Source organism: Paroedura picta, chromosome 2 (assembly GCF_049243985.1).
Source record: "Paroedura picta isolate Pp20150507F chromosome 2, Ppicta_v3.0, whole genome shotgun sequence".
NCBI classification, from domain to species: domain Eukaryota; kingdom Metazoa; phylum Chordata; class Lepidosauria; order Squamata; family Gekkonidae; genus Paroedura; species Paroedura picta.
Genome location: NC_135370.1, coordinates 28751208 through 28859652, shown reverse-complemented (window position 1 = coordinate 28859652; position 108445 = coordinate 28751208). Strand labels below are relative to the sequence as shown.

At 42.9% G+C, this 108445-nt stretch overlaps 1 protein-coding gene across 5 annotated transcripts; it reads right to left on the bottom strand.

Annotated features, from left to right (window-relative positions):
* Positions 1-31754: 31754 nt before the first annotated feature.
* On the bottom strand, positions 31755-103588 carry NCKAP1 (NCK associated protein 1). Of its 5 annotated transcripts, none has more exons than XM_077319526.1 (32): positions 103292-103588; positions 91222-91239; positions 88720-88830; positions 78974-79066; positions 72439-72495; positions 70459-70601; positions 70278-70368; positions 67840-67977; positions 66082-66130; positions 64551-64707; positions 62344-62400; positions 60860-60956; positions 60292-60398; positions 56869-57001; positions 54386-54467; positions 52332-52390; positions 49264-49409; positions 48829-48961; positions 47368-47487; positions 45989-46128; positions 44903-45034; positions 42055-42273; positions 41105-41235; positions 40000-40097; positions 38740-38833; positions 37683-37765; positions 36908-36988; positions 36598-36691; positions 36121-36237; positions 34727-34836; positions 34249-34338; positions 31755-32723 (listed from the first exon to the last, which is right to left on the bottom strand). In XM_077319526.1, the coding sequence occupies exons 1-32, from the start codon at positions 103397-103399 to the stop codon at positions 32607-32609; spliced, it is 3405 nt and encodes a 1134-aa protein (XP_077175641.1). In that variant the 5' UTR covers positions 103400-103588; the 3' UTR covers positions 31755-32606. The 5 variants fall into 5 exon arrangements, with proteins under 5 accessions (XP_077175641.1, XP_077175642.1, XP_077175644.1 ...); XM_077319527.1 differs by having other exon boundaries at positions 78974-79060; XM_077319529.1 differs by lacking the exon at positions 91222-91239 and having other exon boundaries at positions 103292-103587.
* Positions 103589-108445: the final 4857 nt, after the last annotated feature.

The following is a 108445-nucleotide window of genomic DNA, read 5'->3' as shown; positions in this document are numbered from 1 at the left end:
CTCCAATCCTCCCCCCCCCCTTCAAGAAAAGAAAGAGGCTCCTGCTGCATTTGGCTCCCCCCCTTCTGTGCTTCCCTAATCACGTGCAGAATACTTTTCTGTTTCAATGGGGGGGGGGTAGAGGAAGACCCAAATTCAAATTGATCCGAATTCAGCAGGATCCACAACGGAATAAACAAAGTAAGTGCAGAATCAGCCTACTCCCATCCATCAGTACATCTCTACCTTTCCCTTTGGAGGATGTTTGTCCTTATTGCCTACACCAGCTGAATAGTCCTTCAGACTATTTTTTAAGTGAGGAGGCATGCCTCTAAATTGTTATTCAATGGCTCTTTTCACCATGTAGATTGGCTGTGAGTATAACTCATCTGTTTACACTAGACCCAAAATAAGCATTTTCTGCTAGTGCTGCAGAGTCAACACAGCTAAGGGACAGTGTTAATTTGTATTTTGGCTAACAGCATGTTCTCAAAAAACTTTGGTGTACCTTGGTTATCTGGAGGTGGTCAAATAATGAATTTTGCTCTGTTTTATTTAACCACCTAAATGAAACCTAAGTAACTTAGTTTTTCTGTTTCTTTTTTATTATCTTTTTTGTTTTAAATTGGGAATAAGGATGATCAGCACAAATAATGGCAAATCCACAGGACCAAACGGTTTGCCTATTGAACAGTATAAAACCTTTTCAAATTTCTCAATTCCAAAACTTTACCAGTTGTATAATGGGATTTTTTAGTCTGGCTCATTGCTGCTATCTGATCATGAAGCCTGTAGCACTGGCAAAGACCATATTCAGTGTGCATGTTTTTTTACCTATTGTTTTGATGAATGTAGATGTTATTAATGGCTATTCTTGCTGACAGATTGCAAAAGATTGTTGCATCATCTTTGGTACATAAAGACCAGGGCTGATTCTGCACTTACTTTGTTACTTTGAGAGCCAGCTTGGTGTAGTGGTTAGGAGTGCGGACTTCTAATTTGGCCAGCCAGGTTTGATTCCCCATTCCTCCCCCACATGCATCCAGCTGGGTAACCTTGGACTAGTCACAGCCCTGATACAGCTGTTCTGACCAGGCAGTAATATCAGGGCTCTCTCAGCCTCACCTCCCTCACAGGATGTGGGGAGAGGAAAAGGAAGGAGATTGAAAACTGCTTTGAGACTCCTTCGGGTAGAGAAAAGCGACATATAAGAACTAACCCTTTTTATTCTTTTCCATTTTGGATCCTGATGAATTCAGATTGATTTGACCTCGGGTCTTCCTCTTCCCCCCAGCCAATTGAAACAGAAAGTGTTCTGCACTTGACTGGGGAAGCTCAGAGTGGGGAGGTGAGCCAAGCACAGCAGGAGTCTCTTTTCTTGAGCTGGGGAGGGGGGAAGGATTGGAGACAGCAGCCCTGCTTGCATCCCAATTAGGTTACCTGCTCTGGGTTGGGAAGTACCTGGAGATTTTGGGGGAAGGGTCTGAGGAGGACGGGGCTTGGGGGGGGGGGAAGGACTTCGGTTGGTTATAATGCCAGAGTGTTCACCTCCAAAAGCAGCTATTTTCCCCAGCGAGGGCCTAGTCTGCACACAATAGATAATGCACTTTCAATGTGCTCTGGCAGCTAGGTTTTCCTGTTGCAGAACAGGAAATCTACTTCTAAAGTGCATTGAAAGTGCATTTTCTATTGTGTGCAGAATAGGCCAGCTGCAATTCCAGATCTCCAGCCACCTCCTGGAAACGGCACGACTTTTTCTTGAAAAAATTAAAAGAAGCAAAAGGAGGAGTTTTAGAAGATATATTTTGCCTCAGACAGTTTTTCTCTCACTTCCACCTGGCAACTAACAAACCTCTTCCCAATGCAAGTAGCCTTTTACTGCTGCTATCATAAGCTAGCCCATGAATGGCTTATACACCTTCCGGCTTTAGGGTTGACAGTACCATGCATTTACTTTCTTTGCCACATGAGTGATGGTAAACAAAAATGTAATGCTTTATTCCATTATTTTAAAAGAAGTTACAAAGCAAGTCTAAAAATACGATTGGTGCCATTTGCCAGCCTTTAACAAACCCTTCCCTTTGCCATATTTTGACACCTCCAGTGTTTAGCTAGTGGGATTTTGTCAGCTTGCTTTTATTAAGGAGCAACACACATCTGGGACCCATTTCACAATTCAAGGCTCATAACTGGGCTTTAACAGCATGTCAGAATTTGTCCTTTAAAAAACGATTGTGTGGGCTTTCCTGAAACCCCAAATTCATATGTTCCAGGGACCAACAAGGTAGCGTCTTACGGCAGCTGTCTTTAAAGGCTATGTAAATACATTTTGGCAGTTCTTCCTTCAAAACAGGAGCCTCAATGGCCCGGGCTAGGCCAAGCTTGTCACAGCTTATGCTAAGCAGGGTCAGCCCTGGTTAGTGTTTGGATGGGAGACCACCAAGGAAGCAAACCACCTCTGAATGTCTCTTGCCCCGAAAGCCCCGTGAAGGGTGAGGGGGGTCACAGTCAGTCATGACTTGATGGCACTTCATTATTATTAACCTTTAGAAAGATTTGATTTCACTCAGTGACTTGAATACCATGATTCAGGAGTTGCCAAGGACAGCTAAGCATCTATTGAAGAAGAAAACTGAAAGGGGAGGGGAGGGGAGAGGGCTTGCTTGCTTGCTTGAATGCTAAGGATTGATAGAATTAAAGAAATGGCAGAGGTTAGCGGCCAATCCAGGATTCTACACCCTTCTTGAACAAGTAACTAGGATTATCCCAGCCTTTCTCAACTTTTATTATTATTATTATTATTATTATTATTATTATTATTATTATTATTATTATTATTATTATTAGATTTATAGCCCGCCACTCCCTTGCGGCTCGTGGCGGGTAACAATATCGCAATTCCCCATTAAAACCCCATAAAACAATAATAACATTGCCAATATTGCCGGCATGGCAAGAATGGCAGATCAACTCCCCCCCCCTCCCACTACTAGCGGGTGGAGAGGAGGTCCTGATGATGTTTTGCTTCGGGTCCAGAACCCGAGTCCCCGGGGGAGGCATAGATCTATTATCAGCCCCGGCCTCAACCATAAACCTGGCGGAAGAGCTCCGTCTTGCAGGCCCTGCGGAACGTTGAAAGATCCCGCAGGGCCCGCAGCTCTCCCGGGAGCTCATTCCACCAGGTCGGGGCCAGGACTGAAAAGGCCATGGCCCTGGTCGAGGCCAGACGTGCTTCCCTAGGGCCGGGAACGACCAACAGGTTTTCACCCGCAGAGCGCAAGGCCCTGCGAGGGGCATAGGGCAATAGGCGGTCCCTCAGGTATGTGGGTCCCAACTCGTGTAAAGCCTTGAAGGTTAGAACCAGAACCTTGAACCGGATCCGGGCAGCAATTGGCAACCAGTGCAGCTGCCTCAGCACTGGCTGGATGTGGGCCCTCCAAGATGTGCCAGTGAGGACCCTAGCAGCTGCGTTTTGCACTAGCTGAAGTTTCCGGATCAAGGACAAGGGAAGGCCCTCGTAGAGCAAGTTACAGAAATCTATTCTGGAGGTGACCGTTGCATGGATCACTGTGGCTAAGTGTTCGGGGGACAGGTAGGGCGCTAATAGTCGGGCCTGGCGAAAGTGGAAAAACGCCTGGCCCGCTACTTTTTGACCTGCGCCTCCAAAGTCAGGGAGGCATCAATGGCCACACCCAAGTTCCTGGCCTGGGACGTGATGGTGAGTTGCGTCCCTGCCAGGGTGGGTAAGCGCGCTTCCTGGTCCTGCCCCCTACGTCCCAGCCACAGGACCTCCGTCTTGGAGGGGTTGAGTTTCAGGCGACTCTGCTCGAACCATTCTGTCACTGCTTCCAAACATCTGGCGAATGGTTCCGGGGGGGGAGTCCGGGCGGCCGTCCATGAGGAGATAAAGCTGGGTGTCATCAGCGTACTGGTGGCAACCCAGTCCAAAACTCCGTACCAGCTGGGCCAGAGGGCGCATAAAGATGTTGAATAATGTGGGGGAGAGGACCGCACCCTGAGGGACCCCACAAGGGAGTCTATAGGAACGTGAGAACTCATCTCCCACTGCAACCCTCTGGGTCCGGTCCTGGAGAAAGGAGCGTATCCAGCGTAATGCTGTGCCCCGTATCCCCGTGCCGGCAAGGCGGTGGACCAACAGCTCGTGGTCCACGATGTCAAAAGCAGCCGACAGGTCCAGAAGAACCAGCACTGCCGACCCGCCCTTATCCAGCTGGCGACGGAGGTCATCCAACAGGGCGACCAGCACCGTCTCCACCCCGTGGCCAGGTCGAAAGCCAGACTGATATGGATCGAATGCCGAAGTTTCTTCCAAGAATGCCAGGAGCTGGCCTGCCGCAGCCGTTTCAACCATCTTGCCCAGGAACGCCAAGTGTGACACTGGGCGATAGGTGGCGGGGTCCCGCGGATCCAGCGTAGATTTCTTCAGGAGAGGGTGAACCACTGCCCCCTTCAGCTGCTCAGGGAACTCCCCGGACTCCAGGGAGAGGTTGATAATGTCCCTGAGCTGGCCTCCTATCTTCTGGCCGCCTCCTTTGAGGAGCCATGATGGACAGGGGTCAAGGGGGCAAGTGGTCGCCCTAACTGAGCCTAGCAACTTGTCCACTTCGGATAAAGAGAGCCGTCTGAAGCCATCAAACGTCACCTCCAAAGGCGGCCAACAGGCCTCCAGTTCATTTACTGTATTAACTGTGGCGGGAAGATCGTGGCGGAGAGACGATATTTTGTCCGCAAAATAGCTCACAAATGCCTCACGGCCGAGTTCCAATTTGCTATTATTTTGGCGCCCCTCAAGGGCGGTAAGGGATCTAACTACCCTAAATAATTGGGCCGGGCGAGAGCTTGCGGACGCGATTTCCGTGGCAAAAAATTCACGTTTTGCCACTTTCATCGCCATCTCATACGCCCTCATAAGCGTGCGATAAGATGTTCTCGTAGCTTCGTCGCGAGTCTTCCGCCACACTCGCTCCAGTCATCTCACTTCCCTTTTCTTCTCCCGTAGCTCCCCGGTGTACCAGGGAGCCCGTTTGAGTCGAGGGCAGAGAGGACGTTTAGGGGCGATCTCATCTATAGCAGCTGTCAGGCGGGACTGCCAGTCCGCCACCAAAGCCGCTAGTGAGTCGCCAGGAGGTATCGGGTCCCGCAGAGCATTCCGGAATCCGATTGGATCCATAAGTCTCCGCGGGCGGGCTAGAATGCGCCCGCCGCCCAACTGGGGGGGGTGGTATCCTGAGCCGGGCCCGCAGGGCATAGTGGTCTGACCACGGCACAGCTAAAGCTGTATCCAGATCCACCTCTATCCCAGCGCCGAAAATCAAGTCGAGTGTGTGGCCGGCGTGATGGGTGGGCCCGGCAACAAATTGCGAAAGCCCTAGTGTCGCCATGGATGACACCAGGTCTCCGCCATGGACTGAAGGGAGCGCGTCCACATGGACGTTGAAGTCGCCCAGGATCAGAAGCCTGGGGTACTGCAACGCCCAGGCGGCCGCCGCCTCCAGCAGGCGGGGCAGGACATCTGGCGGCCAACCTACTGCCTGGCCGCCTGGCGACCCAACCTCTTGCCTGCAGGTCCACCGCTAGAGGCCATTGCATTCCTGGATGCAATGGGCTTTTCTATTAGTGTATATATAAAATACGGCATGGTGAGTATAGCTAGTTCACTCTTAGGTTAAGCCTTTTTTTAGCCTAGCTCATTGCAAAAGTAGTAAGTGTATGACAGGGGGCCCTGGAACCTGAGAAAAACTTCTAAAAGGGCCATGACCAAAAAAAGGTTGAGAATAATACTTTGGGGTTTGGAGAATAATACTACAGGCTGCTGTAGAGAATAATACTTTGGGGGATGTGTTATAACCCACCCCCCTTCACAGTTTGTAGATTCAGAAACAAAGCAGAAAAAAATTGGAAAAAGGTGACAGTATTACATATATGAAAAGCAAGAACAACAGCAACACAATGCAAACCCTGAGTGTGTGTGTGCATGTACACACATCATTTTAAAGATTCCTTTAAAGTTTTTCCTTTTCTTTTAAGGATTCCTTTTAAAGTTTTTCCAGTAGATTTGAAAATATACTTTTTTACATTTGGATTTAGTAGTTTGTTAATTAATTGCTTTATATGGGATTCATGCCCTACTATTTTATCCATTCATTTGAGACTGTGCTGGATACACTTTTTATCCTGTATTTACTTGTTTTCTTGTATTTTGAACTGAAGAATAAAAATAATTGTGTTAATGAGTAACAAAAAAAAGTTGGAAATCTTCCACGATGCATATATGCAGATCAGCTGGGAAAATATACTATTTGATGTCTTCAATCCAGAAAAAAAGATTGCATTCTCCTTTAAGCATGCATTCTCAAGTAGCACATTTGTTTTTAACTCCCATCAATTTTTAAATGTTTTGCTAGAGCTTCTATTATAAGCATCTTCAATTTATTCTTAAATATTTTCACTAATTTTCATGGCAGTGGTATACTAGGAATATAATTTTAAAAAATAAACAAAACAAAACCACAGACTTGTTTACTGAACTTGGAGGAAAATATTTTTTTAATTAAAAGCACAGCTGCAAGAAGTCCCAATAAACTGCCAGTTGAATGGATGGAGATGGGCTTATTTTGATAATTGTGCCTACTAAATGTTTCTCTACCCAATTAATATCCACATACAAGAGGAAGGGAGAAGAAAAATAGGGAATGTCTCCGCTGCCTGAACTGCCAGTGAACCAATGATCCATGTATGACCAATCTCTACTTATTCAATAAAGCATGACCAAGAAAAAATTAGGTTTTTCTTATGGGAAGGAAATGCCACTATATGCATGCATATAACTAAATTCTGTGCAACGGCCATTAGGTTAAGACAGATATTTTTCGAAGCAAATAAATGAAATCTCCAACCACAGTGACCTACCCTATGTTCCACTTAATACAGAATCAAAATTCAAGTTTTGTTTTAAAATTCTATATTTTATATACAATAACTTCATAATTATACAATAATATATTGGATCAATAATGTATAGCTCTTGCATTAATATGTTTTTAGCCAATATCTGTTGGTATTATTTTACAGTGCCTGGCAATATGCTATATTTAAATCAATCAATCAATACAATAAAGCATAAGTAATAAAAAGGTCTTGTTTATTTCCTGTGTAAATCTTGATATTGAATAAGAAAAATCCAGAGGAAATTATTCAGAGAAAAATGTTTCTAACAAGCAATGGTGCACAAATTTATCACGGCTTGGGCGATTTATTTGTGCACCATTACTTGTTGGAGATGTTTTTCTCTGAATAATTTCCTTTGGATTATTCTAATTCAATATAAAGATTTAAACAGGAAATAAACAAGACCTTTTTATTATGCTTTATTGTATAAACAGGGGGTATTATGCATGGCAAGAAACATCACAAAAATCGTTTAAAAAGACATTTTATTCTGCATGTGACACTGTTTTCACCAAAAAACCTCACCGTAATATTTTTATTATGCCTTGTCTTCCCCCCTCATAGCAGTGATGCACCTTTTTTGTTTGTTTCTGCACAGTATTTGAAACTAGCTTTACTATTACTTTTCTTTTACAACAGTGCCGAAGATGCATAAACATTAGCATGTTTTTGGTCTCTTCCCTTGTGCTACTGAACACCTGTGGATGAACAGACAGCCCCCAGTCTCTTGTCCACCAATGGGAGCTTGAGGTGCCCCTTGTTTGGCGCAAACCTTCCCACCTCTGCTATTACATTGCACAAGCAGAAATTAACTTATTAATTCCCTCAGAGGCATTTCAATCCATTCTCCACGAGGAACAGCATACCTCTGAGGGGGAAAGGTTGTAGTGTCGGCATTCAAAAGGCTGTGTGCTCCCACGGAAACTTTTTGTTGAGGTCTTCTTGTCAATGGACTACAATTCCAATCAGGCTCTGCCAGCAACATGTGTCAGAGTGGTGGTCAGGCGACATTGCAGCTGACCATGGCCTGTCCATGAGCATCTAGCATAATGGAGGAAGTGCCATCCCCCACTTAAGAATTTGCTGTCATAAGCCTTTCAAATGCGTAATTGTATGCGGGAGGGGAGGAAATGCAATATCAGAGCACAGGCATAAACACAACCTTTTAAAAAATGATGATTTTAAAGGATCGGTGCGCTGACTTTGGTTAAAACCTATACGAGCATAATAGCCACAGATCAGGTTTCCTCAACCAGAGTTCTGTGAAACCCTGGGGTTTCTTGAAGACCTTGGGTTTCTTGCAGTCCCTGGAAGGGTTTCCTGAATTGGTGGTAGTTAATTGATTTTAAACATATTTTAAACATTTAGCAGGTGCTATGACCACATATGGTCATGTTGACCCAACTCCCTCCCAAAATGGCCAATGATGGGCCTGGGCGGTGGGACAGGGGGAGACTCTGGATGGCCACGTACACAGCTATGCTTCCCAAACATATTCTGCGTGATTGAGCAGCGCTGAGGATGCTCTTGACTTTTGTGAAGCCTGGAGAATGTTTCAGGGGTTTCTCTGCAGTAAAACAGTTGAGAAAGGCTGGTATAAATAGATATTGGCCATGCACGGATCATCGGTCCTACATTGTTTTCATGCGCTCCTATATTGTTCCTATTGAACTGGCAATGAAGCATACACTAGAATTTTTAGACACCCAAACTGGACAATATATTTTTGCTCAGCTAAGAATCCTGACACCTCATCATCCTTATTGGTCTCATTCCCTGACAGTCTTCTGTGGGTTTTGCATAGTTCTATTCTTGGCTTGCACTTGGACAGTGGAATTTAAAAAGGGATTTCCCCCCCCCCCCCACTCTCGGAACAGCAATCTTTTGCTTCTCCAGTCCTCCTGCCACATCACGACTTCTTGCCGAAATACCCTTCAAGAAGATTGCTGAGAAGACAGGCCAAAACACTGGACAGAATTAAAGGAGATCATCTCCACTGGACCCATGGCTCTGAAGTCCTCCACCAGGGCAGCTGAAAGAATAGTAATGCATATCAGTGAAATTCAGCACCAGTAGTGTTCAATGGAGTGGTGTGAGGGGTTACAGTGGAGAACGATTCATGGCACAAAGTAAGAGTTGCCAACTGCTGGTTGGGAAAATTCCTGGAGATTTGGGGGTGGGGCCTGGGGAGGGAGAGGTTTGGAGAAAGGAGGGAAGTCAGGAGGGCGTAATGCCATTGTCTACCCTCCCAAGCAGTCATTATATTCAGGGGGCTGGATATCTTGAATTTGGAGATCAGTTGTATTTCTGAAAGATCTCCAGGCCCCACCCAGAAGTTGATGTGGATGATTACAAGTTCAATAATTTCTTTGTTAAGTAACAATGAGAGCCCGACTGAGTCCCAGACTGTCACCCAACACTATATTGAACATATATGAAAAATGTACAAAAAATGAAAGCTCTATTCCATCATACTCGACAAAATTGCAAATTCATATGTATAAATGATCTGCTTTTTACCTTATTCTAATCAATGAATTTGCACCTTATAAACTGTCTTTTCAGCACTGAAAATAGAGAAAATATAAGGTTCAAACCAGGATTCAACAATATATCCCCTGTAGAAAAATTACCTTTTGTATATCAATATGACCGTCAATTCCAATGGGGGATCCTCTGTAGCCACCGTGTGTTTGAGGGTCCTCAGATAACTAAACACAGTCAATTTAAATACGCCTTGTCCAAAATTTTCACCATCCTAAAGGTGTAGCTTATTAAACATAGTTGAAATTCGATTAAAAGACATAGTTTTGTCTTAGTTTTTAATTGCATGTATTTGAATTTTGGTCTGAAGGACTGTAAATAAATATTGATTGATTAAAAAACATAGCTTATAGGAAACATGAGAGATCCCAAGAGGTGCTAAGACTCTAGGACTCAAGGTTTTGAGAAAGAAGATGTAGTGTGCTTCCTTTTGTAATAAAATACAGGATATATTGATTCTCTGGTGGTGTAGGTATTACAATTTCTTCTCCAGTACTTCTAGTGTCTGACAGGTCTTCTGGGTTTGCTTTCTCTCATGGAACTTGGCAGTCCTACACAAAAGCACACTTCCTTATTTCCGTTTTACTGTAGTCTCACTTTCTCTGTGTTGATGAAATCACAGTCTCATTTCAAGACTTTTTAATGGGATGTGTACGGTTCCCATTCTTCCTAGATCAGCCACAAGTCTGCTAGAATGGGCATCAATCAGCTGGTGACCCTGGAGAATAACTGGAAGATGTTTATACGATCTTTTAAGAAAAACCCACCCCAGGCCTTTCTGTGGCTTTCAGTGCCTGACCAGCTCTCACCCCATGCTGCCTGCATCCAGCCCTCCTTTTATCCTTGTTCCTGAGCATTTAAAGGCAACACAGGAAGGGAAGGGGTATTTGATGCTCCAGCCCCTGAGCAAAAGTTGGAGGTGTCAGGAAGGAGTACAAGGATGGCACGGCAGAGAAATTTCTCAGCATAGCCAGCAACCTGACTTGGGTATTTTAAAGATTTAAATCAGCCTTTTAAAGCTTGTTTAACATTGAGAAACCCCTGAAACATTCTTCAGGCTTTGAGAAACCCCAGATATGGCATAATTGTGCAGAATATTGTGCTAAACATCGACTTTTCCCATGTCACAGTGCTGAGGATGCTCTTTTTGTAATGCAGAAATGTCAGTGTGCTTTTGATCTCCTCCCCTTTTTGCTTACAGTCCTCATCTGCCAGTGTAAGCTCTGCCTTTGTCAGAGATCACATGAACATGCCATTTTCCCTGGCAACTGAGCGAGCAATATTGCTATGTAAGTTACTAGAAATTACCATGTGGTATTTATGGCAGTAGAACACTCCTGACTACAAAGCTGATCAGTGACCATTGCGGGGGGGGGGGGGGGGCACAAGGCCCAAAAACAAGTTCAAAGGGAGAGGCAAGCTAGGATTGAGGAGGAAGAGAAGGCTTAGAGCACAGCCACAATTTAAAAAAAGGGGGGGGCACCAGGCACAGCTGAAGAGCAGAAAAACTCAAAATTTAAAGGGACAAAACCTGCTCCCTCTTTTGTGCTGGATCAAGAATGCACACTGAAAACCATGGGAGATGCAATGGAGCTGCAACAGCATTCAGCATCTCTCATTGTTCTAGCCTAGAAAGGTAAGGGAGGGAGGAATGTGTTCTTGATTTGCTATATCCCTCCTCAGTGCTTTGTCCCTAAGGCACCCTCAAATTTCCTGAGACCTCCTGCCTGCTGTGTGTGTGGGGAATGCTTTTGCTTTCACTGATCTAGAAAGCTGCCCTACTCACGAGGTCCCCATGTCTTGAATCCTGAGGAGATATGCTTTCTATCGTGAGGATCCACGACTGCCAGCTGAATGTGCTGGTCAATGCTCAGTCAACAGAAAGCCCTGTGATTGCAAACAGTCAACAGAAGTAAGGGAGGGGTGGAAGCCACAGATGACAACTTTGGGGATGTATAAGAATGTCCATTGGGAACCATGGAGGCATTGGAAGACCCACTGGAAATAATGGGTGGCAAGAATGCCAATTGTCTTGCATGGGCTCCATTGAAATTTAGTATAGTAGGGAAACAGCTGCAAAGAAAACATGGAATGGATTATCTATTACAATCCGACAAAGTACTCTGGGCCTGGAATGGCAGGGCACAGAGTGGAATGACAGCAACTGGGAAAGCCGGGGGGGGGGGGACGGTCGCCAGAAGCGAGGGATGGGTGGGAGCTGAAGATGGCAACTTTGGGGTATGTACAAAACCAAATGACAATGGGAAACCATTAGAGATACTGGAAGACCCATTGGGAGGGGCTAGGCAGATACGATGACTTAGATTTTCTGTGATGTAGAGCTGCTTGGGACATTGTATTCGAAAATGTCTTGCAGAATGCATAACCAGAAACATTTTTTAAAAGATGGTGTAAATGGGGTTGCAATCGAAAACGGTTTTTATTGGGAGATGCAGAATACCCCCAGGTCCACCAGTGGTGCAGACTGGTGGCTTTCTTTAGCCAGACATTATTGCCTAGACGTTGTGAATCCTGCATGAGCAGAGGCGAGAAATAATACGATAGGATAGAAAATGTATCTGTTAGGCTGTAGATGCATTTCCATGATTCTAAATAGTTACTAGATCTCTGCTTTTGTGGCACGTTTTCAGAAAGTGATGTGGCAGAAGACTGTGAGCTTTCAAAACAGTTTGCCGTCTCTTAAACCCCCCAGGCAGTCCCTGCAAACATAGTGTCTAGAAACCGCTTGGATCAAGGCTTCCAGGATCCTTTCCAAAGTTACATGGCTACAGATTGCTACTATGGAGAACCACACGAGGTCTCAGAGGCAGATACCGGCCAGCCCTGTGTGGCTTAACAGAAATGCAAAATGTGAGCCAAAAATTCATGAATACCATGCTATTCTGCATCCATTTGGTTCTTGATTCATCCATACAAAATGTGCTGTCCAGAAAAATGGGTTATTTTCCAGTTTATGGTGCTGTCAGAGAAATGGAATAATAGAAGGCAAGTATGGTTTTTGCTTGTCTTCAAATGTACTGGAGTGGGCTACTCAGCAAATGAGGGGCCCGAAATGGAGAGTATCCCCAGAAACAGAGGTCCAAGAATCCGACTCTTCTCTGCACAGTTCTCCTGAAGTGTGACTAGATAATTCCCCTCACGTGGGAATATCGTATATACTTGCATATAAGCCGACCCGCACATAAACCGAGGCACCTAATCTTACCTCAAAAAATGGGCAAACATATTGACTTGCATATAAGCCGAGGGTGGGAAATGCCCCATCATCACAGGTTCTCCCATCCAGCTCCTCCCCCAACAAATACAGAAAAATCAGGAGGATGAATAGCTGCTGGTTTTTGTACCCCATTTTTCACCCACAGAAACCAAAAGAATAGTTTGGAAGAAGTGATTAAGAAGAGGAAGAAGTGGGTAAAACCACCTTGATATACAAAAGGTTGGGAAGGGGAGGGCCCGCAGGGAGGCATGTACACAGTTATGCTTCCCAACCATATTCTGCATGATCCTGCCACTTCTGGGGTTTCTCGAAGCCTCAATAATGTTTAAGGGGTTTCTCAATGGTAAAAAAAAGTTGAGAAAGATAGATTATCAGATGTGTGCTGGCGGTTCCAGGTTCAGATCAATTACAAATCAGCCAGAGTTAAGCAGCAACTGATACTTAAAGCCTGCCCATAGTGCTAGTCAAATCCTTTGTAATCACTGCTATGTAAAAGAAAGCCATGATAATGTAATTTGACTTCAAGACCAATAATTAAAACTGTACAATGTTGATCACGGCATAGCCGACAGTCTTAGTGGAAATACGAGACTGATTTTTGGAGCAGATTGTTCCAAAATCAAAACTTATACAAACAGCCAAGAATTATTTGAGACGGTCTTCAGTGCTTCCCTTGTGAATGGTAAATAAAGCTGTAGCAATCTGGCTGATTGCTTTGGCCAGGCAATGGATATTGTTGCAGCGGCCTAAACAAAAACACATTTGTGTTATTACTTTACTTTTACTTACACTTTGAGAGATTTGGCTGAATGGAAGGTATCTTTTAACAGCCAGAGGGTAACATTTAGAAATGGATTTCAAATCTGCTACAGGAGTTCTTCAGTATCTGAAATTTCATAAATTTTAATATTGCAAAACAGTGTTAACGTTGCGTTCAGTTAAAATTATTTTTTTTAAGATATAAAATCCAAGTTTCTTTTCTTCTCATAATATATCAAGTTCAAAGTTTTAGTTTTAAGGGCTTGATTGCTGCTAGGCTCAAGAATATACTGCTGGTACACAAAACCTAAGAAACAGGATTGCTATATATCTAGGGCAGAAACATGGGGGAATGATAACTGCTTGAAGAAGAAGAAGGAGGAGGAGGAGGAGGAGGAGAGGAGGAGGAGGAGGAGGAGGAGGAGGAGAGGAGGAGGAGGAGGAGTTGGTTCTTATATGGAAGTAGTTCCATCAGGACCTGGGTTTTTCCTGGTCGAAAAAGCCCTGACTCTGGCCATACTTCTTTCAGACCAGCCATCCTGCTTTTTGGACAGGGACCATCAACATGTTGGTATTAGAGGATCGTAGCATTCTTCTGGAGACATACTGTGAGGTTTCTACTGGTTGCCACTATAACAGACTTTGACTTGGTGCAAAGATCTAATTATTGGACGAATGTGAACAGACCTGATCAATATGTTGCCAAAACTAAGAAACAATAGCAATGTAGTGCTTATATCAGTTTCCCCCACGCCTGTCCCACTTAGTTCCAGTTTTCAGCGGGAAACAGGCTCTGAAGGATGAAAGACATAACAACTCCCTGTGAAACAAAAATAAAGGCCAAGAGAGAGTGAATCAAGGACACATAGCCCAGCCCGTGTCACCCCCAGCTGTCCACCAGTAACATTTAGCAAAACAATGGGGAACCAGGACTGGGTCAGATCAAAGGGTGCCAACTGGCTAGGTACAAGCAAAAGTCTAGGTACATATCAAAGGAAAGGAAACCATAAACTATATCAAAGGAAAGGAAACCACATGCATAAAGGAATATGTGACAACTAAAAGAATACATAGCAGAATCGACCACTTCTGACACATATTGGGAGTGCAGAATGCAGAAGCATTGTACCTACAATATTTACAATAATACCCAGTGTTTAAGAAAAAGAACTACAGCTGGGATAAGATTGACCTCACAGGGAAATCTCACAGCTGACCAGAGCTCATATACGTTCATTGCAACCTGAGAAACAGAATTCTATACAATTTGTCAGGGAACACAACAGCAGAATCTTTTCAATATTTACAGATTGGAAAATGTGAAAATATGGACATTCAAGAGCACCTCCTGGTGGCATCTAGTATGTAGAGAAAGGACCCATCAGCAGCACTCTCCAAAGCAATTTTTTACTTTCTTATTAGTCACTTGGAATGGGCTCCTAAAAGTCTTCAATGAAACTTAACAAGGAAATGAATGTAGTAGGATAAAACAAAACAAAAAAAAAGCAACAGCAACAGAATAATTTACTTTCGCTATCAGAAGTCCTTGTACCATCGTTTCTTTGATGGATTTGCCCCCAAACCAACCATGTATTCCAGTCTAGATTGGTCATCTTTGAAAGGCCTGAAAACATAAAAGCTATTTTAAAGGGGTTGATCACAACTGGGTGATAAACACAAGCAGTTGTAATTCCCCAAAGTTCATCCTTTTATACCACAGTAGGTTTGATTTTGCCAGAAAGTATGTTCTCCAGTATCTTTATTTTTGCCTAAACAGTCCTTAGGATAGCATTTAGGATTTAATAAGGATGGTCCTTAGATTTTTAGAGTAATGATGAGCTTCTGAGACTAACAAAAACACAGTAGCTGTTACGTTAGGTTGGGACTTACATCTCTAACTCTGTTTACGCACTGGGAACTTCACTGCTCCAGCTCCCGTGCAGGAGCACAAATTGGGGCAGATGAGGCACACTGGGCCAAATGCTCCCCCGTGTGGGTGCAGGAAGAGGTGGGGCAACCTGCCAGAACTAAAACTCCAGCCTGCAGCCCAGCATGAAACCTCCAGTGCATAAACGGTCTAAGTGCTTCTTGTGCCACTGACTGGAAAGATTGCATGATGTCAACAATGTCCATCTGCCTCAAAATACTGTCAACAACTGGAGGTGAGATAATATTAAAGCATCAGAGATCCCAGTTGTCAAGATCCTGATCACATGTTCACTGGTTACCTGTTCACCAGTTCTCACGCTCTTGCCGTGAGATGCTGCCTTGACCTGTTTGTACCCTGCTTTAACCAAGTAGTATTTTCCCACAGTTTAGAAGCCTGAGGTTTCTCTCTCATGTTTTCCTGGGATCATTTTATTGTTTTGACCTTGTTAGCCATGATGTATCTCTTAGGAATGTGTTTGTAGTGTCTAAGCTGTTGTGTGCGCTTTTGCATGGAAAACATTGTCTGCACCTGGTATCTCATCTAGCATGCCAAATTTCAAATTGGGTGGAGGGGATTTAGAGAAAGTTTATAGTCTCCTTGCTAGCTTGATACTTCAGTTTTAGCAAGGAACCACTTTGCTGTCTGTTCGTTCATTTCTTCAATAAAGGGATTTCTTTCAACAAGTGAATCTGCTTACTGGGAATTCAACAGAGATTCAACATCCATACTTCAAAAATCCACTTTTGGTATGAACTTTTCAAACCCACTTTAATTTCTGAATGGATGCGAAAACATAGTTGGAAAATGCCTATAAAAAGCATTGTACCTCCAACAAAGTGCAAAATAAAGAACTGCAAACACAGTGCCATGAGATCAGTTTCATTGCTAGCTATACTGAATTGGATCCCATGGATCTGGTCTGTTATCGGTATGCTTTCCTCCCATATGAGTTGTGTAAAATGAGCTCTTCTGCTGGTTGATCTAGCCCAGCCTTTCTCACCCTTTTTACCATTGATAAACCCTTGAAGCATTCTTCAGGCTTCGAGAAACCCCACAAGTGGGGTGATCATGCAGAAATGGTTGGGAAACATAGCTGTGGACACACTGACTGGGGGCCCTCCCCTTCCCACTCACCCCAGGCCCATCATTGACCATTTGGGCTGGTTGACCTGACTATATATCACCCAATAAATATTTAATTAAAAATATTAAAAATTAATTAACTCCCACCCATTCTGCAAACCCTTCTATGGCCATCAAGAAACCCTGGTTGAAAAGCCTGATCTAGTCTAATACTCTTCTTCTAGTTAAAAAAATCAATTGAATTGCTTCAAGCCACAGTAAAACAGAATCCACCAAACTCTTAAAAAGAGCATGCCGACAAGTATGGAAAACAAAGCAATGGACCACAGACTGGAAATATACAATCTACCTTCTAATTCTGAAGAAAGGATGTGTCAAAGCCTGCAGCAGCAGCTATCAGCCCATCACATTAATTTCTCATGCAAGTAAAGTGCTGCTCAAAATCTTACAACAAGGATTTCTGCCATATATTGAATGAGCAATTCAAGCTGGGTTCAGAAAAGGAAGAGGCACTGAAGATTACATTGTAAATTTACACTGGTCACTGAAGTGTACAAGAGAATTCCAGGAGAAAATTTGGATGTCTTTCATGGAGTACAACAAAGCATTTGACTGTGTTGATCATGAAAAGCTATGGCTGTTTGCTTTTTTAAAAAATGGGTGTGCTATGACTTTTGATTGTTTTGATGTGCAACCTATACTCTGGACAAAAGGCTACCGCTGGGATAGCATATAGAGAAACAGAATGGTTTCCAGCTGGCAAAGGGGTCAGACAAGGATGTTTTTTATCTCCCTGTTTGTTCAGTCTGTATGCAGAACAGATCATAAGGAAAGCTGGATTAGTTTTAGATGAAGGTGGAGTGAAAAATGGCGGAAGGAGCATTAACCATTTGAGACATGCAGATGATGCCAACTTACTGTCAGAAAACAAAAGAATTGAAATGACTATTGACAAAGCAGAAAGTGCCAAAGCAGGGCTACAGTAAACCATCAAGAAGACAAAGGTAATGACTGTTGAGGAATTATGGAAATCTAAGGTTGACAATGAAAACAAAGAAATGCTTAGAGCAGTGGTTCTCAATCTGGGGGTTGGGACCCCTTTGCAGGGTTGAACAACCCTTTCACAGGGGTCGTGGCATGGCAATCTGCCTGCAAGGGGGGTGCCATCCACACAACAGCCTTGTGGGATAGATGAGGAACTGTATTAAAGGGTCGTGGCATTAGGAAGGTTGAGAACCACTGGCTTAGAGACTTTCTAGTCCTTGACTCAAATCATCAACCAAAAAGAAACTCAAGAAACACTTGTGGTGCCTAAATGCTACTTATATTGAACAAGTTCAGTTATATAAATATCTAAGTGTCATAGTTCAAGCTTCTGGATCTATGAACTCTCATGTAGCCCATATTGCTCTGAATGTGCAAAAAAGTGCAGGTGCTATACTAAAATTCTATTGGAGCAAAGGTGATAGGAATGTCCCAGCAGCTCTTAAAATATACAAAACTAAGCCCCTGGTCTAAATGTTATATGGAGCTCCGCTGACAATCTCTGCCAATACAATTCGCCTGGAGAGAGTGAAAACCAAATTTTTGAGAAATCTTCTGCAGCTCCCCACAATTGTCTCTAATGCTGCACTGTGTGTGGAGTCAGGTTTGACTCTGGTCAAGGCAAGTTTATGGTCAGCTGCAATATTGTATTGGCTAAGGCTGATCTTCTTTCCCAGGGGTCTATCCTGTTTAATATTATTTGACTCTTTTACTGCTCCATGGGTACAGGCCATTAACAGGATTTTATGGTCTATCCCAACAATTTCTGCTCTCTTTGGGTTTTGACCGTGCCAAAGAATTGGTAAAGCAAAGAATACAGGATGTGGAAAGACAGCATGATTTGAATAGAATCAATAATCCACTGTATGACACCTCTCTTATAAATAGATTATCTTTTATGGCCTATCTTTCTAATATTGACTGTGAATTTAGAAGGGCATTTACATTATTGAGCTACAATGCTGTCCCTTCAGAATGGGTAGAGGGGAAATATAATAAGCTTCCACCCCAGGAAAGAACTTGCTTATGCCAGGACGGTAGCATTGAGAACACTGAGTATGTGATTTTTAATTGCTGTATTTACAACCAATTGTGTCAGGAATTGCTGTATTCCATCTTAATTCCATGCGTCAGGAATTGCTGTATTCCAGACTTAAGGGCTACTTCAAGACAAGCCAAATTAAAGGAACTCCTTTCGGATAAAAATAAGAATTTATCCTATATTATTGCCAAATATGCAAGATTAGCAATTAAATGTAGAAGTGCCTGGCTAAATATGTACAAGGGTTAGGCAGATCTATTGAACACATTAAGTATTTTGGAACTTTTAATCAATCTTATATCATGTTTTACGAGCCTCTTGTGGTGCAGAGTGGTAAGGCAGCCGTCTGAAAGCTCTGCCCATGAGGCTGGGAGTTCAATCCCAGCAGCCGGCTCAAGGTTGACTCCGCCTTCCATCCTTCCGAGGTCGGTAAAACGAGTACCCAGCTTGCTGGGGGGTAAACGGTAATGACTGGGGAAGGCACTGGCAAACCACCCCGTATTGAGTCTGCCATGAAAACGCTGGAGGGCGTCACCCCAAGGGTCAGACATGACTCAGTGCTTGCACAGGGGATACCTTTACCTTTACCTTTATATCATGTTTTACTGTTTTGTATTTTGTACTGGTCGTTGACCTAAATAAATGTATCTATCTGTTTGACTGCAACCAAGAAAAAAGAAAGAGATTTGTACCGGGAAGGGCAGCAATGAAGATACTGTAACAGAAACAATCTGAAAGTGTAAAGATGTGACACTGGTGACCAAGGTCATGAGAATTCATGGTATATTATTCCCCGTGACTATGCATGGGCGTGAAAGTTGGACTAAGAAGAAAACAAAAATATGATCCTCAAGTGTATAAATGTGTCACTGGCAACCAAAAGTAAGAGAGTTTATGCTGTATTCCCCATCACTATGTATGGGTGGGAAAATTGGACAACGAAGAAAGCTAAAAACTATCCTAAAGTATAAGGATGTGTCACTGGCAACCAAGAGCAAGAGGATTCATGCTGTATTATTTGCTATCATTATGTATGGGTGGGAAACTTGGACATCAAAGAAAACTGACAGGAAGAAAGTTAATTCAGTTGAAATGTGATGTTGGCAGAGACACTGTGAACAGCCAAGAAAGAAAGAAAGAAAGAAAGAAAGAAAGAAAGAAAGAAAGAAAGAAAGAAAGAAAGAAAGAAAGAAAGAAAGAAAGAAAGAGAAGGGGGGAGAGAAATAAATGGATTCCAGAGAGAATCAAAACTTAATTCTCACTAAAACCTAAATTTTCTCTAGCAATTAGCCTCAGTTTAGTTTAAATTAATCAGGATTCAGACACATGAGAAGATGGCTCACTGAAAAAGACAATAATGCTAGGAAAGCTGAAGGCTGACCTAAAAGAGGAAGATCCCACATGAGATGGATTGACTCAATAAAGGAAGCAACAAGCTTCAGTCTGCAAGACCTGAGCAAGACTGTTAATGACAGGACATTGTGGAGGGTCATTAATTCATAGAGCCCCCATAATTCAATGCAATTTGATGGCACTTCGCACATACATATGCACATACACACACGCGTGGACACACAGTTTCAAAAGCAGAATTAAAATACCAAATGTGTTCCACACTCATAGGGAGTTTGGAAAAGAAAATGGCAGTTTGGGGAGCCAAGGATAAAGAAGAAGATATGAAGACCATGTAGGGGGCAACAAGAAGACTATTAGATAGGATGGTGAGGTCAAGACCTTCTCTCCTTTTGAGTGTCATTCCTTTCCAACAACTATCTCTGTCTGTCCTCTGCACAATCAAGTATATTAATTCCCGAATAAACTTTTCTTTACTCTTTAATCAGGCCGTGCAACTTTGCTGTGTCATTTACTCTGCTAACAGCAATCGCTATAAAAGTTGGCGTGAATACTGTAAAAGTCTGACTTTCTTCGGAAGCACCTCTGTAGGCTACATAGAAGATTTATATACCACATGGAGTTTGTGTAGTAGTAGAGTGTCAGACTGGGATCCGGGAGATCCAGGTTCAAATCCCTGCTCAGCCATTGAAGCCTGCTGGGTGACCTTGGGCCAGTCACGCAGTCTCAGCCTAACCCACCTCCGAGGATTTTTGCGAGGGTAAAATGGAGGATGCAAACCATTCTGAGCCTACTCTGGGGAAAACGATGGAGTGTAAATGAAGTGAATAAATTAAATCTGTGACTGTGTGAACGACAAGTCTATATTAATAAACTGATAGTTTAACATGGAAGATAACAACTCATTTGGGCCGTTGAAATGGCTCCTTTAAAAATCCAGTGTTTAAAATCATCTGCAGAGTTCCATTCAAGAATACAAATAAAAATCAGCAATAGGTCACTAGGTATTTACAGGATAATCTTTTGAAGAGAGTCGCCATCTGACTTGGTTTATCAAAAGTGGTTCACATTTCTGTGAGCACTTCAACATTCTCCACCACAAGGTTCTAAGGCAGTGGTTCTCAACCTTCCTAATGGTGCGACCCTTTAATACAGTTCCTCATGTTGTGGTAACCCTCAACCATAAAATTATGCACGTGTTCCTTCACAGAAATTAAACCAAAACTGGCCAATGGTGCGAATATCTATTGTTCATGATTGTAAATAAATTGGTTTTTTCCCAGGGTTTCTCAGTTCAGTTCATTTCAGTCATGCCGATCTTGCTCTTTTCCTCTGCTCCAGACAGACAAATGCTCTATCTCGATCTACCCCACAAGGCTGTTGTGTGGATGTCACCCCCCTGGCAAGCTGCTTGCCCTGCCACGACCCCTGTGAAAGGGTCGTTTGACCCCCAAAGGGGTCCTGACCCCGAGGTTGAGAACCACTGTTCTAAGACAAGGTAAGATCTCAGGTCAGGCAAAGATTCGTGTGGAGTAATAAGTGCATGCTTTAGGACATTTCAGTGTGCAGCCAGGAAGCAAAGCTCATGAAATCCAGATGTTCTCACTATCTGACCCAAAGAACTATGCGGTTATACCTGGGTAAGGCTTAAATGCACACCAAACAGAAGGTCTCGCAGTGCAATAATAAAGGCCCTCTGTGCCTTTACCACTTACTGCTCAAAAAGCCCTATTAAAGCTGAACAGGGTTGCTTTAGAAGAAATAGACTGAATATGGCAGCTTGAACATATTTTGTATAATCGGCAATGAGAATTGAAGGGGACGGAAAGCACAGTTTACATTATGTATAGTGATATTTTGCTCTTTGTTCACTTCACCAATACCTTTGCTGATTTTTTGTCCCATTAATCCATGTATATCACTCAAACACACATGGAACAGACTTGATGACTGGTCTAGATAGAAAGCCATGTATTTGTCTCTAAGGATGAGTACAAACCAGTTCCCAAGCCAAAATTTGCCATGAACCTGGACCACATTGGAGACCCTGAACAGATGATTGGAGACATTATCTTCCCTAAACATTTACCAAACTTTTGCCTCATTTGATTAAGTTGTTTGGGCCATATCAACCTAACAGCTGAGCAGAGCAGCTCAGGCACACAGCGAACCTGTTAAGTTTAAATGGCAGTCAGCCATTTCAGCCTAATAGCTGATGGTTGAAATGTCTGTAAGCCATTTCACTGGTCTATTTTGCTTCCCCCTGCTTCCAAGCAGCCATTTCAGCCTATCATGCCCCTACCACCATTGGCTCTGGTGCCAGAGGGTGTTCTGCTTACTGAGGCTTTGACAGGGACTTGACAGGTATTCCTCAGACCAGGCATGCTGCCTCAGTGCAGCAATGGACTCTGGACAGGAACCACCTGAAAGGTGTCATTATCCTCAAATCACAGATCTTGTGCCTAGGGTGCAAGGGAATGGCACTCACTTCCTTTGGTGAGACTTGGCCAAGAAAAGCCTGCAGTATATATATTTGATGGCTCAAGGCTCAGAGCCTGGCTGTCTTCTCCTGTGAAAATGGAGATGCATGAACAGAGGAGACCACATGCTTCTGCATCCCATCAGTTGCCAACATCATGACTGGGAGGGTGGACAGGGCTTACTCCTAGACATTGCATATCCCTCCTTTTGTTTAAATACTTTCACGCTGGCACCCCACAGGGATCAAAGCACTGGCAAGACATAGAAATCCTGTGTCATTTTGCTACTCCTGCAGCTGTTCGTTGAAAACTGGGCTGTCCAAAAATTCTAGTTCGGTTTGTAGCCAATGAATTCCTGGGTGCCACTGCAGAAACAGAGCTTTACACTTTCCTTTTCCTGTTTTTGAAGAAGAAAAGACCCTAAACCCGACATTCCGTGAAAGGAAAAGAGTGTTTTTCCAACCCTGTCTGCCCTTACAAGTCCTTTGAACAATTGAGGAAAGCCAGGCCTTTTACACTATCTCAAAAACAAACTTCCAAGAAAAACGACTGGCTTTGTCTCACAAAGTGACCTTGCTACAAGAGGGTTCCCTCTGTGCATGTAAAGTAATGCTGAAGTGTAGGGCATAACCTTCTCAATTACGCATTGGCTACACAGCTCTGTTATTACAGACTTCTTATTTTGCCCTTATCACTCCATTTGGACTTCTTAAGATGGTTTGATGTTATCCCGTTGCAGCTGTTCTAAACAAGGGCCCTGATGTATGCATGTCTGGTGCAGTTCCCCCTATGAAACGTTTGTGGTTCAGATTGTATTTGTTTAATACTCTGGGACCTCAAGTTCTACTTGGGAGCAAAGCAGATCTTATTCTTCACCCATCCCTTTACTTCACATTTTGCTCACCAGCCTGTAATTTCAGTGAGGGGTGGTATATAAATGAATAAATAAATTGTACAGTATCAGTCATCTGCTATAGTGCTTACTTACAATTTTCTGTCACGCCAACCTGTACTGGGTTCCACCCACACATACACACACCTACACCCACCCCCACACTCCCCATAACTGTTCATGTGCCTGAGCCTTGTATCTTGTTCTCATTGCCCACTTTCCCAGCATGTTCAGATCCTGTTGAACTCTTGTGGGTTTTTTTGCTACTCTTCCCAATTTGGTGTCATCTGCAAATTGAATAAGGAGTCTTTCCACTGCATCATCAAAATCATTGATAAAAATGTGGAAAAGTACCAGACTCAGTACCGAGCCCTGTGGCTCCGCTCCCTCCAATCTGATGAAATACCATTGTCAACAACTCTTTGGGTGTGGTTCTCTAATCAGTTCTCTATCCATGTAACCATCTGAAAATCCAGTTTGAAGTTTCCAGTCTACCCATCAGAACATCACAGGGAACCTTGTCGAAATCCTTACTGAAATCCTGGTAAACAACATCAGCTGAGTACCCATGATCTAGTAAGCCCATTACTCAGTCAAAGAAAGAAACCAACTTGGTCTGGCAGGACCTGTTGGAGACAAATCTGTGCTGACTTCCCCGAATCAACAAATTGTCCTTCAGGTGTTAGCAGATCGACCCCTTTAATATCAGCTCCATTATCTTCCCTGCAGCTGAGGTCAGACTCACTCAACTTTAGTTTCCCAGATCAATCTCTCCTCATTTTTGTTGTTGTTCAGGATAACATTCTCTCTCCTCGTCTTCTGGCATATCTCCAGTCCTCTAAGAGGACCTAAAGTTCTCATCTTCAGGGCACACTGAAAGATTCTATAAATTAAAATTCGAAACACAGATGCTCCATCAGTAGTTTAATTGTCTACTAAAGCATCACTAAGCACAGACAGCTGAAGTGCAGAATGTATCAAGGTCTATGTGCCTGACAGGAGACTTCTAGCAAGATTCCCAGGTAGACCAACACACTCCTCAAGCTGACTAACAGCAGGCAGACGGAATGGTGAAAGGTGTTCGACGTATACACATGCAAGAAGGTCATGAGAGTATCAGTGGGATATACAAGTTAAGTACAAGAGTAATTTCAGTGATGGGTGCAACAAGAAAAACAGCTGCTCTCAGGTTGTTAGTTTCTAAAAAGAGTGTTCACAACATTTTACAAGATTCTTCTTGGAGAATTAAAATACCAACATTTCTTTTCTCATAAGTCAAGAAAATGGGAGTATTACTAATGCTTCATGGACACCATGCTGATTTTGCTTAATCTGCCAAAATTATGCTATTAATATGTTTTAAATTCAACAAAAAAAAAATCCAGCACATTTTTAGGATTAGCTAAAATACAGACCTGCAGCTGGTTTTCATTGTCCGAGATACTGAACTGCACTCTATGCACTGGATCCAAACTACTTTAAAAAGAAGCAATTCATAGATGTGGATCATCTCCACATTTTGCTAGCAAGCCATCTGTCCTGTAAAGGTGGATCTTTCTTGAATAGTATGATGTGTGGCTCACACAGCTGTAGCCAAAGGGGAAATTGTTCCCCTTGCCTGAATACTGTAAAAAAAAAAGAGTTGCCTAATTTTCTCTTCCTTCTTGCACTCCCCCATTCCACACGGTTATTTTCAAAAACTGAAAGAACTCAGGGGGCATCTGAAAGGAAGGAGGTATATTATCCACGTTGCTTTTGGGAACAATCTCCCATGTCAGGAGCCTCTGCCTGTCCATAGGAGGAACAGTCTGGTTTGGCAGTGGAGGCGCAAGAGGCTTCAAAATGGCCGCTGGGTCTTTTCAGCTCCGCAGAGGTTGCCTCACCTGCCCTTTCTTTTCCATGCCTTTTAAAATGGCGCCTGGAAACGTTGGCCACCTCCTCACTCATGTTGGATGGCGCAGACCAAGACAGTTTGCTGCCTGATGACGCTGCTGCCTCCTGTGGTGCAGTAGAAGAAAAGGGAACCTGAGAGGCAGGCTCTGACATGAAGTCATCCTCAAAAGCCTCATCTGCCATTTTAGGAATGAGCATGAGCTCATCTCTCTCTAAAAAGCTTTTGGAAGAAAAGGTGAGAAAAGCGGGGGGGGGGGGGGGAGGGAGAGAGAAGGTAGGGAAGGGAAACCCCAATAGAAGTTGGTGAGTAAGAAGGAAGATGGAGATAAGACAGATTGCGAAAAAAGTACAGATAGACCCTATCTACCCTTCAGAGGCAGGAATGCGAAGGACATGTCAGGAGACAGGATGCGGGATAAAAGTTGATCCTGCCTCCCTGGTGATGAGTGGGAAATAACCCACTAAAGAGTCCTCTGTACCTCAGGGGAGAAGGATCCTTCATGGTGAGTACCCAATGGTTGTTCTTTATTCAGGCTCCCATCACACTCTAGCAGTTTTTTTTCTGGGGAGGGGAGCGGAGAGACAGCTTCTGTTTGCAGGAGCCTGTATCTAACGCAATAAAGCACACACTCAAGATATTATTTGTGAAGTCAAGCAAAATGAAGGACTTGAAGGATCCTCCAAGTCAGATACAAACAATTCCCTATTCTAAGGGGGGCAAATTTTTTGTTATTGCTTTGGGTTTTACTTGGAGACTTCAAGGAGTAACTGCCAAAGCACTAGGAAAAGGAAGAAATTTAGAAGTATAGAGAGGACACAAACGATACGACCCCAGCTACCTCTTTGACTATCATCGCCTTTGGGAAAGAAGCCGTTGTGTTCTACAGCAGAGTGACAACATCGTAGGAAAGAAGAAACAATGAGCCTGCAGACTGAATGGCGAGAGGTATACATGTACAAGAAAATTGCAAATTGTGGTTGCTGTGGTAGCCTGTTTCAGGGGTAGCAAGTTTATCACATGGCTATCAGCAGCCTACAGAGAGCAGGTGTGGCTGTTAAGACCCATGGTATAACAGATGGGACACTCTTCTGCATTACTAGTTGTTTGTATGGATTTTGTAAGACACATCAAAGGTCAAATCTATGGGAGGAAAGGCAGAATAACCATCTTTTGACAATAGACAATGTGCTTAGCATTTAAAGCAGGGATTTCATGTAACAAAGATGATTTTTTTAAATTACTTTTTATCTAGGAGAAAAAAGAAATGCTACATATTATATACATTACAGAACTGCTATTAAAGGAAAAAAAGACAGCCTTAAAGCTGGCAGTTGAAAACACATCTTATTCTTTTGTAGCACCTTGATATTAAACACCGCATGTTGCATTTTTTTCAGTCTGTATTTTCCCCAAAGTTAGCACATATACTCTAAGGATCAATTATTTCTTTTCATCTCAATTTCTACTGTTCAATATAACCTAATATTGGGCTCCAATTTCTTCTGATTTCTGATGTGGATTTATTATGCATCAAATATGTAAGTTCTGTCATTGAACCTTATTCCATCAGTTTATTTATTTAACCGATTTATTATATTATTTATATTATCTTGCCACCATGGAGTAAATTTAACTGTTTAACAGTTTATTTAACCGATAATTTACCTGTAATATCCGGTAAGAATTCTTTTATCCATACAAATATTATTTTGGAAGGATTTTTATCCCTCCATAATGATACAGTTAAAATCTTAAACATTTAAGTAAACCTTCCATGAATTATGAGATCTGAGCCCCATCTACTGGCTATCAAAAAGAAACCCACTTGTTGCAATTACTAACAGCAATTTAGGGGTGGTGTCGACTGCAGATAAAGCACAGTAGCAATGGGGCTGCCCCACAATTTTCCTGTTCCAATGCCTCAAAAGTGGCCACTGTTCCTCCTCTGGGTTAGCAGGGCTTTTGTGTTATTTTAAAAACAACACTAGAATATTGTTATATTGAAATACCATACTACTAATAGGTATAGCAGTTTCTCTGAATTCCCAGCTTTCATTTTTGTTGAAAAAGAAAAAGAGTTAGTTTTATATGTTGCTTTTCTCTACCCAAAGGAGTCTCAAAGTGGCTTACAGTCACTTTCCCTTTCTTCTCCCTACAACAGTCGCCCTGTGAGGTGGGTGAGGCTAAGAGAGCCCTGATATTACTGCTTGGTCAGAACAGCACTATCAGGGCTGTGATGAGCCCAAGGTAGTCTATGCTCTTTAACTAGTTTTTAACTGGTTTTAACTAGTTTCACCTAGTTTGAAACTGTCTAATCGGGCTTAGAGAGGTTTTAACTCATCTACATTGTTTTAGGTCAGGGGTCCCCAACCTGAGGCCCAACCTCTTTCTGTGTGACCCTCTAATCTGCTTGTCTGCTGTTATCACCCTCAGACCAATACTGTTCTTTCCTGCCTCAAGAGGCACCATCTACTGCTGTTCCTCCTGTCCCTTTCTTGCCAAAAAGACATTGTACTGATTATGCAAGCAGCCCTTGAAGAAACAGCTGAGCTGGTTCCTTCTCCCTCTGAATTTTCCCTCCAAAATTTCTTGGAACATGTACGGTGAATTTGGGTAAGCCTGTGTGCTGATTGGTCCACTTTCTTTGTGCCATCGGCTCTCCTCAGGGCCCACCTGAGACCAGCTTTTAAATGGAGATGTTCCTCAATGAGGTACAAATGCCCCCCTTTTACTCAATTGTCAATGAGAAGTTAAAGATATCTGTAACTGTACTTTCCAGATGCTTGCAGGTTTCAATTGGGGGTGTGTGCTTTAATGTTTAAGGTGAAACTCTTGAAGATCGACTTCCTGAAGAGAAAGGTGAAGTCTCTCTCTCTTCCTCCCTTCAGAGTTTTCCCTCCAAATTAGTTAGAGCATGAAGGATGGGACTTAGAGGCTTCTGCTTCCTGATTGGTTCACTCACTTCGATTCCCAGATGCCTATCATCTTTGCCTTTGCTGTGGTGGTATTATGTCTGTTTAGCTGCAGACTTTGCTGAGGCTGCTGTGGGTTGACATGGTGCTTTTAACACACAATGTTTTACCGTCTGTGGGACTATGAATGTAGGCAAGGCAACCGCAGTAAAGATACACAATATGATCCCTGTAACAGATTAATTAATTAACTGGCTGTTAAACTGTTCTAAACATTCTGACTGGATTTGAACTGGTTCAAAATAACCTAAACTGGTATTAGTTGGTTTCAAGTTGTCTAAACCAGGGGTAGTCAACCTGTGGTCCTCCAGATGTTCATGGACTACAATTCCCAAGAGCCCCTGCCAGCATTTGCTGGCAGGGGCTCATGGGAATTGTAGTCCATGGATATCTGGAGGACCACAGGTTGACTACCCCTGGTCTAAACTACTTTAAACTTGTTTGAACTATTTTGAATTAAAGTTGTTTTGAAATGGTTTCAACTGATATAAACAAATTCAAACTGGGCTACATGTTTTAACGGGTTGGTTTAAACTAAACTCATTGAAACTGGCTTAAACTTGGCTTGACCTGGACTAAACTGGTTGTAATTCATTTTTACAAGTCATAGTTGATATGTGGTTTCAAAGTGTCTCAACTAGTTTTCACTTGTTTAACTGGTCTAAACTGGTTTTCATTGCTTAACTTAATTGGTCTAAAATCATTTTAATTACTTTGAACTAGTGTAAACTGGCTTAGTCTTGTCTGAACTGTTTTCACACAATTTAAGCTGGTCTAAACTGATTTGAACTTTTCTGACCTGGTCTGAGCTTGACCATACTGCTTTTAAATGCTTATAGCATTTTCTAAACTGTTTTTAACTGATTTGAACTAGTGTTAATTTGTTTTAACAAGTTTAAACTGGTTCTCACTAGTTTTTACTGGTTTTATGTGGTCCAAAATTTTTTTTAGATATAAATTGGGAACCATTAGTGATTATATATTACAATAAAAGATGGATTTTTGGAGGGCCAACAACAGGCCAGAGAGGCCGAGGCCTTCCTAAGCACCTCAGAAGAGCCCTGCTGGGTCAGACCAGGGGTCCATATCTAAATTATCTCCTACTTCCCTTCATAACATAAATCACCCCATATCCTTTTCATTTGAATCTTATTTAATATTTAATAAAATGTATTACTGATTACCTCTATACAAATATTTTCATTTTTACATCTTATCCAATTCTAGGGGGCCAAGCCTGTTGCATTCATCAATACAATGGGTGCTAGATTAGGGGGGTGGGGTAGAAGAACTCTGTGGATGGCTTCCCCCTCCCCCTAGGACCAGGAAAGGCTGCAGGCAGCTGTCATGGAACTCACCGGAAGGGGCAGCTCTCACACAGCAGGGATCTGCAGGCTTTACGTCTCGGAGGGAAGTAGAAGGAAGAGGAGGTGGTCAGGGGTGGGGGACAGAAGGCGATTGGCTGGCCGCTGGACAGACAGGCAAGCCGGTTGGGGGAGGAGGCACTCAGGGGCGGGATAGCCGCCCCGAGTGGGTGTTCAGTGCTGATTGGCACTTAAGCCATGAGACACGCTTCTCCTCCAAGGTCTTACCAGAAATATTAAGTTTAACAGATGTATCTTTTAGTCTACAAATCTACATTACCATTTGTACAAAAATATTATTATACTATAATTCAGAATAACAATTCATCGTAAATCAGGTTTCAAGATGTAACCAATAAAGAAAATCTAAGTTGTTGTAATATACATTTTTTTTACATATAATTGTTTTTTTAAGTTTCTACTGATTTAACTACTGTTCTCATACCTTTCCTCAGTCTTTGAAATGGATCTGTTTTTTCAAATGATGTTAATCTACTCATTACTGCATATTCAGTAATTTTTACATTTCAGTCTTCTAAACTTGGAAAAAAACAGCACTTTTCCATTTCAGTGCATAAATAATTCAAGTGGCAGTCACCATATATTCAAATATCCCTTTTATAGTTTGTTGGGTAATATTTCGATAGCATATTCTTAGGGTCCACAAGAAAATTGATTTTTATTACATTTTGCAGTTTCCCATGTATTTTCTTCCAGAATATTTGTGGGTTTTTTTGCAGATCCACATGTGATAAGATATATGTCTTGACATTTCCAACATTTTTCATTATAGTTTTTATACATTTTTCTCAATCAGAAAACATTTTATATCAGTTTTCTCTTAACATCTGACTGGTTTTAAACTAGATTTGTTTCTCCCACACCTGTTCCCATTGCGACATAGATAATGCTCTCTAAAACTTTGCATCCATTTAATCATGTACAAAAGTATAATAAATAAATAAATGTATTTTTTCACTTGTTCTTCTGTTTCAAACTGAAGAAGTAACTTGAATATTCATTGTAGTAAATGATCTTTTAGCTTTTATTTCAAATGTGGCCAGTATATATAGAAGGATTTGGTCCAACTGGCAAACAAACAGATTTAAGCAGCCATTTAAACAACCCATTTCATTTCCCTGACTTCAATGAGGGGAGGAGTGAAATTGAGCTAGAAAGGAAAGATCTCTCTGCAGGCAAAGCTGCTTGGTAGGTTCTGTTGTACAGTTCAAACTGGGCCGGCCAATATACCCCAAGCTGAGCCTGCAGGGAGAGATATTTCTGCAGGCTCAGCTGCTTGGTAGGCTCTGCTGCACAGCCCAAACTGGCGACTCAGAAGATCCCAAGCCAAGCTTGCAGGGACATCTCTCCTGCAGGATAAACTCTCCTGACTCAGTTGGGGCTGGTCTGAGAAAGAGTGCTTGTACTCGAATGCTCACGCCTTGAATCATTGTTGGTCTTAAAGGTGCCACAGGACTCTGATTTTGTTTTCTTGTGATGGATATAGAGTTTAACATGCTAGCAAACAGGATAAAATGGCAGACAAGTGCTTTATGTAGGAAATAACAGACAGAAGTTACTATCCTTGAAGGATACAAGACAGATCTTTAATTACCAAAACGGTTACTGGTGCGTATGTAAATCAGGACTGAGAACAGGGACTCTATACAATGATCAGAGTTGCAGTCTTCCTGATGCTGATTATAAAACCCCCATCTGGTCAGATTAATTAATCATCCCACGTGGCAAACTGCAGGACGGACCAAAATGGACCTATGATATAGTGACCTTGCCACTATTTTACTCTACATTCCTCTGAATTTTCCTTTAAAACAGAGCGTTGTAGTATCCACAACTGCAAATAAATGCTGAACTGTGGGGAGAAGATTCAAACTGGGGTGGGGTGGGAGGAGGGCATCCCCACCTCGGGGTGGGAGGAGGACATCCCTACCTCTGTCAGTAGAAACAGTAAAAATATCCGACATACAAAATAATTAAATAATTAAATGACTACCAGTGAAACGACACTGATGCACATGTCTCCAGATGCTAGACCAGGAGTAGTCAAACTATAGTCCTCCAGATGTCCATGGGGCTCCTGGGAATTGTAGTCCATGGACATCTGGAAGGCCGCAGTTTGACTACCCCTGCACTAGACCATTAAATGCTTTGTGAACAGGAAACAGAAAGCGTTAAAAGTCACAGCAGCAAGCCAATACAGTGTAGTGTTTATTGTACGTAATGGAAGGTACACTTGAATTTCAAAAATTTAAAACATATAAAAAGTGATTAAAGGGCTAACATTTTATCAACAGTTGATACCAATGCATCAGAATGTTTATTATACAGCAGGGGTAACAATGTAGTGTTAATGCCGATGGGGCACCATGGAGGTTAGTCTTTAAAAAATCCCACTATGTAGCGTTTATACAAACAAAACCACTTGTTGCCATTTCAGATTGTACGGAGAAGATTGTTGGAAGAGAAGCAGTCCTATAACATTTCTTAAGGATTAGATATTAGCATTAAAAGTAATTAATTGGAATGAAAATGTCAAAAAGAAAGTAGAAATGTTCTCATTCACAGAAATGCACATCCAGGTATTTTTTTTTTGTTTCCCATAAGAACAATAGGCATAGATTGTAAATCTCCCTATATGAAATAATTTACACACAGATGAAATCTAGGAACACTAAAATAATCACTAAATAGAGTTCTTCTTGTAAATAAACAAGCCATGATGATTTCTGCATAATCAAATATGAAAAAAAAATCCATAGCTGAAATAGTGTTTCTTTTTTCTTTCTCTTTGAAACAAGGTTCTAAAATAAAAAGGGAATCAATCTCAGCAAAATGTGCAACCTAAAAATAAAAATCAGCCAAGCTTATATTTGTAGTACAACCATATTAAGAAACCACTGCTCGGAAATACAACCGCACTGGGAAAAAGTTTATAATCCACAAAACTCTTTGCCAGGCCATAAAGGAAAACAGCTCCACAGTTTACAAGTAAAACTGAGGCAACATAGATGCGTGCTTAATTGTCTCCAGTTAAGTAGATATTCAGGCAGAAGATGTGACACTTTGTTTGTACACAGCATGGTACGCATTGCGCAGCAAGACATAAGGAAAGCAAGACTCCAGAAGGTCCATCGTCAGGAACGGAGACTCCTGCACAATCTAACACAACAGAAGAAACCAGTCAGAAGCCTGCAAAGAACTCGGCAGTTGTGCATCAAGCTCATCTCCTGGTACTACATTACATCCATTTCCCAAGAGGGAGGAGCTCAAGAAGATTAACTCTCGACATCGCATTTTTCCCCAACAGCATGCAATGTAAACAGGATGCCCAAGAAGTTCACAAGAAGTTCACAGTGGCATATTTATATTTATATTTTTATATTTATGAGAGCCTCTTGTGGCACGGAGTGGTAAGGCAGAAGACATGCAGTCTGAAGCTCTGCCCATGAGGCTGGGAGTTCAATTCCAGCAGCCGGCTCAAGGTTGACTCAGCCTTCCATCCTTCCGAGGTCGGTAAAATGAGTACCCAGCTTGCTGCTGGGGGAGTAAAACGGTAATGACTGGGGAAGGCAATAGCTGAGAGTGGTGTTCCTAGATATTACATATTTTAGAAGGTGGGGCTCCACTATACCAGTATTGGTTGGGGCTACACCTAACAGATTTCCCTGACCACACAGTTATAGTGTGGATTGGATTTAATGGTTTTAACTATGGGTTTTATTGCAATTTTTATCTTGTAAACTGCCGTGAGCCTAAGGGAACGGCGGTATAAAAGTTTAATAAATAAATAAATAAAATAAATACTTCATATTGGTTTTAGATATGAGTGCATTATTTAATATTATCGACCACTGAGGAAGACCCAGTCTGGTCGAAACGCGTTTGATCTGTTCATGTGCAGTTAGATCTGCATAGCTTTTTAAATATAGTTCTTACTTTGTTTTTAACCTAATATTGGTGCACTTTAATAAATAATTGTTAAAATTGTATATTGTTTTATAGCTCAGCTTTTGAGTTCCTTCCTTACTAGGTGGATGGCATGTTCTCTTCTACTTCCCACTTCATCTGCCAATATGTCGACTCTTTATCTTCCTTTGCTGCTTTGGGTTATTTGTTTCATCCTTCTCCCACAACGTCACCTCAAATGCAGCATGTACCCATAGTATTGCAATAGTACCACCTAGATCCCTAATTAACTCAATTTCATATTATGGCAGTGGTCCCTGACCACCGGGCCGCGGCTCCCTCTCCCCGCCCCCCCCCCCCCGCAGTGAGAAACTTCCCGGGCCGCAAGCTTTTTTTTGTGTATGGCGGGGAGGGAAGCGTGGCAGCCGGCGCAAACACGCATGCGCAGCAGGCCCGTGCATGACCATTTGCGCCATGCATGACAATTTCATGCATGTGCAGCAGGTCTGCGCAGGCGCGTTTGCCGACCGTTTGCGGTCTTATAATCTAACCCCTCTTTCCATCCCTCCAGAGATGGAGGTCAGGTGGGGAATAGGGGAATTTTTTGGACTTTTTACTGCCATATTGTTTGGGTTTTATTGTATTCGTTGTCTGTTTTAATGGGGTTTTATTGGACATTTGTAACCTGCCACAAGCCGGTCTCAGGAGTGTCAGGAAATAAACAAATAAATAAATAACATTGGACATGCAAGGAACAATAATTTGGACATGAACTTACCATGTCTAGGAGTAAGTAAACGGATTCTCTGTTCCGTGTAGTGGTTTTGTCTGTTTCCTGACCAATTTTCAGTAGACTAGAGGAGGCCAGCTGAAATAATCAGACGCATACAAAAGGCAAGTTAAGTTGTCTGCTTTTAAAAACTGCTTTCATTCCACGACATGAGCAATGTCCAATATAAAGTACAATTTGTACAGGACAAGCTACAATTTTCACATTAGGATTGCTATGAGATTTTGAATGCAGAGCATTCTGCTCAGGAATAAAGGGAATAGGCACCCCTCAATTGCACAAAGTGCTGGAAGTTCCTGGATCAGACCAATTTTATTACAAGTCATCAGTCAAGCGGGAACTGACTAGTCTATAGTGCTAGTCAAATCAGCTATGTAATCACTACTGTGCAGAAGAATGTCATCTCTTCAAAACAAAAAGTGAGACTGCAAAACATTAACTGGCCCAAAATCAAAACTGGACTTACAGCCAAGAATTCTTTGAGACGGTCTTCAATGCTTCCCTTGTGAATGGTAAATAAAGCTGCGGCAATCTGGTTGATAGCTTTGGCCAGGCAATGGATATTGTTGCAGTGGCCTAAACAAAACCACACTTGTGTCATTACTTTACCTTCACTTATCCTTTGAGAGTTTTGGCTACAGGGAAGGTATCTTTCAACAGCAGTCAGAAACATTTACAAATGGAATTTCATAGAGAGGATTGAAAAGACTTTTAATATCTTTTAATATCTTAATGCTGTAAAAGACAATATTAAAAGATAATTCATTCTAAAATCTTTTTTTTTTTTAAAGGAAAACAACCTCCACGTTTCCTGTTTTCTCGCAATATACCAGTTTCAAAGTTTTAACTTCAAGTATATGATTGCAACTAGGCAAAAGAGCATACTGCTGGTACGCAAAACCTAAGAAACAGGATTTTTGTACATTAAACCAGGATAGGGTTGGGCGCTTCAGCGCGCCTTTGACACTTCGGTGATCGTGGAAGCCCGAAGCGGCCTGCGCTGCGGCATGGAGGGGAGGGGCAGCGCCAATGCGCCAGCCAGCACCTGCATTCGGGCACAGAGTTCTGTGCCTGCGTGAGGGCGCCGGCTGACGTTCTGGCGCCAGCACCGCCCCTCCCCTCTGCTGGCTGCCTTGGGCTTCTGCGATCACCGAAACGGCCGAGGCGCACCGAAGCACCCAACCCTAACCGATACAAATATGGGGAAATTACAGCTGCTTTTAATGCAAGTGGCTGCTAGAATGTTCTTTGATACACGCTTGCTAGTATTTTTGTAATATATGGTAAATACAAATGCCTCCAGTCAAATTTAGTCTCTCTTTCATGGGCAAGCAGAGAACACATTCTTGGTAAGGAGGTCTAGAATTAAAGTATAACCAAATGAGAGAGATTCTAACCTTCCACTTCCAAAGCAAACGCTAGGAGATTAAAAAACTGACTTATTACATATCACACAAAAAAGGCCAAAATATTACTATACGAAAAAGGAAGAAAGGTTCAAAACATATACAGAGAAAAAAAGAACCTTTCCAAGGCAATTGGCACAATAAATTTTATGTATCAATAATTTTTTAAGGACCAACCTAAATGGTTCCTAGATATACTCCGTTTTCACAATTTTTCTTCAGTGGTTGATTCCTTATACTCTTATCAAACAATTTTTATATATAAACAGGCCACCGGCTCTGTAAAGTATTGTGGGGAATGTCAGTCAAAAAAATATTCCCCTTAAATATTACTATGGCAAAGCAAAAGCCAACAGATACTCAGATCAACATTAAACATCCTCCCCCGCCCCATACACACACTGTCAAAAAACAAAGGCTATCACAAGAGAAGTGTGATTTGTCCAAGTGTTACCTTCAATGGCAGGGCTGTACTGAGACATCACATTACTGGCCAAAGTTGGTAAGGAGACGGCCACAAAGACCATTAGAAGGCAGGCGATTTTATATTCTTCCTCTGGACTAATGTTTTCTGGGAAGACACAGGCATATCAGCAAAGCCAGGACAGGTTCCAGAACAGGTTCACCCCCTCCCCGTTGATCCGAAATATCAACTCTTATTTGTCAAGCTTCATGCCACGAACAGAACATAGATGACATACTAAAATACCAAGGCGGTACAGAACCCAAGAAATGCCCATGTAGCCCTGAAAAGAACCACCTTCGTGATGACCACACACAAAAAGCTGGAAGGCTCCATGTTAACTGGGATAAGCTTTGGCCAAAGTGAAGGTTCTTATAGAAATAGTTCTCCATTCTTAAGAACAACCATGAGCCTGGTGGTGCGAGTGACCAAGTGCAGAAACATCCTGGCCTACATCCATAACCGTACCTGATTTTTGAGAAGAAAGAGCTACAACCAGGGCAGGATCAATCTCACAGGGCAATCCTGCAGCTGACGAGAGCTCATATACATTCATTGCAACCTATAAAAAACCAGAAAAGGTTACTGGAAAACGATTACCAACAGAATTCTATGCAATTTGAAAGAGAATGCAAACTGCAGAATCTTTTCAATATCTACAGCTATCAAAGTCTGAAAATATGGAAGTTCAAGAGCATCAAAATTCCTGGTGGCATCTCAGGCTACAGAGAAGGGCTCTGTCAGTGATATTCTGATACCCTCAGGAAGAGATTTTTACCTTCATGTCAGTCTCTCTTGGAATGTGATCCTTGAAATCTTCAATGGAACTTACAAGGAAAGGAATGTGGTAGGATAAGACCTAAGACAAAAGGAATAAGCAACAAAACAATTCACTTCTGCCATTACAAAAGGCCTTGTACATTGTTAGGTTGATGGATTTACTTCCAATCCAGCCATCTAATCCCATCTACACCTGCCAAATGTGAAAGTAGATAAGCTGTGTAAAAATACAGGCTGATCACAACTCGGTGGAAGACACACACCATTGTGAATAATTGGAAGAAGAAGAGTTGGTTCTTATATGCCGCTTTTCTCTACCAGAAGGAGGCTCAAAGCGGCTTACAGTCGCCTTCCCTTCCTCTCCCCAGAACAGACATCCTGTGAGGGAGGTGAGGCTGAGAGAGTCCTGATATTACTGCTTGGTCAGAACAGCTTTATCAGTACTGTGGCAACCCAAGGTCACCCAGATGGCTGCATGTGGAGGAGTGGAGAATCAAACCCGGTTCGCCAGATTAAAAGTTTGCACTCCTAACCACTACACCAAGATGGCTCTCTAACTAAAGTTTCTTACTAACTAAAGTTTCCAAAGTTAATTCTTTGATAGCACAATGGGTTTGATTATGCCAGTAAAGACATGTTTCAATCTCATGTTTTCATTGACAGTGCTTAGGCTTTAGGGTTTAACAAGGGTGGCCCTCAAATTTCATTTTTAGAGTCATAAACCTGAGAGTAACGAAAATGTTTACATATTCAAGACTTAACACAGTACATACATCTCGAAGTGCTTCTTGTGCCAGTGACCGGAAAGACAAAATGACACCAATAATGGTCATCCTCTTCAAAACACTGTCAACAGCTGGAGGGTGCAAAAATGCAAGCGTCAGGGAATAAGAACTGATCCCAGTACTCCAACAATGCATACTTTTAGTATGAACCTTAAGGGCTGCAAAATCTAATTGGAAAACACCGGTGCCTCTACCAATGTGTGAAGCTTCTAAGAGCAACATGAAGTCACAACTCCAAACTCAACAACAGGAAATGAGCTTCATCTCCAGCTACACTTGTTGGACCTTATCAACCTGATCTCTCATCAGTGGTGCTTTCCTCCTGTATGACTTCTGTTGAAACCAAATATTCTTCTGGACAATCCAGCATAGTACTCCTTTGCTAGTTAAAAAAAACCACATACACTTAAAACACCTAATGTATTCCATATTCTTATGGGGACTTTGGGATATATAGTGGCAGTTTGGAGAGCAAAGGCTAATTTCATTCCTTTGCAAACTCAATGTGGCTTGAGATTGGAAAGGAGAGGGTGCTCAGGTGGGCATGTAAGCTATGATTCCCAACCATATTCTACGCAATGATACCACTTCTGGGGTTTCTTGAAGCCTGAAGAATGTTTCAGGGTAATGGTAAAAAATGGTTAAAAAGTTGAGAAAGGCTGGGTTAGAGTGTCAGCCTAACATCGGGGAGATCTGGGTTCCAATCCCCATTCTGCTATGGATGCTGAGTGCGTGGCCTTAGGCCTGTCACACAGTTGCAGCCTAACCTGTTTCCATAGGATTGCTGTGAGGACAAAATGGAGAAGGATGTAAGCCATTCTGGGTCCCCAAGGGAAGAAAGGCAGGGTTTAATCAAACAAGTAGGTAATATTTGTCTTTAGTGTGTGGCCCACGTGTATATTAATACATTAATACGAAAGATAAGAAAATCGTTTGGGCTGCTTCAGGGGTTCAAGAAAGCAAGGTCCAGTGTTTTAAATCATCTGCCCAGTTCCATTCACAATACAATTTTTTTCAAAAAGGCAGTAGATTGGAGGTTACTTACAAGACAATCTTTTGAAGAGCGCCGCCATCTGATCCGGTTTATCAAAACTGGTCCTCATTTGCGTGAGCACTTCAACATTCTCCACCACAAGTTTCTAAGACAAGGTAAGATCTCGGGTCAGGCAAAGACCTGAGCCTCTCAATAAGTGCGTGCTTTAGGACATTTCGGTAGGGCAAGCAGGATGCAAAGCTCATGAAATCCAGATGTTCCCACTACCTGACCTATGGGGTTACACTTGGGTAAGGCCTAACTGCACACCAAAAAGAAAGCCTTGCAGTGCAGTAATAACATGTTTTACGTCTGCCACATGCCACTTAGTGCTTAAACAGCCCCATAAAGACTGAACTGGGCTGCTTTAGATGTAGTAGACTGAATATGGCAGCTTGCTTTGTACATGCATCAATAAAAACTGCATGGGGGGGGCAGAGTTCATACTAGATGCAGTCATCTGTTGCTCACTGGGCCAGTTCATCCTTCCCCAGTACTGGAGCCCCCACTCCAGTAAGCATGGTGTCATACCCAGGCATTTATTTTCCAGACTTAGATAAACAACGGAGAGCTCAGGCACTCAATGCAGTGCTTCCGAGCATTTGATCTTACCTACAGCCAAGTTTCACAGATATTATCTTCCCCTTATTATGAAACCTAAACCCCCAGCTTCCTGTAACTCCTCCTTTCCCATTGTGAAAGCAATATTCAAGGTGTAATATATTATCAAAAAGGGATGGCCATACTAGTATATAGTTGATCACGCTTGCACCCTTCTGGCTATAAGAAGTGAATTCCATATGTTTATCTCCCTCAGAATTACCATTTACAATTACAAAGCTAAGCTTCTCAATCCATTGGTTGAATAGAATCCCATGTTTGTGAACCAAGGGGTTTTCTGTATTCCTGACATTGTAAAGATCTTCACCATAGGTATTTCCCCCTAAAGCCGACATTCCCAATGTGAGCATTAAAGTTACCTAACAATATTATTTGTGCCCTGGGATATTTAATTTCATAGTTGTAATTTTTCATATCAGGACAACAGTTCTCGGAATAAAAGGACAAGGAACTGGGAAGAATATGTACATTCGCAGCCAGAATAACCTGATCTTTAAAAGTCAAAAGACAAGCCGCTGCTAAAGACCTTAAGGGAGGAAGGGACGCTACACCACACTTCATGGATGTAGAAATCAAACATGCCAGCGTTCATGTTTTAATAACAACCCTGTTTATCGAAAGCAACGCCCACAGAGGCACAATGAAAGTTACCTTGAGTTCAGCAACCTGTGATGAAATGTGCCACATAAGGCTTTCGCTCAAGAACTTCATCCCATATGGACCAAGGAGTTCTGACAGGGCCCTCATTTCTGAGGAAAAAACACATTGGTATTGATTCTGATACACTGCCTTAAGCTTAAGATGCATAGATTCAAATGGGCAGCCGTGTTGGTCTGAATTACCACAATAAAATCAGAGTCCAGTAGCATCTTTAAGAATAATTCTTTGTTGGTCTTAAAGGTGCCACTGGACTCTGATCTTTAGATGCATAGTCCATATGGCTATTTCATCCTACTACAGCCATTTTAGTCACATGTACAAGTTTCCATTTTGTATCATCTCAAGATGGATAACAACAATACCTACACTATAAACTGCTCAGGGCAGTTTTCAGGGCGATTCATTGCCCTGAATAAGTTTAGTTACAAATCCCAGAGGCCCACAAACCCGCTTACCATCAATAACTGCCTCTACGCCCAACAGAAATACTATCTTTCCATAATTTCATGCCAGGAAAGAACACACATACATTCCTCTCCTCTCCACCACCATCTTTAAATCCCTTAAAACCGTGTTACCCAACCCCCGGGCTGTGGCTCGATACGGGCCGTGGAGCCCTCGGTACAAGGCCACAGCAGGGGGGAGGGAGGTGCTGGTGCACCTCCTTCCCTCCCCCGCAGCGTGGCGCTCAAGCCTAGCCAAGCTGCAGAGGGGGCGAGGTGCGGGCGCATACACACAGGCGCAGCACCCACGCCTCCCTCTCCCCCCGTCCCCGGGCCTCCCCCCCCCATTCCCCAGCCTGAAAAAGGTTGGGGACCACTGCCTTAAAAGGGAAAGGAACTGGCATAATTCTTCATCAGATGCACATTCAGAATACACAAGGGAAAGGCTGAAGGATTTAGAATTTATGCCTAGCTGACATACTACTTTGGCAACTACCAAAAGCGAAACCCAACCAAACCAATGATGTTCAGAACATGGGGACAAAGTGGAGCAGTTCTATAAAAGTGACAGACTTTCCCTCATGAAACTACTTCACAGGAAAAAGAATATCTGCCCCCTATTTTACGTTAAGGTTCAATCTAAGGAAATTTACCTGATATGTCTGAATATTCTTCTGCATTGAACGTTAATTCATTTTCTGTCGGCAAGTTCACAAATGCCTTCATGGCTGGAAAATAGGCTATATGACCATTACTGACTTGCCTTAGCAAGGTTTCCAGATACCTGAACAAAACCAAAATTCTTTTTTTTAATTAATAGGGTTTTTAAAAGAAAAATAGACAAAGAGAAAGCAAAGATAAAAAAGATTAAGAACTAGTATATGTTATATATCAGGGGTAGTCAACCTGTGGTCCTCCAGATTTGCTGGCAAGGGCTCATGGGAATTGTAGTCCATGACATCTGGAAGACCACATGTTGACTACCCCTGTTATATATCATCTCATGAAACATAATAAAAAGAGATTGATAACCATCCAAGTTTTCCCCCTTTCCCTCCTAATCAAATTCTTAACATTGTTCTCCCTCTCTCCTTCTCATCCAAATCTTAACAATATTTGATATTAACAAAGATTTACTGCTAAGTTAATAATGTATCAACAAAAGCAAAATAATATTTGTTATGGACTACAGCATATTAGTTTAGATGAAGACTGCACTGTCACTCAGTTTTGCTCTTCAGGCAACTTCACATAACTATAACCCACTTGAGCATTACACAAATTCTGCAGCACTTCCTTGAAAAGCTTCCAATTTCCATTTAAACAAATCTGTGGGGATTTTTTTTTCTTTGCTACACAAAATACCGTACTTGATGATATCCAATGCCGACGTGGTACGCGGTTCGGTTTTTCTAATCAAAACGACTAATTTCAATTTTCATAGGAGGAGGGAGCACGGTTCCTTCCCCAGACTGCGACTGATCACGCTTTGTTCTACTTGGGGCACGTCTCTTTCAGACGACAGCATGCGGAAGCTTGCGCCTCACCAAAAATGGGATATAAACGAGAGAGGCAGACCGCAAACGCAAACTGGAATCCTTACCAATTTGTGTACAGGCTGGTGATCGTCGGCTCCCCGTGACTATCTAAATGCTGAGTTTGCTGGAGAAGAACGTTATTAAACACTCTCGTGATGTCAATCTGTACATAATTTTCTATCGACTGGAGCACTGTCATGTAAGCTCTGACGCTCGTTAACAGCTCGGAGGGCTTTGCGATTTCTTGCGTTGCTTGATTATACATAGTCATCCCGACAATCGACCTTTGAAAGGCAAGGGAGTAAGTTATTGGCACTCGGCAACGTGGAAAAAAATCATTATTTACTGGCTGATGCCCAGGGCGAATTAAGAGGAAGAGGAAAGCGTGGGCACCAACCGAAGCCTGGGTTTAAGCACATGGCTCACGTACTACATTCCTACTCTGGAGGCTGTCAAAACATCAGACCATCTGGTGTAACTAATCATTTGGGCCGAGTATGCACGAGGTTGTGTCTCAACGCACACTCTTCTTGAATTTTTCTGGCATTATCCACATCGGGAATTGGTGCTGGGGAACTGCAGCTGAGTCTTAAACCTGGAAACCGGATGAGAAGATGAGCAACTTTGTCTACTGTCCTCAGTGCAGAAAGTGTCCAGAGAGAAATCCAACACATTTATTTAAACCTTTTCTATCCCCGCCCTTCTCCCCAATGGGGACCTTAGGTGCCATACATCATTCTCGCTCCTCTCCTCCATTTTATCTTCACAACAAGCCTGCGAGGTAGGTTAGGTTGAGAGAGGGTGTCTGGCCCAGGGTCACCCAGCAAGCTTCCATGGCACGAGTGGGGAATCAAACCCATCTCTCCCAAATACTAGCTTGGCACTCTTAACCACCACACCATGATAGCTCTCAAAAATAACACCAGACCTACCGTTGCTTGCCATTTCCTCCTAGTGCAAAAGAAAGGCTCACCGTTAAAAAATACATCAGAGTTAAAATCTGAGCCAATTCAGCTCCGAGTATCTTCTGCAGGGCATTTTAAAAACAACAGTGATCTGAATTCTGGCTGTACGGCTTTTCCTTCACTCCTGAACGTAGCCAAAAGCATGGTGTGAGAAATGCATGCAGAAGAACTGCAGTTTCTGAGAGCGCTTTAAGACATTAAGCAGGACAGGAAAGGGACTAGGGAAGAGACAATGGTCCTATGGTAACCTTCACCATCTACACACAAGCAATGTGTAATGTCTGGACACAAGGAAGAAACCCACTAAGTCTTCTCGACATGACACAATGCGAGGTCTGATGTTCTCTGAGTGGAAAATAACTTTGATGTAGTGGCCCCAATGTAAATACACTGTCACAACCGAGTCTTTGTTGTGGGCATGGCAAAAGCAGCATCAATAGAAGAAGAAAGAAGAACCAGCCCGGACAGGGAGACTGGAGGATTAGTGTTTTTGCAAGTGAATTGTCTGTGAAGAATGCCACTTATATCTAAACGATCCGGGCGGAGGTTTACAACACTGGAAGTGAAAATTAGAATTTGTACTCTGCAAAGGCTCAGAGGGCAAACCACAACTATACAGAAAGTCAAATGATTTCAGGAGAAACTTTTGTTCCTCAGTTCCAGTCTGCGAGTGTAGCAGGATGCCATGTGTTAATGGTGTTGACCAGAAGGAAAAAAAACAACAACAACAATAGAGAGGTGGGTTTCCTGAGGAAAATCAAAAGTGGAAAGTTGTCCAAGATAATACAATCTGATTTGCCATGTTTGTTTTGACTTATGTTTAGAAAACATATCTCATATCAACGAATACTTGAAAATGAAAATGTTTGATCAGGAAAAAAAAAATCGTGAGGTTTAAGTGTTATATTCAAACAAATTCAAAGTTTTATGTGGGAATGATTTTTATTGGAACAATACTTGTAAAAAATTAAAGGAAATATACAGGATTGTATACATATATAAGAAATGAAGCCGCTGAAAAATGTTCACAGGAATTTTGGCACACTCACAGTGCTATCCTAAGCAGCAACTTTGCATTCTAAAGAAGAGTCTCTAAAACAGGCTTTCTCAACTTTTTTTATGGTTCAGAAACTCTTGAAACATTCTTCAGGTTTTGAGAAACCCCAGAAGTGGAACAATCGTGCAGAAGGTAGTGGGGAAGCATACCTATGTACGCGCCCACCCGGGGCCCCTCCCCTCCCCCTCCAGGCTCATCATTGGCCATTTTGGTATGGAGGGCAAGGCAGCATGACCATGTATGGTCATATTACCCAATCGGTAATTGGCACATTTTTAAACTATCTTAAAAATTAATTAACTCTCACGCATTCAGGAAACTCTTCAAGAAACCCCGGCTGAGAAAGCCTGTTCTAAAGAGACAGAAATACAGCGTTGGCATTGCAGGATACTAGACCCCTACCTCTTAACTTGTGGCTGATAGCAGAAAATAATCCAGAACACGTTAAGGATGGATTAAAGCAGGAGAGGAAAAGCACTGAGATCCCACAGCTTGAGACCTGGACCAGCTATGTAAAATCCTATAAACACTGCGGCTGAATGGGGTGCCTGCCCCACCACCCTTTTAGAGCACTACATACATTTTATACACACTCTACATTTGAGACATTGCCAAAACCCTGGTGATACGAAATAATCATTCTCAGCTTGCTCAAAGGAGTTGATATGTGTTAGCCGACTCGCAAGGCTTATTTTATAATCCAAAGTTTCTATTTGTTTACAGAACACCTAAATGAGCATTTCATTAAAGCAGAGAGGGAGAGGGAGAGGGAGAGGGAGAGGGAGAGGGAGAGGGAGAGGGAGAGGGAGACGGAGAGGGAGAGGGAGAGGGAGAGGGAGAGCACGTGCGTCTTTTGGTTAAGTAAAGATTTACGTTCACAATCGATCTTACTTGGTAAAGCGGATTTCCAGGTGAGACGTTAAGTATTCTCGTGGGGTGAAAGTGTGCTCCCATACAATCATGTTCGGAACGTAATTGATTGAGAAGCAAAGCTCGGAAAGTGCAGTGTGCAATTTGTCCAGACTTGCAAAGAAACAAAAACAAGGTAATGTCAGAACAGTTGCAGACCTATTCTCCCTTTATTCCCCCTCCCCCATTCCTACCAACAGGCTAGCAAGTTGCATCCAACACACAGTGCCTGCAGCGAGGGGCTTTTCAAGGCAAGTGAGAAGCAGAGGTGGCCTGCCGTTGCCTTCCTTTGCAGAGCCGTCTTTGGGAGCCTCCCATCCAAGTACTGAGCCTGCCTCCCTTACGAGACCTGACAGGATTGGGCTATACTGTGCTGCTGCCTTCCTGCCCTTCTCCAATCTTAAGTATTTTTTAAATAATCTGTTAAATTATGGTTATAAGTTTTGCTATTTTTCCTTCAACAGCTTTTTAACATGTGGAATGGGAGCTGAGAAATGTCACAAGAAGATTGGCTGGTTACACAGAACAGAAGATTAGTGCATACATTCCCATAGAAGCACTTACACACAAATGATTCTAAGGGCTACATTTTACACCATCAACTTAAGAAGTCAGAATACCTGTTTTGTAGTCCTAGATTTATTTATTTAGATCTATATACTGCCCTCTCTTGTGGCTCAGGGCAGTTTACAGAGAATGTACTGTCTCTCCAAGCACTGACTGAATGCACAGAGGAGACTAGACACGAGCATGCTAGGTGTGGCAGTGTCTATGCACATACTCCCTTCCCACAGTCAGGGAGAATGTTTTCTGAGTGCTGCTGATCATGGGGAGGGAATTTAAGTGCAGACACTTCGTCTGCACTGAGGCACGATGCTCCTGAATCAGTGATCACATGGAGGCAGGGGGCAGGGCCAGCACATCTGTGCACATTCTGCCTCCCGGTGAATTCAGTCCACGCACAAAGAGGGCTATGTTAACAGTGTAAGTGAAATTCAAAAACTGTACGTAAAAGTGAGAGATTAGGACATGCAGAGTAAAGGACTGCTGATAAGAAACACAGCTTACTTGGTCACCACCAGCCTGTTTTTTCTCATGCTTTCCACGCCTGGTTTTTCCCTTTCTGGTTCTCCTTTCTTACCCGTCTGCTTTTTGGACTTTTTGTTGACCGCTTGACTGATAGTTTTGGCACAATGCTTTGGCAGTAACTTAAGAGAAGGGGGAAAAAATAAACAGTCAATAGCAAAACAAATTCAGGTGGGCAGCCGTGTTGGTCTGGCGCAGGAGAATGAAGTTTGAATTCAGTGGCACCTTTAAGACCAACAAAAGTTTTATCTGTTCCACTATATATTTCTGGCAAGGCCTTGGAGGAGGAGCATGTCTTATGGCTTAAGTGCCACACAGGGCAGCTTTCCCGCCCCTGAGTGCCTCCTCCTCCAACTGGCTTGCCTGTCTGTCCAGTGGCCAGCCAATCGCCTTCTGTCCCCCACCCCTGACCACCCCCCTCCTCCTTCCACTTCCCTCTGAGGCTCGGAGGCTGCTGATCCCTGCTGCATGAGAGCTGCCCCTGCCAGTCAGTTCCCTAACAGCTGCCTGCAGCCTTTCCAGGTCCTGGGGAGAGGGGGAGGCCATCTGCAGAATTCTTCCACTCCACCCCCCTAATCTAGCACCCGTTGTATTCTTGAATGCAATGGGCTTGGCCCCTAATTCTAAGTATATGCTTTCGTCATAAACTTCTTCAGATACTTCCATTTCAATGGATCAGTCTTAAAAGGATCACTATTCTTAACTGCTTTAATCGTATCTAAGTTTCTTATGCATGCAACTAGCCCTTCCTGGAAATTAACACCCACCCTCTCTCTACCTATATGTAATGGTTGAGGAAAATTTGTCTGATTGTATCTGAGAAAGGGTGCATGCACACAAAAGCTGTGCATGCGCACCTTGGTCTTAGAGGTGCCACTGGACTCAATCTTTGTCCTCCTGCTTCAGACCAACATGGCGACCCACCTGAATCTCTGTTCGGTAGCAAAGCAATTACAGTTCATTTAAACTAACCACCACTGCAGAAATCACATTTCGTGCAGGAACCCTCACTTTCAATTTAGAATCCTCCCTTTCCAATATTTTATGCGCTTGCAAAACAGTTTCATTAACAAAGTGGACCTGCTGTTAATGGAGATCTAAAAGAGCTCCAGGAGCGCTTACTGGTAAAATCAAAGTGAAGAACAGAAAATATCTGATGAAAGAAATGGCTAACAAAACTTTATTAGACAATCAGGGGAAAGGGTTTTTAAGACTGTTAACTAATATTTGATTGTATTTTATATTATTGTGAGCCATTGTGAGCCAGCTGGTGCTGGAAGTGGCAACATATAAGTAGAGCAAATTAAATCAATCAACCAACAAGAACTCCATTCGTCAAGAGACGGAAACTGAATTCTCACCTGGTCACTTAGAGTACACTGCTCTGTGCAAATGTCCGTGATGAGATTCCGAGCTTGCTTAGCCATTTCATCCAAGAACATGTTGCAGAGAGAAAGACTGCGGTCGCCAATATGGTGTCTCTGCCAAGATAAATACATGAGCTGTTTTTATTGGTTATCACAGTGATTAAAATGCTAATGTTAATGACTTTACAACTAAAAGTGCAACAGCTAACTGAAGCTGAGGTCAGCCAGCTTTTCCACTAGTAGAAAAGGGAGGAAGAGTCCCCTTTAACGGTCCAAAAAGGCTATGTTGGAGAACATGGGACCTGCTTGAAGAAAAGCCATGTAAGACAATGGCTGCAATATTATCCTTATCTATTGTTCCTCTTAATATTTGTGAAACAGCCCTAGGGATGTAGAGTGTCCTGGCTGTCCAAGTTGGATTAGGGCCAATCAGGGTGCGGCCAGCTTGGCCCTGCACCTACATCTCTCTCCCTCCCTCCCTGGATGTTAGCCACTTTGTTCTCAGACGCTGCAAGAGCCAGTGTGTGAGAGAGACACAGAGAGCCCTGCCAAAACACCAACCAGATCTGATTACCCTGCTATGGCTCCTGCTGGGGGGGGGGGGGGGAGAGAGAGAGAGAGATCTGCGCCTGCCAGTGTCCCCTGGGTCCTAGCACCCATTGCATTTCTGGTTGCAATGGGCTTTCTTGCTAGTTGTTATAATAATATTATTTATTTAATTTGTGTAACTGCCCCCCCCATGTGGGGAGCATTAAAACATGGGCATTAAAACCTTAAAAACAATAAATATATCAGAATATTAATATCTCAACAGTTTTCCAATACACCTGCCAGAGGACATTCTCCATGGGGGGTTGTCTGGAGGAGGCCCATTTGATTTTACTAAGGAGACAGAGCAGAAAAGCTGGTGAAATCCAACTCTAACCATGCAAATCACACTGCCAAACGCACAAGCACTGAACACATTCGCTGTGAAGACATAGAGAAGCCCGATTCATCATATTTCACAACTTAATAAGATGGGGGAAGAAATTTGATTATTTAAAACTCGAAAAAGAACTTCCTCAGCAGACGGACACTTTACCTTACTATTATTTACTAAAGAGAGACTGAATCAGTAATACTCTAAATTTAACACTGAAGAGCCTAGCAATTTATAAGCTAAATATACCTCCCATGGGAGACTGACAAGTGTTTCCAGAGGTCTGCTGATCCCTGAGGAAGAGGAAAAGCTGCCACTTCATCTGGCCCATTTCTGCTGGTGCTAGAATGAATCTACCCCTTAGCAATTTGAGGACTTCCTCTTCATTACTGTCTCCTTAAATAAATAAAGGTACTTCTCAGGTAGCTTAACCGAGACAGGGAATTTCATGCTCTTCCACTGGCCCCATATTAGAAAACAATCATGCAGCTTCCCCATTCCTGTGCAAGCGTTACAGTAAGACGCAAAATTACCTCCTCCGGGCACAGCTCGTGGGTGCAGCTCATAAAGTGGGTACACAGCAGCGGGAATGCAATCGAGTATCTGGACTGAGAGGGTAGTTCCAAGCACTGCTGAAACATCTTCTCAAAAGCACGGCTATAAAAACTGGCCAGAGATACAAATCACAGCTTTTAATCCGAAGCAACGAATAATCACAGATCAATATATGCACGACAATTCTAATATCTATGGTAGGGGTGGCCAAACAGTAGCTCTCCAAATGTCCATGGACGTATTCCCAAAATCATCTCAAAGACAAGCAACACTTCTTTCTACAGATAATGCAGATCTGACTTGTCCAACCCAAATACATCCCAGAATGGATTATGGTGACTCTTCCTTGTTAGTAACAACAACAAAACCCAGCAAAAAATGAAAAGGTTAAAGGATCAAATTAAATTATATACCAAAATATTGAAAGGTCAGATGTTTCCACCAACATCTCTACCAAGGAATCTACCATTTTTGTGTGGAAAATGATTGTGTTCATCATCTTTCCAAGTTCTCTGTGGTCGGCAAGGCCCAGCGAAGCCTTGGACACGCTCGTGTAGGCCTGTGGGAATACAAGGAAGTACTAATTAATTATTGTGAGCACATCTTAATTCTTGCATGAAAACTGCACCATTAAAGTAATAGTCATATTCTAGCATTAGTATTCAAATAGTCTGAGTAGGAAAGAGCAAAATAAATACTGAAATTCTGCAACCCATGTAAAAGAGGAAATTGTTGTGTATATGTACATAAAATAGTTCATGGAAAGTGCTTTTTGTAAAGGTAACATATTGGGGACTCTACCATTGTGCATAGTATGTATTGTCTGTAGTGGTTAGGAGTGCGAACTTCTAATCTGTTGAGCCGGGTTTGATTCTGCGCTCCCCCACATGCAGCCAGCTGGGTGACCTTGAGCTCGCCAGGGCACTGATAAAGCTGTTCTGACCGAGCAGGAATATCAGGGCTCTCTCAGCCTCACCCACCTCACAGGGTGTCTGTTGTGGGGAGAGGAAAGGGAAGGCGATTGGAAGCCGCTTTGAGCCTCCTTTGGATAGAGGAAAGTGGCATATAAGACCACCACCACCACCACTACCAACAACAACTCTTCCTCCTCCTCTTCCTCTTCTGTAAGCATTGTTGTGTGCTCACTGCATTGTTTTCTATTTTCTGCACTGTGATTTGTATAACATATTATCATCCCTAATAATTTAGATGTTTTATTCTATTCACTGCATTAACTAGCCCTGCATAATCCTCCTTCAGGTCTGGTGAGAAAGGTGGACTGAATAATACTGTCCATCAAAACTGCGTGGCATCCATCACTTCTATAAAACTACTGATTGTAAATTTCCACATTCTGCCATAAAGAATTCTGGGACATGACTAGTGTCTGCTTATGCTTGAAAGGTAATCTTCTAAAGACACTCACATCAAATATAGAAGATATCTGAATATTGTGAAACTCTCCTGGCCAAGGCCATGTTGCCCTTGTTCTCTAGCGACCTCCCTTGCAGTGGAGGACTACTTGCAAGGCTGCAGGGTAGAGAGACTGCACCACCTTGTTCCCACGGCTTTCCATATCCTCTGCTCTTCCACACTACCTGAGCAAGGATACTCCATCCTTCTTGACCAGCTGCAGATTCCCCCTTAAATAGGCCATCCTTCTAAACCTCTCTCTTGGCTTTCTCCTCCTCTCTGTCTCTTCACCCAACTAACTGCCTCCGCAGGGCTTGGGGATGTTACAGGCTCCACCTAGCTGCCAAACTCTATTACTGAACCTAGAATTAGCACCCCTGCACTGCCTGTTCTGGGCATGTCTTGGCCGCTTCAGCTGCCTGCTATGTATGTCTTGTCTTGGCTAAGTCCGGGGCGGGTCCTGATGCTGGACAACAGTTGCAATGGTCCCCTGCAGTTAGGAGTGCAATAACAAATGGTTTATATTTCTTGCTGAAGGCTTCTTGCTGCTGTTTAAATATTTTCTCAGTGGCACCCAACAGGGATCAAAGCACGAGCGGGACCTAGAAACCCATGTTATTTTGCTACTACTAAGGCTCTGACCTGAAAATTGGGCTGTTGAAAAATTCAGGTTAAGTTTGCAGTCAAAGATTTCCTGGGTCCCACTGGAGGGGGGGCGGGAGGAACAACCCTAAACCCAGCATGACATAAAAGAGAAAGAGTGTTTTTTCAACCCTGTCTGCCCTTAGAAGTTCTTTGAACCAATGAGGAAAACCAGGCCTTTTACGCTATCTCAAAAAGTAGCTTCCAAGAAAAATGACCAGCTTTGTGTCTAACAATGTAACCTTTTTTGTAAAAGGTTTCTCTCAGTTGTATAATGCAGAGCTGCAGAACAGGACATGACCTTCTGAACTCTGCCCTGGCGACACAGCTCTGTTATTACAGACTCCTTAGTCTACCCTTATCACTCCAAACTGCATTTCCAAGACAGCAGGATATTATTCTGTTGATCCTGATCTAAACAACAGAAACTCAATGACACTGTCTTAAATTTACCTAATACTTTGGGACTTCCAGAAGACATACCATGTGCCATTGCTACTCTAGCAGAGGAATTATTGTTATTTTAAGTTCTGCTTGAGAACAAAAAAAAAAATTCATTTCTTCCTCTTTTTGTTTCTTCACACAAAGTGGGGCAAAAACAGCTCACAGCATTTATTTCTGCCATTTCTCCCATGTCAGCCGATATAAAAATTCTCCCTCACAACCAAAATTCTGCTTTCTAGGATCTAGAAACTGTAAAGCCCTATTTAAACCAAATGGATAATGTCTTGCCATCCTGTTGCATCTTATCACCACTGTCCTTTTTATCTGCGGTTATGTTAAATAATCAAACATATTTTGCTTTCTGGTTTTTGACCGTATTAATAAATCTGATCTGATTCTCCCTCACAATATGCTTGATTTTTAACCAGAAAGGCTTCGTTCAGGTGCCATTTCAAAGTCATGCAATCATAGAAGCATACAGCTGGAAGGGGCCATGCAGGCCATCTAGTCCAACCTCCTGTTCAATCCAGGATGAGCTTAAAGCATCCATGGTAAGTATCTGTCCAGCTGCTGCTTGAAGACTGACAGTGAAGGGGAGCTCACCACCTCCCTAGGCAGCCTAGACCCAAACATATAACTGGATCTAAGTTTGAGCAAAGAGGTTCAGATCTAAAAAACAATACTCAGTGCATGAAGCTTTGAATGAATGAATTTAGCTCAAAATCACTTTCAAGCCACAAAAGTTCCCAAAACATAGCTGTCAGCCATCCCTTGGAACAGCCCTGATAGAGCTGTTCTGACTGAGCAGGAATATCAGGGCTCTCTCCACCTCACCTACCACACAGGGTGTCTGTTGTGGGGAGAGGAAAGGGAAGGCGAATGTAAGCCGCTTCGAGACTCCTTCAGGTAGAAAAAGCGGCATATAAGAATCAACTCTTCATCTTCTCCCTTATGGTCAGGTGTGCCGAAAGAAAATTCTTACCTGCAATCGAAACCAATCGAGCCTCATTCCTCGGAAGTCGAATACCTCCCCATCTTCAACTGCACAGTGGAGGAAAACAAAATACAGAACTATCATAACCTGTCTTTATGTGGTCATCATAACAAACACTTCATTCCGCCTTTATTTATTGCCAAGAACTTTCCTTTTAACCTTCTCGATAACTCTGAACATGTTTTGCAGGCTCTATGGAACTCACTAAGCTCCGACAGGGCCCTGATATTTTCTGGGAGCTCCTTCCTCCTGGAAGGAGCCCGCTGAAAATGCCCTGGCTCTGGTTGAGGCCAGCCACATTTCTCTGGAGCTGGGGACCACTAGACTGTTTGTATTGGCTGTGCACAAGGCTCTTTGGGAGACATATTCAGAGGTACACAGAGCCCATAGGTGTGCAGAGCCCATGTTGCGTATGGCCTTAAAGGTTTAAACCCTGCAATTTCACACAAAACATTGACAGCTCGGTTCCTACCAAGAGTCAATCACTTTACTGGACAAGAACAAATGCAGAAAAATGGGATTGTGACATAAGAAGAGCCCTGTTGCACCAGACCAGTGCACCATCTAGTCCAGCATCCTGCTTCATACAGTGGACAACTAGGTGCCCTGGAAGGCCCTGGTGTTGCCTCCTAACACTGATATTCTGAGGCTTATTGCCTCTGAATAGGGAGGCTCCCTTCAGTCACCATGACAGCAAGGAGAGCCCTGCCATAGTTTGAGGTGTTATCTGTCTTTGTGTTAACAACAGAGATAATTAAACACGAGTGGCCTTTTTTTACACCTTCATGAGCCTGAGTGTCAGGCATCAAGTGAGCTAGGTTGGGGAGGAGGGGTAGGGTGCAGGGAGAAAGAATCTTATCCATATTAGATCTGGATCTGGATTTTATCCAGCCTATCTAGACTATTTGACAGTTTCAAAATATAGAAGAGCCTTTATGTTGGAGCATAAAGTTTATACATTATTCCCATAGCAGAACTGCATGGACGCTATGAAAAGGTCCCATTGGCTGAAACTTGTTGTAGTTGTGATACAGAATGCATAGACTCCTTACACCATTGTTTATTGGATTGTTCAAAATTCTATGAATGCAGAGTAATCCTTCTGGGGGGAAGGGGCTGTAAAATTACCACGGCTGTTGCAAAATATTTCTATCATGTAATGAAATTTAACGGATAGCCATAACTGGTTGCGATGAGGTCAGGCTGCATCTGTTTTTATATATAGAACCTGGGGATTGTGCTAGTGTTGTACTGGTTTTGGTAGCTCTATTTAGTATTGCTGTTGTGTCTGCTGAAGTCCAAGATCAGTTATTGTATTATGGTTATACCTGTGTACTCTTGATTGTCAATGCTCGAGACTTTAGTCAGAAGAGCATCTGTTCCACATAATATATTTTTGGTAAGGCTTTGGAGGAGGAGTTGGTCTCATGGCTTAAGTGCAACACCCACCCCCAACCAACCACCCCTCCTCCCTCCAGCTCCCTCCAAGGCTCTGAGGCTGCGGATCCCTGCCGCATGAGAGCTGCCCCTGCTGGTGAGTTCCATAAAAGCTGCCTGCAGCCTTTCCAGGCTCTGGGGGAAAAGGGAGGCCATCTGCAGAGTTCTTCCACCCCCCCCCCCCAAATCTAGCACCCATTGTATTCCTGAATGCAACAGGCTTGGCCCCTAGTCTGTAAACTGCATTCCGCGGTATAAATAAAAGGCTAAGGGGGGTGGGGGTGGGATCAGTCCGGGGGCAAGGAGCCAATCGGAAGGCATGGCCTGCTCCGAGGGCCATGCCGAAGCCGGGGACTCGCGGAGGAGGGGGGCAGGAGGGGGAGGCTTCGGCGGGAGGGGCCTGTCCTTATGGAAGGGCTTTGAAGCCTAGTAAATAAATAAATGGAATAGTATTGAAAAACTGGTTCCTGGTGTCGGACTGGATATTAAGTCCCTCCAATTATGACTTGTTAGTAGTTTGAAAGCCAGTAAGGTAGAAAACGTTACATTTGGTGCAGTTCCCAATGCGTGATAAAAACAAACTCACACACACAAACCCAAGTTACCTTGCTTGACACTTAAGGAAGTCATCGTGTTTACAAAAGAGGACATGATGATAGACTCATCTTCAGGGCACACTGAAAGATTCTGAAAATTAAAACCAGAAATATAGAGATGTAAATAAAAACAAATTATGCGATAGCAGTAATTTCATTACCTACCAAAGCATTACTAAAGCCCATTATGCACGGAGTGGAAGGTCCGCGTTTGGGATGGAATGGCGGCAGCTAAAATCACCAATTACGCACGCTGCAGGCAGCTACCGGGCGCAGAGTCAATGTATGCCACCAAAAAAGCTGGAGCTTCCCGGGCTACCAGGGCACAACCAGAAGTGGCTCCGGATTGGCAGTGTGCATAATTGGCTGCTCTGGGTTTTGCCGCCGTTGCGTTCCGTCCCGTGCGCAAGCGGTTTGCTTCGCTTCTTCCTCCTCCGCATTCTCCATGCCGCCGTTTCAGCAGCCGTGCATAATAGGCCTAAGAACCAACAGCTGAAGTGCAGAATGCACCAGCACCTAATATACCTGACAGGGGAATACTAGCAAGAATCCCTGCTAGACCACTTGCCTCCAGTTAGACAACCGTGAGTGTACCAACAGGACGATGAGCTTTTAAGGTATAATGTACAAGAAATATACAGGTTATATGCAAGAGGGGACTGGGTGATGCATGCAAGGAGGAAAGCAGCCGTACAAAAAGTGCTCACTTCTTTTAAAGGTGTCCACAGAATTTTATGAACTTCCACTTGGACAATTAAAATGCAGAAATCTCTCTTCTGAGAAGATGGCTTATCTGAGCTGCTAATTAAGGGTGGGCAAAAGAAAACCCACACAACACCCTGGTATTTTTTGAGTTTGGCTATACTGAATCCCAATATTCGTGAATCCCAATACTAGTATGGTATTCGGATTCAAGAAATATTCGGGGATGTTGGATTTTTTCGGCTCCATTTTAGCTTATGGGGACTATTATAGTAAATGGTCCCCATGGCCTATAATAGAGAATTGTTCTGGGGTTATCTAGGAGCTCTTTTTCGAGGTAGATATTCTGGGGGGGGGGGAGAGGGTTATTTTTAGGAGAGACACCAGCAGCTATGATGCAGATTTGTTGCCTCTCCTAAAAAACTCTGCTGTTTGAAAAAGATTGGACCAAGGGGTCCAATTCTATGAGCTCCCAAAGAAGATCTCCCCATCCTCCATTGTTTCCAGGGGAGGAAAAGGCATTCAAATTTGAAAGGGAATGCAGTCCCTTTACAATTTAAATACATTTTGCAAGTTGCAGTGGCAGCTTGCAGTCCTTTTAAATGCCTTCTCCAAGTGAAGAGTTCGCTTTGAGGACTTACAAAGCCCTGAGAACCCATCAAATGCACTTCAACTGCGGCTCTCTGGCAGTCCTGGAAAAATATTTGGGGGATTTTTTGGGCTTGGTCATTTCAGCAACTTAAAAAAAAAATCTGGCTGAATTAATGCCCTCCAAATATTGATAAATTATTTTCCAAGTATTTTTTTCAGCTTGGATTAGCCAAATACAAACCTTTAGTGCTAATTCATTTGTATTTAAGTGCTACAAAAAACATAGCACATGTTTAGGATCAGCTACAATATGGACCCACAGCGATTTTTCATGCTCTGGGGACTGAACTGTATACCATGTCCTGGATCCAAATGGCTGTTAACAGAAGCAGTTCAAAGATGTGGATCCTCTCTAGCTCTCCCTTAGAAGGCCATCTCACCTGCTGACTCTTGGGGGTTCTCCTTGAATAATATGGCAGGACATTAAGACCTAAGGAATGACGGATGGGACATTTTTCTCCACTACTATTTGTTTTAATGAATTTTGTTAAGACACAACGAAGGCCAAAGGTATGGGAGGAAGGCAGAAGCCTCTTTGAAATAATAATAGATACATAGTTCTCTTGTTATAATTTTCTCAAAATTTAAGACTGGTGTTAAATGTCACAAAGATGAAGCTCAGAAGCATTTTTATTCCTGTGGAATTATATATTTGCTATCGTTTAAATCTTAAGCATCTAGGCCAGGGGTAATCAAACTGCGGCCCTCCAGATGTCCATGGACTGCAATTCCCAGGAGCCCCTGCCAGCGAATGCTGGCATGGGCTTCTGGGAATTGTAGTCCATGGACATCTGGAGGGCCGCAGTTTGACTACCCCTGATCTAGGCAGACCTTCCATGAAGAAAAATGAAACCGGAGCCCCATCTACTGGCTGCTGAGAAGATATCCACTTGCTGGAACTCCTAACCATGACTATACCGGTCTTTGACTGCTCAAAGCAATTAGTATGTGGTCCCCAAATTTCTTTGGCACTAATATATTCCTATTTAGTTTTGGGGCAATCCAGTATTATAAGTCCCCAGTTCTAATGAACAGTTGAAGATTACGGGATTTTTACAGTTTTAAATATTTCTCCATTAATCTGAAAAATCAACGTAAAACACACATAATATTTTAATGACAAAACGCACACCACTCACCTGCACAAGTTCATTTAAGACAACGGCATCAAAGCCTGAAAGATACTGCACGTAATATCTTTGCATAACTGGGCCATATTTCCGTACATGTGCTCTGAGCTCTTCCATGTAGAAAATCAGCTCTGCTATGTGCCTTTAGAATAACAACAATAAAAACCAAATGAGCCTCCATAATTAAAGAAGACAATAAAAGATACCATCCAAAATTGAAAGGGACTCTGAGTCACAAATAGGAGTAACTCAGTGGGCTTCACCATTCCTCCAATGGAAAACAAATCAAAAGAAATGAAACCACTAGGCCAGGGGTAGTAAACCTGTGGACCTCCAGATGTTCATGGACTACAATTCCCATGAGCCCCTGCCAGCAAACACTGGCAGGGACTCATGGGAATTGTAGTCCATGGACATCTGGAGGACCACAGGTTGACTACCCCTGCACTAGGCTGCATGCTTTGAGATCCAACAGCACATACTGACTGACTTTCACAGCAGAAAGGCAGGGAGGTTCAGTGGACAAATCTTAATCCAGACAAGAGAGAAGCAGTCTGAGTGGATATAGTTTGCTGACATAACCTGGGAATTGTTATTTGGATTGTGTTTAGAATCATAGAGTTGGAAGGGGCCACACAGAACATCTAGTCCAACCCCCTGCTCAACGCAGGATCAGCCCAAAGCATCCTAAAGCATCCAAGAAAAGTGTGTATCCAACCTTTGCTTGAAGACTGCCAGTGAGGGGGAGCTCACCACCTCCTTAGGCAGCCTATTCCACTGCTGAACTACTCTGACTGTGAACATTTTTTTCCTGATATCTAGCCTATATCGTTGTACTTGAAGTTTAAACCCATTACTGCGTGTTCTCTCCTCTGCATCCAACGGAAACAGCATCCTGCCCTCCTCCAAGTGACAACCTTTCAAATACTGTGTTAGTGATGATGATGTCATCCGTTCAGTCGTGTCCGACTCTCGGCAATTCTATAGGAAAGTCTTCACCATGCGCCATGCGACTGTGTTAGTACAGTGTTCAAAACAAATTGAATTGGCTACCTCAGCAGCTCTAATTCTGGGATCCATTCCAAACCTGCTTTTGACATATAAGGCCCTGGCAGCTGGAGGGTTCATTGAGAAATGCCTTTCTCCCTTACTTCTTTATCTGATTTGTATAACCGCCCCTCTCAGCACAGACGTTTCGGGGCGGTTTACAACAAAATATAATATACAATAGTCTGTAAAACCAATTAACATTAAAACCACGGTAGCTGCCAGGTTGTTGGATTAAACAGCTCCCTTCTGGGTCCAGGAGGGGAGAGTTATGGAGGAGAGCCCTAGAGGCACCGAAATTATGGGCATCCTTTGCTCTGGTTAAAGCAATGGATTTCTAGCAGGCATGTGGTGCTAATTCACTTGAGCTTTTACTGAGAACCTCTCTTTTACTAGGCCTTGCAAATCACTTATTGTTAATATCAATATTAGAATTGAAGAGTTGGAAGGAACCTCCAGGGTCATCTAGTCCAATCCCCTGCACAACGCAGGAACTCACAACTGCCTGCCTAACTAAAATGACCCCAATTTCATGCCCAAGTGATCCCCCCCCCCCACACACACACATACCAAAAATCTCCAGAAACTAGCCTGACCTGGAGGAAACTCATCTACCATCCTACAGTGGCGATCAGCAATTCCCTGGGTATGCAAGGAAGGGCCACAGGAGACAAACACTGGCACATCCCTTCTTGCCCACCCACTCACAATCTGACTAAATTCATAAAATCAGCATTTCTGTCAGATGACTATCTAGCCTCTGCTTAAAAACTTCCAAAGGAGAATCCACCACCTCCCGAGGAAGCCTGTTCTATTGAGGAACCTCTGTCAGGAACTTCTCCTGGATGTTTCGCCAAAAATTCTTTTGAATTAATTTCATCTCATTGGTTCTGGTCTGCCCTTCTGGGGCAACAGAAAACAACTCTGCTCCATCTTCTATATGACAACCCTTCAAAGTATTATTGGGCATTTCTCTATTAAGATGTTTGAAGAGTTACCATTTTCTCCACTGCGGCCCCAAGAGGAAGATATACATTTTTAAAAAGAGGAATCTACTAAAGAAATCAACCACACATAATACTGAGTAAAGCATTCATGGTACGACCTTGCCACTGTCCAGAAAAGCAGCGCATCACTCTCAGACAAAGCACATAAGCCTTCATAATATAATACTCAAATTAAAATTACTGTCAAACTATCCCAGACTGTGTGGCCTTGCATTTGCAAAACGTGCAAATGTTTTTAAGCAAATAGAGATAACACAAAATTTAGCTTGCAGCTGGATGAGAAGGAAACTTTCCTTTTTCCTAATCTTTTTTTGAAATGAGAACCAGCATGGTATAGTGGTTAAGAGCAGCAGCCTCTAATATGAAGAACTGGGTTTGATTCCCCACTCCTCCACAGGCAGACAGCTGGGTGACCTTGGGCTTCTCACAGTTCTCTCAGAGCTCTGTCAGCTTCACCTACTTCACAGGGTTGTGGGGAGAGGAAGGGAAGGCGATTGAAAGCTGGTCTGAGACTCCTTCAGGTAATGAAAAGCTGGGTATAAAAACCATCTTCTAATCTAATCCCAATCATGACATGCCATAAGCAGAGATCAGAAGCAGCATACTGCAGCAAGGAGTTTGGCCTACAGCGCGATGCAAGCAATCAGAACAAGGCAATGCTAGTGCCTTTTTTCTCTCTTGTTTCTTTTCCTTAGTAGGCATATAGGTAATATAATTGTTAGTATTGGAAATATAAAATGGGGCTTTCCCCCCTTATTTTTTTTATTGGTGTATTGTTATAGGGCCAAAGCTCATATTGACCTGTCAGGATGGCTCTTAGAATGGGTCAAGTATAAATGGTTTGTAGATGTATCTGTATTAAGGATAAGGAGAAATTATGAAATCCTTTTGTAATTTTTTTTCTTTGTACATCTTTAAGGCAAAGCCCTACTTTCCTCTCCCTTCATCAGGGTATTGATACAGGGCCAAAACACATACTGTTCTATAAGAAATGTTTAATGTTAAGCATCTAACTTAAACCTAGAAATATCTGCCAGGATAGCTCTTAGATTGTATCAAGCAGTTAACGTGAGGTCTACGATCTCTCAAGTAAGTTGATTAATAATAACTTTTCTTTTGTATATCTAAACAGGCCTTTTTTTAATGTAGTGGAAATGTGGATGGCTCTTAGACTCATGGCTCTTAGAGTTTTGGGCAAAAGTTTATATCACTGTGGAGTCAATGTGGGGTCGTATATTTTCAAATGATGATTATATTTTATTTACTGCTTTTTGTATCAATAACTCGTGTTGCATCCTATATTTCTATCTTTATGAAAATAAAAAAAAATCATTACAATAAAAAAAAAAGAACAAGGCAATGCTAGATATTAACGTACTTATCTATGAAATCATCTGCACTCTTCTTAGGCATATTGTCCGCATGTCGAAGAAGCCAAATAATTTCATCACGAGCAAAGGATAACGCCATAAATACAAAAAGTGCCTGGAGGGGGAAAAAACACACACACAAATGCAAGTTTTTTTCTGCTTCATATGTATTTTGATGTATATAGCAAAGGCAATTGAACTCCCCTCTATAAACAGACTGTGCACACAAACAAAAAGGAGAATGTATGAAATGAACTATTCTTCAGTTTATGCCATATATAAACTGAGGGCCCTGCAGGAGCTGGCTAGGTTTTGCAGGGCCTGTAAATTGGAGCTCTTCTGGCAGGCCTTTGGCTGAGGCTGGATGGGAAAAGGTGAAGGGAGATCTAGCCCCTCCCCTGGAATGCCATATGTCTGTGTGTGGGGGGGTAGGGGATGCGAAGAGAGGGTGGGAGGGGGATTTTAATTTCTTTTTCCCCCCTTTTTTTGTTTTATGTTATGTTTGGTTTGGTTTTATATTATGTTATTCTGCTGAGAACAGCGGAATATAAATGAGATAGACAAACAGATATTCACCTTGGGTCCTAACAACCCTGGCTGATCCGACAGGACAGTGGCAAGTTCTTTCAGCGCAGACCGTAAAAATTTGCGTCTTTCTCTGTGCATCGAACCACTGTTTCGAGAACAAGCATATTTTGATTAATCAACAATGTACCAAAAGCACAATTCAAATTGTGTGGATGGTGGGTCGTAATCCAAACTGGATGAGAAAAAAATACAAGCTTGGATCCCGATGATGATTTCCCCCAATGGAAGGCGTTTCCATTAACCGACTGGATTACTGCCCATTAGTGTCTCCTGCAGCAGACCTTCCATCCACCCCCTCCTACTATTTCTGAGTATCCCGTCCTGCAGGAGCATTTCAGGGAGATCAGTGGGCTACAGTGAGGGAAAGAAGGGAAATTTCATCCTGTTAATGGACGTGCCTTCCATTAGCAGAGATTACAGTAGAAATCCAAGCCAGTGTTTATACATCCAGATGGTCATTAACTGACATCAGCCCCAAAGACCCAGGATTAAGGCACTTCTAAATCCGTATTGTTTTTACACTGCTAGTGGAATGCTCAACGGATACCCCGAATCCTTGCAAAGTCAAATTCAAGTCTTAAACAAGCCAACTGTGTCTCTAAACTTTATTGGCGATTTCTTTCTAACCTTGGGTGAACAAGGTCGAAGCAGCCCGTGGCAAGACATGGAATTTCTTCTACAAGAAATCAAAAAATCACTTTCCATCTTTTTTTTAAAAACAAAAAAAATATTAATACTATCCAAGACCAGCACTGATCACATAGGATAGGACAAACTGGCATTCATTCATTCATTCATTCATTCATTCATTCATTCATTCATTCATTCATTCATTCATTCATTCATTCATTCATTCATTCATTCATTCATTCATTCATTCGATCAATTTCTATTCTGCCCTGTTTCGGATGACTCTGGGTGGATTACAACATGTTTAAAATTACATAAAAGACTAAAATACAATCTAAAACAAATATACATTAAAATTTCAAATAAATTACAAATCCTAGTCAGGGAGTGGGGAGGGCATGAGGCAATTCCCCCAGAGAACTGATTGGCGGATGCAAGTGCAGGCGGAGAGGTCTAAGAGATCGGACGTTAGCTCTTGTTGAGAACCTCAACCGTTCATGAGACCAAGCACAGAACTGGAGTTGGATTCATGGTACAAACCATAAATCTGTATATTCATGTGGGTCAGTGGAAGGCATGCGTGGATGGATATGGAGTTGCCAATTCCTCACATTCAATCTGCAGCCCGTCCCTCCAGAGTAGCATAATCAGAGGGTGGAGAAGCAGCAGGGCAAAGAAAAACTGGCAAACTCCCCTCACATCCATAAACAGAAGTGACTTTGGCATACAAAATGGGGTCAACTGGCTCCAAGTAGGAGCTTTCCCCATTATCGAGGCATTTATGTGTTTCTCCTGAATATTAAGATGTGCAATGGGCAGTGTCCTTCCATGAGCATACTTACGCATGTGACACAGCAGCCTCCTTGCACTCCCTTATGTCATTAATACGCTTGTTATAGCTGCAAGCGAAAAGAAAACATATGAATATGCTGGTGAAACAATCATCTTCCCTCTCCTACATATTCATGAGAACACAGAGAGAGATCAAGGCCCCTGCTGTATTTAAGTTCTCTATTTAAGTCAGGAAAAAATAATTTGGCATCCATTTCATCGCACGAGAACAACCCAAATATACTGTTGCCAAGAGATTAATTTTGAGGTAGCTTTACCATACAGGGATCCACCTCCGGATATCAGGTATACTTTGCGCCAAGGGTGGCCAAACTGTGGCTCTCCGGATGACAATGGACTACAATTCCCATGAGCCCCTGCCAGTATGTTGGAATCCAAGAATGAACTGGCAGGAGCTCATGGGAACTGTAGTCCATGGACACCTGGAAAGTCAGAGTTTGGACACCCCTGCTCTACACAGAAGTGAAAAATCAATTCCTTTCCCCATTTGTCCAAGGTTACTGTACATCATGGCCGAGATCCAAAACACTCTTTTATGCATGCACAAGAAGCTGGGGGGACACAGCCAGAGTTTTGATTAACTTTTTCCCTTGAACATCTCTCCCATTTCACAAAGGGTTGGTTTTGATTCCAAAGAGCAGCTGCCAAGCATGAGAGCTTTCAAGCTAACCAGTAAGACCCATGTTTATTTGGCAGGAAGATGAGCCTGAATATGAGACGACTCCCCTCAAAAAAAGAAAAGGCTATACATAGAAAAGAGGTAAAGCAGCCAGCCAGAGGTGTCCTTCTGAAGCTAATCTCTATCTTTTGCTTATATATTCCTACTGTTATGATGGTCCTTAGTCTTCCTTAGTCTGAGGAAGAGGGCCTGCCCTCGAAAGCTCACGCCTTGGATAAATCTTTGTTGGTCTTAAAGGTGCCACTGGACTCTGATTTTATTGTGCTACTTCAGACCAACATGGCTATTCATTGGACACTGTCTTTCCAAACATTCTCAAGCTTGCAATGTCTCCATTCTCACCGCAACTGTGACAGCCTCTGACACTGCCTCTGCACCCTTTCTACCAGAAACAGGAAGGAAGAGAGGGCAACCCAGCTCAGCTACATGGGCAGTAGGCATGAGCACACACACAAAAATTGTACTGTTTCAAATTTGGACCAAAATTATTCAAGCTGAATCAAAGTTGCACAAAAATCCTTTCACTTTTTTGGATAAGGCCGATTCCAAAAAGGTTTGGGGGTTTTTTGTATGCATGCTCCTCCCCCCTTCCCAGGCAGCAGAGAGCGTACCCGCTGAGAAAGGGGGGGGAGCAAGTGTCTGCCAAAACAACCGCCTCCCTCCCATAACATACCCACCAAGGTTTTGTTTTGAGTAAATGTGGCAATTCCTTTGATAGAATGGAGTAAGGTATTGTTCTATGTGATACAAGAATGTTGCACCTTTCTTTCAATACAACTGAATTAAGTTACATCTCAACTGAAAACTATTCTAAACACACAAAGATCAAACGAGACCCCTCTAAAGCATGTTGTAAACTGGAGTCAAGGTACCAGCCTCAAAAACAGAGTACTTCTTCATTTACTATTCCCCTCTCATGTATGGCTGTCCCCCTGGCCCCCATGGACTCATTTTCATCACTGCCAAACTATAGAAGAAGAAGAAGAAGAAGAAGAAGAAGAAGAAGAAGAAGAAGAAGAAGAAGAAGAAGAAGAAGAAGAAGAGTTGGTTCTTATATGCCGCTTTTCCCTACCCGAAGGAGGCTCAAAGCAGCTTACAGTCACCTTCCCATTCCTCTCCCCACAACAGACACCCTGTGGGGTGGCTGAGGCTGAGAGAGCCCTGATATCACTGCTGGGTCAGAACAGTTTTATCAGTGCCGTGGCGAGCTCAAGGTCACGCAGCTGGTTACATGTGGGGGAGTGCAGAATCGAACCAGGCATGCCAGATTAGAAGTCCGCACTCCTAACCACTACACCAAACTGGCTCTCTATAGGTAACTCTTGGAAAAACAGAAGACAGTTGCTATGTCATAAAATGCAGGGTGCACGTAATCTTACTGGTTCCACCCCAGAAATTAATTCTGGAAGGAATATCAAGACATGGTGGCTTTTATTCCATTAACCCACTCATCGCATCATATACAGATTAAAGACTGATGAACTAAAATGATTTATTTCATTATAGGAAACATCGTACCCTCGTATGTTTACAAACAGGTCTTCTGCAGCTTTGTGAATATGGAAAACTTCATCTCGGAACAGAGCAAGGCAAGAGCTGCTTTGAAGGGCAAGCTTCCAGAGAGTCAAGGCCGTCGCATCGCTGTTCAGGATCCCATGGCACAAAATAAACCCAACTTTGAAAAGAGGAGAGGGGGATGGAATGACACAAAATTACGTCAAGCGATGATTAATATTCTTAGAATGAACATTAAAAAGTGAAGTAATACTTTGTTTTCTACAAAGTTGCCAGTTTGGGTCCAAGACAAACATAACAATAAAATACATAACATAAAACAGAGATGTACTACAACCAACATATGAAACCCCAGCCTGGCTGCTAGGAGTAAAACGACTGTCTTGACCAGTGTTTGTTTGGGTTTTCTTTAAAAATGCCAATACAAATGCACTGATTTCCACTAATCCTACCCTCAGGACTGGGAGAGCCTCCCTCCTCCAAAAGGTGCCGGTTCTTTTCTGCAAGTACCATCGCAGAAAAAGCCCTGGTTGTCTTAACTCATCTGGACAGCTTAAAATAATCTTTTAAATTATCCTTATCCATTGTTGTTCCTCTAGATATTTGTGAAATAGCCTAGCGGGTGGGATGTGTATGGCTGTCCAAGTTGGAATAGAGCCAATCAGGGTGCAGCCAGCTTTGCCCTGCCCCTGCAACTCCTGTCCTCCGTCCCTGGACTCTAGCCTCTTTGCTCTCAGATGCCTCAGTGCCTGGAGCCAGCAGCAGGTAAGGGGAGAGAGCCCTGGGCAAAGGGTCATGGTTGAAGGCTTGCTAACAAGGGCCTCTTGACCTGCTAAGCTGGGCCTGCTGACGAGGGCTTCCCGGCCTGCTGACTGCCTGCTAAGGAGCTCTGTCCCGGCCCTGCTAGCGAGCTGCCCAGCCCCCGCCCACCCCACTTGATCTGGTTGCAAGCTGCAGCCCAAAGCCACCTTAAGCTGCCTGGCCAGGGGCCAGGGGAGGGGACCCATTCAAGGCCTGTTCTTAGAAACAGGCTTTGAAGCTAGTTCATTAATAAATAAATGTAAATGCATAGCACCCCGCGTCATGGTGATTGTAGTCCATGGGCATTTGGAGAGTCACAGTTTGCTCCACCCTCTCGACATAGTGAAATGGTAATGCAAACCCCTATAAAAATTGATCTCCAGTACAACAGGAATGCATTTTTTTCTGTCTCTCTTATTTTAAATGAGGGGTTCAAGAAATCTCAAATTCTTGTAATAACCAATACACTTATAACTGGAGACAGTTTTGGCATGGAAGTGGGCTAAAAAAATTAAAACTTAACCACAACAAGACCAAAATGCTTGGTGGGTGGAAGGTCTGACCCAGAATTTAACGCAGGAGTGACAAACTATGGCTGTCCAGATGCCCACGGACTACAATTCCTATGAGCTCTAGTCAGCATGGGGATGGGAATTTTGACATCTGTACTGACCCTAAAAGGGCACATCATGTATGGAAAGGAACTGCAAACACTTAAGTAGATTTAACTTACAGATGATCCATTTCTCCATTGTATCCAGAGAGAGGTATTCACATGGCATCTGTTTGGAAAAACAAGTGGTTATAATAAAATGACCCATCGCAATATATGAGCTCCAGATACAATTCCTTACACAAAACCGATCTCTGTATAATGGCTTGTTAGTATCAGGATATTAAGAGAAGCACATAATTTTAAGAGCAAAGGAAATGCAGATGCTTAAGGGCTACAGAAGAGCTTGAAGAATATCTTTCAGACTGACAGGGTGAACAGAAAGTATTCCCAGCTCAGGACATGCAAGATCTGAGGACTCTGGCTTTGTAATTACCTTTCCCAAATTGCCCTCTTATGGAATGTAAAGCAAACTGGCCTCTACAATTAATCACTGCAGTTCCCTTTGCAGAAGGATGGTTCTTCTAGAACAGACTTTTTCAACCTTCTGATCGTGGAGGATCCCTTGGCTTCGAGGAGCCCTGGAAGCAATATCACCTAATCACACCTCCCTGCCATGCCCCTCATGCCCCTGGAACTGACATCACTGCCCGCTTTAACAGACAGGCTCAAGGAAGACAAGGCGAGGAGATAGGAGACAGTTTAAGGTGAAAGAAGGTGTGCAGGCTCCGCCCCCTCCCAGGCACAGAAACCGCAAGATAACTTATGCGCAAGAGAGGGGGAGGAGGTGTAATGGAAGCAGCTGGTTCTCTAGCTTGTGGGTGGGTCTATAAAGGCAGAAGGGCAAAGGCCACAGAACCCCAGGGGTCCACGGACTCGTGGTTGGGAATCCTGTTCTAGAATCTTTGGCTTCTCTAGCTTCTAAATCCTCTGGCTTCTCTGGCTTCTAAATCCTCAAATGCTCACATGGATGATGCTATAATCAACTGGCCTCCAGCTAACAGTACATTTTTAATAGAAGATTATTTTTTCTTGAGGGGGGAACCCTTCCCTCTGTCAAAAATATTTAAATACAAAGACATTTAACATTGGAATGTAAAATGGAATGCATTTTCAATATCTGAACAAGGAAGATATCTGGATTTAGACATTTGAGTTTTGAAACAATAGAGAACCATTTCCCATAATTACTACTCCGAGTCTAATAATTTTTTAAATTTGGAAACTATGATACAAAGGTAACTTTTCTGCTTTCACCGTCACACGGATGCCTCTAATGACCTCACCCACCCCCACCCAAAGCAGCTCCTGAAGGTATGATACAAAGATAACTTTTCTGCTTTCACCGTCACACTGATGCCTCTAATGTCCACCCCCCCCCCCCAAGCAGCTCCTGAACGTCAGGGCAGACTAAGGAACTGCATGAGATGTGGCCAGGAAGGTCAAAGGGGGCAGAGTTTCAAAAATCAGAGATACCATACTCCACATGCACACTCAAACTGCAGCAGGAAGAAGATCGACCATGCAAACAAAATCCACTTGCACATCACTGGATCCAAGCCCTCAATTCCAAAATTCTTTAGTTGGCAGTTTAAGATCGACTAAGCTAATGTGATAAAATCCTATTTTAACAGGTCAACTTGTGTGAGGGAATAAGTCAAGGGAAAACAGAGGCATGCATGATGTGTTAAATTACACGCTGTTGCAAATTCCATCCTGCAGGGATGTAATCACAAAAATACAGCAACACAACTTTTAAAAACACACACACACACACACACACGGTTTCATGTTACATGCCCACACCCTCAGCATGACAAACAAGCCTGAGAAATAAACACTTGACGCTTTCCCCTTAATACTGTGATGGAAACATACTGTGTCCGACTGTGCGGGATTAAGCATTGTGCTGGGGGCGCTGATGAGGCTCAAAAGCTGTGCATTTCTCCACTGGTCAGCGGAGAGGTTTCGTCGGGGATAGACCATCTGGAGCGAGATTAGGGCATCGGAAAGGGCCTAGGAGACAAGCAACCCGGTGATAAATACACAAGTAGCATTCTCAAACCATTCAACACAGCAAATGCTATTTTGGGATTCACTAATCACAATAGTCAGGAGAATTTCATAGCGAGTCTGACTACAATCAAGCACCTACCTTTTCCCAGGTTGCCGAAACAAACCAGAGCGTGAGCATATATTGTTGTTGTTGTTGTTGTTATTTATTATTATTATTATTAAACTTTTATACCGCCATTCCCTTAGACTCACGGCGGTTTACAAGATACAATTACAATAAAACCCATAGTTAAAACCATTAAAACCAATCTGTACTATCAATGTTGGGCAACAGGCGAGCACTAACTAACCCCACTAACCCCCCCCCCCAAACCGCCCCACGTTAGCCAAGGGACATGAGGTTGCTAATATGGGAGAGAGGCAATTGGATCACTCAGATGAACCCAGGGAGCCCAGATCCTTGTTGGGACCGCCCGCCCTGGCCTCAACCAAATGCCTGGCGGAAGAGCTCCGTCTTGCAGGCCCTGCGGAAAGCTGTTAACTCCGTCAGGGCCCTTAGCTCTTCCGGGAGCTCATTCCACCAGGTTGGGGCCAGGGCCAAAAAAATCCCTGGCCCGGGTCAAGGCCAGGCGAACATCCCGACTCAGCACTGCATGTGGCAACAATGCCGCATGCACGTGGGTACCCACGCATCAAAAGAAACAAACACCCATCTTCACTCCACATGCAGAGCGCCATCATCTTCTTGCAGACACCTACATCTCCGGAAACTGGCAACAGCCAGAGCCACGGCTGCCCCACTAGGCAGATTTTCCATTCACTATGAGACTGTGGCTTCCCCAACAACAGCTTCTCATGAATTATTTATTTATTTATAGTGCCCTTTCTCGCAGGGACTCAAGGTGTCAATATGCCTTGAGTCAGAAAAACAGTGCATTAAGATTTGTACCCAAACAGAAAGAACTGAAGTATAACTTTAAGAATTAGCATAACACATTTAGTGATGTAAAAGATTACATAATATGATCCTACTTACAGTAAGTTATATATAACAGTATAGACCACAGTCCAAGCAAGTTTGTGGAGCATTTTCTATAATGCAACCTTATCACCTGTGCAGAAAAGGATTATTTGGGGGAAGGGAAAGATCCATCTTCACCACGGCCCTTGTATTTGCGGGCTTGTAAGATCCAACCCAGGGGCATTTAGAAAAAGGCAAAGAAGTGCCAGCAAAATGTAAAGAGGGTACAGAGTTGAAACAGAGAGACCTCGGTTCAAAACCACTCTACGTATGTCTGTACGAGAAATTCTTCCAAGGTTCAGGTATAGATGTGTATGAACAGGATTAGGGATGGGTACAAACAACCAAGTATGGGCAGACCCACCAAGCCTTTAAACCATTTCAGCAGTCCACTTTGCTCCCCCCTGCCCTTTCAAAGCTGAAGGATGTGTGTGCATAATGGACAATTTAAAGGAGGGAATGAAATAGACAGTTTAAAGGGCTGCCATGGACAGTTTAACGAGGGGAGCAAAATGGACAGTTTAAATGGCACACAGCCATTTAAACCTGACAGCTGACAGGCAGACTACCTTGCTCAACTGATTAAATGACCAAACCCCTTGAACTGAAACAAACAAAAAGGCCAGGAAATGTTTGGGGAAGTACCTCCCTCGAGCTGGCCAAATTCATCATGAATTTTGACCCGTGAACCAGTTTGCGCCCATCGCTAAATAGGACATTAACGACACATCTCAAGTGTTAATATGATAAGAGAATTACTGCAAAGCCCTATGCATAAAATGGCTAATATGAAGAGGCATCTGCAATTTTTTAAAAAAAACATCTAGACGACCTGCTCTATCCACTGGAATACAACAGGGTTAGCTTGCACATATAACAACACTTGGCAATCTTTTTTTGGGGGGTGGGGTGGACCTGGCTTAGTACAAAAAGAAGTCGCAATAATTCCAAATTTCCCAAGTACTGCCATAAATATGGCTTGGGAACCTTTGATCAGTGAAGGTTAAAATGCTGCTCTGGAGAGATGTTGACCACTGCCTTTATTTTGGGGGAAGAATACAGCATTACTTTATGAGAAACATCGAGAGTACTATTAGACTGAAAACTCAAAACCTCTGCCAAGAAGGGAAAGGAGGGGAAACACTGCCTTTTCACACAAATGTGCTCACTGAACAATTAAAATTCTGTTAAATCCTCACAAGAATGGCAGTGGGAGGAAATGGAATATGAGCTGCTCAGCCTGTACTCAACAAAATGAAAAAAAAAGCTTCACACTTACTTTACTGTGAGGTACAAATTCTTCCATCATCTTCTTCAAAGGATTCTCATAATCCACAATCATCTGGCCAAGGCGTGGATATTCCCTGTCACTAAAGACAGCAAGAAATTTGATGAAAGGAAGGGATTATGAAACATGCTTCCAATCCCAAAATGGCTACCTCCACATAGTGCATTTTTACCTTGCTCCGTGCGTCATTTCATGCGCGTAGTTGTACAATCCTATGATTGCCTTCCGTTCTTCAATCCGAGACAGTAATATCATTAGTGTTGTGTAGGTTATAATTAAATCTAGGTAGTTCTTTGTTAAATCAAAGTTTACAGTCTAGAAATACAAAACAAAACAGGTTTTGTACTTTAGTGTTACCCACAGCATGATTCCCGAGATTTCAACCGAAGGATGAAATGAATACTATGCAACTGTTCTGAGAGCTCATTTGGATGACTTTGGGCCGGCTATACGCACTCAGCCTAACCTACTTCACAGGATTGTTGTGAAGATAAAAATGGCGGAGAATTACATAAGCCATTTTGGGTCTCCCTTAGAAGGTAGAGTATCAATGAAATCAGTACACAAATAAATCATCAATTTCAAATTCTCATTTTTTATACATCTGTCCTGAATAAGTGAACAGAGAGCACTGACACATTTGAAATACCTGGAAGCATGTTTAATAGTCTTCATATATTAATCATACTTGCTGTACTGCATTCTGAGGGACTAACAAATAATCTTTTGGGGACACTTCCAAGTATTACCAATTTAGATTTGGGACTAGTGAAGAGACCTGATCCAGGAGTCTTAGTTGACCATTCACTGTACGTTGAACATGAGTTGGCGGTGTAACCCAGTATGTAAAAAGGCAAATGCAGTTTGGGGCTGCATCAAAAGAAAGCATTGTGTCCAGATCACACAAAGTGATAGGATCAATTTACTCTGCTCTGGTTAGATTTTATTAGGACTGCTGTGCTCAGTCTTAGGCACCACAAATTAAGGAGGATGTTGCTAGGCCAGAACCTGCCCAGAAGAGGACAAAGATGGTGAGGAGTCTGGGAACCAAGTATTATGAAAAATGGTTGAAGGAGCTGGAAAGAAGACAACTGAGAGGCGAACTATAGCCATCTTCACGTATTTGAAGGACTGTTATACAGAGGATGGAGTGGGAGTGTTGTCCAAGAGGGTTGGACCAAAACCAATGAGTTGGAATTAAATCAGAAGAGTTTTCAGCTAATCTTCAGAAGAACTTCCTGAAAGTGAGAGTGGTTCCTCAGTGGAACAGGCCTCCTTGGGAGGTGGTGGGCTCTCCTTCTTTGGAGGTTCTTAAACAGAGGCTGGATGGCCATCTCACAGCAATGGTGATTCTATAACTCACTATGAATTTAGGCAGATAATGAAAGGGAGGGCAAGTAGAGATGAACCAGTTCTTGGTTCTTGTGGCCCTGTCTTATAGACCCAGAGTAATGCCCATCAGCACATTTGAGGCAAGAATGAATTTCCTTCCAAGCTTTGCTCAGGGATCCTGGAGTTTTTTGTCTTCCTCTGGAAATAGATTAACTAGGGGTTACTAGGGGTGGAGGTAGCAGAGAATTTCCTGCATTGTGCAGGGGGTTGGACTAGATTACCATCGGGGTATCTTCCAGCTCTATGTTTGTTTGTTGCTAACTATAATTACTACACAGGATTACGTGTTTCCTCCCCCAAACAAATCCCCCTTCCTGTCCAAATCATAATCATAATTAAAGACTCCTACAACCGCATTAACAGATGTTAAAGGCTAACGAGGATTCCTAATCACCTTCAAAACTTGAATAGAAATTCTAGTGAACCAAGAGACCAAATTGACATTTATTGCAAATGCACATCTTACAGACAGAAATAGGAGGGAAGAAATTGCTGGGTCAGGGAGAGATGCAACTTTGCCTACCCTCACTCTCTTAACTAGAATTTAAGTCTTATGTCTGTTTTAACATAACACAATGGCAACGCTAAATCTGAAAGAACCCACTTTTTTAGTGTACTTAAGAGCTGCTTTTGCATTTCCTTTCTAGAACAATCCTATGCAGAGGTACTCCCATCTAAACCCGCCAAAATGTGAGTTTAGACTAAAGTTACTCTGCATAGGATTGCAGGATTAATCATTCAACAGAATCTTCAGACTTACAATATCAAAGAAGACTTGGCAAACATCGATAGTGTTCAGCAGCTCACAGACATGGTCCTTTGAAATAAAGAGATAAATTGAAAAATCAAATTGCTTGCTAAAATCTTCATCTCAAAATGCTTTATGAAATTTTAAATTTTATCGGCCAGCAAAAATTTGCAGAAATGTATGGGTTTGCACTAGGATTAACAGGGTTGCCACTAAATCTTCAATTTCCATTTCTCTGACTTTATTTTTATTTGCCTCACTAGCATTCAAAAATAAGCCCAACCTTAAAAACTCACAGGTTATATTACATTAAACAGAAATTTTTTTTATTGAACAGTTTAAACCTACGTAAGTATTGAGATGCAAAAACATTTGTCAATGTAAGAGCTCCAATGTGAAGCAAAAAAGGTGTACTATAAATAAATAATAAAAATAACAAGGTAAACACTGATTGTTAACTGAATACATCTGCTTTGAAGCTGCACTAAAAATTACACAACGATTATGTTTCATCCTTGAACATCATTTCTGAACATTAACAGATGATTTAATGCTTGTTTTAAAACTACACCAAAAATTATATAAAATATAAATTTCAATTATATAAATATAATAAATAAATAAATTAAATAAATAAATGAATAGTTCTTAACATGGTCTAACTGAAGCCACAATTTGAAATGTAGTCATGAATCTGCAATTAAAAATCAAGGCAGAAATTAGAATGCAAATATTATTTTAGAAAAGATTAAAGAACAGTATACAGCAGGCTTTCTCAGCCAGAGTTTTGTGAAACTTGGAGTTTCTTGACAGCCCTGGAAGGGTTTCCTGAATGGACGGGAGTGAATTAATCTTTTATATATATTTAAATATATTAAACATTTATCGGGTGATATGACCATATATGGTTATGTAAAAAAATTAAAAACCCTCCCCAAATGGCTGGGGCTGGAACCTTCTGGCAAGGAAGTGGCAACAAAGAAGATGGAGTTTGAATGTTTGTAGACCATTTCTTGCAATTTAGCAGAAGCAGACAAGCTCGTCATAGAATCATAGAATCATAGAGTTGGAAGGGGCCATACAGGCCATCTAGTCCAACCCCCTGCTCAACGCAGGATCAGCCCAAAGCATCCTAAAGCAGTGGTCCCCAACCTTTTTTTGGCTGGAGACCGGCAGGGTGATGGCCACGCCTGCGCAGCGCGCAAGCGTGGCCGGGCCGCACATGCACACATACGTGCTGCGCGGCCGAAATCGTGCATGCGCGGCACTTTCGCGTGGCGTGGCCCTTATTCCCTTTCCCCCCCTCCCGCAGTAAGAAGCTTCCCGGGCCGCAAGCTTGCGGCCTGGGAAGTTTTTTACTGCGGGGGGGGGGAGAGGGAACCGCGGCCCGGCGCCCTGGCCTTCGCGGCTCGGCACCGGGCTGCGGACCGCAGGTTGGGGACAACTCTCCTAAAGCATCCAAGAAAAGTGTGTATCCAACCTTTGCTTGAAGAGTGCCACTGAGCAGCCTTTGCTTGAAGACTGCCACTGAGCATCAGCAAGCTTTATGTTTGGGAGGGGGCAGGGGAGGGGGAGCCAGAGCGTGTTCTCTGAAAATTTCAGGAGCAGACAACCCCATTTGCAAACTATACTTTGTGGAAACAGAAGCTTGGATGCTCACCGTGAGGGTCCCTTCTGCTCTGAGGTTACAAGGATATCATGGGTGATTTTCACCAGCTACTCAAGAGAGGCAGGACTACACTCTTCCACTTCCTATCTCCCCAGTGGGAATCACTCTGGCTCAGTTTGGTCACTTTATTGGCTAATGAGCCCAGGAACAGGAAGAAATAGAACAGAGAAAAGAACCAGAACAGTTACCATTAGAAGCATAACAGATGATAACCAGAGAAGAGATATGAGTGGGGTTAAAGAATGATTAGAGCCACACAGCCTCTGCTTGGATTGGGAAGGGCCCAGTTGCGACCCCCAGTGACTTTGCTGTCTGCTTATTTTTCTTCATTAGGGACAGTGACCCCCAGTGACTTTGCTGTCTGCTTATTTTTCTTCATTAGGGACAGTGCCTCACGAGTCCTTGTTGAGAAAAGCATCAAACCCTCAAAAGGCAAGTCCTCGATCTTATGCTTGGTTTCTACAGGCAACATAGACTGAGTACAAACAAACTTGCCATGGCCCATGCCACAGATTCCACTGAATTTTGACCAGCATTGATCTGCTGCTTGGAGAATTTGCTGGCCTCAGTATGAAGGTCCTTCGCAAAAGGTCACTTATCTTTGACCAGAAGATCCAGGAATGGCAACAGCCTCTTCCACAAGAAAAGCTGGTAGCCAGCCATGATGGTATCATAGTTGGGAATCTCAAAGCCTAATACAGAGGAAGAATATAATTTTTTTCCCAGGACAACCAGCTTTCTTCCTTCTCTATCAGTAGGAACAGAATTGTAAGTCTGATGGCCTTTAAGCTGCATTTCCTCTGTTAGCAGAGAAGATAGTGAAGGGTGCATTGTTAAATGCTTAAAGAGCTCCTTCATGATTCTATAGAAATGTTCCACTCTTCTACACGAGTTAGATGGTTGGTTAGGTAGATGGTTTATGCCACAGTTCCTGTGTAATGTCTTCAATCCCCTCTAAATATAGGAAATAATGCCCAGTGACTCAGGAAAGGCAATAATGTCTGGTGACTCAAAATAATTTATCCTTTGGTTTGTGTTCAGATGTAACAACTTCTATTTCAGGGGACTGGGCCATATGGATCATCTGTTTCCCATACATACTTTTGTAGGAGATCTTTTCATCTGGTCTAAGAATGTGTCAGAACCGTCAGAATCAATAGCTGTGTCTTCTCTCCTCAGAGCAGATACAGGAGAGCAAGGTCTACAGGGCACCATTGCTGAAGGTGGATAAGAGGGAGCCCAATGAGACTAGGGTTATAAATTACCTCCCCATCCAAGATTGAAAGGGAAGGGAATTTTGAACACTGTTGAGGCACATATTTGCATTTGTCCTTGGTCATTCTTAACTGGTGGATTAGGAGGCATTATGATCTGGTGGAGAACACGGCCTGGATTGGATCCATTATGACCTGGATCTGAGAGTCAAAGTTAACTCTATAGATTCCGAGGATGTTATATCACCCTGGTTCGTGAAGACTAACAACAAACTAAAGTCTATAGGCCTGTCTATTGAGCTTTTAGAAAACCCTGAAGAGAACCAAGCTTACAATACCATCAGGCAACAAATTCTGGATATTGACTATCAGAACACTATTGCTGGAGCACGCAGAACATGCTCTCCCATCTTTTTTTTAATCTATCCCCCAGCAAGAGGGATCCCGGAGTACTTTACATCTTTAAAATCGCCTTCCATGAAGCGATTTTTTATGCTAGCAAGGTTGAACCTTGCAGTGCCCAAAGGTTGGTACACTGCAATCCAATATGCCAACGGACTCTGCCCATGTACTGCAAAGAAACCCGAGTCAGTGGAAAACGTTCTCCTCTTTTGTGAGCAACATAACCATCTCAGAGAACGGTTCATAACTCCTCTCGTGGGGGCGAGCAAGATTCACAGTCCTGCAACAATAGAGCACTTTCTCTTATCAGATCATAACTGAAGGCATTGCAAAATTCCTTCACAGGATTTTCTCCAAGTGATCTGGGATCTGAACCACCTTGTCTTTTATATAGATGTTTTATTATGATTATGCAAATAAAGGTATTTGATTTGATTTGATTATGAGGATGTGACAATGGATAAATTTTCATGGCTAATTTGGATGATGGATCCAATGCTTTGAGGATTTCCCCCCACAATGCTGCTTTAAGTTTTGATGCCCTTTCCCCTGAGCTTTAGGGGTGAAGAACTGGTAAGCCTTACAAGAAGGGATGTTGTACCCATCACCCAACAGAAGAAGAAGAAGAAGAAGAAGAAGAAGAAGAAGAAGAAGAGTTGGTTCTTATATGCCGCTTTTCCCTACCCGAATGAGGCTCAAAGCGGCTTACAGTCGCCTTCCCATTCCTCTCCCCACAACAGACACCCTGTGGGGTGGGTGAGGCTGAGAGAGCCTCACCCACCGATATCACTGCTCGGTCAGAACAGTTTTAACAGTGCCGTGGCGAGCCCAAGGTCACCCAGCTGGTTGCATGTGGGGGAGCGCAGAATCGAACCCGGCATGCCAGATTAGAAGTCCGCACTCCTAACCACTACACCAAACTGGCTCTCTCTTGAGTAGCTGGTGAAGGATCATGTTCATCAGTTTGGATCATCTTCGCCCCACAAGAGGTGCATTGATTTTTAAAGAGTTTTCTGCACCATTACAACTCAGAGACCAAGACAACTCCAAAACACCTAGACTCCTTTGGGCTAGACTTAGTGAGGGAGCTCTCTTTACAAGACATAAAAGGAAGGGGGAGGGGGTCTCCCATTTTCACAGGTAAATTCATCTATTTTATGTCCATTGAGAGCCTTTGAAGCTCGCTGCTAGGCCACTGTCTTCTACATTCCTCCACAAAAGAGGGGGAGAGGAAAAAACTGCAGACAAAAGAAGCAGCAGAGGGAAGGTGTGAAACAAGGCATAAAAAGAAAGGGGAACAGTTTGGAGAGGTCAGGAAACTCTCCTTCAGATACAAAATCGCTCTTGGAAAAAAGCAAATAAAAAAGAGCTAAGAGCTGTGCTCGAAAGCTGCTCTCCCTAACCAGGAAGGAAGCAAACTGGGTTGGGGTGACTCCCGCCCAGGAGAAAGGAAGTTGAAGAGTTTAGTCCTGCCTCCCTGAGCAATTTCTGGGAATCATCCATTCCAAGATGCCCTCCTCTTCACAGAGAGAAGTACTGCGAGTCCCCTGCTGGGATGGGAGTTAGCAAGATCACAAAGAGAGCTATAAGAGAGAAAAGCTCAGAAGAAAAGGTAAGCATGAAGTAGAAGATAAAAATTTAGAGGAAAAGGATTTTCAGTTTAAGTTGGAAGTCTGCTAAGATGAAAAATTTACACTGTTTTCCCTACCGAGGCAGGAAACAAGCTGAGGACTAGATGACTTTCACCAAAGTAAACAGGAAGAAAATTGTTTCTGCCTCCCTTACAGAGTGATGGAAATCACACACTAAGATGTCCTCCACCTCAGAGGGAGAAGTGGTTTGTTCTCTGTGAAATCCAAGAGTCACAAATTCATTTGCAAGCTTGGAATTGTAATTTAGCAGAGACAAAAGCTCCATCACTTATTATTCCCGTCCCCACCTATTATTCCTGTCCCACCCTTAACACATGAAGTTGTGTGCTGTTCACATTTGGTGTGCAAGTCTAGAAAATTGCCAGTTAACACATGCGTAATACTTAACTTTAAAAACCTTGCATGTTAGACCTTGTAAGTAAGGAAAATTTAGAACTTATAGAAATGCTCTATTCCAGATTTGTAGGTTATATGTAATTGTGTAACTGCCCTGTGCTGCAGCTAGCTGGTGTCCTCAATAAGTCCCAGACTGAGTCAAATTGACTCAGAATCCCACCCTCTTTGAGCCCCAAAATGCTTCCTATAAGTCCTATTTTTGTCCATTAGTTCAGTGGCACACATTTTACCACACAGTTTCTGCCAACTGTTAAGGGTACAGACTTAAACCTCTGATACTTCAGTGCAAAGTCTGAAGTCTATTTTACATGGACATAAAACAGTACTATTGGCTTCATGCTGAGATCCTCAAAGGGCCTCTAAGAAACGAGCTTACGAAATGCTCAATGAACTGGAAATTACTGCTTTCTTGAATGTCATGGAAAACATGCTTGCTATTTTTCTTTTGTTGATTATTTTTGTTGCCTTCTTTATAGAAAATGAATGTCTAATGTTCCTTTAGTGACAGAAATTCTGTAATTGCCTTGGTGTAGAACAAAAATATCGATGCTAAACAGTACGCTATAAAAGAGCCTAACCTGTTCCAAAAAAAAAAATTAACATTTTAATTTCTGATTTCTAAAACAATCTTAAATTTATTGCTTCAAGTAGTATTATGACATGATTGGAAGAAACAATGCACAATTTGTTGGCCTATCAGAATATTCCTACGTTCAAATCCACTGAACCTAATTCCTATTTGTTTGAATTCAAAAAAAATTGCAAGAAGCCAGTTAGCTTCTCTACTGCTATCTCATAAAAGTTCATTTCATTCTGTTTTACTGTTAACAATCATCAGTCAACAAAGCATTTTCATATGGAGTATGTCTGTATGGTTCCATTCCATTTGTTTTCTGCCATTTCTCTACCCCAAAACATTACAAAGACAGATAGTCCTCTTGCAGCAACATTTCAAAAGTATTCCTTACAAAAGTGCACCTTAATCATATTTTCTTAACTTTTGACCTATTCCCCTGACCAATATCCAATTCCCTAATTTTCCTTAACTTTCCAGAAAGTGGCAACCCTGATAAACCGTTTGAGTGCAGAAAGCAGCCAGTTTTGAAGGAGACACCACTCAAGCTGCACGGCTTTTCATTTCATGCACTGATTGACACTGGATGGGAACTCCTTGTGACGTCCCATCCTCCTCTGTCCTTGGGGAGGTTCCTTACCTTAAATTCCATAACATCAACAAACGTGAAGTAATATAAAGCCAGATTCTTCAGAATCTCTGATTTTTCTTTCTGCAGTTGAGCAAGCTGTTGCTGTAAATGAAACACACACACATATACTAACACAGCTCTTAGAAGCAAATGTGTTGAATTTTAAAAGGCAATGTTATCTTACTTGCAAGCAGCTGGCAAATCTGGTTTTCCATACGTCTTACTATGATCAAATGCTTACTACAAGGTACTCCCCGTGGTTGTTGTTTTTTTTAAATGGGACAAATTCCCTCCCAGTAGAACCCAAGAAGTCCTGCTTGCTTCCTACGACAGGTGCAAGCACTAAACAGAAGGTTGGCACCCTCTATGTCAGGGGTAGTCAAACTGCGGCCCTCCAGATGTCCATGGACTACAATTCCCAGGAGCCCCTGCCAGTGAATGCTGGCAGGGGCTCCTGGGAATTGTAGTCCATGGATATCTGGAGGGCCGCAGTTTGACTACCCCTGCTCTGTCTTCCTTTCCAAGCCTCCCTCTCTAATTCAGGTTCTGGCCTAGCAAAGCAGGAAGCAAGCCAACTAGCTAGCCATGAGTTCTGCACATACCTGTCTATCTACACGAGCAGAGAAGAAGACTCCTTCAAGTCTTACACAAGCCCTCAGGGTACACCAGGGGTGGGCTGTACTTGCACCGCATAACTAACTATTGTTAATTACTTCTGGCTATCAGCTTATTAGTATGCACTAGCGCCAAAGTTAGAAGAGCTAGAGTTAAAATTAAAAACTACTTGAAAATATTAGTTCTACGAATAATTAGTCAAAGCCAAACAGTCCTATGAGCACATATCAGCATGATGAAAACAAGGACAGATTTCTTGAGGTGAGAAAAAGAGGTGACGAGAAGAGCTTACAGATTTTACTACGAAAAAAACCAATAATGCTTTTAAATTCAGAACTTACCAAAAAGAATATCCAGGTAAAGCCACGTTAAGCATGCAAAATAAAATATAGATACAAACATAAAATACAGTAACGGTTCAGTTCCATACAACACAATATACATTAAAATACAAGCAACAAAAGAAACGAAGAAAAAAAAGTAGAGAGGCTAGCGTGTTAAAGACACTGGTGAGGAAATGGAAGAGAGAGAAACATGAAATACAAGAAATTTTGAGGGGACAGAAAGGTAGGTTTTCACACTATAATTTTCAGCAACGCTAAGATGACTAATTTTTGCAAACTACTCAGAGGAACAGGAAAGAAGAGTAAGTTATTCAAAGAGTAGTGGAGAGAAGAACATCTTCATCTAACGTTCTATACCGTTGTGAATTAAAACGGTTAACACTTTTCAATGCGCAAAATGTCTGAGAACCATGTCATTCAGGCTCACAATTCTACCTATACACCAGCAGTTAGAAACAGGTGGCTGCTCAAGGTCGGTGGACACCATGTATTTAAGAGAACCCACTCCTCCTTATCCCATCATTCAGAACAATCCCCACCAGCATCGTACAAATGGATGTAAAGGTCCACTTTGTCCATAGGAGGTAATCTCACCAATAAACACTTGCAGACAGCATCTAAACCTTTCGGTAAAAATAATAATAATAACAATAATCACATTTCCCCCCTCCTCTCTTTTGTGCTGCCTAGCTCCTCAATCTCTACCTTGCACAATTTTGCATAATTTTATACAGCACCTTCACTAAGGTGACCAGATTGTCCCACTTTTGGAGGGACATCTGGGGGTACCTGGCAAATTGTACTTATGTTGAAATTATATATCTCTATCTCTATCTCTATCTATCTCTCTATCTCTCTATAAAACAATACTATTTTTGCGTTCTATGCATTCTATGAAACTTTTTGCTCCATATAGACCAAATCTTTAATCAAGAACCCCCCCCCCCCCCGGTCCATGGTGTCCCGCTTTACCAATGTTAAAATCTGGTCACCTTAACCTTCACTGAACTCAAAACGCTCGCTAGAATATTTATGGGGAAACAGGCTACAATATAATTGGCTGTTCAGACCAGAAAACGTAAGTTTGTCTCGAATATCCTCTTTCCATAAACGTTGTTTGCAGGCCCTTCAGGCTAACTTGATTGGGATCCCCTGGAAGATTTCCACATGTGCTGAAGTCCCTGTTGGAAAACGCCCTCTTGGGCTGGCTCCTTTTACTATGTGAAACACAGTTTTTCTGCTTGCACAAGATGTTTTGTGAGCCATTTCTGAGCACTTTAAGAGACAGGAAAATGCCAGGTATTGTAGAAGGCCTTGTGCAAACGGAACATTTCCACCCGCACGCTGTGGGATCCAGGCCGCTGACTGTTCAAAAGAACATATATTGTTAAAAAAAAATCCATGGGTGTCAGGAACAGAACACTAACCACAAAGCAGCTTTTGTGGGAACTGGAAGAAAACTGTGGATAGGACACAAAGAAAAATTTACAGGGCTCAAGTATAACAAGGTGCATACAACATCGCAGACAACACCTGATCTTTCTTTATTTATTTTAAGTTACCCTCGTTCATGTACAGCAAAGTACATCTCCTGGCATATGTCTTATAGCTTACACCAGTGGTTCTCAACGTTCCTAATGCTGCCACCCTTTAATACAGGGTCATGTTGTGGTGACCCCCCAACCATAAAACTATACAAGTGTTCTTTCACAGAAATTAAACCGAAACTGACCAATGACGTGAAGAGCTATTGTATATAAATTGGTTACAAATTGTATATAAATTGGCGGGCGCCTTCAGGAGGAGTGGCAACAATGGCAGCGCTCCCCCCCCGCCTAGCTGCTCATCCTGCCGCGACCCCTGTGAAAGGGTCATTCAACCCCCAAAGGGGTCCCGACCCCCTGGTTGAGAACCACTGGCATACACGATACATGTACAATTTCTCGGGACAGCATCAAAAGAACCGTTCTGATGAAGGGAAAGTAGGAACAGAAAATTCAATTAGTAGCTACTGATAAGAATTCTTACTATACTTGTATATAAGGACATCGAAAGGATGTCAAAAAGTTGAACCTTCAAAGCCTGCAAGTGTTAGGCTGGCCCTATCTTGTGGCAGTGACACTAGTTCACATTTAATGCTGAAATGCTGCCTCAAGTCTATGTGGTTTTGGCAGTGGGTGTAACTAGAATCATAGAATCACAGAATCATAGAGTTGGAAGGGGCCACACAGGCCATCTAGTCCAACCCCCTGCTCAACGCAGGATCAGCCCAAAGCATCCTAAAGCATCCAAGAAAAGTGTGTATCCAACCTTTGCTTGAAGACTGCCAGCGAGGGGGAGCTCACCGCCTCCTTAGGCAGCCCATTCCACTGCTGAACTATTAGCAAGCGGAATTAAAGCAGAATTAGGGATGCTCCTAAACACAATCAAAATCCATACTGTAAATCCACACGCAAGCAAAAGCCCTCCAGTCTATTTTTATTTCCGGAATCAAAGAACAATTAAGCGAGTTATGGGTAAACTCACTTATACAACACAGTCTAGCAAAGAAGGCCTTCATTGTTTTGAATCTTAAACCATACAAAACTTGAAACGCTGGGTAATGCAAAACTATGCTCTTCAGCAAAGAAATTATTTTCAAGATGACAAGAACAAACAATTTTTTACCCTATTCAGGACCTTTTTATTGATTCATGGGTGCTGTCCGGTACTAACAGCAAGAGTGTTACTCTTACTCCCCAGCTTTGCAAGAGGCAGGATTACTCATACGAATATCTCTCACACACAGGAGCAAGGTCCCCCTCACCTGCAATCTCTCCACACAGCCCAGTTTCTAATGACTGGAGAATCTGTGTTTTAGGAAAGAAAACACAGGGCTGGTTCATTCAAGACCCTGGAACACAAGATGCACCCAAGAAAGCTGTGTTTCTCTCTCTTTGGCTGTGTCTCTATACAAGAATGGTGGCAAGCGTGTAAATGAGTAGGCCATGTTTACAGAATTCCCCACACCACTGCCAAAAGAATGTATAAGCAGAGAATATTAACACAGACTTAAGCATAAAAGCCTGATGCTTATTTTATATTATACATACAATGAATATAGGTGAGCAAGCTTTACACTTAACAGGTGAGGTGTGGCAGCTGACGCATACACAAGCAATTATCTCAATGGCACAGAACATATATTTTCAGGAAATCAAAACTATCGCTTAAGCCACTTCACTTGCAGTAGGAGACTAAAGCAGAAGTCTCCAGTGTAGTGCCCATGTGGTACCCCCTCATCTCCTATGTGTTATTCCTCTGGGGGGAGGGGCTCTGCCCCATGATAGCTATTTTGTGGTTGGCAACATCAAAGGCATTAAAGGTGCCCTCAGACTCTACAAAAGGCTGGTTACCCCTGGACTAGAAAAAGCAGCAATTTTTGTAATTTGTACAGCATTCTGTTTCATTATTGAACAGGACTTTGATTATTCAAATCCTAATCTTTTGAAAAAAATGCAACTGAGTAATGCAAGCTCTTAAGCAAGTGTTAGCATCCATTTGGATCTCAACCCTGAACTCAAGAATGGGTGGATAAAGATTTATCATGCTGCATACAATGATCTGTGACCATGCAGGTTCTGACAACCATCACCAATATTCACAAGAAAGTTATCTACAACAAGAGATACTGAACCTTAAATTTGTATTAGATCCAAAATGTATGTTATTAAATAGTAAATAATATTAGAACTATAGTGAACTGGTTAAGTCTATGGTAACAGCTGCAAGGATTTTATATGCATCAAGATAGAAAAAGGAAACTCCACCAGATCTTGTGGACTGGTCAATTAAAATATACGAATATGTGGCTGTAGCAAAACTTCCATATCTGATGCACAACAGAAAAACATCAGACTTCAGAAGTCCTATCTTAGACTATACTGATCAGTAAAATGAGATGGAAAGAAATAACTGAGTTATAAACTGTAAATTCATATGCTGGAAAACATGGAGACTGCAGTATGTGGTATGTGATGTGATATTATAATGATGTAATATTATGGATCTTTTCTTCCTTTGTTTTTCTTCTAAGTTGTCTTCTGGAAAAGTTTTTTCTTCTTTTTGTATTATGAAATAGCAGCTTAATGCTTTTAAGAAAAAAGTAGTTCTGTAATATGTAGCATATTACTTTTAAATAAAAACGATTAGATTTTTTAAAAAGAAATTTATCTGCAAGATTTTCATACTTAAAGAAATTGGACTGCATCTCGCAGATCTGTTCCATTAACATCTTCACCTGCATTTTCTGCATTAGGGGAAAGTACCATCACTAGGGGAACAGAGCTGTAGGATCCAAGCCATAATGCTACGTTGCAAGTTATACATTGCCAGAAAAAAAGCTTAATATCCCTTGAGATGACAGAGTTATCCAGTTCATAAACGGTCCATAGTCTAAACTGCCTCAGTCATTGCATTTCAGATTTTCATGTGACTAGGATGAGAAGGATCAAAGAAATAAAACTGGCCTCCTCAGCCAGAGCCTTTTTGGTTCTGGCCCCAACCTGGTGGAACACTCTCTCTTGCTGATGAAATTAGGGCCTTCCGGGACCTTCAACAGTTCCGGAGAGCCTGCAAGACAGAGCTGTTCCACCAGACCTACGGTTGAGGCCCAGAAATTAAGACAGAGACATTGCTGGCTTCTTCCTCACAAAATTAGTAATGCACCATCCTCAAACACCAGCCCCCCAGCAGAAATGAAGTTCCCCTTTACAAGACTCTAAAGGAGGTGGTTTAATAATATAATAATTAAATTTAATAATATAATTTAACTAATAATTTAATTTGAAAAGTTTAATTGTTATCAGTGTAACTTTATTATGTATACACTCTTACTGTTACCCGCCCTGAACCAATCGGGAAGAGCAAGCTATAAAATAATGTTATTATATTATTATTACTATATTAATAAAGTATTTTTAATAAGGAAGTATTGGAACAGTCTGGGTACTCTACTAACTCCATGAGATATTAGACCAAGTAAATTCTTAAACTGCTTATTCCTGAACTAAATTTTCATCATTTAGCTGTATTACCCTCCCCCAAGCAATATTTTCTCCACCCCCAAATAAGAACAATTGCAACCATACTTCTGTAGAAATAATATCCACCCCTTCCAACAAATGGATGCTAAACTGAGAGAAATGGCTTCAAATATTAGCATTGTACTCAGAAAGGCTTAAGCCAAACATATACCTCATTGGTAGTCAAACTGCAGCCCTCCAGATGTTCATGGACTACAATTCCCATGAGCAAATGCTGACAGGGGCTCAAGGGGATTGTAGTCCATGGACATCTGGAGGGCCGCAATTTCACTACCCCTGATATACCTCTTCAGAAGCTTCACAAGTATTGAATTATACTGACTTGTATCATTATAATTTAGTTAGGAGCACAGACATTCAATTCTGAACTCCCAACCCATGTGCATTCATTTGAAGGTGTGTACAGAGGCCTTGTGCATTTACTGATAATGTGTAGGACTCTTCCCACATGATTACAGATTCCATTCAAATCTCCAAATGAACAGGCACACAGACTGAGGGCAGAGCCTTCCACTGCAATACCTGCCTTCAGCACATTTAGCATGTTTTTAAAGTCCAAAAGCAGCTAAAGATGTTATTTCCAAAGCCTTTAACACGAGTATAATTACATTCAAGTCAAGACACAGGTATAATTCTCCTGGCATCACTGACCAAACTTCAGCAGGTGCATTCCTAACTCATCATACCAAGTTTTCTAATAAGAAGCAAAATCAAGAAGCAACAGAAGAGACCGCTAACATTAAACAAAATGCTAAGCAGAAGATTATGAGGAAACACTTTTAACAGTAAAATATCAGCATTCAATAGCTTACAGAACAGAATAATATAGGAAGGCTAAGCAAAGATCATTTAATTAGCCACAATGATTATTTAAACTGTTTTCAGTAGGTTTGATCAAAACTTCATTCAGAAACATTCTCACCATTTCACAGCCCACCAAAATTGAGTGCATACAAAAAGGCATTATGCCATTGAGACATACTGAGCAGCACAAATGACACTTTTTTAAAAAATGGTTCATTTTTCTTACCATTTTAAATTGAAACAAATATTTTTTTCTACACCAGACGGACAAATGTTGAGATTTATGGTAGTGATTTGAAGAAGTTTGAATACTGACAGCTACAACGTTCCCACCCTCTACTCCAGGGGTAGTCAAACTGCGGCCCTCCAGATGTCCATGGACTACAATTCCCATGAGCCCCTGCCAACCTTTGCCAGCATTTGCTGGCAGGGGATCATGAGTATTGTAGCCCATGGACATCTGGAGGGCTGCAGTTTGGCTATCCCTGCTCTACTACTAACCAATCGTCTTCTGTTGCCAATCATGACTCTTACTACAATCCGCTGTAGGAATCTTTACAGGTTTTTAGACAAACAAGGAACAAAGTTTCTGGGTGATTCCATCCGATTGAGGAAAGCAAAGTATGTTTCCTATTTTGTGAGGTCTCCGTTATTTATGTTTTATTAAACATCTGGAAATAGGATTCTTGTTTAATTTGTCTTTTAATAGGCTTACTGCAGGAAATGCAAAAAGTCACCACTGATAAACAGAAAAGGATAGTTAACTAAAAGAGATATGCACGTAGCTTCTGGCAGATATCTGAAAAGGAGATTTGGGATTCAGAACTGCAGTAAATGCCTGATTATGTAATTTAGTTCTTTTCCTCCACCATCTTTCCCCCAAAGGAACCAAAGAGAAAACTGCTTCAATTTATCCCATAACAAAGTTTTGCTGTAGATGCAGAGGCAGCTGCAACCTACAAGGAAGCCAAAAGTTTTTTCTGTACATTTCTGAAGGTTCCTAAAGAAAACATCCTATCAGTGCCAGAAGTGTATCATGATTTAACTTAAGTGTATTATTATTTTGTGGCCTCTTGTGGCGCAGAGTGGTAAGGCAGCCGCCTGAAAGCTTTGCTCATGAGGTTGGGAGTTCGATCCCAGCAGCCGGCTCAAGGTTGACTCAGCCTTCCATCCTTCCGAGGTCGGTAAAATGAGTACCCAGCTTGCTGGGGGGTAAACGGTCATGACTGGGGAAGGCACTGGCAAACCACCCCGTATTGAGTCTGCCATGAAAACGCTGGAGGGCGTCACCCCAAGGGTCAGACATGACTCGGTGCTTGCACAGGGGATACCTTTACCTTTACCTTTATTATTATTTTATTTTACTAATAACCCAACTGTTGGTATGCTTGAATATATAACAGAGAATGGGTCAGTGATTTTGGAAAGCGAACTTTTATTTATAGCAAAACTTCCCTTGAAAGAGGTTTCAGCGGGGTGGAGTATCATAGAACTATAACTTTTAAACAGCAATTCTTTTCATGTGTTTGTCTTTTAGCAGTGTCATGTTAAAAGAAAAAAATTGCAACAATACCAATCTGTTTGAAATACAAAGGTAAATATCCCAAAAAAAGCAAAGCCACCACCAAAAATAATAATGTTTTGATGTACAACATTTAGAGACTCCATCCCTTTGGAACTGAATTATAGTACTTCAACATATATAAAAATACAAAACTAGAAGTGCAGGTTATTATCTATGTGTTTTTTAAAATCAATCTTTAAAAACATATCTGTTGGGGTGACTGAGATTTGGTGGTTAGTAATGCTGAAATAAAGCACTAGAAATTTTAACTCTGACAATTAAGAGACACCATAGGGGAAAAATGGAGGAATACTCAAAAATAAATGAAGCAAATTAAATCTGCTAGAAATTGGAATTCTCAAGCACTCATGTGAACTACAACATGCTAAAAATTCACAAGCCCATTACCTGCCTCCCCTTTCTACCTCTGAGAAGAAAAACAAACATGTAAGAATATCTTCCTCTTGATTTCCCATTAGAGAGAGATAAGAGCTAGCTTACACTGCATTTTCTGCACCCTCATCAGAATTCAGCTATGAGCATTTTAAGGCTTCTTGCAGCGCTCAAAGGAATAATAGAACAGATCTGATGCTATTAAGTTGAGCGGTGATCACGTGAGTATACCTCAAACATATCAACTCTACAACCTCATGTGTTCTATCAAGATTTCTATTAAAGATACTTCAAACCACTGGAGTGATTCTAAAAAGATCTGCTAATAATAACCTGTCAGCAACACCAACTCACTGCACAATATATCCTTTACGTTCAGTTTCGCATCTCCTATTCGACGTCTAGCAAAAGTTCGTGCTGCAACTTCGATCCAGAAGCACTGCCGTGCACTGCGTGAGCAATCATATTCCAAAGTGGGCTGGACTACTACAAGAGATATGAGATGCTTTTTTCTAGCATTCCAGTATCAATGGGAAACTCTGAATCTAAGTATCACTTGCCACATTTGCTTCTGGTGTATGATCAATCTTTCATTTAGATTCTACCAGAGAGGCTCACTACTAGGGTTGGGTGCTTTGGCGCCCGAAGTGGCCGTTCGCTCCTGACACAGCCAGTGCTGCGCTGCAGGGGGGGGGGTGACGGGAGGTGCGGGCATCGGAGGGCACACACATGCAGGCGCAGAGCTCCGTGCCTGTGCGTGCCTGCCTCCCCCCACGGCACAGCTCTGGCTGCATCGGGAGCAAGTAGCCTCTTCAGGCGCCGACGCACCCAACCCTACTCACTACTATATTCTGCTCATGGGGATCGGTACTTCAATGCAGCAGAAGAACTGCTAACGGCTACCAATTCTTTAACACATCCCAATAATGACACAGTGGTCTCATGACTTACATTGTTGTTGCGTGTTTCGACAGCTGGAAATTTTCTGACAATGAACTTGACAGCTGATTCCAGGTTTTTGTCTATAAGGTAGGAGGGTTTTGCTTTTGGGTCGCCACATGCCTAGGGAGGAAAATGGGGGGAAAAGAAATTAAAATATATATTCTTATCAACAAATATAATTACACAGAGAGAGAGAGCTCTAATTTAAAAATCATCTGCAGTCAGAAACTAGGAAGATTTCTTGAGCTCTTGAGTGGACAAGTGAAAAATGAGAAGGGATTGTCAGAGTGGGGCTACACAATGGGAGACAGAGATGCTCCTACTGGGGGAAAATGTGTGAAAGTTTCAAAGCAGTTAGTGCAGAATAGCTGTGAAGGGGAAATTCAATCCTAAAAGAAGAGGCAGATTTTCCCCCCTAGCCAACATGTGAGGTAGGTAGGTTTGCCTTTAATGCCCGCCATGTACTAGTGAAGCTAATAAACTGTTTTAAAAAAAACCCTTTATCACAGCATCTCAAGAGGACAGTGCTGGGGATGTTAAATTATTGTGTCTCTTTTCCGAAGAACCAAGCAATCAGTAATTAACGTAGTTCCTCTATAATTTCTCTCTGGGACATTAAACAATCCACGTGTACCTCCTTCTAAAAAAGTAAGTCAAGTTCAGATGTTCCACTGAAACAGAACTGAGAGCCAGCTTGGTGTGGTGGTTAAGAGCGGCAGCCTCCAATGTGGAGAAATAGGTTTGATCTCCTGCTCCACCACATGTAATCAAGTTGTGTGACCTTGGACCAGTCACAGTTCTCTCAGAGGTGTCTCAGACTCACCTAACTCACAGGGCATCTGTTGTGGGGAGAGGAAGGGTAGGCAATTGTAAGCTGCTGTGAGATGCCTTTGGGAAGTAAAAAGCGGGATACAAAAAATCCAGCTCTTCTAAGTAAATTATCCTTTTAAAAAATTATCACTTAGGCATAATTTGTTTTGACCTCAGAGCCACATTCAAAATACTCAGGCCTACACAGAACTATTTTCGTCACAGAAACTGGGTCTGCAGCTGTAGAAGAAGAGTTGGTTCTTATATGCCGCTTTTCTCTACCTAAAGGAGGCTCAAAGCGTCTTACAATCACCTTCCCTTTCCTCTCTCCACAACAGACACCCTGTGAGGTGGGTGAGGCTGAGAGACCCCTGATATCACTGCTTGGTCAGAACAGTTTTATCAGTGCCATGGCGAGCCCAAGGTCACCTAGCTGGCTGCATGTGGGGGAGTGTGGAATCGAACCCGACATGCCAGATTAGAAGTCCGCACTCCTAACCACTACGCCAAACTGGCTATACCGGTATCCAGTCTCATTGTTTTGTGATCTGCTAACATCAGAGTGGTAGGTGGTCGGGGAAGAATCTGACCCTTGTTGGTACATATACCAGACATTTTAGAGGTGGAACAATCCAATCACCATACACTGTTTCCATATCCGCTGAGAAGGACAATGGCCTCTCATTTCTGAATGGAGTTGCTTGCTTGGTCATATTCGCTGTGGAACGATCATCAAAATACTGCAAGACTGCCACTAATGGGCCTGGGTCAAAAACTGGTGGCATCTGACCCCGAATTAAGCGTTAAGCATCTCTGCTTTAAGCCAGAGATGAGAACTTTTATCTACTTCAGAATGATCTCAAAGGAATGGACTAATTCTGTTAAATTCTCCTCTATCTCTCAAGCCTGCAACATGATGGAAGGGAGATGCCTCAAGCATCTTTCTCCATCCAGCTATTCAGATTAGAATAGGGACCTTATCTTTACCTCTATGTATGTAGTATTATATTCTTCATTAATAGTTCTTATATTAGTTAAGTACCACGTTGGTGAACGTTGTTTTCTGACCACATGCACTCTGCCTCACACTGTGTTACTTGCCATACTAAGGCACTCTGCTAACTCTCTGGATATTAATACTTTACCAATGCTTAATATCCTTCATGACAGCAGTTCATAGTCTGAGGAAGAGAGCTTGCACTCGAAAGCTCACGCCTTGAATAAATCTTTGTAGGTCTTAAAGGTGCTACCGGACTTTGATTTTGTTCTGTTAAATGGCATCACTGTGAAAATTAGCCATTACAGAATTTAGAAAATCTGGGCCCAAATAACTAATCTCTGGTGAACTTCTAAGAAAAGTGCAAAACTTTAACCCGCAAAAACTAGGGTCAAGAACACAGTTGAACTACCAGAGATGATATATAGAAGCAAAGCTATTCAGTTAGACGTATATTGTGCAACTGTTTAATTTCCATGCTGGTATCTCTCTCCTTAGGTACAAAATTCTCCCTGAATAGAAAATTGGTGCTGCATGCAAACTGTAACATGCTATGCATTTCTATACAACATTGTGGGAAACCAGGATGGTAATGTATTGACTTTTCTACAGCTGTGGATTATCGAGACAGAAGTCATGGAGTATGAGACTGATCTGAAAGCGGGCAAAAGCGGGCAGAGGGAAGGTGAAAAAGCTTTGCAAACCTTCCATACTTGTCCTTGCTGGGGAAGCATTGTAACAAAAAGAGAGAAAATTACACATAAACAAAAGCACAACGTTCAGGAATACAAACTGAGACTATTCTGCAAAGTTAAAGCTAAATTCTAATATTAGTCAACATTGTTTCGAGCGGACAGCAGTAAACATTCTGATAGGCTCTACCGCTATTACATATTGGGGTACTCGTATGGTGAGTAAAGCATGTCCCATCGCATCTGCTCCCCAAACAATCATTCTGAGGCAAAGGGGTGGGGGTTGGGGGTGCGGACAGGCGTTAACGGCAGACAGCACATGCGACTTTCCAGGACAGGAGAGCAACTATCAGTGAAATGTTACATACCTGAAATAGAAATGGTAGCCAAGAATAAAACAAATGAACAATCAGTCATTGAAGTATAATTCTAAGGCTGACTTTACAGTTCGCTATAAGGCTAAGAACTTTGCAAAGATCCTCCACCCTCAGGCAAGGTCTTCCAAGCAGATTTCTGAAAATGCATTCTTCAGCTGCCCGCGATTTTTAATGGCGTTACAGTAATATATACATCAGTAAACATGAAGAAAAGTAGACCACAACAACCAGAATACAGCCACTGTGGCCTTGTAGATATGCCAGTCCCAGACAGTTTAGGAGCCAATGTAGGTGGGAGAGCACTGGTGTTGTATGCGTCCTCCACTGGGTCCCTGTGAGGACCTGCACAGCCACATGATGACTCAGAAAAGCCTCATGGAAAGTCCTGCATAGAGATAGTCTAATCTAAAGGTGAGCATCACATGGCTCACAGAATCATAGAATAACAGAGTTGGAAGGGACCTCCTGGGCCATCTAGTCCAACCCCCTGCACTATGCAGGACACTCACAACCCTATCACTCATCCACTGTAATCTGCCACCCCCTTGAACCTTCACAGAATCAGCCTCCCTGTCGGCTATCCAGCCTCTGTTTAAAAATGTCCAAAGATGGAGAACCCACCACCTCCTGAGGAAGCCTAGAGCTCACCCTAGCTAGGTGTGATGCCAAGAGATAGGGTGCAAGTTTGGGTAAAACTATCATGATTCCTTTTCCTGTAACAGTTTCCCAGAAATGCTGTGTTGACTCTGAGCTTCAGAGAAGGATATAGAATCTTAAACTACATCTAGGAGATCTTAAACCACGAAGACCATGTTTATTACTGCCTCTATGCCAGATAGGTAAATCACTGATATATGGCAACAAAAAGTACACTCCGGGAAAGGAGGTATGATTAAATTCAGGCACTCATCTGTTTTCTCCAGTAGGAAAATGAAGCTTTTCATTTGTAAGATCTTCTTGTGCTACATGCTAACTTTTTTTCTCTTGTATCCATGGACGGCCAAATCTCACGTGCAGTTGGGAATGCCAATGAATACTATAACCGTCGTGTTCAGACATTTTCTGAATAGCCTGCCTGCGTTTGCTTTATACTGCATTAGTTGAGATGGGGGAGATGGGGAGTTAGACTTTTGGTCACCGTCAGCTTTATGACTGAGGAATGTAAGAGTGTGATAGAAATTCCCAGACACAGACTTGCAAATTAGTTGCTTGTGATGATTAACAACTGTGACTGTCCAGTCAAGCTTTAAGCGAGTAAAGAACCACCCTTTAAGATGTTGATATGACACAAATGACCGATACAATAATAAAAACAGGTAAATAAACTAATAAATATTTAATGAGCTAGTAATATTCTAGCTATATATTTGTCAGAGCAGTCAAGCATTTTCTATAGAGAAATCATTATTGGGAAAACACACAGATTTCAGATGAAATGAGGCACAACATTTTATCTTAAAATAGTCATGCCATTGTCCAATGGCCATGACCCAGAAAACTAAGCAGCTCTCTTACTGAACCAGCTTGCTGGGAGGGTGGTCTAAAAATCTAATAAACACAAAACACGTAAACATATCTCTCTAGATATTTAGACTTGTTTTTCTAAAAAACAAACAAACCTGGTACCCCTAAATACATGGCAAAGCACTGCTGAAATGCAAGGAAACTTTAAAAGATAACTGTGGTCTATTTCAGAGATTTATAACTGTCAAACACAGAATTTTTTTTAGTAGGACATGCTACCCCCTGGCACATTTTAAGTAGGTCTCTGCAGACTGAAGCTGCTGACTACATCAAAGACTGAGGTCTACCATTTAGCAGACAGCAAAGGCCTCAATATAGCCAATGAGAAGTAACAAGAGCCTCATTCTGTTCCATTTTAAATTGCCTTTATAAAGCTGGTGTCTTTTTAGCAGGGCCCTGTCCATCGGAAAATGGGTGTGAAGGAAGGCTTTTCATCTAGGAACACAGTGTTACTACCAAAAAAAAATTATCTGTGTTACACTGGCACGTTGCATCCCACCCCGGCAAACTATTAATACTTTAAAATGCAGAAGCAAAAACCATTTCCTCTCCTAGACCAATTAAATACCACAGATCTTTTATCAGTTAAAAGATCAAGGCCCTAGACTCGCATAAACCAGCAGCAAAACAAAAACACAAAAACCACATGTGACCCCAATAAGATTTGTCTCACTGAAGTGCATCTCAGCAGTGTGGAATAGCAGAGGCTGCCCCACTGCTCATAGCAGCTTATGTATCACTGTGATTGAGACCATTTTGTATATAAATCTGTGGGATGGATCCATCTATGTGCACCCTTGCTGGAAACTGCTATAGCACTTTCAGCCTCAGATACTTGGCTCAAGGCTAAACCCACTGGGTTTCATGGAGGAAGAGAGGCACACGGGTCGATGTTCAGTTACTGACACTGAGCAACTAAAGCATCCATGGCAAGTCAACGTGAATGGCCTCCATCGCACACTGGCACCACAGCTCTTATAATGGTGCACAAGTGTTGCCAAACAGCTTTGAGCAAGAGTATATAAACACAAGGCAGATCTCTCAATACTGGGCGTTAACAACAGCTTTTTCCAAAGCACCACTGCACAGTATTTTTGAAGGTACCACCAAAATCCAACAAAGCATACCTAGCAATGGATGACAATGGTTGGTAAACTTATTTCCTCCCGTTATAAATATAAAGAACAAATCTGAACAAATGCAGCATCTAAATGACTTGTGAATCCTATTTGAAGTTGCAAAACTATTCCCAGAGGAGATCAATATAGATCAGTGGTCTTTGACATTTTCAGATCTGGGACCCATAAAGCTTCAAGTATGGAAGAGGAAATCACATGACATCAGAGTCATGACCAATGCAAGGGAAGGACCATGGACAGCAGATCAACAGAGCCAGGGACAGAAAACAGAAGCTGAGCACCAGGACATGTACCACAGACAGAAACAAGGCCATGGAGGAAACTTAGGGGCTTTCTGCACTCCTTCAAAATTGCACAATGGTTACTAATTGAAAACGCTACAGTTTTGCCGTTATGCACAACGTCGTTGACAATCTGCAACACACCTGAAACCGATCCGCAAAAAGCGCTTCGTTGTAGCGCTTTCAGGGAAATCCCAAAAAGTGGATTCACCCTCCGGAAAGCGCTACACTCCTGCAACCAATCTGCAACACTAGCGGGAAAGTTCTGTGCATTACCATTGTTGCGGTTTCTGCAAAGTCCCTCCCCCTGGCTCTCTCTTCTGATCTTCCGGCGAAGCGATCGCCATTTTTTTTTCTCCGAGCGAGCGGAGATCAACGCACCAGCGAGCCTCCGTTTAGCCAGTGAGGCTTCCCCGTCTGCAGTCCCTCTGTTGACAGTCACTAAGCACAATCAACACAGAAGCCCGTTTGTTGATGTATTTTCCCTTTATTTTTCACACTGTTTTCGGCCGAAAATCACGCCCGTGAGGGGGGGGGGGTTTCACTCGGGGGGAGCGTGGCAACGATGAAACGGCAGCTCAAACACACTCACTAGCTGGATGGGTCTCTCAGTTGCAATGAATCAACGCAGATTCGTTGCAACGGGTGTGTTTAAAAAAGAAACCTTTCTTAAAGGGAAAGGGGCTGTTTGGGAGCATGCTAACGGCCGCCCATTGGCTGCTTGACAGCCAGGGGCGGGACGAGCTTGGCAATAGCGCTTCCTTTCTAGCGATTTCTGCCGAGACCGGAAGCCTGTGGGAAACGATAGAAACGCAACTGGATTCCACTACAAAGGCAGGTATGCATAACGACGAATTCTACTATTTTAAATGGCGATTTTTCGTTCAGCAAACAATTTGCTACATGGATCCCGGTGCGGAAAGCCCCTTAGTCTCCTGTGCTCTCTTTCACTATTGCTACTAGTACAAAATGTGAGTCCAGAGACACCTTTAAGACCAACCAAGTTTTATTAAAGGTGTGAGCTTTCATGTGCATGCACACTTCCTCACACAATGAAATAAAAATATAAGAGTACAGCTATAACAAGAGAGGAAATTTGTAGGAGAGTTGGTTCTTATATGCCACTTTTCTCTACCAGGAGTCTCAAAGCAGCTAATAATCACCTACCTTTTCCTCTCCACACAAATAGACACCCTGTGAGGTAGGTGAGGCTGAGAGAGCCCTGATATTACTGCTCTGTCAGAACTGCTTTATCAGGGCTGCATGTGGGGGAGCGGGGAATCAAACCCGGCTCACCAGATTAGAAGTCTGCACTTCTAACCGCTACACCAAGTAGTAAATTAGTAAACAGCAGCACAACAAATATGCAGAATAATGATGATTGTATAGTTCCTTGCTAGGATAACAAAATCTGTCCTTTGGGTTCAGTTGTCGTTGACAAAAGTTCACACCCTGAAGAGAACTTCATTGGTCTTAAGGGTGCCCTTTGGACTCACATTTTGTTCTGCTACTTCAGACCAACATGGCTACCCACCCGAATCTATATTCCTAGCAGTGTTCCATATCCACTGGAAATGATGTGTGTGCACTTAAAAACATTGATTTTGTGGACCAAGCAGAGAAGGTTTGTAAATTTAACAAAACACCTGTGAAAACACAGTATATCTAAAAAGCTGCCACAAGCTTGAAGGATAGAGAACAAGAGAGAATGCATAGTGATTCCTAAATGCTTTGATTTTTTAATTGAAAAGAGTTAAGAAAGGAATGGATAGTCACATTTGGTCAACATTCTACTTTGGCTGACAAATCAGCATTTATTGTAAGTCTCCTTGAGCAGGATGCTGAAGAAGTTGCACCAAAAGGTTCTAAATAAATAAATACTAGAAAAAATATGTTAAATCCCCCCCCAAAAAAAAAACAACGCAAATGATTACATCTTATCAGACTGCAAAGTATTGTTTAAAGTAATGGAACAGCAGCAGCAAAGACCCAAAGCTATGTGAGGTAGAAGTGAAAAAGAGACACACTTTTAAAGGCCAAGAACACTAAAGATACATACATATAAGTATGAACCTGCAATATTAATGCAATCACTTCTGTCCCTTTAATTTCTGCAACAGTGCAGTACACGTAACTTTGCTTCCTCTTGAAAACCACTGGGAATTCAAAAATGTATATTAGAAACGGGCCAACCCTGTTCATTCGTTGTTGCTTCCTCTTTTCTAAAAAAAAAATTAAGCAATTCACCCAACCGCAATACCACATATTGCCTGGTAATCTCCGTCTTGCTGATTTAAAGAGCGCACCAAACAACACACATTCACAGGTAGCTAAGGCATATATTTTCCGCCCGCAGGAAATTTGTTGTTTGGGGAGCAAAAACAGTATTCTGAAAGCAGCAAGCTTCCTCTTGCTTTGAGACATTTTCCCGTCTCGAGAAGGGCTCAGCAAAGGCATGAAAAATAGCAGACTGCAGTGTTCAAATGCCATGAATGCCATCCTTTCTGCTCTATCTACCCGACTGCATCAGCAAGACCCACCGCTTTGAACAGGGATCCTCCAGTTACCACAGTGATGAATACTGCCTATAAAGCCAGAAGCAAAATTGCAATCAGCGTTAATTCCAAATTAACACAGAGTGAATTCCAGAGCTAGTTGGAAGCTGCCTATTACGTGCCTTGTTTTCTACTCCTCAGCACTTTGTGAACTACCTGCACTGGGGGGTGGGGGGGTGTCAAAAGGAAGCTTCAATTTTGTAGAATGTTAGAATGAAGTTATGAACTGAGCACAGCTGGAAATTATAATGTGGGATATTCAAAGTCATGCTTCAGAGCCTTAGATCATACATTCGTTTCTGCTATTCCCAAAAAGGAAGGGGGGGGGGGAAATATCTGAAATTCAATGAAGACAAAAAAAGTACAAAATTCAAACAGCATAAGGGCAGAAACTCGTAAGGGTCTAGGGTACACTCTGTGATAGTTACCCAAAAGCTGTTTTGACAAGCTAGACTAATTTTTTTTTTATGTGCACTAATGTCTGATAGATGCGGCCAAGTCAGTAAAGATATTTTTAATCTCCATGCTTACATATATCTATTTTAGTAATTTGTGGCCCGATGATGGATGGATTTAAGAAATATCCAGTCTCCTCCACCTTCTGTAACATTTCTACATTCGCTCTCCTGGAAGTAATTCTTATTTCCCAGAGATGATACTACAAGTGGCTATCCAAAAGTCTACAACAGAAGTAGTTCCAAGAACTTCTGAACAAGCTAACAAATAATCCTGAACACTAATCTCTAATTCGGATGCATTCATTTTTCTGTAATAAAAGATAGCTCTATTATGCAATTTTTCTCAGAGGTCTGATTTCTGTCTTGTATCCTTTAAAAAAAATACAGTAGTATCCTTTTGGTCCATAGATGTAACTTAAAGTAACATCATGTGCTCATGTCCTCATTCTCTTTAATAATTATGGTATTTACTGACCAACATCAAGAGATACATCAAACTGTCTTGCTTAAGAACACAAATAGTGCTTTGCTAGATGAAGTCATGGTCTAAAGCAGTGTTTCTCAACCTTCCTTATGCCGTGACCCTTTAATACAGTTCCTCGTATTGTGGTTACCCCCCAACCATAAAATGATGCAAGTGTTCTTTCATAGAAATTAAACTGAAACTGACCAATGGCGTAAAGATCCAATGTTCATGATTGTATATAAATTGGTTCCCCCCCCCGGGGTTTCTCAGTTCAGTTCTGCCTCTTGTCCCACCATGCCCATCTCGCTCTTTTCCGCTGCTCCAGTCAGACGAATGCTCTTGATCTACCCTGTAAGGCTATTGTGTGGATGGCGCCCACCCCCAGCCAAGCTGCTTGCCCTTTTGCGACCCCTGTGAAAGGGTTGTTCGACCCCCAGGTTGAAAACCACTGGTCAAAATCCACCCCTGTTTGTAACCAACAGGTTACTGAGCAGTAATTAGAAACTGACCAGTGAACATCCATTAGAAGAAGATCTGCCTGATAGATCTGCCACCCCTATGTTCCATGACTTAAATCACGGTACACAAACAACTAGATAAGCTGAAGACTCCAAGCTTACCAACATTTACATCATGTTACGCAATAGCCAAATGTAAAGTGAACTGACATTCATCTTCAATTTCGAAGAATCTATCTCACTAGCAAAAGATTACGGGTTGGATCAAGAGTAAACTGGCAATTCCCATCAACTTGCCCTTACTTCTGCAGATCCTCCTCGTGAAATTCCAAACAGTTTGTTCTTTATAGTACGCTTTTCTCACACGGACTCAAAGCAGATAACAACACAGTGCATTGTTACTCATCAATATAATCATCAATGTCAATATAATCAATAAAGTGGATATTCAATGTCATCAATATATAATCAATAAAATGGATATTCAATAGTTAAGATATTAGAACACTGTCAGGTAGAACAGGAATATAAATTACGTATTAACATGACACATTAAGCCAGGCTTTCTCAGCCAGGGTTTCCTCAATAGGTGGGAGTTAATTGATGTTTTACATAGTTTTTAAATTTGTAAAACATTTATTGGGTGCTATGACTATATGGTCATACTGACCTGCAACCCTCCCCTCCCAAAATGGCCAAGATGAGCCTGTAGGGGGTGAGAAGGGAAGGGGCCCTGTGTGGGCATGTGCACAGCTATGCTTCCCAACCATAGTCTGCACGATCGTGCCACTTCTGGGGTTTCTCGAAGCCTGAAAAAGGCCGAGAAAGGCTGCATTAAGCAGTACAGAAATATGACTTTGACTGAATTCCAGACCACAAAACCCAGTCATTACCCAACAGTATAAGAGCCTCTTGTGGCGCAGAGTGGTAAGGCAGCCGTCTGACAGCTTTGCCCATGAGGCTGGGAGTTCAATCCCAGCAGCCGGCTCAAGGTTGACTCAGCCTTCCATCCTTCCGAGGTCGGTAAAATGAGTACCCAGCTTGCTGGGGGGTAAACGGTAATGACTGGGGAAGGCACTGGCAAACCACCCCGTATTGAGTCTGCCATGAAAACGCTAGAGGGCGTCACCCCAAGGGTCAGACATGACTCGGTGCTTGCACAGGGGATACCTTTATCTTTTAAAGACCTCAAGCCCCAATCGTTTACCCAAGTAAGTTGTGAAACCACTTTGTACTGTACACGCTTATTACCCGCACAGAAAAGCCTTCTTGAATAGTTCAGTTTCAGCATTCCAGGCCAGTTGGGAGTTTCCCAAATTTATTTCGATCGAAGACCAACATACAGTGCATTACAGTAGTTACATATTTCATTCAAATCTCATATCCACATTCCTTACAATCCCTTCTTCGTTCTATTTTACTTGGGACAATGTGACTGTAATATGATGTTATTAATACGTAATTTTGAATTTAATTCTTTGGTCTCGGGACAGCACAGCTTGTCACTTGCAGGGATGCTTCCACGCTTGGGTGGAGATGGATGGGGCCAGCAACTAGTCTCTTTTAATTATTTCTTTTCACAAGGGGGAAAGTGTCTGCCATTAATTAGTAAAATGGACAGTTTTATTTCTCCAGTGTTTATGTGAACTACAACTGAACTCAAAAGGACTGATTAGCTGTTCAAGCAAAGAATTATCATATGGCATCATATGGCTTAATTTGGATATGACGACAGTTTACTGATTTGCCACAATTTACTTTTGCGTTACATCTGTACGCTTATGATCCTTGTTCCATTTAGTCTGAGGAAGAGTGCCTGCACTCGAAAGCTCACACCTTGAATGAATCTTTGTTAGTCTTAAAGGTGTTACTGGACTCAATTTTTGTTGTGCCACTTCTGACCAACACGGCTACCCACCTGAATAGGTAGTACCGATGTTACTGTGGCCTGGACCTGGGTGGCTAGGTCAGGTGTATGTAGGTATGGGGCCATTTTACAGGCTAAGCTAAGTTGGGGAAAAAAACATTTTTTTGCAGCTGTATTAACTTGCTTCTCCAATAACAACACTAGATATAGTATGACCCCAAGGCTTTTAACAGAGTCAGGGGGGCTTAGCTGAACTCCATGGAAAACGGGGAGCGCTATGTCCTTCAAGGCCTCTGTCTTCCCAACCAGCATTACCTCTTGTCTTTTTGGGAATTTGTTTCAATTTGTTGACTTTTAGCCAGTTAACCACTGCAGTCGAGAAGCAGCTCAGGACTTCTACCGCATCACTAGGAGATTTGGATTAGGATACACTAAAACTATCCATGATTTGTCCTAAAGACTTTGCATAGAGATTAAAAAGTACGAGGGTCAGAATTGAGTACTATATGCAATTATTATACATATATATCATCCATCCTGTACATATGATTTCTGGGTCCCCTGTCCCCTGGGGAGGAGCATTCTGAGAACAGTGAGATGAAGTGGGACAGGGAAGGCAGGGGAGTCCCACAGGAAAATTTAAGAAAACTGAAGCTCAATATTTAGTTTTCACACAAGCACTAACATATTTTTTAAAGAAACAATTTAAAATACTGTAGATACGTCATTCGTAATATGAGATTCTTCACATACCCAAACGCAACACATGAAATCACCACCAAGGGGAAAAAAATCCACAGTGGTTATTTCTTTTGCAATTCGGTCTCTGTAATCTGCAGTTGAAAACAGACACACTGATTTTTTTAAAAACCACTTAAAGTGTGGGCGAGTGGTCAAATGTGTACTCTGAATACTGGATTGAAACACAACCTGTCAAGCAGCTTGTCTTTCTGTCATTTTCTCCTTTCCCCTCTTTTTGATAATCGTGGGAACCATTAGAGAACAGCTGCAGTTTAATCCTTCCGCACAAACTGATGGCATGTACCACCTCTCCAAACAATGTTTTGCTGCAATGCTCATGGCACTGGGTAAAATTTTTAGCTTGCCTTTGTTTTTTTCTTATTTGGGGGACTACTGGCACTAGAAGAGACTGACCTCCCTCCCCCTTTAAATGATCACATGCAAAGCCACAGTGAGGAAAAGTGCAGGATTCATAGTTCCCATAAAGAGCCATCCTTCCCTCCATCCCTTTATATACAACACACACACACACAAGCACGGGTTTTGAAAGACATCTTTGATCCCATATTAGCTACAGAAGACCACCACACTCTCTACTCAACCCTTCTTTAAATGGAGGCTGGGATTTTTTATTTATTTACTTATTTTTTGGGGGAAGGGGGAAATGAGGACCTTTCTTAGAGGTTCCTTCCTAACCCAATCCCCCCAATAGATGGGGGGGGGGGAGACAGATGGTGCATCCAGCCCAAGTCATATTCACAGCCCTCCTAATTTCTCCCAGGCTACCTGAGCGTTAAAAAAGGGAGAGCTGGTGTGCAGGAAGTAAAATATACGTGCTGTTTTAGTATCCTCCCCACACACACACTTGCTGCCAATAATTTCAATATAATATTATTTATTGTATCTTGACTTCTTTGACAAAATTAAAATAGTAAATGTGACTGCCCTTTGACAGGAACGAGGAATGTCTCTGAGCAGGAACTCTTAAGTGCAGTAGCTCCATACCAGTTATCATATCATTAAGTAACCAGTCTCTGCAGCCATTTTCCTTCCCTTAGGCTGCTGGGGCACAGGACGTCTGTCTCAGTGTCGCTCCCAACACACTTTGCCTGTGCAACCCACAGTTTTTACAAATCAAGCCAGAACTATGGCTCCCAGAACCCAAGCATCATTGGGCCTGAGAAGAATGGACTGACTAACGATTACACGGTTTTCTTCCCCAGTTGGCCTGGCCCCACCGGGGGCCACAGGTACGGGATGGGGGAAGCAATAAGGTTCCCAGATCCAGGTTGGGAAACTCCTGGGAGATTTGGGGATGCAAACTGGTGAGGACAGAGAACTCAGTGGGTTGCAATGCCATAACATCCCCTCCTCCAAAATGTGCATTTCCTTCAGGGGAAGTGATATCTGTCATCTGGGGGAGAGCTCTCATTCCAGGGAATTCCCCCCCCCCTCCCAAGGCTGGCATCCCCAAAACCACCCTGCAAAGCAGCCATTTCCCCCAGGGGGCCCTGATCTCTGTCATCCGGGGGAGAGCTCTCATTCCAAGGGATCCCCCCTGGAGGCTGGCATCCCCAAGACCAAAGCAGCAATATTCCCCTGGGCCCTGATCTCTGTCATCTGAGGCAGGGGTAGTCAACCTGTGGTCCTCCAGATGTTCATGGACTACGATTCCCATGAGCCCCTGCCAGCGTTTGCTGGCAGGGGCTCATGGGAATCGTAGTCCATGAACATCTGGAGGGACCACAGACTGACTACCCCTGGTCTGGGGGAAATCTCTCATTCCAGGGGATCCCCCTTGGAACTGGCATTCCCAAGACCACCCTCCAAAGCAGCCATTTTCCCCAGGGGGCCGAGATCACTGTCATGTGGGGGAAAGGGGGGGGGGGGAGACCTGGGGACGGGCTTCCCTACAAGTCCCCCTGCGGGAGATGACACTTTCCCAACGCATCGCAAGTGTCGCTTTAGGATCCCCACCACACACACACCTAAACAGGAGGCCTCCGCCCCAGAGCCAGCCAGGCCCCACACACCCAGCAGGCCTCGCTGACTAAGAAGCAGCCCCGGCAAAAGGGGGGGGGATGAGGGAGGGAGAGAGCTACGCGATGCGGGGCGGCGATTTAGGCCCGGCCTCGGCGAAGGCCGGAGGTGCCCCTCGGCGCCTGCCTGTCCGCTTGTCCGCCCGCCTCCCTCTCCCCGCGGCCGGGCCCGCGCACCTTCTTGATGTTGTAGAGGCGGGTGAGCATGCCGACGCCGCGGTCGTTGAGGATGGTCAGCTTCTCGGCCAGCTTCTGCTGACTGGGCTGCAGCACCGAGCGCGACATGCTGGCGAGCGAGAGAGAAGGAGGGAGGCCGCGCAGCCTCCGCCGCAGGAAAAGGAGGAGGAGGAAGGGAAGGGGAAAGGAAAGGAAAGGAAGGGAGGCAGGGGGGGAAACGGAGCGAGTCCGGGGCGGCGCCTCCCTCCCTCGCCCGCGCCTTCGTCCGCGCCTTCGCCCGCCCGCCTTCCCTCCCTCCCTCACAACGCCTCCATGGCCCCGGCCGCCGCCGCCGCCACCACCACCGCCCTCGTTGCCGCTCGCTGGCTCGGTTAGGCGTGGCGGCGGCGGAGGAGGCTCTCGCCCACGGGGAGGCCGGGCTCGTCGGCCGCGCGTCCCGCCTCTGCCTCGGCTGCCCTCTGGAGGCGGGAACGGCGCCTCGGCGGAGAGACCCTGGGCGGTCAGCGCCCCCCCCCCACACACACCAAGGGGGCTGGTTTGGCCTGAGAGAGAGAGAGAGATGGGGGGTTGTCAGTCCCTGAGGAAGGGGCTTCCCTTGAGGGTTGGGTTGGGTGTGAGAGGGGATATACTCAAAGGCAGGGGTGGTCAAACTGCGTCCCTCCAGATGTCCGTGGACTACAATTCCCAGGAGCCCCTGCCAGCGTTCGCTGGCAGGGGCTCATGGGAATTGTAGTCCCTGGACATCTGGAGGGACGCAGTTTTGACTTGTTGTTGTTGTTATGTGCGAAGTCGTGTCCGACCCATCGCGACCCCATGGACAATGATCCTCCAGGCCTTCCTGTCCTCTACCATTCCCCGGAGTCCATTTAAGTTTGCACCTACTGCTTCAGTGACTCCATCCATCCACCTCATTCTCTGTCGTCCCCTTCTTCTTTTGCCCTCGATCTCTCCCAGCATTAGGCTCTTCTCCAGGGAGTCCTTCCTTCTCATGAGGTGGCCAAAATATTTGAGTTTCATCTTCAGGATCTGGCCTTCTAAAGAGCAGTCAGGGCTGATCTCCTCTAGGACTGACTGGTTTGTTCGCCTTGCAGTCCAAGGGACTCGCAAGAGTCTTCTCCAGCACCAGAGTTCAAAAGCCTCAATTCTTTGACGCTCGGCCTTCCTTATGGTCCAACTTTCGCAGCCATACATTGCAACTGGGAAGACCATAGCCTTGACTAAACGCACTTTTGTTGGCAGGGTGATGTCTCTGCTTTTTAGGATGCTGTCTAGATTTGCCATAGCTTTCCTCCCCAGGAGCAAGCGTCTTTTAATTTCTTTGCTGCAGTCCCCATCTGCAGTGATCTTGGAGCCCAGGAAAATAAAATCTGTCACTATCTCCATTTCTTCCCCTTCTATTTGCCAGGAATTGAGAGGGCCGGATGCCATGATCTTTGTTTTCTTGATGTTGAGTTTCAAGCCAACTTTTGCACTCTCCTCCTTCACCCGCATCAACAGGCTCTTTAGTTCCTCTTCACTTTCTGCCATTAGAGTGGTATCATCTGCATATCTGAGGTTGTTGATATTTCTCCCTGCAATCTTGATCCCAATTTGTGACTCCTCTAATCCCGCATTTCTCATGATGTGCTCTGCATACAAGTTAAATAGGCAAGGCGACAGTATACAGCCTTGCCGAACTCCTTTCTCAATTTTGAACCAGTCAGTGATTCCATGTTCAGTTCTCACTGTTGCTTCTTGACCTGCATATAAATTTCTCAAGAGACAAATAAGATGCTCTGGTATTCCCATCTCTTTAAGAACTTGCCACAATTTGTTGTGCTCCACACAATCAAAGGCTTTAGCATAGTCAATGAAGCAGAAGTAGACGTTCTTCTGGTACTCCCTAGCTTTCTCCATGATCCAGCGTATGTTGGCAATTTGATCTCTAGTTCCTCTGCCTCTTCGAAATCCTGCCTGTACTTCTGGAAGTTCTCGGTCCACATATTGCTGGAGCCTAGCTTGTAGGATTTTGAGCATAACTTTGCTAGCATGAGAAATTAGTGCGATGGTGCGGTAGTTTGAACATTCTTTGGCATTGCCCTTCTTTGGTATTGGAATGTAAACTGACCTTTTCCAATCCTGTGGCCATTGTTGAGTTTTCCAAATTTGCTGGCATATTGAGTGTAGCACTTTTACTGCATCGTCCTTTAAGATTTTGAATAGTTCAACTGGAATGCTGTCACTACCACTAGCTTTATTGTTGCTCAGACTTCCTAAGGCCCATTTGACTTCACATTCCAGGATGTCTGGCTCCAGGTCAGTAACTACCCCATTGTGGTCATCAGGGATGTTAAGCTCGCTCTTGTATAGTTCTTCTGTATAATTTTGCCACCTTTGTTTGATCTCTTCTGCTTCTGTGAGGTCCCTACCATTTTGGTCCCTTATCATACCCATCTTTGCATGAAATGTTCTCTTCATATCTCCAATTTTCTTGAAAAGATCTCTGGTCCTCCCGATTCTATTGTTTTCTTCTATTTGTTTGCACTGTTCATTTAAGAAGGCATTCTTATCTCTTCTAGCTTTTCTCTGGAATTCTGCATTCAATTGGGTGTATCTTTCTCTTTCTCCCTTGCCTTTCACTTCCCTTCTCTCCTTAGCTATTTGTAAAGCTTCCTCAGACAGCCATTTTGATTTCTTGCATTTCTTTTTCTTTGGGATGGTTTTAGTTGCTACCTCTTGTACAATGTTGCGAACCTCCGTCCATAGTTCTTCAGGCACTCTGTCTATCAGATCTAATTCCTTAAATCTATTTGTGACCTCCACTGTGTATTCGTCGGGGATATGATTTAGTTCATACCTGAGTGGCCTAGTGCTTTTCCCTACTTTCTTCAATTTAAGCCTAAATTTTGCAACAAGAAGCTCATGATCTGAACCACAATCAGCTCCTGGTCTTGTTTTTATTGACTGGATAGAACTTTTCCATCTTTGGCTGCAGAGCACATAGTCAATCTGATTTCTGTGTTGACCGTCTGGTGATGTCCATGTATAGAGTCGTCTCTTGGGTTGCTGGAAAAGAGTGTTTGCTATGACCATTGTATTCTCTTGACAAAATTCTACCAGCCTGTGCCCTGCTTCATTTTGTACTCCAAGGCCAAACTTGCCTGTTATCCCGGTTATCTTTTGGCTTCCTACTTTAGCATTCCAATCCCCCATGATGATACGCACATCATTTTTGGGCGTTGCTTCTAGAAGGTGTTGTAGGGCTTCATAGAACTGATCAACTTCATCCTCTTCAGCAGCAGTGGTTGGGGCGTAGACCTGGATCACTGTGATGTTGAATGGTTTGCCTTGGATTCGAACTGAGATCATTCTGTCATTTTGGGGATTGTATCCCAAGACTGCTTTTCCTACTCTCTTATTGATTATGAAGGCTACTCCATTTCTTCTGCGAGATTCTTGTCCACAGTAGTATACCTGATGGTCATCTGAATTAAATTCACCCATTCCTGTCCATTTTAGTTCACTGATTCCTAAAATGTCGATGTTCAGTCTTCTCATTTCTTGTTTAACCACGTCCAGCTTGCCTTGATTCATGGATCTGACGTTCCAGGTTCCTATGGAATAAAAATCTTTACAGCATCGGACTGTCTTTTTGCCACCAGTTACTTCCACAACTGAGCGTCCTTTCGGCTTTGGCCCAGCCGCTTCATTCATTCTGGCGCTACTCGTACTAGCCGTCTGCTCATCCCCAGTAGCATATTGGACACCTTCCGACCTGAGGGGCTCATCTTCCAGCGTCATATCGTTATGCCTATTGGAACTGTCCATAGAGTTTTCATGGCAAAGATACTGGAGTGGTTTGCCATTTCCTTCTCCAGTGGATCACCTTTTGTCAGAGCTCTTAGCTATGACCTGTCCGTCTTGGGTGGCCCTGCACGGCATAGCTCATAGCTTCACTGAACTACACAAGCCCCCTTGCCACAACAAGGCAGCGATCCTTGAAGGGGGCAGTTTTGACTACACATGCTCAAAGGAATGACAATGGGAGAGGCTGGGAGACCCAATGGGAATAATGGGAGGCAAGAATGCCCATTTATTTAGGGCCCAGGGACTAATTTGTCGGTCTCTGACTGGACTCTAAATTTGTCCTGCTGCTCCAGGCCCACAGGGTGACCCGCTCGACTCTGCCAATTTACTTGGATGGGCTCCCTTGAAATACATGACAGTAGGAAAACGGTTGCAGAGAAAATGTGGAAGGGATTCTCCGTTACACTCTAAGCGTGGAAGGACAGGGCACAGAGTGGGATGACGGCCCCTGAGAGTGTCTCGGGGGACTTGGGGGTGGAAGGGCAGGGCACAGAGTGGAATGGCGGCCCCTGGGAATTCATGTCATCCCTTTTAGTACATCCTGTGAGAGTGAGGCGACCAAAAAGGACTTTTATATTATTATTTTAATTATTATTATTATTTAATTTTTAGACCGCCCTTCTCCAAATAGGTCTCAGGGCGGTTTACAACATAAATAGTTAAAACACAATAAAATTCCCATAATTAACATCAACAAATTAACATCAACAAAAGTAAATATAACATATAAGCGGTGGTGGTCACAATTCTGATCTTAGTTACCTGACTTCCCCCCAAGTTCAGCCTGGTGGGGAGAATAATATTCAGAAGAGGGTGGCACCAATACAATAGATCTAACAATGATCTCGATGTTAGAGATCTCAATATATGCTGCTTTTCTCTATCAGAAGCAGTATCAAAGCGGTTTACAATCTCCTTCCCTTCCTCTCCCCACCACAGACACCCTGTGAGTTAAGTGAGGCTGAGAGAGCCCTGATATTACTGAAGAAGAAGGGTTGGTTCTTATATGCCCCTTTTCTCTTCCAGAAGGAGTCTCAAAGCCGCTTACATTTGCCTTCCCTTTCCTCTCCCCACAACAGACACCCTGTGAGGTGGGTGAGGCTGAGAGAGCCCTGATATTACTGCCTGGTCAGAACAGCTTTATCAGTGCCATGGCGAGCCCAAGGTCACCCAGCTGCATGTGGAGGAGCGGGGAATCAAACCTGGTTCACCAGATTAGAAGCCACCACTCTTAATCACTACACCAAGCTGATGTGTGGAAAGGGTGATTTTGCATGCATACACGCATTGAATAATGCATTTCCAATT

Bases quoted from the DNA above. Each gene is read 5' to 3' on its own strand.
- NCKAP1 (XM_077319526.1), bottom strand. From the start codon at position 103,399: ATGTCGCGCTCGGTGCTGCAGCCCAGTCAGCAGAAGCTGGCCGAGAAG. The intron at 57,002-60,291 runs GTACGTTAATAT...GTTATTCTAAAG, and splicing joins GCAGATGATTTCATAGATAA to GCACATAGCAGAGCTGATTT. The intron at 45,035-45,988 runs GTAAGCTGTGTT...TTTCTTTGCAAG, and splicing joins AACAGGCTGGTGGTGACCAA to TCTGGACAAATTGCACACTG.